A 136,834-nucleotide genomic window follows, 5' to 3' on the forward strand; every position below is an offset into this window, starting at 1 on the left:
TGCAGGACCTCTCTCCCCAAAACGGTAGGGAACCGTGCCCGGTGCCACTAGGGGAGGGGGGGCGGGGAGATCAGGTCCCCTAAGCCTAGCCATCACCTGACTAGGAGCTGTGGTATTGACCACCTCTCTGGGGCCCTTGCCCTTCTGTTCTGCCCCCCCCCCACCACCCCCGGTTTTGGACAACTGCTGCCAACCCAGCTTAGGGCCTTGCAGTGTGGACAGCTTTTCTCCTCCTGCAGGTCAGACAAGCTGAGGGGCTAAGGAAGTGCGTGGCCTGTCTTCCCAGCCAGGGCCCTGTCCTTTAGATCTGACCTTCCCAGCACTTAGCCATTCCTAAGCGGCTGGCACCCTCAGCCAGCATGGAAGAATGCTTCAGAGGCCTGGGTTTGAGTTCCAAATCCTCTACTTCTTTGAGACACCAGCAGGCCACCTCACGTCTCTGAATGCAAGCTTCTCCATTCACTCAGCGGCGGTAGAGGATCTGGACTCGGAGCCAGCATGAGAGACTAAAGTGAGCTTAAAAAAGCAGGCAATTCGCCTAGCACAGGGGTCTCCACTGGGACCACTCCCTAGATCGCCCTGTGTGCGGCCTCCCTTTTGCCACCTGCCTGGCCAGGCTTCGACCTCTGGGTGGGCAGGAAGGAAGCTCACCCCTTCCCTGCTTACACTGCATGTAGCTACAAGTCTGACTGTCCTGCCTCTGTCACAGCCCCCCCCCCTTAGAATGAGCCATCTCCCCTTTTCAGACTACCACAGCCCTCTGCCTCTTTGCCTGGGTCCCCTCTGCTCCACTCTAATCCTGCCTTCCTGCTGAAACATGCCTTGGGCCATTCTTTCCTCCCACTGTGTGCCAGGTACCTAGGCATTGTTCTGGGAACACCAAACAAACCAGACACCATTCCTGCCCTCCCACAAGCACTATCACCTAGAATACAAGAGCCAGATGTATGTCCCAGGGAGAGGCAGCAAGTGACTGGGAGCTAGCCTAAAAGAGGGACAATTTGTTTGGGATTGGAAGAATCCTAGAAGGCTTCAGGGAAGAAGCGGCATTGGAGCTGGGACTGAAAATGAGGGGTGGGAAGAAAACAGAAAGATTCATTCATTCCATGGGGGCACAACGGCATGAGCAAAGCTTTGGGGGTTAGTGGGAAGCGTAGCCAGAACCAGAGAGGAAGGGAGAGGAGAGGAGGAGTGGGCAGGGAGGACTGATCAACCTCGGTGTGGCCCTGCTTAGCAGCGTTTACCTGCGAGACCGTGAGGTCCTGGGCATGTGACCCTGTTCTACTCACTGAATCCCCACAGGCCCTCTACCCCGAGCAGAGCATCATGCACACAGGCTGTTAAATAAATGTATGCTGAATGAATGAGTTCAAGAGATGCTCCAATAAGCACAGAGCCAGGTGCTGGGGAAGGACTGGGAAGGAGACATAAACATAGGTCATTCAGGGATCAGGGAGCTCACCTCACTTAACAGCTGTGGAAGCTGAAGCCCAAAGAGAGCATGACTTGCCCAAAATCGTTAGTGGCGTGATAGATGTGGAAAGCTTCGCCTTCATGTGGAAGCACTCAGCCATGCCCTCCCTTTACCGCCTAGAATTGACACAGAAGTAAGCCCAGCAGCCTGTGGGCACCCCACCTCCAAGAGGCTGGACCCTCACCACCTTCACACTCATATCTCCAGCAGAGTTGAAAGCAGAATACCCCAAGCCTCTCTGGGGCAGAAGACAGGCAGGCTACTGCAGGCCCATTAAAGATTCTTGGGAGGCCTTCACTCTGCACCTGGTGTGGCCCCCACCATACAGGTCTTCTGCAGGGCGCAGAGAGAGGGTTTCGGGTCCAGCCCGGGGGCTGAGAGTTCCCAACCCACCTCTGTGTGTTTTCTGGTAGTCCCAGCAGTCCTGCCCTAGTTAAAGAATCATCAGCCTCTGGCTTAGGGCAGGGCATGGCTGTCTTCCTTGTTGTATATGTGGCTGAGACCTTTATTTAAGATGTTCACTTTATTTAAGATGTTCACTTCAGTGTACAACCTACTCAAAGGAAAACAGAAGGGCTGTTTGCCCTTGACCTCTTGGCCTTGGATGCCTCTCCTTTACAGCAAAGGCAATGACCTCAAGATCAAAGGCTGTCGGGGGCCCCTGTCCTCTGATTCTGTGGTGTCAGCAGGAAAGGAGTGGTTCCGGAGATTGGCACAGTCAATTGAGAGTTGGAGGGAACCGTTTTTTAAACCCTTCTACAAATATTTGTGAAACACGAGGCCAGAACAGCAGGAACTCTCTGGAAAGCCCTGGTGCTGGCAGGTGGCTGTGCAGAAAAGCCCTGACGTGAACCTTCTCACCTCCTCGCCTCCTCCCAGCCCTGTCATGTGGGGTTGCAGATGCCTCAAGTCCTTTTCCCACAAAGGGGGGAAGGAATGAAGGAATCAGAACTACCTGGAACTGCATGGCAGGCAGGGCCTCAGCAGCAGAACGCGGAAGCAGGGCAATGGGTTCAATCCTGTGCCTGTCCTCCCCCTCCAGGCAGCCCAGGCTTTGGCTCCTGACCAGACCTGGGAGACAGAGCGCCTTTCATTCTTTCGCTCCACAAGTACTGTTTCTGGGGTGGGCATGGCACCAGGCATGCCGACACCTCAGAGAATGAAGCCAACTAGGCTCTGCCCTCAAGGAGTTCCCAGTCTATAGGGACTAGAGGCAAGGCGGCTCCTATACCTGCCTCCCCCTCCAGTATAGTGCAGCCAGTGCCACCATAAGGGATGCAGACCCGAGGGTCCCCACCCAGCCAGAGGGTGAGGCATCCTAGGTTCCCCATAGAACTGATGGCCAAGCAGGAGTCAGCCAAATTAGAGGGTGCAGGAGGCCTTTTCATTCATTTATTCATACATTCATTAATTCAACACATATTTAACTGAGCACTGTGCTAATCAGGGAGTAAAAAACTGCCCTGTGTACCCCCGGCTAGGTAGCTCAGTTGATTAGACCATAGTCCTGATACACCAAGGTTGCAGGTTCGATACCCTGTCAGGGCTCATACAAGAAGCAACCAATGAATGCATAAGTAAGTGGGACAACAAATTGATGTTTCTTTCGCTCTCTCTCTCTCTCTCTCAATCTCTGTTCCTCTCTCTCTCTAAAATCAATAAATAAAATATTAAAAATATAGAAATTAAATTAAAAATACAACTGCCCTAGTAGAACCAGATAAAGAATCAGAGTTTGGGAGGTATATGGATATAGGAGGTGTCAAGAAGGATCTTTGAGCGGAGGGGAGAGGCTATTCGGAGATCCTTGAGCTGGGGATGCTCCAGGAGCTGGGTGGGGAAGGGGGTGGGTGGCGGGTCTTCCTCCTTCTGGGGCCTCCTGTTGAAACAAGACTAGTAATTTGAGGAGAAATGTAATCCTTGCCTCTTTCCCAAGGCCGCTGTGAGAATTCCCAGTGAAATAATGGCTGAAAAAGTGATGGATGCACAAATGTGAAGGATTATTAATACTATTATGTGTTATTTCTGAAGACACAACAGAATATGAGAAACCGAGCCCCTCTGGCTCCTCCCAGGAGCCCACTTCCTCCTCACTTCTGCAGTCCACCCTGGCTTTGTGAGGACACAAATCCTCTCCCCGCCCCACTTCCCACACCCGAACCCCCCTAATTAAGTCCCTTACCTTCCCAGATATCCTTGTCTAATCCCTAAGCCCTTTCTCACCGGTCTCCAGTTGTCTCCTGGAGTCAAATCCCTTTAGAATGAGGTGGCCCAGTTAGCTGTGTACAGAGAGGCTAGGGGCAGGGAGCTGAGACTTCAGAATTCCTCCGGAGCACTGGGGGACTGGGTTGAAAAGGTGAAGGGACTGAGAAATATAGATTGGTAGCTGCAAAACAGTCATAGGGATGTAAAGTTCAGCATAGGAAATATAGTCAATAGTGTTGGAATAACTATGTATGGTGTCAGGTGAGTACTGGAAATATCAGGGGAACACTTTGTCAAGCATATGATTGTCTGACCACTGTGCTGTACACCTGAAACCAATACAAAATAATATTGATTGTAAACTGTAATAAAAAAAAAATAAAAGCACTCCCCCAGAGTGTTAGAGAGGGGAGGTAGGGAGGGGTGCCGCAGCCCTGCCCCAGCTCTGACACTCGCTGGCACAAGCCTTCCCTTGGGAAGACTGGGTTGTCATTTCTACTCCAACTCCCTACATTCAAGACACAAGCCATATTGTACAGCTAGACTTGGTCATTCAGTGCCAGTGCCTTTGGGAAGCAGAACAATGGCACAGGGTGAGCCTACCAGCTCTACAGCAGGCTACCTGGGTCCAGGTCCTGGTTCTCTCACCTACCAAGGTTACTTGACCCCTTGTGGGGCAATTTCTCTTCCACAAAATGGCAATGATAATCTTACTACTTCATAAGGTTGTGATGAGATGAAAGGAGCTAATTCATGCAAAGGACCTAGAACAATGCCTGGAACATGGCGAATGAATCAGCTGATTTTACTTAAACTTCCAGTTTCTTCCTCCAGATATTCTTGCCAGTCAGGTTTCAACACTACCTCTCGGAGAGGCCTTCCTTCTACTGGTAGAGGAGCTGAAGCAGCTCCCAGCCCCAGTCATTCCCTAATGTCATTTTATCTCCTTCATATGGCACTTACCATGGCCTGAAACGATCTTGCCGTGGATGTGGTTATGGTTCACTCTCTATTCTCAAGGGGGAGACGTTGCTGGTCATGGTCACTGCTCTATGCCCAGTCCCTGGAACCCAGCAGACACTCAATATCCATTTGTGGGCATGACCCAGCACTCACTCTACCCCCTAAGGGCTGGACCCAGGCCCCTGACCATCCTTTCCCCCACATCGCAGTTACGCTGCTGCAACTCTGCACCTGTCCTGTGTGGTCTTGGGGTGTCATCACTCCTCTCGGGGCTTCTGGGTGGGCGGAGGGAAATGGTGACTGAACTAGGCAACCAAGAAACAGTCTAAGATTTTTTAAGACAGTTTGTTATATGTGCTGGGGCTCATGATTCTGTAAATACAGTCCCCTAGCCTAGCCCTCTTTTGTTGTCACTGGGCCTGAAGTCCCCAAGGCAGGTATGTTCCTGTGAGCTAGGCTTTGCCTCCCTCAAGTCCGTTTGTAAAAACAGCACAAACGAACGCTAGGCCCCAGTGTGGGCCCTTCCCCGAGGACTAGCCTGCCACCTGGTGGCCACTTAATTACACTGGCCCCTTGCATGGCAGAGGAGCCCAAGGTTCACTGCAGCGGGCACCTATTATGAACATGGATTTCCTTGCCCTTCACCCTCCTGCCAGCACCACCATCCATGGACTCACCGAATGCCTCCTCCGTGTTTACGCACAGTCTGGCACCCCACTGACAGCTCATTTCATGCCCAGGGAATTCACCGGCCTTACCACACACCCCTGGTATTGAGTCTAAAACCTTTCATTACCCCTACCCTGTCCCCATCTGGGGTAACGCACCACATGCCTTATACTTTCGTCAACAGTTTCACTTCTTCTTAGGTCCTCCTACAACTTTAGGTCCTCCTACAACTTTAGGGTGTGCGGAGAGATGGGGGCAGTGGTGCCTCCACAGTTCACAACCCAGCCCCGGGGCCAGGTAACCGTGTATTCCAAGACACAAGCCACTTGGAGTCACAGTATGTCTGTTGAAAGGACCCCCCGCCCCCCACATCTTTTAGTCCAATTCCCATTTTACAGTTGGACCCGGGGCCAAGAAAAGGGAATTGGCTTGCCTAGAGGTACATAGTGAGAGAGTGACAGCCCTGTCCCTGCCAGCTCCCCATCCAGCCTCAGAAGCAAAGCAAGCTGGGACCTAGGGGCTTGGCTCCTCTGGCTGAGCATTCTGCCTGTCCATCTGGGAACCTGGTGGCCTGAGGGTCGCCACCCTGTGGCCTGCCTCTTCTCCCAGCTGAGAGCCCTTCCTTCCCTCTGAGGTCTTCCAGTCTCCCCCTCCTCAGATGCTTTGCTCTCAAGCAGGGGTTTGTCTGGCTCTCATCTTCCCAGTCAATCTCTGTTCCTGAATTTACACTCCCTCCAGGGGCAACTTCCATCTTTAGTGCTCCTCCACCCACCACCCACCCCACCCTACCCCACCCCACCCCACCCCACCCCACGCAACAGCAGAAGGCCTGGGTTGGGCTGAGCTGTACTCTCCTACACTGAGATTACATTCTCAAGTACTTGTCTCTTCCAGGATAACCAAGGGTTACCCTGTAGGAGGTAACCACAGGGTAATAACTCTGGTTACTCACCAAGTTCACAAGGGCGCACCAGCTCCCACTGATGGGAGGCTAGAATGTGTCTATTTGTGGGGAAACAGAAATACATTCTGGGTGGGGGACAGGTGTTAGCAAGGATCTGCGTCTGGTTGCTGTGTGTGTGTTGGGGGGCAGTGAGGACCCCCTGCCTGGGTGGGGGGGAGGGGGGAGAGAGAAACATGGATGTGAGAGAGACCCATCAATTGGTTGCCTCCCACCTGCACTGCAGCCTGGGCGGGGGATCGAGCCTGCGACCGAGGTATGTGCCCTTGGCTGAAATTGAACCCAGAACCCTTCAGTCTGAGGGCTGGCGATCCGACCACTGAATCAAACTGGCCAGGGCTCTTTTCTTTTTTAATTCAATCTCCACAGGGACTGTCAAAAATTGCCAGTGCCGACTATATTTCAAGACATCATAGCGGGGTACTGGGAAGAGTTTTCAATTAGCAATAATCGTGCCTCAGATAAACCTCATTGTCTATGATCCTGCCACTGTGCAAAGCTTGTTCTTTTTTCAATATGGGCTATTCACCACCCCTTGCAATTCCATATGAACTTTAGGATGGGTTTTTCCATTTCTTCTAAAAAGGTCATTAGAATTTTGATAGGAATTGCGTTGAATCTGTAGATTGCTTTGGGTAGTATTGCCATTTTAACAAAATTAAATCTCCTGATTCATTAAGATGAATGTCTTTCCGTTTATTTAGGTCTTCTTTAGTTTATTTCAGCAATGTGTTATAGTTTTCAATGCACAAGTCTTTCATCTCCTTGTTTCAATCTACCCCCAGGTATTTTATTTTTTGGATACTCCTGTAAATGGAATTGTCTGAATTTCCTTTTGGATTGTTTATTGCTGACTTTTGTGTGTTCATCTTATAAGCCCTGATAGTTTTCAGCTTAAGTGGCATGTCTTATTTTGAGACTTGCTTTTTGTGCTCAGCATTGTTAGAATATCCATGGTGAGAAAGACAAATACCATATGATTTCACTTACATGTGGAATCTAAAAAACAAAATAAATGAACACACAAAACAGAAACAAACTCAGAGATACAGAGAACAAATTGATGGTTGCCAGATGGTAGGGAGGTGGGGGGATGGGTAAAAAAGTTGAAAAAAATTAAGAAGTACAAGTTGCCAGTTATAAAAATAGTCACAGGCCCTGGCTGGGTGGCTCAATTGGTTACAGTGTCGTCCCAGGCACCAAAAGGTTGTGGGTTTGATGCCCAGCCAGAGCACAGGTTTCAAACTCATCCCCAGTCAGGGTGCATACAGGAGGCACCCGATTGATGTTTCTCACCTCTCTCTCTTCCTCTCTCTAAAACATACCCTCAGGTGAGAGTTAAAAAAAAAAAAAGTCATGGGGCTATAAGGTACAGCATAGACAATATAGTAAATAATATTGTAATAATTATGTATGGTGTCCTATGATTACCAGACTTATCAGTGTGATCCCTTTGTGAGGTATATAAGTTTCTAATCACCATGTTGCATACTTGAAACTAATGTAATATTGTACATCAACTATAATTGGAAAATAAAATTTAAGAATAAATAATTATCCATGGTTATACACATAACTAATTCATTTTCTCTATTGCATGGTAATCTACACATGAACATAACACAATTTATCTCTTCTAGTGATGGAGAATTGGGCTGTTTTCAGTTTTTACTATTTAAACAGGGCTGCTCTGTACATACCCAGGAAATATTTCCCAGCCAGGTCTGCACATTGGAGCTACCTGGTGTGCAAGTTTGTTTGCTGTTGTTTTTTAAAATCATTTCCAGTAACAAGTTCCCACCTCCAGAGATAACAATTCAGTTGATGTAGAGCAGAGGCTGGGCATCAGTAGAAAACCCTTAGATGATTCTAACGTTTGGGCTGTGTTGAGAACCACTGTTCTAGAGTATATACTCAGGAGTGGAATTCCTGACAATGTGCATCTTGTTCTATTTTATGTAAAATAGCTTCCAAAGTGGCTGTACAACCAGGCTGTATATAGAATTCATTGCTGCACATCTCTACCAACACTTGACGTTGTCAGACTTATATTTTTGCCAGAGAGAGGGTCTGGGGGGACTTGGTGAGATAGAGCAGGCTGGACATGGCTCCCCAGTGGGGCCAGTAGTTTTAATTTGTATTTCCCTGATTTGGTTGAGCATCTTTTCATATTTATTGACCATTCCTGTTTCCTCTTTTGTCAAATGCCTATTTGCATCTAGTAGCCCATGTCATGTATTTATATAATTCTGCATATGAATTACGTGGTTGCAAATACCTTCTCCCAGTTTGTGGTTTTCCTTTGCCACTTTATTACAATGTTTCGATTGACAGAAGTTTTTCATTGTATTGTCGATGAATTTTCTTCAGTCGTTTCCTTTACAACCTGCTTTTCTGCATTAAGAAATATCTCCTGACCTTAAAGTAATCAAGATAGTCTCCTATACTTCTTTCTAAAAAAATGTTTAAAGTATGACTTTTCATATTTAGGTCTTTAATCCACATGGACTTGATATCTTGTGTATGATGTGCAGTAGGGGGTCCAATTTCATTCCTTTTCTTAGGGTTAACCCATTTTCTTAGCACAATTTAGCAAACAGTCTGCCAGGCTTCCTCCTACTCCCCTCCCCTCAGCTGCGTGGCTGCCTCTGACATACCCATGTTTATGGGTGCAGTGGGGCTCCGGCTTCTGTTTGATGCCCCACGTGTCTGTCTTGGGGCCCACACCAGGCTGTCTTACTCTCTCCATCTTGCCCTTCTTCTGAAGCGTCTGGAAAATGCAATGTTGCTGGGTAGGCCGGTATTCAGTGCAAAGTTGTTTCAATTTTCCCTATGTGTTTGGCACTTTCCATACTAGAATATTAGGGAAAAGAGCGTCGTGGCTCATCCGGCCTTTGCCCTTTTACCACAGTTCAGTTTTTAAAAGGCCTTCAGACTAAGCCAGCTCCCAGCAGCTGCAACCGCTGGAGAAAAGACGCGCTTCAGAACAGAGGGTGGACACTGCACATTCCTGTGCGCGTCGGAAATTACTTGTTGGGGGAGAGACAGTACTGGTCTTACATCGCGCCCATTTCACAGCCCAGGAAGGCGACTTCCCTGAGGACCCAGCCTCTCCGCCCCGCTCAGGAGTTGTGTCTGGCCTGCTCCATCTCCCCAAGCACCCCCAGCCCCTCTCTCTGCCACCCCAGGACCCTTGCCTCAGTCTCCCCCGTCTGCCTCCCATGCCAGCCTCTGGTTCTCTGCCTCCTGGAGTTTGGTCTGGGAGAGAAATAGAGGCCCAGGGAAGAGCGGAATACGATTTGGCCCAAGCTGCACGGTGGGGCCATCAGGTCATTCCAGCCTCCAGGCCCCCCCAGACATCTCGTTGCTGCCCTTCTCCAGCCCTGATTAGGTCTCTGCTCCCCCCACCCCCAACACACACAAGTCGCCCCTTCCAACTCTCTCTCTTGCTCTCCTCCGCCCTGTCTCGGCTTTTTGACAACCCAACAGGCTGCGAGCACCTCCTGTCTGACATTTCGCTTCTGCCACCGGGGACTCGGCCCTGCTCCGCTCGGGTCTCCCGGGCCACTTGCGCAGGAGCTCCCCGAGGCCACCAGGGGGCGCGCGCGGCCCGGCCTGGGCACCCGAGCCGCCGGGAGCCCCGCCCTCCCCCTGCGCCCCGCCCCGTCCGGCCGCAGCCCCGCCCCGCTCCCGGCGCCCCGCCCCGCTCCCGGCGCCCCGCCCCGCTCCCGGCGCCCCGCCCCGCTCCCGGCGCCCCGCCCCGCCCGGGCCGCGGCCTCGCCAGCTCTGCTGCCCAGCGGCCGGGACCCCCGGTGCCCCCGTCTCCTCTGTTCGCTGGGTCCGACCATGGGCCCCGCCGCCCGCCCCGCGCTGAGGTCGCCGCCGCCTCCTCCGCCGCCGCCGCCGTCGCCGCTGCTGCTCCTGCTGCCGCTGCTGCCGCTCTGGCTGGGCCTGGCGGGGCCCGGGGCCGCGGCGGACGGCAGCGAGCCCGCCGCCGGGGCGGGGCGGGGAGGGGCCCGCGCCGTGCGGGTGGACGTGCGGCTGCCGCGGCAGGACGCGCTGGTGCTGGAGGGGGTCAGGATCGGCCCCGAGGCCGACCCCGCGCCCCCGCTGGGCGGCCGGCTGCTGCTGGTGAGCCCGGCCCCAGCCGCGGCGTGCACCCCGCACCCAGACCCGGCCTCCGCCCTGCACCGAGCCCTGGCAGCCCAGCGCCCGCTCCCCAGGCTGCCCAGGCCCCCAGCACTCCGGCTTCCAGAACCCGAGATCCAGACGCCCTCCCGCTAAACCCCTTCCCAAACCCTGGCCTCCCTCCCCTGTGCGCTCGCCGTCTAACCTCTGCGCCCCCTCCCGATGCCCCTTGCCCCACAGATGGACGTCGTGGACGCCGAGAAGGCGGTGCCCGCGGAAGGCTGGATCGCGGTGGCCTACGTGGGCCAGGAGCAGGCCGCCCCGTCCCCCCCGCACAGCCGGAGCAGCGGCCCGCAGGCCTGCCCCAAGGCCCTGGTCCAGCAGGTGCAGGGGATGTATGTGGGGAAGGAGGTTGGAGGTGGGGGGTTTTCAAGGCATTTGCTAGAGCCGGACTACCAAGGGGGACCCTGAGGAGCTTCCAGAAAACCCCTAGGCCTGGGCGGGGCAAGGGACCCCCAGTTTGGAAAACTGAGTCAATATGGTGAGGAAACAGGTGTGGGGAGCCAGAGAGAGTCAGGAAGCTCCACCAGGCTCGGAACACCCAGTGGGGAGTGCCCCATGGGGGTTCATGGGCTCATGACAGGCCCGCCCCGCTAGGACCAGGGAAGGCACAGCATTGTTTGGGTCCCACAGAGCATCTGGGGGAAAGGCCGGAGGAATAAAGGTTTCTGCCCTTGACCTCAAGGAGCTTATAGCCAGTCGGTCCAGAGGAAAGGATGGCTGTGGTGCCAGGAGCTAAGAATAACTGTGGCGACAGGTGTGGGGGCAGGGTGCGGGCAGGGTGCGGGCTAGCCTCCTCTCTGTCCTGCAGATGCGGAGGGCGCTCTTCCTGGGAGCCTCTGCCCTGCTCCTCCTCATCTTGAACCACAACGTGGTCCGAGAGGTAAGCCGGATGACGCTTTGGGGGCACACAGGCTGGGGATGGAAGACCAAGGCCAGCTGACCTCTCTGTCCCCCTGCAGCTGGACATATCCCAGCTTCTGCTCAGGCCAGTGATCGTCCTCCATTATTCTTCCAATGTTACCAAGCTGCTGGAGGCGCTGCTGCAGTGAGTTGGGGTTTGAGCTCCGAAGGACTGGTGGGCCTGGGAAGCCTAGGTGTTGGGGAGCCCTGGCTTCGCCATGGGCTCAGGGGGTCTTGGGACCAGGGCCTTTCCTATTATCTTCAAGACTGATCTGAAAAATGGGTGAGGAGACCAGAAGGAGGCGCCAGGACCTGGAGTGAGGAGACTGCTCTGTGGGCAGAGGGGATTCGCTCTAGCAAGGAGGAAGCTGGATTTCTGATCCCTGGGCTTGTGGGCCTACCTGGCCTGGCTGGTGTGAGAACTGGGAAAACCCATAACTGAGAAAGGTTTAGGGGCCAAAGCAGAAGGGCTACAGGGTGATACGTGGGGGTGCGGGGTGGGGCTCACCTCCCAAGAGCCCTTCTGTCTAGCTTCTCGGTGGCTTTCCCTTCCAGGAGGACCCAGGCCACAGCTGAGATCACCAGTGGAGAGTCCCTGTCGGCTAACATTGAGTGGAAGCTGACCCTGTGGACCACCTGTGGCCTCTCCAAGGATGGCTACGGAGGATGGCAGGACTTGGTGTGCCTGGGGGGCAGTCGGGCCCAAGAGCAGGTGGGTGCTGGGGAGAGGAGGCTCGGGTGGGACCACACACATGCCTTGTCTCAAGTCCTGTAGCCTCTCCCCACTGCATGGCGAGGACTGCCCCTCCCACTCCCTAGGGCTATTGCGAGTGTTCAGTGACACGGTGGGTATTCAGTGTGGTGCCTGAGCCAGGGTCATTTACAATCAATGACAGCTGCTGTTGTCATGTCACTTTTCCTCTTAGAAGCCTTCTCTGGCTCCCCATTGCCTGCAGAATAAAGTTCAGCATCCTTAGCCTGGCTTTCACAGCTCTCCTCATCACTCTTATTTTTTTCCTAGTCTTACGCTCCACCACCTTGCCATGTATGGGCCTTCACACCCCCAACCCCCCTGCCCCCCCAGTCTCCTGCCGCTAAACCTTGTCTGTGTGTGGCTGCAGGCATAGACACCCTCTTTCTCTGTTTCCATATGTCCCAGTCTAGCCAGAGCCCTCACAGCTCATCCTGATGCCCTCAGCTCCCAGCCCTTCTCTCCATCTCCTAAATCATAGCTGCGCTTTGTGATGCCCTTCATGGGACTCGTAGGACAGTCAATCCTGTATATGTTGGAGAGAGCAACATGGTTTCTTGAAGGCCGGGGCTATGTCTTGTTTTCTCTGGATTTCCCAATGCTGGGCAACGAGAGGGTTCAAAGGTATTCTGTCTGCAAGCATTTCTCAGGTCCCTACTCTGTGCAGGGCGGGCATGCCCCAGTCTCCTGGGATACAGCCTCCAGCAAGTGTCTGAGGACATGGCCTGTGTGTCCGAGGCAGCTTCAAGTCAGGCAGGCTTAGGTTCAATTCCTGCCTCTGAAATCTTAGCTGAGTGACCTCAGGCTGAGTGTTTCACCTCTCTGGTCTCATGTTCCTCATTTTGTGAACAAGGACAGCACATGGACACGGGATTGTCAGGGAATTGTGTCCATAAAGCTCACAGTGGGCGCTGAGAAAATAGGCAGCTGCTGCTACTCTGAATATCTTTATTGGTATAAGGGCTTGAGTAAATAAGCAGTCACCAAGTAACTTTTGAGATCCTAGGGCACTTGGGGCTCTATGAGAAGGGCTGTGGAGGGCACTATAGGCTGTAAGACTGGGCTCTGCCCTTGAGGGGCTTAAAGACAAGCAGGGAAGAGGAACTTTTACCCAAAGGAGGCCTTGGCAGCCCAGACAGCAGGTACTAATTCATGTTTGAGCAGCATGAAGAAACACACTTCTGTGGAGGAAGCAGGCACTGGTGCTGGGGGAATGGGAGGGTTTTCTGGAAGAGAAGGGAGCCCCACTGTATCTCCCCCTGGAGGGCAGCCTACACAGACCTCTGGGTGGGGCAGACATTTGGTAAGGGGCTGTCAGGTGAGAGGCCGGGACCAAATTTGAGCACAAAGGCTAGCGCTAGGAGAGGAGCAGGCTGGGAGTGGGCTGGAGAGGCCTGCAGGTGGGAATAACAGTCTGCAGGTCGGTCTGGCTGGTGCAGAGGGCAAAGCTGGGCAGCCATACTGCTGGCCAGGGTGGGCCATGCAAGTGTTGGGTGGCCACAGTAGCTGGAGTGTTTGAAGGGCTGCTGGGGCCCGCTCTCAGCCCAGTCACCACCCCTCCAGTCCCTGAGAATCAGACTGCAGCATCGGTGCATCAGAAAGGTCTGACGGACAAGCCTCAGCCCTGCCTTCCCTCTTCACCGGGAGGTTCCCAGAGCTAAAGCAATGGTTTATGACACTAGCAGCATCCAACATTTTCCAGAGTGTTGGCCTCTTTCAACAACAAATAATATCTTGGCCCGTCTCCCACGTAATAGTAGTTGAACTTCAGCATCGGCTGGGGAAGAACATGACGGCAGAGCGCTACTAAGAAGGCAGAAAGCTTTAAAGTGAATGTGTTTATTATTAGTCATAACACCCACAGGCCCTGTGAAACAATGGGCGGCTGTGGGTGAGGTGTGCCTAAATGGTGAGCAGGCTGGCTTTTGCTTATAATGTCTTATTTCCTGAGCCCGCTGTTTAGTTTTAGTCAAAGCCTGGCTGCCACACCACATATGGTGGGAGTTAAGTTCCCCCAGGAACTCTGAGCTCCCCCCCAACCCCAGGAGCCTCTCAAGGACTAAGTGAGACATGTCAGACTGAGTTTCCTCTCTCCAATGGGCAGCAAGGAAATGGGTTTAGAGTAGGTGTGAGGAGGGCTGGGCAGGGGAGGCAAGGGGGGAACATGCCCAGCCCTGGTGGTCAGGGAGAGCTTCCAGAGCAAGGGGTGTCCAAAGACATCAGCCAAGGAAAGGAGCAAGGAAGAAGAGAGTTCCCAAGAGGGGAACAGTGTATGCAAAGGCACAGACTTAAGAGAGGGCGAGAGGCAAGGGACACTGAGAGGAGGGAGAGGGTGGGAGATCGAGGGCCCTGAGGACAGGCTGAAGGGGGTTGGGTTTTCTCCTGAAGACAGGGACTGACATGGGGGAAGGGAAGCCTTAGGGGGACAGGTGTCAAGGGGGGGTGCTGTGTGATTGGGTCTGCTGCTGTGGTGGGAAATGGGTGGGTGAGGCTGAAGCAGGGGACTCAAAGAGCAGTAGAGGAATGGGCTGGAGAGGAGGGACATGAGACCCCTAGGAGAGCGAGGCAACAGTCCCTGGGGACTGGTGACCTCTCAGAGGGCATGTGAATATCAGCCAGGGCAGAGGTAGGTGGGCGATGGTGCCTAGAAAGCTGACCAGAAGTGCAGGTTAGGGATGGGGGTGGGAAGGTGACAGTGGAGTCTGTGAGGCTTCCAGGTAGACACTTCCATGAGCCTAAACAATGGGTTTGCTGCTCAGGAGAGGCCTGGGCTGCGGGGAGATGTGGGTCCCCTCACTGTGTGGGATGGAGCATAGACAGCTGGGTAGACCCTGGGACAGGCTTCAGAAGATGAAGCCAGGAGCCCGGTGCTGAGGGACACAGTGCTGATGGACCTCACCTGCCTGGTCCTTAGGGTGGATTTACTGGGGGAAGAGGGTGGGGTGACCCCAGTGTCCCTGACACCCTGCTCCCCTCCCCAGAAGCCCCTGCAGCAGCTATGGAACGCCATCTTGCTGGTGGCCATGCTCCTATGCACAGGCCTTGTGGTCCAGGCCCAGCGGCAGGCGTCACGGCAGAGCCAGCGGGAGCCTGGAGGCCAGGTGGGAGCCAGCCCAAGGGAGTCCCGGTGCCTCTAGCCCTCGGCCCTGCCTAACTCTGCCTGCCCTTCCCCCACAGGTGGACCTGCTCAAGCGCCGTGTGGTGCGAAGACTGGCATCCCTTAAGACCCGGCGCTGCAGGTTGGGCAGGGCAGCACAGAGTCCCCCGGAGCCTGGTGCCGAGACCTGTGCTGTGTGTTTGGACTATTTCTGCAATAAGCAGGTTTGTGCCCTAGGCAGAGGCCAGCCATTGGCTGACCTGTGATGTTCTACCCTACTCCAAAGACCTCGGAACCACCCCAACCAGTCCATTCTCTCCCACCCCCACCAGCACTACAGAAAAAAGAATGGGGGGAGGGGTGGCAGGCAACAGGGGTTTCAGTTCCCCAGCTTGGGTGAGGACATGGGGCCAGGTGCCCCCACCTAGAGGCCTGCAACTGTGGCCTGAGCCCTCCTTCCCCTCCCCACAGTGGCTCCGGGTGCTGCCCTGTAAGCATGAGTTTCACCGAGACTGTGTGGACCCCTGGTTGATGCTCCAGCAGACCTGCCCACTGTGCAAATTCAATGTCCTGGGTAAGGATCAAGGGTGGGGGGATCCTTGGCTGGCTCCACCTGGTCCTTACCTGACACCTCCCTCCCTGTTTTTTTCCCTCCTCTCTGCAGGGAACCGCTACTCAGATGATTAGCCACCCCAGCTGTCTGCACGTGGAGATAGAACCCCTCCCGCCTGCAGTCTGGCCCTTGGCCCGGGCTCTTGGAACAGGACAGTGGGATGGACTGGAGAAAACCCTGTGGGTGCGAGGAAGGATAGGGGCCTCCCCTGCTGAGGAGCAAGGCACCCCACTATATTCCACTCTGGGAAGGAGGGGCCACAACGCCCAGGCCGAGAATGCAGGACCCAGACCTGCCAGGAAGAGAGGCCCCTTTGGGGTCCTTTTGTACAATCTTGGGGTGTTTGTGTCTGCCTTCCTTTCAGGAAGCTCCCAGGACCCTGGGTAGGGGCCTGGGGAAAGAGGGTGGGGGCAGTGCAGCTGCTCCCAGGGCTCTGGGAGCTCTCTGGCCTGCCTGTCAGGACACCCCAGGGGCTGAGGCTGCAGTGGTCAGTTTTGTGTTTATTTATTTGGGGGTGGGTTGGGGAGGAGCTGTCTGGCCTCAGGGGCACCCTAGCCTGAGCATCTTTCAGGACACATCTTGGTCAAGGCTGGGATGTTAAACCTGAGGCCTACTGCCCTCAGTCCTTGGGCACTAAGAGCCATGGGTCCCACTGCCTGTCCAGCCAGGCTCCCTTTCTGGCCTGGTTGAGACCAGAGGCCTTAGAAACAATCCAGTCCTGTGCTTCTCAGTGGGGCCATGGGTCACTGACCAGGATACTTGAAGCCACAGGATAAATGTGGTGCATATTCCAGGGGCATCCTTTTTTTAAAAGAAGATTTGGGGTAGGGGAGGTTTAATATTAAAATAAACATGGATATATTTTAACATAAGAAATAAAATTTGTGTGGTTGTTTTAAGATAAAAAAAAACAAACTGACTCACCTTGGACTCTACTGCCTATGGGAGGTGGATTATAAGACAGCCCCCATGAACATGCCTTGTATAATCCTGGAACTATGACTCTCATAGATTTGACTTCCGTGATTAGGTTGTTATATGGCACCGTGGACCTTGAGAGGAAACGTATCCAAGTGGGCCTAACCTACCCACATGAGAAATTCTTTGTTGCTGACTTGAAGATGGAGGGGGCCACGTGGCAAGGAAGGCAGAGAGCCTCTGAGAGCTGAGCAGACCCAGCTGACAGCAGCTAGCAAGGAATTACACCTCAGATCAGAATTCTGCCAAGGACCAGAATGAGCCTGGATGCTTCCCCAGAGCCGTCAGAATGGAATGCAACCTGGCAGATACTTTGATTTCAGCCTTCTAAGACCCTGAGCAGAGAATCCAGCCACTGGGCCTGGACTTCTGAACTACACAACTGTGAGCTAATAAATGGATACATAGAGGAGCTGAGCTGTGAGGGGTCTTTTCCCTGCACTTGGACCCAGGCCTCCTGCCTCAGGGAGCCCCCAGCCTCAGGGCTGGCTCTCACCTGTGAGGGCCAGGGCCAGGGCCAGGGCATCCCAGCCTCCCTCAGGAACCCTCGGGCTCCATAGTAGCAAAAGTCGGACACACCCTGGTCAGCTACAAACATGGCCCCTCTTGACTTTTCTCTGTAAACTGAGGTGCTTTACCTGCTGGCCTTCTCACCAGAGAAAATAGGAAGCTGGAAATGCCCAGCCTAAGTCCTCAGCAAGGTCTTAGGGCCTGTCCCTCACAGATAAGGTGACTCAGGGCAGGCTGGAGACCTCATGAGAAAACTGGACTGTGATGGGCCTCGTGTGGCTGGTGGCATTAGTGCCCGTCCCCAAGGGTTAGGCCTGGGAAAGCCAGGGCTAGCTAGGGTGTCCCAATTTCTGGTTGGGTGAACCCTTGCCCTGCTTTCAGTGGCCTCCTGGGGATCCAACCTCCTGGATCTAGAGAAACCCTTTGTGACCTACATTTCCTGAAAGAACTCTTCAGAGAAAGGAGGGCTGACTTTCTTGGGTCCTTAATATCCCCATCCCCAGGTTCAAAGCCAGGGTGGGAGGCCCCAAGTTCAGACCTGGGGCTAGGGAAGGTGTCATTGCCCTCTGCCAAGAGTCCAGAGCAAGGGCCCCAGCCTCAGACTGCTTTCTTGCTTTAGATATCCCCATTGGGCCCATCTCAAGCTGCTTTCCTTCCCCTGCATACTCCCTACATTGATCCTACTCTTTGTTGGTGGGGTGGGGGGGTGTCACTGAGTCCATCCTATCCTTTGGCCCTTGCTGTGGGGTTTGAAAGACTGCCTTTCACCTGGCCCAGATGCCAGAAACTTCTTTCTGCCTTTGGTGTACTCTTTTACCACTGCCCATCAGGAGCTCCCATTTACTGAGGTTCCACAGTTGATGTGCTAGGCCTCTGCTGGCGATGATCTGCAATGACTGGGGACTCTGTGGTCCCTGCCCAGGACAGGGAAGGTATGGCTCTGCCCCTGGCTCAGACAGTGCTGTGAGGTTAAGGTCGCTGTGGGTAGATGGCCAGGGCTTTATTACATTGGGTGGGTTGCCAGCTACCTGCCCTCAAGCCCCACTCCACTGCAGGCTACATGGGCGGCAATTGGAGTTTGTGTACAGGGTTGGCCTGACCTCGGCTTGGTGACAGTCTCCTCCTTAGCCTGGCCAAGACCTGGATGGGGTTCTGGGCACAGGTGGTCGAGTAGGTCACATCCTCCGGGGAGGACTTGCTGGATCGGCCACAGGACTGCTGAGATGGGGATGCCCGGGGCTGGCCCAGCAGGGTCTTGCCTGCACTGGCTGTCCTTCTGCCAGGTGAGTGCCGCCTGCCCAGAGGCCTGAGGGAGGACCAGATGGCAAGAGCCCACGTGAGCAAGAGGAACCAGCCCAGGCCACCCGTCCCGTCTCTGGCAAAGAGCCTCACTTACCCTGGGGACACTCTCTGGGCCTGGACTGGGGGTGCTGCTCCCTGGATTCCCTGGCTGGAATGGGCCCTGAGCTGGTCCTGTGGGATCAGCTGCAAAGAAAGCCAAGCTCAGAAAGGCCCAGCAGTCCCCTCCCCACTGTTCAGAGAGGGTGGCATAGCCAGGAGGGTGAGGGAAGGCCCAAACCTGTCCCCATGGCCTGTTCCTCTGCAAGGCAGTGTTTGAGAGCCTCCCAGGGTCACCTCAGCTGCAGTGTGGGAAGATTTGCTTTCTGATAGGGCTCCTGGTTGCACTTGGAATAAAGTATGAAGGGCCAGAGTGGGGATTTGGAGCTAGAAGTTACTGTAACATCCTCTCATCTTATTAAAATACACAAGATGTTTCACAACAGTGTAATCTAAAGCTGCATTTGGTGAGGAGCTCTCAACAGGTTCCCAGGGTGGTGTCTGAAGATCTCAGCTGGGTAGGGGCCTTCTCCAAGTCTCCAAGAGCCAATTCTCTCAGGTGAGGACCCAGGCTACCCACCTTGAGGCCCCCCTGCTGGGCTACATCCCGAATTTTGGACAGCATTGACCGGAGCCGCCCATTCTCCTCCTGCAGGACCCGGATGCGGATGTCATTGGCCTGCACCTGCCTCTCCATGTCATCCGTGACGTTGCCGGAGCCTGTAGGGATGGGCTATCTGGCACCTCACCCCGCCACGTCTGCCTCCTGTGCCCAATAGGACAGGACCTCAGAGGGCAGGCATGGGTGGGTGGCCCAGCAGGCGCAGGGGAGCTGGGCCTGCCTTCTCCTGAGGCCTTGTCTTCCCTCCCCACCCCCCTACCTGCTAAAAGGTGACTACAACATTATAGAATTTGAGAGATGAGTACAACTTAAGGCTCACTGAAGACTTAGCAAATAGACAAGGCCTGTTTCTGGAACGCCAGGGACACAGTGAATTGTCCAAAGTTACACAGCCACTTTTGGGTATGAGTCAGGAATTCAGCAAGGCTGCTCTTTCCCACTACATGGGGGATGAATGATTCCTTTGGGCTCAAATAACCTGAGCAAGTCTCTGTCCTCTCCGGTTCTGGGTTTGTGAAAAGAGGCTGCTCCCTGCCTGGCAGGGCAGTTGAGAGGGCAACAGAAGGGCCTGGCATGTGGCCAGCACTCAGGAGTGATGACTTATCATGACTAGTTAAATTGTGGTAGGTCTTCCTCACAGCTCTGAATGGATTCACCCCTAGAACTTCAGCGGTCTGGAGGGGCTGGGATGAGAACCCAGGTGGCCTGGTATCCAGTCCCCTCTTGAAACAGGTTCACAGCACTCTTGTGCCATGGGGACCAGGGCACTGGATAGTTGAGGCTGGGCCCCTGGAGCAGGCTGCATGGTGTGGTTTGGGAAGACGCTAGGACAGGGAGCACAGGGAAGTCAAGCAGGAAATGGCATGTGACACATGGTGATGAGCACAGTCTACACAGGCAGCCAGACCTGTGTCTGCATTTGGCTGTGTGACCGTGGGCAGTTACCTCACCTCTGGGCTCCCATGTCCCCTTCTACACAGAGTGGGTAACACATGAAGCTACTGCATGTTGAGGGGGGCTCTGTAGACTGCACTGCTGGCCACCCCAGCTCTACCACCCTTGCTGCAAGCTAGGGAGTTGCAGACCCCCACGTCCTGCTGCCCTGGGTCCCAGTGTGTCCTGTGCACCATCCCTGGGCCCCTACTTTGGATCTGGGCCTCATTAGGCCTGTGCAGGTCCGGGAAGGCCACCAGCAGTCGCTCCCGTTCCCTCAGCTCCACGAGCTCCCGTTCCAGGTCTGAGATGGTCAGCTGCAGGTCTGTCATCGCCTGCTCCAGGCCTTGCTTCTCCCCCTGCAGGCTCTTCAGCAGCTCCTGGGACAGGGAGGTTCAGACCTGGCCTGAGGAACACTTCCTGGCTCCCTTGGGGACACCCAACCCTTCTACTCCCTAGACATGGGACAGGCCTGCAGGCACCCAGCTGGCTGGAGGCTCCTCACCCTCAACCTGCCCGCTCCCACCTGCTGGGCCTGGAGCTGGCATTGCCCCTGCTCTCTCTCGCTCTGTTCGCTCTGCAGCTTCTCCTCCATGTGGGCCCGCTGGGCCTCGGCCTCGTCCAGACTGCCCCGAAGCTCCTCACGCTCCTGGTCCATGCTGTCCAGCTGCTGTAGCAGGGCTCGCTGTTTGGCCTGCAGGGACTGAGCCAGGATGGGCAAGCAGGGAGGCCATGAGGCTCATGGGGCTAGGCCTAGCCACATGGGACTAAGGAGGCTACAGTGTCTGTGACCTCTGCCCCAAGCCCTCCCTTTTGAGCTGCATCAGTTTGTCTACATAGAGGGAGGCTGTGCACGTGTGTGAAAAGCAAGGGGCAGAGGGCAGAGGGCAAAGGGTGACATACATCCCAGCCTGGTCAAAGCCAGACCCCCAGCTTGCAGACCCTGCCCCCTTGGAAAGCAGTTGGCTGACTCTATCGGCCTCACTCCCATTTCTTTTTGGTTACAGTCTCACTCAGAGAGGAATTTTAGGAAATGTTTTTCTTCTCCTTAGGTCTTCAGCCCACACCACTTGGAACCCACATTTCCTGACACCCCCTGAGTACAAAGCAAAAAGAACCAGCCCCAGTCATTTCTGAGTCCTGGGTCCAGCTCTAACTGTGTGGCCTTGGTCAATTTCCTTAATCTCACTGAGTCTCAGTTTCTTCATCCATAAAATGGGGATGACAAGATATCTGTCACCTACTGCTGTGGTGAGGAGGAAGAGCGAGAGGGCTGCAGAGGCTGAGCCCAGTGCCTGGCTCACAGAAGCCACCTGATGCATGGCGACTGACTGTTCTTGCAGGGCACTGAGAAAAGCACCCACTTGGGGTTGAAAGACTTTCCCATCCTGGGCCATGCCTGACCCTGGGACTTTTATCTGGGGTTGTGGCTCCCTACCCAGCCTCTGAGGATAAGCCCAGCCAGGATAGCCCCCAGACCTGCCCCCTCTCTAGGTGACAGGTGTGACCAATCACTCACTCCCTTAGCCACCCCAGTGGGGACTCCTGCAAGACCCCATTGCACAGCTGTATCCTTGGCTCTTGTTCACCCTCTGTCTTCCCTATCCTTCCTGTTGCTGATGAACTAATCACCAGCAATTGGAGTACAGTTCAAAGGCCACCTCCTCCCAGAAGCCATTCTGGATTCCCACAGATGTGACTATCCCTTCTTGGACCCCTGTAGCACTTTTCCTGCCCCCTCTTAGTTATCTGGCAGGGGAGTTGTGGTGGCACAACTGCTTGCCCTTGCCGAGTGTGTAGCTCCTCCAGAGCCAGGCCTCATTTGACTGTATCTGTCCCTGGGTCACCATTCCCCCAGTGTCCTGCTCAGATCCTTCATATAGGGGAGTCAAACAAAATCCTGGGTATGTGTTGGGGAGCAGGTGCCTTACACAGATAAACCCCCACCCCCCACTAGTGGAGCCCTTTCCCCCCGCAGCCTACATTGCAGGCACCCAGGGTGCTGGCGAAGTCCCCAGTCTCACCTCCTGGTGGCGGACCATGCTGTCAACGCGGGCCTTCTCCTTGTCCAGCTCTGTGCTGGCCCAGCGAATCTGCTGGCTGGCCCCATCCAGCCGCCCTGCCAGCAGCTGCACCTGTTCCTCCAGCTGCTGCACCTGCCTCTCAGCCTCCATCCTGCGCTTGGCCTCTTCCTGCAGCTGCTGGGCCTTTGTCTCTGCAGGATTGAGCAGATATAGTAAAGGATAGGGCAGGGCAGCCCTGGGTGCAAGTCCCTGAACCTCCTCTGACCCAGGATGGGACCGGGGATGTATGTGTCACAGCACGTCTCTGGGTCTCAGCGTCTTAACCACAAAATGGTGCTCTGAAACCACCTAAGGTGGGTTCTGAAAATAGAAGGTGGCACTCCAATTTGGGTCATTACCCAACAATGTGGTTGCTTTCAGGCTCACCCTCCTTTGTGGTTCCCTTTATTTTTGCCCCAGAAGCCCAGGGGACATAGACGGGGTGGGGGGGCTCATCATGTTGTACCACCGAGCACGAGGCACACGGTATGGGGCTATATGACAGGACTCCTCACCCACGTCCTGTGTGGACTTCTTCTGCTGCTGTAGCTCTCCTTCCAGGGCGGCCACCTTCCTCTTAAGGTCACTTGTTTCTATTCCACCAAGAGAGAGTCCCTTCAGAGGTTTCCTTGGGCCTGGCTGGTGGCCTTCATGCCCAGTGTACCCTACAGAGTGGTGGCAGCCAATGCCATGTGGAGGGGTCACCTGGACTTGAGGGTGAACTCTGGGCAGATGCCAGGAAGCCTGGGCCCCGCTCTGCCCTGCTTCCTATTGGCTGGCTGCCATGTCTCTATACCTCTCTGGGCCTCAGGGTCCTCCACGGAGGCAACAGTGAGGCTCAGAAAGACCAGTGACTTGCCCAGATCCCTATGGCCTCACATTAGCGGGCACTGGCTGACTTCCAGTGCCAGTGATTGCATCTCTTTGCCTGATGGCTTTCACCAAAGCCAAAGAGGCCACTCTGCTGGATGGAGGTGCCAGGGAGCGAACTCCCCAGGAGTTACCTTCGGTGACCAAAAGGAGTGAGTGGATGAATGCCTGGGCTCCCTTGCCCCTCTGAGGGGATAACTCTGAGGCACACGTTCTGTGCTGGCTCCAATGTTCTCAATGAGATTAAGCTCCAGTTGCCCATGGTGTAACTGGCTTGATGAATGTACCTTTTTTGGCTGCTTTCCCTTCCTTACATATCTGGCCCACTCCCCAGCTAGGGTTTCTTCCAGCCTAACTATTTGTACAGCAGCCCTGTTGCAGGGTCTGCTACTGGGAGAGCCCACACTAAGGCTGTAGAAGAGCCCCAGGCACTAAGGGTCCAGCCTCTGGGGCACAGACCTGCGAGCAGTTGCTGCTTGTCATGCTCCCACTCGGCCAGGTGCTGCTGGGCCTCGTCCGCCTGCTGCCGCCTCTCCCCCTGTTCCTGCTGAAGTGCCTGCTCCAGCTTGCCCACCTGCTTCCTCAGTCCATCCTTCTGCTCCTCAGCTTCCTCCAGCTGGGCTCTGAGGGGCCCGACAAGCTGAGTGAGGGTTCCCACATGCTCACTGAGGCGGGTCAGGTCTTTGCTCTGTTCCGTTGCCCATTGGCCCACAGTGGCAGCTGGCAGTGGCTTGAGCCCCATGGTGTCCTGCACCAGCTGCTGAAACTGGCCTAAGGATGAGGGCAAGTTCTGGCTCTGACACAGGCTGATGACCACCTTGCCCACCTCCCGCAGGCTACCCTGGACACTGGTGCACGCATCACAGGGCACCAGGGCGGTCTCCACAGTCTGGGAGTGGACACTCTTGGTGCTCTCAGTGGTCCTGGCAGGAGACTGCAGGGAGACTCTGACAGAGAGGCTGCCTGGTTCTTGGCAGGTCTGGGGCAAGCCTGGAATTGGGGAGGGGGGCTTGATGAACTTGGCAGTCACAAATTCAGGACTCTTGGCTGGCTCGCCCTTGGCTGTGGGCTTGGAGGTAGGGGTCTCCCCTTGGGTTGCCCTTTTCTGTGTCAGGAAAAGAAAGGGAAAGCAGGTGAGGGAGATAGGCCTGGGAGGTGACTACTTCCCTGGGGATTTCTGTGATAGCCTCTCCTGATGCTCAGACCCTCAGATGTTATCAAACACCAATGTGAATGAAAGAGAACCTTTTATTTTCACTGCTTGAAGTTACTAAGCCTAGGCCTCCTCTCTGCTGCCCACCCCCACTCCCCCCAGGCTCAATGAAGGTACATGCATGGTACTGGGAGAGTAACAATGACAGACAGCTGTCGGTTACTGGACTCTTTCTTAGTGGACTTGACTACTCTTGTGTCACTGTAGCCATTCTTAGTTTTAGTTTCCTCCCCCATCATGGTGACAGTCGTTGTTCCCACTGGGTGATTGTGAGGATTACGGGATAACCCTTAACAAATGGCACTCATATTAACACTATTACCTAACAATGGCCAGAGAGGTGGGAACTGTCATTACTCCCATTATACAGGTGAACAAGCTGAAGTTCAGAGGAGGTAGCATTTTTCCAAAGTCCCACTGTGTAAAAAGCAGAGCCTGGTAGCCCAGACATGTCCCCCATGGCTTGTGCTGTAACATAAGGCCTTGACTGGGAGGCTCCAGAGTTGACACTTCCCTTCAGGCAGTGTAGAGTCAGCAATGGGCATGGTGCACATATGCTGTGCTAGGAAGCTGGGGCATGGTGAACTGGTGTGACAGTGACCACAGTTGGCAAATGGGGGTTAACTGACCTACCTGGGGGAGTGTCTGCTGGTAGAGCATGCCTAACTTCAGCAGGCTATTCCAGAAATGCCGCACTGTGAGCCCCACAGACATGCAGGGCCCCACAGCCCGGGCAGGGGGCACTGTCTGCTCTGAACTGAGGTTCTCCAAGTAGCTTGCACAGCTCTGAAGTAGCAGCAGGAGCCTGTGGGCAGAGACAGCAGAGTCAGCGAGGGCAGAGCCCAGTGCTAGTGTGCCCTCATGCCACATAATCAGCAGCCTCTGGCTCTAGGGAACTGGCCCAGGCATCAGAGACTTGGAGCATCTAAGAATATGCTCTGCCAGGCCAACTTCAAACCCAACCCAAGAGCCACTTCTTCCGGCTGAGTTTGGGGGCCTCTTTTGAGCCTCCTTAGTGGAAACACTCTGTCTGGCAGTTTCCCACTGCTGTTGCTCTGAGAGGATGCTCTGGGAGGTTGGGCCTTCGCTCAGTTGTATCCTCAGTGCTGAGAAAGTACTGGGCAAATGGCTGCCTTATATCCCATGGCCCAGAGCCTTCATTACAGAGGACAAAGTTGAGACCTGAGAGGGGAGGAACTTGCCCACAGCCTCAGGGTGAGCATGCAGGGCAGGGGTGCCTTGCAGTTTCCTGATTCTTGGGGGGGGGGGGGTCTGAAGGGCAAGCTGCTTCTGTGACAATGGAGACTTGAAGTGAAGAGAGCCAGGTCTCTATTCTTACCTCTGAGTTCAAAATTAGAGTCAAGAGCTTATTTTAAGGAAAAGGGGTATTGGAAGAATGTTTGTATTTGCATGGGAACCAAGCTATTTTAAAGGAAGAGGTATTATGTTTACAAAGCATACCAGGCAGGTAAGTAACCTTCTCTTGTTGCAGGTGCAGGGGGATCATCACAAACCCACTGGGTCTTGGGCAGAAAGGGCCCGGGGAAGAAGGTGCCAACTGCCTCCAGGCCCTGCCTCTCTCTGGGCCAAGGTGTCCTCCTATAATGGGGACAACTGTGCCTGCTGCACAGGTGAGCAGCAGTGGGAGTTGGGAAAGCACGTGGGAAAGGACGTAGCACGGCCTTGACAGAGTGGTTTGTCTGCTCGGACCGGCAGACACTCTCAGTGGGATACTGCTGTGCTATCTACCTCCATCATTAGCCATAATCCCACCTGTGACGTGAACTGAGCACCTCCAGGTGCTACACCCTGAGCCAGTGAGCATGGCCCTGTCCTCCAGGGTTCCCAGGGTAGTCTAGGTCTCAGACCCAGCAGTCTCTGCCGGGAGTTGTGTACACACGTAGAAGCCCAAGGGAGGCTCTAACTCAGCCAGAGGTGGGCACAGGTATGAAGAAAGGGCTGGGAAGACACGTCAGCAAGAGCTTCACAGAAGGGGAATGTGTAAACTGGACCTTGATGGATGAGTGGAACTGGGCCAGACCAGTAAGGGGTGGGCAGGGCACAGCGTGTGCAAAGCCAGGGAGGAAGGAAGGTGTGTTCCGTGCTTACATGTTCAGCCCGACAGGTTCCAAATGGTGTTTTTACACCAAGGGCTTGTCCAGGCTTCTTTGTCCCTGGGCAGGTCATCTCCAAGCTGCTGGGGTCCCTGTTTGTCAGGCCCCGATGATTTCATTAGCATGCAAGGTATTAGAGCACAGGGAACCTGGGTTGGGTCCCCGAAAAGTGAAAGCTAACGACCACATTAATGTTAATAATAGCACATAAGTGGTGGTGTTGTGGAGGAATTCACTGGCCCTCTTCCCAGCAGGGCCAGGATTTAGAAAAACAAATCCCACATCTGGATCCATGACAAAGTGTATAAGTGGGAACAGCACAGCCTACAAAACACTGGGATAGAAACTCTGAACAGCAGCTGTGGTGTCTCTGACACACAGAAGCCCCGAGGAAGCAGCCAGAGAAAAAGTGGTCAGAGCTGGAGTGCCACAGAGACCAAGAGACAGCCAGCAACTCCCTGGGGGTGGACAGGATAGGATGGCATAGCACAGCACATGACACAGGTGAGATCACCAAGGGCGCTGAGCTGACCTGGCCCGCAACAGTACTCAGTCAAAGGTGATTGTTACTACCAACATCATCACCACTGCTGGAGGAGGATCCCATGGCTGCTACTGGTTTAAGGGGCAGGTGTCAGGTTAGTCAAGGCCCTCACCTGTCTACGACCAGCTCCAACAGCACAGCATGAGACAGCTGTGTGAACTCGGGGTCACCCGGCACATGGTCATAGTGCTCTAGCAGGGCCACCATGTCCAGGTCACAGGCCACACGGTCAGGAAACTTCCAGGAGGGAAAGCGCACGGGTCCAGCACGGGAAAAGACGTCTACGATGGCGCCCTGCAGATCGGTGAGGTCCTTGCGCAGGCTGTCCATGCAGGCCTGGCTACCCAGCAGGTGAGCCATCCTCAAGGCTCCTGGGGTGGGCAGAGAGGAGCCTCATTAGCCAGAGCCATGTGGCTGCTGCTAGAGGAAACTTCCTAGGACTCCCATCTGCCCAGATGCAACTAGGCCCAAGTCTGTCTTAGACCCTGGAGAGAAGTCTGTTTACCAACTCCAGGTTACCAGGCCCTTTGGAAGCTGACTGTGGGTGACCTGGTCAGCCTCCCTCTCACCTATCCAACCCCACACCTACACTGCCAATTCCACTGTTCCATAAGTACCTCTGAGGGCTGTGTATGCCAGGCCCCTGCTAAATGCTGGGCAGACAGCTATGAATGAGAATATACCTACAGTCCTTCTCTCCCAGAGTGAACCACTGAACAGGCAACTGACAACTAAAAGACAGCTGTAGCTACAGTGTGACAGGGAGTGCTGGGCCACAGCAGACCACGGTCACCTCCACAGGACTGCCTGGTCCAATCTGATCCACATCAGCTCCAGAGATCTGGGCCAAACCCTATCTGATCACTTCACACTGGCAAATAAGCCCCCAGGACTCCTTATGGCCCTTGGGAGAAAAGCCTCCTCTGGCTATGTTCCTCATTCCTACCTCTCTAGTCTCCTCCCTCTCTACCTCATACTCTCCACTCCAACTACCATCAGCTATGGGGTAGCTAATGCACAGACACTCGTTTCTGTATCTATGCCTGAGGGGACCGTCCCCTCTAGCTAAATTATGCTTCCCCCATCCAATTCCCATCACCTGGCTACCTCCTCTCATCCTTCAGGGTTCCCAGATATTACCTCCTACAGGAAGCCTTCCTTGAGCACCCTCCAGGCTGGGTTAGATAATCCCTCTGGGCTTCCCCATTTCAGCCCTGATCCCTCTGCTAGAATGGCCTCCCCTCCCCAGGCCAGGTCCTCAGTCCACCTGAGTCACTAGCATGCTCAATGTGGCTAGCCTGAGGGCTGGCCCACTATAGATGTTCACTGGCAAGTAAATGATGAACTGAATGGGCAAAAGAAGAATCCACAAAGAACTTTTCAAATACATTGATTTGGGGAGGAAAACAAGTCATAAAGTGTACGAGAGGAAAACCTGAAAATTTGTATGATACCTACCCTAATCACTCTGGTGACAGGCGACCCATTATATATTGATACACAGAGCCCCTTCCTCGCTGCGTGGCCTCAGGCAAGTCACTGCACCCCTCTGGGCCCCAGCTGCCTCAGTTGTAAGATGCGGACATCATCCCCTCCCCAATCAAGCCAGGTGGTTGTGAGGCTTTTAAAGGTGTCTACAAGTAAAGTGCTTGGTTCACAGTAAGACACCAATGAAAATTCTCCGGTAATAGTAACTATTACTATTGTGATTATATTATTAGTATAACAACAGCAAAGACCATCCTTGTCTGGAGCCACTGTCTGTCTTCTGTATTTCCCCTTTGTCCCTGCAGCCAACACAGAATGCTTCTTGTCCATCTTCAGAGTCTGTGGACATCTGAAGACAGTGATTTGGATGTACTGTTCATGGTGCTTGACTCAGAAGGTGGAGAAGCAACACTGTTCTGGCCCCTCTTGTGGCTCATCACATGCCTCTGGCAGCTGATGTCAGAGCCAACGTTCTCTTCAGAGCTAGGGAGCCCTGTGGATGCTGAGCCCTGGTCCCTCTCCACCCTGTAGCAGGGGCCCCCTTGTCTTTTGTGGATTTCTCGGTAGCAGAAAGTGCTTCCTTGTACTACAGCCCCTCCCTGCAAAGCAGATGCTGCTTGCTCAGTATTTAGGCTATGGCCCCTCTGGCCCCTAGCAAGTCCAGACCTAGCTAGGAAATCTCTCTTCCTCCAACCTATTTCCACCTCCCTCATCTCAGAACATGGCACTCCCACTGAGTGCACCTGGGCACTTCCTTGAGACCCCTTCCTTTAACCCCACATCCAAGCACAGAGTGCTGCCAACCCTATATCCAGCCCACACTGAGAACCTGCCACTTCTGTCCGTCAGTACTGCCCCACACTCCATCTCCTTCTGCCCAGCACCTTGCTCATGGCAGCCAGAGTGATCATTTAAAAAGGCTACTCACTCCTTCACTCCCTTCCACTCCCCCAAGGCCCTTGAATGGCTTTCTACAGCAAAAAGACTAGAACACTGCCCTGGGCTCCAGCCCTGGATGATCTGCCCCCACCTCAGCATGTAACTACTTAGAATGTGCCCCCTCCCCCCACTTCCTCTAGATAAGACACCTTCCTCAGGTCCCCAGGCCAGGTGAGGTCCCCTTGGTACACATTCTCAGAGCATCCTGTTCTTTTCCATCTCAGGACACACCACACTGGCACTGAACCATCATTTGAGTAATTATTAGTGGGTGGCAGTCTCTCTACCTGTGAGCACATGGACTGTCTTTTGAGTTCACTGGGATATGACCTAGCCACCTGGGCCAAGGGACCTGAGGGCCACCCTGTGCCCACAGGTGCTATCAAGCTCAGCAGCACCAAGGGGTAGTTTTTGAGGGCTGAGCTTCCAGCCTCACAGAGGATTATGCCCTGTTCTCACCTCTATGCAGGTGCCTGCCTGTGAAGCTGGATGTCTGCACAGGTGCCTGCCCAAGTCTCAGACTAGCCTGTAGGCTCTGGCGCTCAGGGTCAGAGGCTCATCCAGGTGCCTGATTTCCTGTCTCCAGTGCAGGACTGGCCCCAAGCAGCTCTTCAGTCCCTGGGAATGAATGAAGGCAAGGGTGTGTGGGTGGGCACTCAGGGAGAGCTTCCTGGAGGGCATAGGGGAAGCTGTCCCAGAAAAAGAGGAGCGTGTTCCAGGCTGGAGGAATAAAGTGAGAAAAAGGGCAGGTGGGGTCACCTGCCTTGAGCCTGAGCACAGACAGCATGCTTCAGCAGTGCTAGCTCTGACCACAGGATCTACTGTGTGCCACTTTCCAAATGTGCTTTCTTGTACAGATGACAACACTCAAGGCTCTGAAAAGTTAGGGGTTAACCCAAGGTCACTCAGGGAGCTAGGAATCTTGAGTCCAACATCTCTGCTCTGTCCTCAGGCCAAGTTGCTTCTAAAGCAGTTCTGTGCAAAAGAAACATAATGCAAGCCACATATGGGATTTCCAATTTTCTACTGGCCACATTAAAAGAGTAAAACAAGCTTTTCAAAGGGTGGCCAGAGTCTGTGAAGCCGCTCCAGGAGCCGGAGTTGTCATATCCTCTCCTTTTCCACTTCCCGTTGCAACCAATAAAGGCCGTTAGTACCATTGTTAAAAAAAAAAAAGGAGTAAAATGAAACAGGTAAATTAAATTTAATAATATATTTAACCCAATGAACCCAAAATATTATCACTCAAACATGAAATTAATATAAAATTATTAAGATTATTTTTAGTTTTTGGGTTTTTTTGGTGTTTTTATTTTTGCATTAAGTCTCAAAATCCACCCCACAACACTCACATCTACACGCAAACACACACAGGCCCACATGCCTCACACACATGTTGCCTTGGTGACTGCCTCTCATGAGATATTGTCACTCATGAGATTTTATGTCCCCAAAGAATGAGGCAGAAACAAACAGAAAAAACAGCGTGAAAGATCCTGGGCTTCCTTCCTGGAAAGGGAGGCTAGAAATAAGTAAAGCAAGCAAGAAACACCACCTGGGAAGAGGCCCTGGAACTCAGGAGCTTGCTTGTGAAGGTCAAGAAACACTGACCTGTTCACCCTCAAATAACTATAGCTGCCATCTGGGGCCATCTGAGATTCCAACTCTTGTTAGATTCTGGTTCTGATAAGCAGCAGAAATGTCAAAGAAGCAAGAACATGCGAGAGGAAAACATAACAATGAAAAATAGCTCAGTTTGCCTGTGTCCATTCTCTGAACATTGGAGATTTGCAGATATCAACACGGTTTGAAAACCACTTAGGTATGTGTCAAGTAAAGGAGCATCTGACACAGGCTTTCTATTTTCTGGGTCTTGAGTGGAGCCCTCAGCCTGAAGAAGCCAGCCCTGCTTTCCTTTCTGAGATCTCCTAGGTGATGGGACTAATTGAGTCAACACTGCCCTGAGGCAGGAGGGTCAGATCCCTCAGGCCCAAGGTGGACTTCTGACTCACGGAGAAGAGGAGAAGAGACGGAGCTCTTTCCTCCACTCCCATTCAACATTCAAGCCCCTTCCATCTCGGAGTCCTAGGACTCAGGTAGAGATTACGCCTATCTCCGGACCAGTGTGCCCACTGAGATTCAAGGTCACCACCGTAAAAATACACTTTTGAAACTCTAAAACCATGTATATGGCAGTTGTTAGTCTCTGACTCAGGATTGCTAATTGCCTGGACCCCTGGGGACACTGAAGAAACTGAGTGAAGGCCAAGGAATAAGTAACTGCACTAGTAGGGGAGTAAGAATGGCCTGGGCTGGGGTTCCCACTCCACCAACTCTGAACTTCACTGGCCTCATCTGTAAATAAGTTGCTATAAGAAATAAGTGATGTAATGCCTGTGGTGTTTGACACAGGGTCTGGCGCATGGTAATGTTCAATAAATCCTGGCTATCGTTATTATTCTACATGAATGACAACAATGACATAAACTAGTTTACGTGTGAGAGAGAGCGAGCCCGGGAGGAGACGTGGGAAGGCATCCCTCCCTATCACGTCCCCATTTCACAGATGAGGAATCCCAAGGCCAGGCAAGAGCTCAGAGCTGCCCCGCATTCAGAAGTTGGGGACGATTGGAGAGAGGGCAGGGAGAGGACCTCAGGAGTGGAAACGAAAAGGGAGGGATTCCTCGGGGAAGCAAGACGGTGAGCGGCGGAAGCAGCAGCCCCAACTGGAGATGGTCCTTGGGGCTCGAAGGTGGGACTACGGAAGGCAGGCGGTGGAGCCTAGAAAAGGCAGGCCCACGGGAAACGGGTGCAGCGGGATTAGAGCCTGGGACTCCGAAAGGGAGGACTGCAGGAGGTGGGCCAGACGCGTAAGAGGCGGTTTAGGGAATAGGGTGCTGGGGCTTTCAGGAGGCGGGCCCGAGGGCAGCGGGCTCTCCAAAGTGAGTGGCCAATGGGAGGGAGCTGGGGCCTTGGGAGGCGGGGTTGGAGGGAGCGAGGAACTGGCCTGTGGAGTAAAGGAGAGGGGGGCCAGGGCCGTGGGGGGCGTGCGGCGGGTGATGTACAACTTCTTACCAGTCTTTGGTGTCGCAGCCTCAGCCCCTGTGTCTGGTTCGCTCATGGAATTGCCCCCGTCCCGCCTGCAGCTCCAGGGAACCCCAGCAAACCCTAACTCGGTGCCTCGACCGCTGCCATGGCAACGGCGTCTGGCGCCCGCCACTCCTCTCGGCTGGAGCGGAAGTACGTCTGGGGAAAAGGGGCGCGTCCGGAAGTGCGTCAGCCTCGCCTCCTCGGTGACGACTCTGTCGGCTGCCGCCATCTTGCGAACTTGTTGTATCGCCGCTGCGGGAAAACCGCTTTGACACAGCACCGCTCACCTACACCGAGGCGGACTGGCAGCCCTGAGCGTCGCAGTCATGCCGGCGGGACCCGTGCAGGCGGTGCCTCCGCCGCCTCCCATGGCCACCGAGCCCAAACAGGTAATGTGCTCCCCTCACCTCCACCGGCAGCCCGAGCCTAGGCCTAGGCGCGCCTCACTTTTGCTGGAAGTAGCGGCCGCTTTGGAGGGCTTGGCGGGACTGCAAATCCCAGGAGGCAGCGCGCTGTCTTCCGGCAGCGTACACAGCTCTCTGGAACCGTGTTTCTCAAAGTGTGGCCTGCGGACCAGCAGCATCAGCATCTGGTAGTTTATGAGAAATGCGGAATCTCTGTAAAGTACAGCATAGGAAACATATTGTAGTAACTATGTATGGTGCCAGGTGGAAATATGGGGGGAACACTTTGTAAAATATATGATTTTCAAGCCGCAATGCTATACACCAGAAACTAGTACAAAATAATATCGAATCCAAACTGTAATTAAAAAATAAAATTTAAAAAATAAAATGTTAAAAAAAAAAGGAAAAGAAATACAGTCTCCACCCCCGCTCCTCTAATAGAAATCTGCATTTTTAACAAGATCCCAAGGTGATTCTTTAAAGTTTGGGAAACACTGATCTAGGCCATCTACTGTCGCATTGGGCCTTCCGTCCCCCAGCCTTTGCCCATTAATCCCTAATTTCCCAGCCTGCGGGGTTACAGCTTTCAGTGTTAATTCTTCTGCATCTACTCGGTGCTTAGTCTGAGCCAGACACGGAGCCAGGATCCCATGTTACTGGGGTGAATGAGGCACAACTGCTGCCTTCGAGAGAGCTAGCTTATAAACTAGTAAGGAGACAGGTACACGTCAATATTCAACAAATGTGTATCTCCCCATCACTGTACATCATGCAGTTCCTGCCAGTCCTTAAAAAAAGATGTCAATCAGCTGAGGGGAAAAGATGCACGTAAATAATTGCCGTATGGTATGATTTCCCCTGTAATAGAAGCATCAGGTACGGCAATCTAATCAACATTGTTGGTGGGCGGATTAAGGTAGGTGAAGCCCACAGGAGTTAGAGGTAAATTGCTTTTAGAAGGATGAACAGGAGTTCCCAGGTGGGTTTTGGGAAAGGAAAGAGCATTCTTTATTCATTCCGCAAACATTGAGCATATATTGTATGCTGACCACTGCTTTGGTTCAGAATACAACAGGGAACATGACAGAAGAGGTTCATGCCCTTTCCACAAATATTTAAGTGGCTCAGTGCCCCGGTGTTTTCCCAGTCACTGGGGGAAAATAAACACGGTAATACCAAATAGAAAGTGGAAAAGTACCAGGATAGGAATCAGATGGTGCCTCTGGTCAAGGGTAAATAAGTGGGGTTGAAGCATAGTGTTGGGAAAGTGGTGGCAGGAGATGCGATTCCAAGGATTTGAACTTTACCTAGTAGACAACGGAGGGAAAAGGAAGGATTTTAAGCAGGATGATGACATATTTGTGTTTCAGAAATTCAGGTAGGTAGGCAACGATGTGGAGAATTGCTACAAGGATGGAGGATTAGTCACTTTATTCAAAAGATGCTGAGGGCTTGCCCTGGCCAGTGCGGCTCAGTTGGGCATTGTCCCGTGCACGGAAAGGTTGCGCGTTCGATTCCCAGTTGGCACATGCCTGGGTTTTCAGCTAGAGCCCTGGTAGTGGATGTGCAAGAGGCAGCCAGTCGATGTTTCACTCTCACATTGATGTGTTTCTCTCCCTCTCCCTTCCCCTCAAAAAAAATAAAATATCTTAAAAATTAAAAAAAGATGCTGAGGGCCTGGCTAGATTTGGGGGGCGTGGCAGAGGGTTTTATGACAAGCTCATGTCACAAAATGGCTTATAGTACTGGATCTCCTGCCAGAGTGATGTGTTAGAAATCCAGTTCTGCTGCCATTTCGGCCAGTTAAGCTCTCTATTCCTCAATTTTGTCATCCGTAAAATAGGGCTAATTAAATCACTTACTTCACAAGGCTCTCATAAGGGTGATAAAGGTTAATATACAAAGTGCTTGGAAAAGTGTGTGGCACCCACTCTGTTCTTGTCACTGAATTTGGAGGCTGAGGAAGGAGGAGGAGGCCCAGGTTTCTGGACTGGTTGACTAGGTGCCTATTTGGCCATTGATGAGGAAAGAGGTTAGAGGTGACAAAAGTGCATGGGAACCAGCTGATCTAAAGCGCTGGCATACAAAGTGATCTGGGACATCAATTTGGATGGGATTGTTTAGGCTAGAGGTGGTGGAGGGAATGGAGGATGTGGCTGTGAGTGCCTGAGGACAGTGTGAATACTATGAAGCGAACCAAGAACCGAATTTGGGGGGCGCCTAACATAGGGCAGGAGGTGAAAGAGAAACCTGGACGGAAACTTGGGTGGAATGGTGAGCAAGAAGGAAAGACAGGTGAGAATAGGGCCTGGAAGTTGAGCAGAGTTTTGTGAAGGAGTGGTCATGATCACACAGCCAGATAACCGCTGTACTTGGCTGTGAGCAGTTGTTTTTGAGTTTGGCAAGAGCACTTGAAATGGATGGGGACCCAATGGGAGGTGAGGAAGTGGGAGCAGCAAGCCCAAGACTACTCAGGATGTTTGGCTAGCAGAGGAAGGGGGTGGGGGAGAAGGCAGTGGCAGAAAGGAAGACGAGGGCAAGGGAGAAACTTTATTTTTCTGAGAATAGAGACTTGACCCTTTGTTTACTAAAGAAAGACTGGTGAGGAAAGAATATTAGAACTTACAGACAATTAATGTTGAGTATTCCAGTGCAGTTTCACAAAATATTTGAGCATTGAGTGGTGGTTAAGGCTATGGAATGGATACAGAAGGAAAAGGCATTTAAGGCAGAAGGAGCTGCCCTCAGGGAGTTCCCTTTTTTTATTCAGCAATCACTAAATATCCCATGCCAGGCACATCCCTTGGTGTGAGGGCCTTCTGGATTCTGGAACATGACTTCTCAGAATGTGGTCAGAGACCCTCTGCATCTGAATCACCTGGGCACTTAATAAAAATGCAGATCCCTGGTGTCACTGACACGGTCTAGCTGGTAGAGCCAGAAAAGCTGCTGCTTTTTTTTTTACTGATTCCCCCAGTAGAGCCCCTTGCAAGCGCAGTGAAGTTAAGAGAACCACTCTTCTGGAGCAGAGGGTTCTAACAGGAAGGAAGTCTGCAGGAGAGAGTCTGATGGCTCTCAGTAATTTCCTGGAAGAGTTTAACTGGGGGGTTGGGTGTCCAGCCCCAGACCAGGAACTTCAAGACTTTATTTTCTTTTTCCACAGCCCACAGAAGAAGAAGCATCTTCAAAGGAGGATTCTACCCCTTCCAAGCCAGTGGTGGGGATTATTTACCCTCCTCCAGAGGTCAGGAATATTGTTGACAAGACTGCCAGCTTTGTTGCCAGGTAACATAGCTACTTCTACTAGGTGGATTTTAGCACCAAGAGCTCCTGAATCTGCACAGGTTAACACTGGGTTTTAGAGAGGTATTGTTAGGGTGGGACTCTAGTAACATCAATAGTTAACGCACCTTTGAAAGTACAAGTCACCTGAGCAATTACTTCACTTGTTAGGGATGATGAGGCCACAGGTTTGATCCCTACAAAGAGGCATTGTTAGTAGGCCCATTGGCTCATTAAAACCACAGCATGGTGGTGAGGTAGGCAGTGGTCAGGACTGGCATCTAACACAGCATGGCAGTGGCAGAGTCACACCAGCCCCAGAGTCACCAGGAACCTGTCCTTCCAAAACAGGCCTGAGGAAATGCCTGGAAAGCTGCTTTGTCACAGATAGAATGAGTATCTCTGTTTGAGCTGCTGGCCTGAGGAAGACAAAAAAGGGAGTTGATCATTCTCATTGTACAAGCGCGACATTTGTCAGAGCCTCAGATGACCCATCTGCAAAAGGGAGTAAGGTGCCACCTCCGGGCGGTTGTGAGGCAGGAGTGAGAATGGGACTGAACACAGTTCAGGTACGTCATGCAGGTGTTACTTGTCTTCTCAGATGGCATGGAAGTCAGTCCAAGTTCCTCTTGTCCCTCCCCCATCACACACGCGCGCATGCGCGTGCCCTCAGATGGAATCTTGATGGCCACTTGACTCCAGAGGTCAACATGTCCCCTAGTTTAGGGTATTTAAAATACTCCTTTAGCAACCAGCAGGGCACATCCAGCCTACAGATCTTTTGTTTGTCTTTGTAATTTTTTTTAAACTCAAATTAGTTGCCACTTTTTAAAAATGAGATTGCACAATAAATCTGGATTTCTGGCCTCTCTTGATGACCTGGACAACTTGCATGGAAGCAGTAGCCGGTCTTGAACAGATTGCTGTCATCAGTCAGGGCATTTGCTCTCTGGGGGGGCCATACCTTGACCCCTGAGGCAGCATCCCCATCACAGTATATCATTTTAATAGATGTATTCCTTTCCCATCCTCCTAATAAAATGAAACAGAAAGTGGTTACTCTGGTTAATGTCTTTCACTGTGTCAGGTGCCATGCATATTTGTCTCCTCAAGTTTCTAGGGCTTTGATTAACCTGGATAATGGGTTAAAACTGTTCTGTACTTGATTGAACATTATCAGGCCCTGTCAGATTTAGGACAGCAGGTGGTGCATTTATAATAAATGTTTACTGTCTCATAGCAACACTCATGCTTCCTCTTTACCCCTGGTATTTCAAAAACAAATAAGGAAAGGGTGTTGGAGGAAGAATCTATACAATCTCACTACCAGAATAGTTGCTGCCAGCTGTTTTTCCTGTTTCCTTCTGGGCTTCTGCACCCTTTTTTAGATCCTTGTAATACTAGCAGAGACACTTTCACATCCTGCTTTCCCCTTTTGTGCTGTTTTATAAGCTTTTTCCCATGTTGCTTCATGGTCTAGTGCTGCGTGGTCTGCTCTAGAGAGGCTGCACCATGCTGAAGCAACGAGCCTTCCTTGACTTGGCCGTCTCCTCTATCTTTTCCTTCAAAGTTGTTTCCAACATTTCCATTTGGCAAATGAAGCCGTGGGGAAGTCTGAGCATTTCCTTTCCCTTTTAGATTGTTTCTTTAGAAGGAAATTGTGTGGTACATTACTGGCTAAAGGAGGATTTTTAAAGATTTCTTAAACATTTTGCCAAGTAGCTTTCCAATAATTTTGTGCCAACCTCTTCTGCCACAGAAATAAGAGTCTATCTAAGTTCCCTTAAAAATAAATATATACATCCACATTTCTAGAGCTATTTTTGGCTACGATGATTGCCTTGTAGGTACTTCTAAAATCTCTGAACTTGCTTTTGTTTATGTTGCAATAAAGGGACAGACCAGCATCTCAGTCTGGAGTAAAGCAAATATGCAGGACCCTCTGCTCCATTTCTGCTGGGTTCACACGTATTGACTGATAAAGCATACAGTAAAAATCACGAACCGATATGGTTTTCCAAAAGTTTCTTTTCTCTTTAGGTTAGGTCTTCCCTTCTTTGCATTTTCCTATCAAGGAACTGAAGTGGAAATTACCCTTAAAAGTCCCACTACCTGGGTTGAGTCAGAATCGTGCCTTTTTCTGTTGAAATCTATTTATTTTGTGAGAGAATACAATTATAAAATTAACATTAAAGCAACAGAAGAGGAGGGAATAAACATGCTGCCTTTTCATTGTTTTAATCTTTCAGATTGTTTCCAGATGTGGTGAGGTTATGGCTTCAGAGGCAGTGATAGAGGAGACAACCAAAGTCCCTCTTCCTAGCAGCCCTTTGTCTGCCTGGTATTTGCTGGGTGTGGTGGCCTAGTTTTAGCAATATTGAAGTGCACATTCACTCTCCTCCTTGTGTTTACTTTGCATTATTTACGGAGTGGGACAAATACTTCTTCAAGCATGAGGTTCTTGTTGGACTAATTCACTGTCAAGTTGAGACCTCCTGGTGTTATTCACGCTAAAGAGTGTGATCAGAACTTGTGGAGGAGCTAGCCAGGGTGTTCACCACCATGGCACAGATTATTTTAGTGACTAATCTGGAGCACAGCATTGCCTGCTCCCTGTCTATCCCCCATCTTCAACTCACAGGGCCAGGGTTTGAAAGTTGGAAGAGTGGAGCAACCTGGCTGCCCACCAGCCCCTGGAGCTGTCCCTTGGTTTGTTCAAAGCATCTCTGAGTGCTGGGCTCTGGCTGGAGGAATGATGGAAGAAGTCCCACAGTCATCTCCTAATACCCAGATCATCTCTAATGTTTATGGAACAGCTCTTGTAACTTTTATAGGAGTGACAGCCGTTGTATTTGCAGGACACTGTATACTTCAAGAGGATTTTGCCATCTCCTTGACAAATCTGATCTTAATAGTTCAAGATAGAGAAGGTAGTGTTAGCCACGTTCCCACACATGGGAAATCGAGTCGAAGAGAAGTTTGGTAACTTGGTGAGTCAGTAGTGAACCCAAAACTTGAACGTGTCCATATCTTGTGTCTTTAAGGTTAGTGTACTTTTTGACTGACACAGGTGTTATTTACAGGGTGGGGCAAAAGCAGGTTTACAGTTGTGAGTGTGCAAAACAGAACTTATTTTTGTATTATTTATTAATTATTGTATTATCTTCCATATGAACCATTGTAAACCTGCTTTTGCCCCACCATATATGTGTGACACCTTGAAATATCACCATTGGGTTCCCTAAGCATTGTGAGAAAGACTTTTTTTCATGCTGAGGTTTTCAAGGCATGCAAACTGGGTACATGGGGTATATTTGGGAAACTGTCCTAGATAGAGAGATCAGAGACCTTCCTGCTGATCTCACTGCTTCCCTGTTATCTGAATGTGCCTTACACAGCAGCACAGGTTCATGTCCTTGGAGAGTGTTTTCTGTCTGGACCTCACCCAGTAGTAAATGAGGTGATTTTAGGAAATACTTGGACAGGGCATAAATCTAATTGTCTACATTTTCATGTCTTTCTTAATCCTTCTCATACCCAAAGGACAAAGTCTCAGTTTGGTGCTAGTATATCTTTAACATCTCTCCAGCACTCTGTAATCCCCTTTTTTAACTAAGAAAACTGGCCTCAAGCATAGCAAACTTGGAGCTAAACTTTAACAATACTATTACTTTGTTTTCATTGTATTTAATTTTAAGTTTGCCTATAATTAGTAAAGCCATACTCATTTTTATTTGAAGTAGTAATATATGCTTTCCTTTGTAAGTACATTTTTAAAGCAGTGGTCCACATGGTTTTTGAAAATGGTGAGACTGGCAGAGGAGCTGCAAGAATGATGAAGTCTGGGAGACCCTGTGGTGGAGGAGGCCTGGGTCAGGCCAGAGGAGGCAGATGGCACTGGCCACCGATGGCAGGAGTCTCAAGGAAGACCTCTGCTGTGCTGAGAGGTGGACTAGTTTGAGTGATGGGTGGGGCAAGAAGGTGGCTTGAATGGGCAGTGTTCTGGGTCTCAGCAGTTGCAAGGGTTGTAATGTTAATTCTTTTTCCCTCCTTCTAGAAATGGACCTGAATTTGAAGCTAGGATTCGACAGAATGAGATCAACAACCCCAAGTTCAACTTTCTCAACCCCAATGACCCTTACCATGCTTACTACCGCCACAAGGTCAGCGAGTTCAAGGAGGGGAAGGCTCAGGAACCCTCAGCCGCCATCCCCAAGGTCATGCAGCAGCAGCAGCAAGCCACCCAGCAGCAGCTGCCACAGAAGGTTGGAGCCAGTCCCTCTCCTCACTTCCCCAGGCCTGAGAAGCAGGAGGGAGGAAGGGAGGATAATGAGCTCTGCTATCCAAACCGCACAGCCACCCAGGGAGAGATGTGAGGTTCTTACCTCTTACAGAGGCAGAAGCTAAGGCTCAGATAGCAAAGTACTGCTGACAGTTGGCATTTCTTTAGCACTGCTTGTCAAGCTCTGTGCTCAGGGGTTTAGGGGGCTTGTCTCATTGGCACCTCACAGGGGCTGCATGAGGAGGCCAGTAAAGTGATCATTTTACAGTTGAGAGAGCTGAGGCTCAGGGAAGTGTGATTTACCCAAGGCCACAGAGTCAGGACTTAAAGTCCAAGCTCTCAGCCCCTTCTCTTTTCCTTGTCCAAGGCTCATGGGCCCTTTCTTGTGCCATCATTCTGTCTTACTTTTGCAAGCCCCCCATCTGGCCTGCCGTGATACCCCCTCAGCATTAGGCCCAGAACTAGGGATAATTAGGTTGTCAGTGAGGACAGGAAGTGCTGGCACATTTTGCTTCCTTTGTAGGCCTAGACTGCTCTACTCCTTAACCATGGTAGCAAAGGCCACTCCTTGTTTTACAGTGGGAAGGAAAGGTTGACGTAGGTTCTGAGACCTTGCATTGCAATTTACTACTCTTAGGGCCTCAGGCTACTTCAGTTTCCTTATCTATAAAAAGGACTCAGGGTACCTATTTTCTTTACCTCTTGGTTTGTATGGAGACCAGATGGCATAACAGATTTGGAAATTCTTCATCCAGTGGGGTCCTGTGTACACAAAGAGGATCTACTGCATCCTCTCTTGCCCTTGGTTGGGATTTATAAGCCGTGTTCCTGTCAGATCTCCTACCCAGTTTTGGCCTTTGATTTCAGGGCAGCAGCAGAGATAAAGAGGGGCATGGATCTCACTGGAAGCCTTTCAGGTTGTTGAGGCCACAGTTGGCCAAGAAATTGCTGCTCTTGTGTGTTAGGATTCTCTTACACCATGTGCCAGTGGTGTACACATCATTAACAGAAGCATAGAGCCCCACTCTGGAGCTAGTCCACCCCTGTGCCTCTTGCCTCACATTATCGTCTGCATCTTAGGTCCAAGCCCAGGTGATCCAGGAGACCATCGTGCCCAAAGAGCCCCCTCCTGAGTTTGAGTTCATCGCAGATCCCCCCTCCATCTCAGCCTTTGATCTGGATGTGGTGAAGCTGACAGCTCAGTTTGTGGCCAGGAATGGGCGCCAGTTTCTGACCCAGCTGATGCAGAAAGAGCAGCGCAACTACCAATTTGACTTCCTCCGCCCACAGCACAGCCTCTTCAACTACTTCACGAAGCTGGTGGAACAGTATACCAAGGTGTCTGGTCAGGGTGCAGGCTGGGGTGCTGGGCCCAGGGAAGGAAGGCATTTACCATAAGCATTTTTCCACTCACTGTCTACAAAGACAGTGTTCCTCTGCGGGGCCCCTGGGTAGATGTTAACATTTTATTTCAGTGTGAAATCTTGATTTCTTCAGTGTTCCCTTTTAAATGCAACACTGACTGCTGTTTCTAAAGAAAAATGAAATGTGTAATTGATAACTGCCATTAGGTGAGTCCCTGCTATGTGACAAGGCCAAGTGGTGCTAGCTGCTTTTAAGTACACTTAAGTTTTCAGGTGCCTAGCATAGGGCCTGAGAAAGTAGTAAGCCCTTAATAATTGTCTCCTATTTCCTAATTTAATCCTCACAAAAATCCATGAGGTGTTTTCTTTTTTCAAAAGCAGGAATAGGCTCAAAGAGGTGAAGTCACTTACTCATGGTCTCTCAGCTAATAAGTAGCTACAGTGAGATTTAATCCAACATTTGGCTGTGAAACCTGTTGTTTTTTACCCTACAAAGTACTTGAATTAAAAATATAATTTCAGTAGGCATTGGGAAACAATTTGACATAAGTAGAGCCAGTATTTGATACTTACATTTGCGGCATCTTCTCATTTAATCCCTAATAACCTATAAGATAGCCATCATTGTTATACTCATTTTACAGAAGAGGAAAGTGAGGCATGGAGACGTTGTCTTGGCCAGGATCACACAGCTACTAGGTCACAGAGCTGGCATTTTTACTCCACGCCCCAAGATCGTAATTATCATACTACATTGTTGCAATCAAAGAATCTGTGAATACTGTTTTTTAAAATGATCATATTGTTAACTTATTGCAAAGTATGCTGATACAGATTGCCCTGTGCTATGTTTTTCTTGCTACTCATGTGGTGGAGATTGTCTTCCTTTTAGTGTCATGGTCAGGATATCTAGAAATAATATGTTAAAGATCTGATATGAAAAGAATCCTAATGATTCTTCTGTAACTGAAATCACTCTAAGTATATAAGGAGAAAGAATTATAAAAATGTGTGTTTTTAGAAAATGATCAAATCCAGAAGCTAGTTGCTAAAATAATAGTCACTGAAGGTCCAAGACCAGAGGGTTACTTTGAGTGAGTCCTGGGTTAATTTCTCCTAGTGGACTGCTTCTGGGGTTAAAGGTTCCCAGATTTCTTTTTGTTCTGTTACTTTCCTGTTCCTTTTCCCTCAGAACTTGGGTGTTGACATTTAGTACTCTCATTTGAGGGCACTGGTGTCTGTCTAACCATGGGACCTCTAGGAGCAGATTGATTCCCGAGGTAGAGGTACAGAGAGGATGGAGTAAAACTGAGCCACTTTGCCAGTGGTACTAGATAATGTTAGGGCAGTTGGAATGACCAGCTATTTTGAAAAAAGCCATCATTTGCAATTTCAGCAAATTATGTCAGACACAGTTCCAGGTGCTGGAGATATAATCGTGAAAAAAGAAATTCGTCTTTGTGGATTTTCTGGTCTATTGAGGGGGTGACAAGCAAGTGCAATTGTAGTGTATTGTCAGATGGTGATTATTATGGAGAAAAAGAAAAGGGATGGAAATGTAGTAAGTGGGGCCAGTGGGCTGCAATCTTAAGTGGGATAGTCAGGGGAGGCCTGGTAGCATGTGCAAAAGGATAGGAGCAGATCCGTACCCTGAAAACAGCCGTCACACACTGACCATGTGCAGTGACCTGCCCATAGTTTTGCATACTTTCCTGCCGATTCTTACAGCAACCTTTTAAGTTGATAATGCCAATTTAAGTGGTGGTGTCACCATTTTGTAGAAGGAAACCAAGTTGCAGAAGTTAAATAACTTGCCCAAAGTTACACAGCCAAGTGGAGCTGGGATTGGGATCCAGAATCCCACGCTCTCCCTCCTGTGCCTTTCCATAGGCTCAGGAAGGCTGCCTCTTTGTCCTGTGTTGTGCTGCACTGACAGTTGCTTTAATAACTCTTCTGTGTTTCAGATCTTGATTCCGCCCAAAGGCTTATTTACAAAGCTCAAGAAAGAGGCTGAGAACCCCCGAGAAGTTTTGGACCAGGTAAACTCATTTTATTATAACTAGTTACTAATGTGGAAGTTACAATGTGTGGGTTCTGTTTCACAATTGTAAATAATCTCTGTGGCAGTACCTTGTTAGGTTCTAGGCACAGGAGTGGTGGGAAGAAAGGCCTATGGCTACAAAAGTCAAAGAAACCTAGATTCTGTGTTCTCCAACTTTCTGCTCTGCTCTCAGCTTCACTAGGTCTCCCTCTTTTCTACCCTCACTGGAAGCTGACTTTGGAACAGGTTCTCTGGTGACAATGACTTTTGTAGTCCCAGGTTTTCAGAGTTGAAGACAGAAGGCATATTGGTGCTTGCTGTTTTGGATGGCCCCATGAAGTCTTGTTTCTCAGGCCCTCAGACTGCCTCTACTGGTTGTCACACAGACTTCTTGGGAGGTAGCTAGCTACTCTCTGAGCATAGCTCCTTGCTAGAAAATGCTGAGGTTATAACAAATTGCTGGCCTTGGGGCCTAGGCAGAAGGTTTCTGTGGCATTTAGAATTTTTATCCTGTCCAAATTCTGGGCCTGGCTGAAACTAGGTTACATATACCATAGTTCACTCCATGGAGTTCCCCCTTTGTAGGCGGAGCAGCCTCCTTCCTGTTCTGAAGTAGATGCTGGCTTTGTTAAAGACCTTGGAGGTGACATCCTAATCAGAAGCCCTGATTCAGCTCAGCACCTTGCTATTTCCAAACTCTTCAGGTGTGTTACCGAGTGGAGTGGGCCAAGTTCCAGGAGCGTGAGAGGAAGAAGGAAGAAGAGGAGAAGGAGAAGGAGCGGGTGGCCTATGCACAGATTGACTGGCATGATTTTGTGGTGGTGGAGACGGTGGACTTCCAACCCAATGAACAAGGTAAGTTTCAGGAGTTAGGTCTGTGACTCCAGATGGGAAGCCAGGAGCTCAGAGGCGTCTTGGTAGAGCTCGTACAGGTGTTCCCAGAGAACAGTGTTCCTCAGAGGGCTTTAGCAGTGTCTGTTTCATCTTTGCTCACAGAGTACTTAATTTCTACCACATTGTCCCAATTAATCTTAATTCAACAAATTCTTCTTGTGTCCGACTCTGGGTGGGCTCTGGAGATAGAGAAATCAGCCCCAGCTCCTGGGGGGCTCACAGTGTGAGGGAGTAGACAGGTGGGCCTTTGATAAGGAGCATCCGGGGAAGCCTCCCTTTGACTCGAGCTCTCTCTCGACTAGGAAACTTCCCTCCACCTACCACCCCGGAGGAGCTGGGGGCTCGAATCCTCATTCAGGAGCGCTATGAGAAGTTTGGGGAGAGCGAGGAGGTGGAGATGGAGGTTGAGTCTGATGAAGAGGACGAGAAGCAGGAGAAGGCAGAGGAGCCGCCTTCCCAGCTGGACCAGGACACCCAAGTGCAAGACATGGACGAGGTAAACCCTGGGATGGCCTGCGGGATGAAGTCCAACTCCCTTCTGAACCTCGAAGGGAGATGTGGGTCCCGAATAAGGCATCCTGACTGAGCAGCTGCCCAAACCCAGGCAGCCCAGAGCCTCTTTCCAGCTTGGGCAACAAAAAGATTCATTCACAAGCAAGGATCTAAAGGCTGTGCCAGCCCTGTTCCGTGACCTTCCCCCTTTGCCCAGAGGCCCTATTCCTCTCTACCCCTATGTCAGCTTTCAGTTAGGGAACGCTCTACACCTCAAGCTTTGATGCGGTTGAGCTTAAGCCCAAATCAGCATTTCCCAGAGCTTTTCTAAGTATAGCCTTTTCTTCCTTTCGGTCACCTCTACCCTCTTTGAACCAGACCCTCCAAGCAGGCATAGAGGCTCCAGAGCCAAGCTGTTCTCCTTCCATTGGAAAGAATTTGTGTACAGCCTGAGAAGAAAAGGCCCCTGTGTCTGTGGGAATTGACTTTTTCCCTCCCTCCCAGCATTACTCTGTGAGCAGCAACCATCAAGCGCCGACTTGCTCCCTGCACCCCCTCCCTGGCATGTTAAGTGCCCTTGGCCTCCTGGGACTGCCTGGTGCCAGCTGCTGGAAATGCCTGGGCGGAATGTTAGCACCATGGCCCCTAGCATTCCCATTCATGCTGTGAGGAAGCAGCTTGGCTGGCTGCTGGCTGGCCTCGGCTGCCCGGGAAGGCTTAGCACATGGACACTGGCTGACAGGGGCTTAGGCAATTTGCCACCCTGAGAGCCACCAGGGTTCAGCTGCAGGGAGGTGGCTTCTCCACCCCTCTTTGAATCCTGCCACTGCTTTGCTTTTCAGGGTTCAGATGATGAAGAAGAAGGACAGAAAGTGCCCCCACCCCCAGAGACACCCATGCCACCTCCTCTGCCCCCGACTCCAGACCAGGTCATTGTCCGGAAAGACTACGACCCCAAAGGTAGGGCCTGCTTTCCTGCCCTCATATGTTCCTCAGTCCTGTCCATTTCTAGGATGGCTTGAGGTGGCTTTTTAAAGGTATTGATAGCCCCTCTGTCCCAGACCTCATAGTGGGTAATAGGGAGTAGTCATCCCTGGTGCCCTGACAACTTGCACAGTGCCAGGTACAGTGTGGCAATGAATGGATGTACCTTGAGTGAGTGATGCATGAATGAAACAACACCCTCTTAACCCAGGCTGCCACCCAGTGTTCTCACTCAAGCATCTGTTTCCTTTTAGCTTCCAAGCCCCTACCTCCAGCCCCTGCTCCAGATGAATATCTTGTGTCCCCCATCACCGGGGAGAAGATCCCTGCCAGCAAAATGCAGGAACATATGCGCATTGGGCTTCTCGACCCCCGCTGGCTGGAGCAGCGAGATCGCTCCATCCGTGAGAAGCAGAGCGATGATGAGGTGTATGCGCCAGGTGAGTTGGGGGTTCCCCCACCCAGTCCACACCCTTTTCTGACTCAGCCCTGACTCACTTTGACCCATGGGAATCTCTAAACTATGTTTAACTTGATTTAAGCAAACATAGAAAGCAACAATTGAGCTCAACAAAAGCTTTCAAGGTTTGATTCAGCCTGTGATACTACAGAAGAACTCCCCATTTTCCAGAGTGACTATCTGTAGAACTCCTCCAAAGCCAGACACCTGAATAGGATGGCATGTGCCCATTGACATTCAGAGCCAGATCTGACTGTAGCTGGGACGGGTGCTCATTCTTCGGGCTCTTAGAATGAGGGCTCTGATGACTGAAGTACACTGAGCGCCTGGAAGTGAGACACAACACAGTGCTCCTGTGACTGCTGTGTGAGAAGCAGCAACAGGGAGGAAACTGTCCCAGAGGGAAGAGACCAGGCTTTTAGTCCTGACTCTGCTACTTGCTGCTCATGGGACCCCGTCCTCTCAATTGCCTTTCATAAGTCAAGGAATTGGACAACTCTGGTTTACAGGCTGCTTTAGTGCTGATTGGGCAGCCTTCCTCAGGCTCAGAGGATAGGCATGCTGGGTTGGGGCTCGGAGTCAGCCTTGTCCCATGGGACCAGCCTCCACCCTGCACCAGGAGAGCTGCTGCCTTGTCAGAAGGGCACCTGGTTTAGGTTCCCTTTCTGTCCCTTCTCCACTCTGACTGTATCCAGGTCTGGATATCGAGAGCAGCTTGAAACAGTTGGCCGAGCGGCGTACCGACATCTTCGGTGTAGAGGAAACAGCCATTGGTAAAAAGATTGGCGAAGAGGAGATCCAGAAGCCAGAGGAAAAGGTGCAGTTTGAATATATCCTAGAACCTTCCCTGCCCTCAGACTCCCACATTGGGCTCAGTTCTAGGAGCCCTGACAAGCTGTGGTGTTGCTTTCCCTTGCAGGTGACCTGGGATGGCCACTCAGGCAGCATGGCTCGAACCCAACAGGCTGCCCAGGCCAATATCACCCTCCAGGAGCAGATCGAGGCCATCCACAAGGCTAAGGGCCTGGTGCCAGAAGATGATACCAAAGAGAAGATTGGCCCCAGCAAGCCCAACGAAATCCCCCAGCAGCCACCACCTCCGTCTTCAGCCACTAATATACCCAGCTCAGCTCCACCCATCACCTCAGTGCCCCGGCCACCAGCAGTAAGCCAACAACCACCTTGTCCCTGATCTTTTAGAGCGTGGTTCTTGGGGTTGAATACTATTGGCTGAGAAGGGCAGGTCCTGAGTGGGTTAAATAGAGAGAATCCTTTAATTGGAAGTGAGAACCTCTAGCCTGACCTTCTTTGTGTGGTGGAGGATTAGAACAGGGAGGGAGGCAAGTGGCAGATGTATAAAGCAGGCTTGGGGCAGAGAAGGGCTGCAGGGCTTAATGGGTCTTTGAGGACTGCTGGCTCATCTCCAGGAGGCTAAGTCAAGGTCAGTCTCTTCAGTGGCTCTCTCAGTGTCTGCCATGAGTAGCTGGTTGAGTCCCAAGTGGAAAGAGTGTCGCCCCTGGGCCTCTCTTGGCGAAGTTCCTGGTAGAGCGTGGGGTGAGGCTGCAATCTCTCAGCCCCAGGGAGCTGAGTTGGAGGTGTCCAGCCCCATCCTTAAAGTCTATAGGTGACCAGTTGCTAGCTGTGACTCCAGCCTTGGCTTTCTGTGACTTTGGGTCGCTTCTCCCCCACAGATGCCACCTCCTGTCCGTACCACAGTTGTGTCCGCAGTACCCGTCATGCCCCGGCCCCCGATGGCTTCAGTGGTCCGACTGCCCCCGGGCTCAGTGATCGCTCCCATGCCGCCTATCATCCACGCACCCAGGATCAATGTGGTGCCAATGCCTCCTTCAGCCCCTCCAATCATGGCACCCCGCCCACCCCCCATGATTGTGCCAACAGGTCAGTGTCTCTCATGTTGCTTTCTAGGCCATTTGGTCAGGACTACAGGCCAAGCACTGTGAGCAGAGCAGTGGCTGATGGTGGTGCTAGCTGTTCAGCTGGGGGTCTCACCCAGAAGAGAGCCATGGCTTCCCCATGTGAGAGTTCTTTGAGCTGGGAGCCAGGGAGCCATGACTCTTGGGGGAGATGGTCTGATGTGGCAGAGCTGGGGTCTGTGCACCCAGAGGAGTGAGGCCCTAGGCAGGCACAAAGGCCTGACAGTGATTACTTTTGGCAGGCCCACTCCATCCATCAATCCTGCATCTTTTCCAGTCCCCTGCTGCCCAATCTGGGCAGCTTCCCAGGTCCCCTTGCCAGGGAACCGGCTGGCTGCCAGACTCAGCAAGGAGTAGCCCTTCACACCTCTGACTGGGAGAAACAGGAAACCTTTGCAGTCTCCCCTCTAACTTCTCACCAGCCTTAAGTCCTGGGCCCCTTCCCCCACTCACACAGCTGTTTATTCTTGTCCTTCTAGCCTTTGTGCCCGCTCCACCTGTGGCACCTGTCCCAGCTCCAGCCCCAATGCCCCCTGTCCACCCTCCCCCTCCTATGGAAGATGAACCTGCCTCCAAGAAACTGAAGACGGAGGATAGTCTCATGCCCGAGGAGGAGTTCCTTCGCAGAAACAAGGTATGTGATCCCAGAATGCTGCCTGTGGCCGAGAGTGTCTAGCTGGGTAGCCCAGTCCTGCCCCAATCACACACTCCCTGGCCTACCCTATTCTGCTCCCATTGTTTTGGCTTCCAGGGCCTATGTCAGCCAGTGAGGCCTATGAAGGCTTCTGAGCACACACTAAATGTGGGGCCAGCAGTTGGAGAAGCAAACAGCATTGGCTGTCCCCCAGTGTGAACCATTGCCAGCAGGGGGACCCAGTTGCACAGACAGCAGGGCCTGTGTGTAAAAAGGGACCCTCGATCTAGGGGGCAGTGATTTTCAACCTTTTTCATCTCATGGCACACACAAACTAATTACTAAGATTCTGTGGCACTCCAAAAAATACATATACATTTTTTCCCAATCTGACAAAAAAAGGGCGTGATTTTGATTCATTCACACCCAATGGCTATTGTTGTGTTGGCGTTATTTTTTTGTTTGACAGTCTATGGGAAAAGAGGTTAGTGCCCCTGACTAAATAGTCAGGTATTGCATGTTCTAAAAATCCTTGCAGTACACCAGTTGAAAACTTCCTGGGTGCAGTTCTTAATTACTTTGTGGCCTTCTCCAGTTTCAGCCTTAGGAGGTCTGCTTGTTTTGGGGACCCTGTTGGGGTGCTAGAAATAAGGGGAGGTGGGAATCTTGGCACTTCCAATCTAGGAAAGTTGTTAGGCTCCAGTGAGGAGGCAGGAACAGTCTCAGCCCCACTCCCCAATGCATTTGACCAAGTCTTTTTTTGTTTGCTTTTTTCTGATAGTGTTTCCTGTCTCTTGACTACTCAAGTGCCAGGGTAAAGCTACATATTATGTGGGCACATGTCCAGTTAGTGCTCACAGCAGTACCATGTAGTGGTTGTGATCAATTGCCTTATTAGACATGGTGTTGAGGTTCAAAGAGACCTAGTTAGCAGGGAAGCTGAGTTGGCAACCCAAGTGTTCTGATTTCACAGTTCATATTCTTTACCCCTGTGGTAGTTCTTAGGGTTTGCAGAGCATTTTCATGTCACTTCTTCAGCTTCAGACTCACCAGGAGGCAGGGTGGAGATTGTTTTAAAGAAGAGAAACCAAATCTTGTTCAGTGTCACAAGTAGCATCAGGGGCCAGAATCCAGGAGCCCAGATGGAGGGGTGACATTGTCTAGATACCAGGAAGACACTAGGAGAGCATAGTTCCTTACTGGCTCAGGGATCCCAGGCATAATGGCCACCTCCTGTTTTGCAGGGTCCAGTGTCCATCAAGGTCCAAGTGCCCAACATGCAGGATAAGACGGAATGGAAGCTGAATGGACAGGTGTTGGTCTTCACCCTCCCACTCACAGACCAGGTATGAGTTGTTGCAGGGGAACCAAGGGGGCAGGGAGCAGCTTCTTTCAGCTGACCTTAGCAAGGGGGTAAATGTCCTCTCCTTGGTCCCACAGGTCTCTGTTATCAAGGTGAAAATTCATGAAGCCACCGGCATGCCTGCAGGGAAACAGAAGCTGCAGTATGAGGTGAGTTGGGTGTCTAGTACTAACCCTTGGATTCCAACGCCTCTGCTGTCCCAGAAGCTAAATCCGTGGAACCAAAGTAGTGGGTAGACACCTGGGTGTGGCCATATGAGTCCATCTTAGAGGTAATGATGCTGGCTGGGAGGGAGTGCTGGGGCAGGTTAGCTTGACAAGGTGAGGCTCTAGTGGGATCCCAATATAGCCTTGTGTGGGGTCCAAAAAACTTTCTGCCTCATTGACTAGGGTGGACATCTGAGGACAAGTCTCGGGAGTCCTCTACTGGGGAGTGCTTCCAGTGGTGGAGCCATCCCAGTCAGTGTGGTTTTGAGTAGTCTGGCTTTGTACATGGACACGGAGGTGAAAGTCCAGCTAGGCCTGGTGCCCACCAGGCCTCTTGGGGCTGCTATGTTCTCCCACTTTGGACTTTGACATATCCCCACTCTGGGCCTCAGTTTCCTGCTCTGCAGATGAGGCTGTTTGACTAGTTGATCTCTAAAGGTCTTGGATTTAAAATTCCATGGGGTTGGTCAGGGCCGACTTCTTGGAGAGTTGACAAAAGGGAAGAGCATGGCTTGGTAGGAAGGAAGGAAAAGCAAAGCATTCTGGGAGGAACCAGAGATCTTCAGTCCTGCCCTGTGCCTGTATCCCCTTGCTCCTAGCCTTCTTTCAGGCCCCTGTGTTCACTAAGTTCAGAATGTTAAACACATTGGGAGTGAGGCTGCACAGTGTGCTCAAGGCCAGATTGCCCCGTGCTAAGGCACACTCTCTGTTTTCCAGGGCATCTTCATCAAGGATTCCAACTCACTGGCTTACTACAACATGGCCAATGGTGCCATCATCCACTTGGCCCTCAAGGAGAGAGGCGGGAGGAAGAAGTAGAAGAGAGAAACCTGTCAGGTCCCAGCCACTGCTGTTTTGCTGTTGTCCCTCACCTCTGCCATAGACCCAAGACACCCTGCCTTGTACATTTGTTTCCCTCTTAGTTTGGAAATTTAAATTGTCCTACAGTTTCCTCCCCAGTGGTCTCTGGAATTTCTTTGTGTTTGAGTCTTGATTGAGGGGATTCATTTCTTCTGGCAGCCCATTAGAAAATGGGAACCCAGGGATGTTATGCAGGATAGTGGCATAGTGCTCATTAGCGCTTGGCTGAGAGCATATGCTTGTTACCGTCATTAATCATTTTGTGTTTTGCCACAGGCTGTCTAATAAACCTTTTGGACCCTTGTGAAATCAGTGTCATAAGACTTGTCTCTTGGCTACCTGCACCCTGTCCAGACTCAAGGCAGGGGGAGCATGGCATGGTGCCTTGTGGCTCTTCTGTTCTGAGAAATGCTGGGCTTTTAACTAACTTATTGGCACCATCAAGTCTTTCATGAATCTTTCTTGGGAGATACATCTTTATTATCCTTTTAAACATTTGGACTCTAAAGGCCTAGCCCGTGTGTTTTAACTGGACTAATACAGATGTCTTCACAGAGCAGGACCACAGAAGAACAAGGGTGATGTGGGATGCAGTTCCTGGGTCAGTGAGCAGCAGTAACGCACACAGATGAGACTTGAGGGTAGCAGTTTCCTGCAGGCCTGGAACCACTGATCACATTGGCTCTTTGACCTTGGGCAGGTGGCTTACCTTGAGTGAGCACAGGAACATAATGAGGGTCTTTTGGTTTGTTTTTTAATGTATTTAACCCCTGGCCGGTGTTCTCAGTGGGTAGAGCACCTGCCTGTGCACTGAAGGGTCCGAAGGTTCGATCCCCAGCCCTGGTCGGGGCGTGTGTGGGAGGCAGTCACGCCATGTGTCTCTCTCACATCGATGTTCCTCTCTCTCCTCCCCCCTACCTCCCTCACTTTCACTATCTCTAAAAAGCAATGGAAAAAATATCCTTGGGTGAGGATTAAAAAAAAAAAGGCCCCGGCCAGGTAGCTCAGTTGGTTAGAACATCGTCCAATACACCAAGGATGCAGGTTCAACCCCCCTATTCAGGGCACATACAAGAGTCGAACAATGAATGCAGAAATAAGTGGAATAACAAATCTTTCTCCCTCTCTCTAAAATAAATAAATAAAAATTAAAGAGATCACGGTTCGATTCCCAGTCAGGGCATATGCCCAGGCTGCAGGCCTGAACCCTGGTGGGGGACATGCAGAAGGCAGCCAATCAGTGACTCTCATCATTGATGTTTATGTCTCTCCCTCTCCCTTCCTCTCTCTCAAATCAATAAAGGCATATTTAAAAAAAAAAAAAATTAAAGTTCCACTCAACTGCTTTCTTTATAAAAAAAAAAGTATTTAATTGTGCTGAGGCCACGCACTATTCCAAGGAGTATAAAGTTTAACCAATTTATCCTTTATTAAATACTTTATCAGTTTTAACTCATGTAATCCTGATGTGAGTATTCTTGTGTTTTTTCGTTTGTTTGCTTGTTTTGGTAAAACAGCACCTCTTTATTAGCTCACAGTCTGTAAGTCAGAAGTCCAGATATGGCATGACTGGGTCGTCTGCTTTAGGTCTCACAAGGCTGAGATCATACTGGCTGGGCTGCATTACCTCTGGAGGCTTGATGGGGGAATCTGCTGCAAGCTCCTTCTTGTTCCTGGCTGAATTCAGTTTCTTGTGGTTGTAGGATAAGGTCCCTGTTTCCTTGCTATCTTGTTAGCTGGGGTTGACTCTCAGCTCTGAGACTACCTGCATTTCTTGGGACTTGGACCTGTCAATCTATAAAGTCAGCAATGGCATGTTGAATCCTTGTGTTCCGAATCTCTGCCTACTGGGTGTTCCTGTTTTTACCCTTGAGTAAACTGAGGCACAGAGAGGGTAAGTCATATACCCACAGTGGCACAGTGAAGATGAAAAGAAAATGTGTATAAAACACTTGTCACAGTCCTTGCCCCCTAATAAGGGTGAGACACAGGCTGTTATTTTTGGAATTGTGCAATCACAGGGAGGTAGATGCTGCTGTAGGTGTTCAGAGGGAGGAAGGTGAAAGCCTGTTGATAACCATTCCTGGTTTCAGATCTAAAGCTGATTTCATTCTGAACATCTCACTTGTGTTTTCCCCAAGAGTTCCCAAAGCCTTTTCTTTGCAGTCCCTCCATTCCTCCTGGCTGCCCCATGAGGTCATCTCCAGGCATCAGAGAGGTGAGGCCGTTCCCAGTGTAGTAGAACGAGTACTTCAGTCACCACCCTACCTTACCCCACCCCCCACCAAGCTCAGAGCTCCCAGCTCCAGACCTAAGGCTCAGGTGGCCCTTCCACAGTGCCAGTTGTATGACTCCCATTACAAACTGCTGGACCACGTTTTTAACTTGGTCTATGGGATATTATTCCTCACCCTTTTTGACATTTGCCTCCTGCCTGGTTGCTGAAAGTTTTCTCCAGGGGCCCAGGCTAAAATTTGGCTTTCTGAAGTGGGCTCCGTGGTTTGGGTGCTTAAAATGAGCCCACTCCTAGTTGCTTCTCCGTGGCCAACAGCAAAAATCTCCCTGAACACCATCTGGGTCTCATTCCAAGAGGGAAGGGATCAGAAGACTTAGAGGAGTACCACCCGCCAAGCTCTCCTTTCTTCCTGGGATTGGCTCTGGAGATGGATAGGGCACACTCCTCCACAGATTGGCAGATCCAGCAGTCCTGCTATAACAAGGCCAGGAATGCTGCTGGGTGGAATGTGAGTGAATGGGACCTTTGAGCCACCCTCTCGGGTCCAAACTGAGCTGCTCAGAGCTCCTGAATGAACATCTGTCCTGGCTCAGCTGCAGAAGGCCCATTGACCACAAGGCAGCCTTGTAACTGTCAGGCTACAGGCCCAGCATGCGGCCCAGCACTCTGTATTTCTTGTTTAGGGACTGTAGCATGTAGGCAGCTCCTTGCTTGCACAGCTTTCTGTTCTGATCGCCAACCTCTGTGGATTATCTGCCCCGTTGTTTGGATGAGGTAGATCCAAGGTCAAGTAGCCGGTGAGGGCTCTGAAAGGCCAAAGCAGCTCTTCCATTCCTGGTGACCACACTGCCCTCACTGCTTCACCAGACTGGACTGTGAATTGGGGACAAATGTTCTTGGTGTGGCACTGCTGGGAAAACTAGGAACAACTTGGTGCTTTCTTAAGTCACCGTAATTTTATTTTTTTTATTATTATTTTTTAAAATATATCTTTATTGACTTCAGAGAGAGGAAAGGAGAGGGAGAGAGAGAAGCATCAATGATGAGAGAGTCATTGATCAAGCCCGAAGCCTGGGCATGTGCCCTGACCGGGAATCGAACCCTGATCGCCTGGATCCCAGGTCGATGCTCCACCGCTGAGCCACACCCGGCTGGCAGTCACCATAATTTTAAAGACTTGCTCAAAGAGGGCTCCATGAGTAGTAGACGTTAAGAAATTTCACTTTCAATTGCGCCAGCTGCTCAAAATGAACACTTGTCATGTAGCCCGAAGTGATTAGACCCATTTCACTTTTTTAAATTATAGTACCTGGCCAGCTCAGCAGTTGAGCATCACCTACAATCCGGGAGATCCCAGTTTGATTCCCTGTCAGGGCACATGCCTGGGTTTTGTGCTTGATCCCCAGTGGGGGGCGTGCAGGAGGCAGCTGATCAATGACTCTCTCATCATTGATGTTTCCATCTCTCCCTCTCCCCTCCTCTCTGAAATCAACAAGGGTATATCTAAAAAAATAAAATTATAGTATTGCATTAGAGAATATATATATAAAAGTTATGTTAGGATATATACTTGAAATATATAGTGTACTATAATTATAGCAATCCTTATATGTAATATTTCATTTATCCCTGTAATTCAAAATTCAAAAAACCAAAAAAAGTACAATATAGTTCATGTTTAAGAGTATACATACGAGTAGATAAGATTTTGTTTACTTTTAATTTTTTTAATGTATTTTTTTATATATCTTTATTGATTTCAGAGAGAGGAAGGGAGAGGGAGAGAGAGACAGAAACATCAATGATGAGAAGGTCGTCATTGACCAGCTGCCTCCTGCAGGTCCCTGACTGGGGATCAAGCCTGAAACCCAGGCATGTGCGCTGACCGGGAATCGAACCAGGATCTCCTGGATCCTAGGTCAATGCTCAACCACTGAGCCATGCCTGGCCGGGCTTTTGTTTCCTTTTTATAAATAAAAGTAAAATGTAAGATCTTGAGGTTAATATTATTAACCATCTGATTTAGGGGTTTGCTCTTAACCATCCTACATTGTTCTATTTAAAAAGTGAGTAATTCTAGGTACCCCTGAGCCATATAATCCATGAAGCAAGACGAGATAAATTCCTATTCCTTATATCATTAAAGAAGGCACTATTGTTCTAAGCTGAATTCAATTAAGCCAGTTAGTGCTCCCAACCCCAGAGATGTTGTGATTAGATTAAGGATAAGCACGTGTATATAAACAGATAATACATAAAAGAATGCAGCCTCCTCACTGTTGAGCAGAAGCTATCAGAAGAGTCATTCATTGTGTGGATGTGTGGAAGACAGATGTGAGCTGAAAGCTGCTGCCATGAGGGGCTCTAGCTTGAGGGTGAAGCGACCACAGGAAGAACAAAAAGGAGAAAAAAAGAAAATGAGGCTGATAGCCTTGGTGACAACCTCTGGTTCAAACTGCTCCTGAAACTTACTTACCTTTGAATTTTTCGAAGGTATGGCACCCACTAAAGGCAGTTTTGAGTTAAGCCCATTTGAGTTGGGTTCTCTGCCACTTGGACGAAAAGATTCTTAATTGTTATTCTCAGTGTAGGGATAAAGAAGCTTTACAGTTTGCCTACTCATCATAGGCTATTGGGTCCCAGCCGACCACCTTCTGAACCACTGCTGTCATTACAAATAAAGCTATCACATCTGGATATCTGACCGATATCCTGAGTATATGCAAGCTCCACATATCAAGATGGAACTGCCCAGGGGCTAAACTTTCAGGAATGACCACAGTAGGATGAGACTCCAGGTTATCAATATATTCCTGTAGCCCAGGTCAAGCATCTCATCCTCAAAATAACCCCTATAGCAGCCAGTCCATCAGGATGTTTCACAGCATTGCCAAAGGCCTCTCATTTTGTACCCCAGTGAACCACATGATTTTGCAGACCATTCCTTGGGATCATTCATTCATTCACTCCTGCTTTCTTACTATAGTGTAACCACACCATCTGAGCCTGCTTCTCTTTCAAGGGCTTTGCACTTGCTGCCCTACTTCCTTCACACTATTCTCCCAGGTCCCGACAGAGAGGGTGCCTCATTTCCACCTTCCTCCACAAGCCCCACCTCTGCCCCCAGCATTCTCTATACCTCACCCTGCCTTTTTTTCCCTTTTCACACTACCTGACAAATGTTCTATGCTTGTTCATGTTCTCCTTCCTTCCCCAGAATATAAACTCTGTTGAGCCAGGACTTCCATCTCTTTTGTTCACTAGAGTAATATCAAATAAGTTCAAGAGCTCTGGAGTTTGAAGTAAAGAAACCTAACATTTATTGAGTGTCTACTAAGTGCTGGAGGCTTCAGTGACATAGCTCACTGACTTCACCAAGTAATTATTGACATTCCTGTTTTTCAGAAGAGGAAACAGTTTCTGAGAAGTTAAACAATTTTGCACAAGAACATCCAGTTATGGAGAAAGCAGTCATGGAACAAAGACTCCCAAGCCATATACCATTGGTTAAATTAGGTAAACTTCTCTGCTGCAGCCACAGGCTGTGATGGGAAACACACAGACAATAATGAATTAGTGCAAACTACAAATGCCACCACTCCTGGCTTCCATTTACTGGGTGTCTCCAGATGCTTAGCACATACTATCACACTGAAGTCTCAGAACAACTTTTCCAAGGAGATGTTTTTTTTCAATATTTCAGTTTTGTAGATGAGGAAATGGGCTGAAAGAGAAGTGATTTACTCAAGTCATACAGTGACAGAGCAGAGACTTGAATCCTGGGTGGTCTTATGTAAGAAAATTATAAACTGGGGCATAAGTAAGAAAATTATAAACTGGGGCATAAGGGCCTTTACTTGAGAAACATCTATCCAGTCTCTCAAAGATGGACACCTGGGTCCCTCTAACCTACCCCCACCCCACCCCAAATACCCTTGAGGTGAACATCATTGTACATGAGCCTTTACAGAACTGAATGTTTGGGATATGACCCTAGGAGACCAGAATTATGGAGTCAAAGGATTGTAGATACTTTGCCAGGCAGGGGGCTTCATATGAAATCTGTTTCAGGTGTATCTGGCTCCTCTCTCCCTTTCTTGGGATAGGCCTACATCCCGATGTGAGGCCCACTCGGCCCCTCTTGGGAACTGGGACTAAGAGCCCACCACTCTGGAGCCACTGGAGAGGAGGAACATCCTCCCAGACTGAGAACTTAAGACTAAAATAGCCTGTGCCCACTCACATGTCTGCTTTTACCCTGTTTATGGAAAACCAGAAGCCTATGGAATGTGAAGACTGTACAGCAAAGTCTTCAAGAATGTCTGGGCCACATGGCATGAAGGAAATGACTGGTGAAATCACTGAAGTCTTAAGACCCACCTCTTGGGGCTCATTTTGGGTCCCTTAGCAGCCAGCCTGTCCCAGGCCCTGCAGCTCAGGTCTGGCTCTTTCAGTCCCTTCCTGTCTCTGGGCTTGTCTCCCTAACAGCTCTACAGTAGTGTCAGATGACAACATGGTACTGGACTTAAGTGAGGAGTTATCATTATGACTCCAAGTATTGACAATCCCTGGGGTCAGAAGTAGGCTGCTGGGAGCTAACTCTGTGTAGATACAATTGGCTCATGCCTCCCAATATAAGCAGTTGGTAAGAGCTAGGTTCAAATCCTAGCTCTGTCACAAGCTAGTTCTGGGACCCTAGGCAGCTGACTTCACTTCCCCGCACCTCATTTTTCTTAGCTGTAAAATGGGACTAATAATAGTATCTACCTTGTTGCTAAAAGATTATAAGAGATGGTATGACCAATTTGGAAAACAGACTGCCAGTTCCTCAAAATGCTTAAATAGAGTTACCATGTGACCCAGAAATTCCCACTTTTAGGATTTAGCCAAGAGAAACAAAAATATTTTTCCACAAAATTTTATACCTCAATGTTCATAGCATCATTATTCAAAATAGCCCCAAAGTAGAAACAACCCAAATGACCATCACTGACAAATGGATAAACAAAATGTGGTCTATCCATATGATGGAATATTACTCAGCCATAAAAAGGAATAAAGGAGTGGTATATGCTACAACGTGAATGAAACTTGAAAACACTATATGCTAAATGAAATAAGCCAGACACACAAAGGCCACATATTATATGATTCCATTTATATGAAATGTCCAGAAAAGGCAAATCTATAAAGACAGAAAGCAAATCAGTGCTTGCCAGGGACTGGGGGAGGAAGGTTGGGGAGTGACTGCTAATGGATAGGAATTTCTTTTTGGAGTGATAAAAATGTTTTAAAATTAGATTGTGGTGATGGTTGCACAATTCTATAGGCTTAAAGCCATTGAATTACATACACACTTTAAACAGGCTATTTTTACAGTATGTTGATTATATCTCAAAGCTGTTGGGGGGTAAAAGATTACAAGAGAGTGGGGCAGTGCATGGCTCAATAAACGCTGATTATTCTTTTTTATTTAAATTATTTATTTATGTATTTATTTATTAACTAAATATATCTTTATTGATTTCAGAGAGAAGAAGGGAGAGGGAGAGAAAGAAACATCAATGATGAGAGTCACTCAGCTGCCTCCTGAATGCCCCCTACTGGGGATCTAGCCTGCAACCCGGGCATGTGCCCTGACTGGGAATCGAACCCCCATCTTCTGGATCCTAGGTCGATGCTCAACCACTGAGCCACTTCGGCCGGGCTAAATTTTTTATTGTTGACACAACTGCAGACGTTCCCCTGGTTATAATTCTTAATAGATCTCCCAGGACCTCACTTAAAGCCCCAGAAGCAGTGAGCACGGGGAAGGGGCTGTCGAACTTCTATGTTCTTGGGCTAGTACCCGAACCCATCCTGAATCTCCTCAGAGCTCCTCATAAGTGAATAGATAAAATAATCCTCACCTACGTCCTTGGGGTCTCGCGAGGAGCCCGGCGTCAGGAGGAAGATGCCGAATCCTCAGCTGACGCCCCCCGCCCCTGCCTGCGCGGCTTTACAGGTGCCGGACCTGGCTCAGGCCAACCGGAAAAGGCCTGAGGAGCGCTTTCAGGTGAGCTCTCTTGATTGGCAGCCCGGAGGGGGAGGGCTCCGGGTACGGTTGCCCCGCCTCCTCACGTCGGGCCGGTTGGCGCCATCCTAGGGGAGGTGGGCGGGCCCTGGGGTCCGTGTCCCCCATTGGGCGTGGGGGGAGGTAGAGCTCCGACGGACCTAGGGCCCCGCCCCCGGCCTTGCCGCGGCCAATGGGTGCGGCGCGTGGGCGGGGCGTCGTTGTCGTCGGCTGTGGCTGGGCGGCTGAGGCGGCTGAGGCGGCTGAGGTGTCCGCTGAGGCTGAGGCGGCGGGCGCGGCCGTGATGGCGAAGAGCCCTGGAGAGAACGGGCCGCGCTCGCCCGCGGCTGGGGGAACCCTGTCGGGGACCCGGGAGAGCCTGGCCCCGGGCCCGGACGCGGCAGCCACCGACGAGCTCAGCTCTCTCGGCTCCGACTCAGAGGCCAACGGCTTTGCTGAGCGCCGCATCGACAAGTTCGGCTTCATCGTGGGCTCGCAGGCTGCCGAGGGCGCGTGAGTAGCGCCGGGGGCGCGGGGCCGGGGCCCAGCGCGGGACCCGTGGTTCGGGGGGGCTGGTTGACGCGGACCGAGCGCCCTTAGCACAGAGCGGATTATCTCCCTCCCAACCAGGAACTACCGAACCCTTTTGCCCCCTGCCCCACCCCCATCATCCTCGGCAGTCTGACCTGCCTCTCACCCTTGAGACTACTTCTGACCGATTGACCCACAGGCTAATCCCACCTCCCCCCTCTGCCTCCCCCCTCGCCGCCCAGGAAGGTCCAACACTGCCCTCCTCCTAAATTCAGGACAGACACTTGTCCCAACATTACTGCTGCCACCGGGCCTTAGGGTTGATTGACTTTTCCACCCCCTGACAGGCTCACAGATGGCTGTCCCTCCCTCAACAGATATTTTCTATTCTTACCCCCCCCCCCCCCCCAAGACCCACAGACGCCCTTGTCTCACCACCTCACTACCCCCTCACCAGGGGGACATCTTAGGGACAGACTGTCCTGTCCCCATGTCATTCCAGAACAGAAACAAAGACCTCTGGATGGACTCACATTGGTCAGCTATGGTACAGACAGTCCCTTCCCCTCATAGAAGGGTCCCAGTGTGCTCCCCTTCCCCCTCAGAGGCAGATTTCTTCCTGTCACTGGCAACAGGTAGGCAGACAATCACCTCTTCCAGTACCCACAGGGTGACAGTGCCTCACCTCCAGGACAGACTGTCTGCTGTTTCTGTGTATGCTATGGAAATGTGCACCTCCTCTTAAAACACAGAGTGGGGGAAGGGTTGCAGGCCGGGCGACAGCAGGATCCAATCCCCTACCCTCAGAGCACCCAGGCACCCAGCTGTCAGGCAGAGAAATGTGAGGCAATGGAGCACCACCTTCCTTCCAAGTTGGGTAAACTGGGCAGCCGCACTCTGCCCCATAGAACCCACAGAGCCTAGTCCTCAGAGAGACTGTATGTGTAGGCTGGTGGTCCTCTTAGGAGAGATGGACTCTAGAACCCCCTCCCATCCCAGCTGCCCTGTCACATGAGACCAGTGTTCTGCACAGAACTGACAAGCCTCCCTTGTGATATGCCTCCCCTTCCACAGAGATAGCCCCTTAAATCACCTGTGGGGGCCTACAGCACTGCTGAGTGCCATGACCCTACTCCAAAGGGTCCTTCCTCCCCTTCTCTGACCAGTTGTGACTACCTAAGGCTCCTGCAGCCTCTCGTACATCTTCTGGAAGTGTAAGAACTCCACCCCACACAAGCAGCCCCATCAAGGTCACTTCCGGGATTTTCCCCAGACTCAAAGCTTCCTAGTCACCAGGCCTCCTCCTTTGGAGAAATGTAGGTCCCTCCCCTAAGGAGAGTTCTCTCTTACCCACTAGCTCTGTTTCCTCCAACCTCTCCCCATTTGCCCACACCATGCTAAGCCTACTTCAGTCTAGAACTCAGAGAGCACCCCTGTTCTCTCATCCTGTTTTGACGCTTTGTCACAGTCTCCTAAGGATTAGCTTGTGAGAACCCAAAGGGAATTTAAGGTATATTTTTGAATTGAGGGGCAGTCACCAGGGACCAGGGCTCTGGGAGGGATGGGGTCTTGAGACGTGGGAAAGGAGTTTCCAGTTGTATTTGTGGGTTCTTGGAAGGAAGAGCTTAGATTTGCTGGCGAATTCTGGGAGATATGAATTCCTACTGCATGTTTATCAGGAGGTTAACCAGATCTTGGGGTACAAAGCAGTGTGATATAGTGGAAAAAGACCAGACTTAGGAAGAACTCACACTTCTTGGCTGTGTGACCTTGGGCAAAATCCTGAATCTCTGAGCTTGTTTATTTTCTGTAAAGGGCAACAATAACACCTACTCCCAAGATTACTGTGGGGATTAAATGAGATCAGCTATGTGAAGGTGCTTAGCACAGTACCTGGCACAAATAGTGGCCCAGAAAATGTTAGTTTTCTTTCTTTTCCTTCTAAGAGTCTGAAAATTGAGAAAAATGAGGGTGTACCTCTGGTATTTGTGGACGGAGAGAGGCCCCAGTGGGAGCACCTCCCTTTGGCTGTAGTCCCCAACCAGGCTGTCAGACATCTGTCTTCCCCACCCTCCAACCACAAACCCTGTGCTTTGCAGACACCCTCTGCATCACTGGTGTCTGTAGGTCTGGGGCTGAGGTGGGATCCCAGGTCCCTCTCTCTCTGCCTACCTCACTTTCTAAACCCTGTTGGTCAACCTAAAATCTCTGGTGTCTGAAAGCTTTGATGTTCCCTGCTTTGTTTATATTGTGGTTCCAGAAAAACCAAAAGTAAGTCCCTGCCCACAGCCATAAGAGGGGAAGTTATGGGAAGTTTCAGGGTGACCGCCCTGAACCCAGTCTCGTGGTTGAGAGCTAGGAGTCCATGTGCTATCCCAGAGAAGTGAAACATTAGCACTGATGGCTGCAGTAGAGATGACAGGGACTCTGGCTCCAGATTAAAGGTCCATTTTAGCCATCCCAGGCCAAAGGTTGTCTCAAAACGGTTAGTTTTGGCAGTTGTTGGGGGCTGGAGGAATGGGGAAAAAAGGAGGTCAGAGGCTACCCTGCTCAGGTGACTATTAGGTGCTTAGCATGAGTTGATCTTAAAATCATAGACTGTTTGAGCTGGAAGGGATCTTAAGATTGATCAGTTTAACCATTATACAGATAAGGAAACTGAGGCCCAGAGAGGAGAATAACTTGCTTAAGAACACACAGCATATTAGTAGCAGAACCAGGACTTGAACCCAGGGTTTTTGACTCCCAGCTCAGGACAGTTTCCACTGCCTTCACCATCCATTTATATGGCCTATGGTCCTAGAAGAAAATCAGGTGCCAGGCAGGTAGAACATAAGGTTCATAGTAGGAACCTACCTATCCTTCCCTTCCCTGGCTCAGCTCAGCACTTTTGACTCCCTCCGCAGTGTAGGACTGGGTGGTCATTACCAGCTCATTAGACTGATCAGCTTTAGGTCTGGCACCTAAAGCAGACTTACTCACCTTTTCTCAGGCCTACAGCAGAGTAAATGCGCAGTTAATATTTTATTTACTGAATGACAGTTACTGACAGACATTTCAAGTCAGAAAGCTGGAAGTGACCTTAGAGATGGCTGTCATCATACAGATTGATAAACTGAGGCCTGAGAGAAGTGATTATTAGCCTTATCTCTTCGGTCTATTAGGAGCAACATCAGGAATTGAACCCAGAACTCCTGATTCCTAGCCCTCGGTCTTTTCTACTTCACCTTGTCTGTCTTTTGAGCCTACTCTGCAGGGAACCTTTGGTGGGACTGAGATGGTCACCACCCACTCTTGAGCAGTAGCCAGTAAGTGGGGAAAGGGAAGAAAGCAGCCAGCCAGTGAAGGGTCCGTGGATGGCATGGACACAGACAGGGGTACTGGCAGCGTTAGTTCTTTTGGCTTGGCTGGGAACTGAGCTTGTTGTTGAAGCCCAGGAAGGACCAGAGGGGGAGAAAGTGTCCTCAGCAGGGAAGGGTAGGAGGAGTAATGTTACCATTCCTATGACTTTGGGGGTAGGAAGAGCAGACCTGTTTTTTGGGAGGGGAGGGGAGGGTGTCCATTTTGTAGCATAGAGGTAGTCAGGAAGGGAAAGAAAGATACAGATAGCTGGTCTTGCTTGAGGGAGATAGCCTGAGAGATGGTTCCCTGACTTCCCCCTTATTTTTCTTTGTGATTGCCAGACTGGCCTCCTGAGGCTGGAGCTTCCCACCCAGCTCCAGTCTGCTCAGTGCAACAGGCCAGATGAGGTGGGGATCTATGTTCTCTGGGATCCCATGGGTGTTGGCTTCCTGTTAGGGGAGAGAAGGATCTGAGTTGGGCCCAGGGAGGAACATCTGGAACAGTAGTATTGTCTCCTGTTGATTTAGTTCTCCTGTCCCCTGGGCCCTCTACTACTCCTAGCCAATTATGGCAGCCCTATGACTTTGTAAATCATAGAATTGGCTTAATTGGCATCCTTATAGTTTGTTCTGTGCCAGCTTTTGTTGAGGTATGGCCAGGGCCCTCCTGGCAGGCCAGAGCCTGCCTCCCTGCCTTCCCACCACCCTCTCCAGTCTATAAGCTCAGAGCATCCTATTTTCTTGAACTATTACAGTTCCCAAGAGAGCATGGAGTTGGCAATAGAGTGATCCCTGGGTGGCCCATCTGGGAGGAGGCAGCTGCACATGTGAGCCCTGGTCTGTGACTCTAGACCACAGGCCCTCCATTTTCTCTCCTCCTTCTCATCCTCCAGCTTCAAAGGAAAATCCGGTTTGGTGGCCTTGTGGGTGTTCTAGAGCCTCAGACAAGACTTGACTTGGTGAAGGAGGGGGCCAGCGCACCAGCTGCTGCCCTGGGAAGGTGCCTGTGTGTCCGCCTGTTAGGAAATCCTAAGCTGTGGGAAAGAGATAAGGTGGTGGGACCTGCTTGATGTTTTGTCCTCCTAGCATCTGTGTCTGAAACAGGACCTCCAGAGGGTCAGTGAGGCCTGGCTCTAGTCCAGCCACCCAATCTGTTTACACTAAGGTGGGGGGAAGAAGGTGCTCTGTGCTCCTTCCTCACACAAGCTCTGCAGCCTGGCTGGCTATGTGACCTTGGACATGTTGCTTCACTTTTCTGAGCCTGTTTCTTACTGAAATGGTTATAATAATACTGACTTTGCAGGGTGAAGTTTAAATGAGTTGATGTTTGAAAAGAGCCTGGCTCATAGCAGGTACCCAGTGAATGTTCCTCCCCCTCTTAAAGACTGGAGTAGCTAGTGGTCTTGTCTTTTCATTTTCTGTCTCTGGCTTTGATAAGTGTCAGTGAGGTCCATCCCCTTTGGGCAGGAGTCAACCCTAACCGACAGTGAACCCTCACTTTCCTTTGAAAGGTGTGATTATCCCCATTCTATAGATGAACATTCTGAAGATCGGAGAAGAAAGTGCCAGAGGTTTGCCAGCTAGTAAATGGCAGAACTGGGACTAGAACCTGTTTCTCAGTGTTGAATCCAGTGACTAAGCTTTGCGAAGATGTCAGCAGGCAGGGTGCCAGGTGCTTGCCAGTCCCTGAGGCCTCCACACCCAGAGCAGGAGTTAGCAGGAACCTGTCTACCTCCCCATCCCAGTGTGGAGGGCAAGGCAGGTCTCAATACAGTGAAAATCCATGGACAGCTAAGTCAGAAAAGACCTGGTGAAAGAAGATTCTTGGGGAGGCCCTAGAAGCATGTCCAGATTAGCCTTGGTCTAACCCTCCCATAGCCAGAGACCACACTGCATAGCTCTTGATACCAAACTAGTGCATAATGGCCATCTGACTTTGATGTGCAGCTTGCACCTTTTGGAAGAAGTGTTTCTGTGTAGGTATGGGAGGGATTATGCTTTGTGTACAGGTGAGGAACCCAAGCCTGAAGAAGCCTCACAGTTAGTAAACAATGGGGCCAGATTAGGGAGAGATTCCAGATCTTCTGACTCAGCCCATTGCTACTCCAGCTATATGTCACTGCCTGTACTCTTCCTTACTCCAAGCCAATTGAGCCTCTGGGCTAGGGTGCATTGCCCACCAGAGAAAAACCCTGCCATCATCGATCCATTACCATTGCCCTGGCTGATGACTTTCCTTATCCTATAGGCACCACACCTGAGGGGAGAGGAGGCCTCCTTTAGTTGATTTGTCTGCCCCTGGCAAATCTGCTACTATCCTGAGCCCAGGTACCCTCCCTAGGAGAAAACTCTCCTGGCTGCTCCACTGGCAAACCAACACTCCTGATGCTTCACCTGCTTAGAAGCCCCCTATCCAGGATTTCAGGGCAGCTGCCAACTTTAGCTTTCTCTATTTCATCTTTCTCTTTCCCTTCTTTGTCTCACTACACCATACTCCATTCTATACGCTGTCAGCTCCTCAGAGGCTGTCACAGTTTAGCTCTTCATTGTTCTTCAGGTAGGGAAATAGCATACTCAGGAGCCTGGGAGAGAAAGCCAAGGTTACTTTTGCTAATTTATCCATCTTAGCAGTGGACTTATTTACAAAATATCTATTGAGCACCTACTCTGCCAGCCCCTGTGATACAGAACTGAACAAGATCTTGTTGCCCTCAAGGAGTTTACAGACTTGTTGGAAAATGAACCACATACAAATCATTATAATGTTGGGCAATAAAGACTGTAATTGAGGTATGTGGTTGCTCTGGGGATATAGAGGAAAAAGCAGCCAGCTCCACCTATAGGAGCCCAGAAAAAAGTGGCATTTGATCCAGGGCTCAGGAGCAAGGGAGGATATTCCATTGGATGGAAGGGAATCATGTACTAAGTGCCCCAAAAGCCAGCTGTTTGAGAAATGTGATATGCAGAGGTGACAAGAGCAGGAAGCAGGAGGATCATGTGAAGCAAGGGAAGGCTAGGAAGGTAGGTTGGGCAGACCATGCCTAGCTTTGAATATCAGACTGAGCCCTTCTTGTGTTTCATCAAGGTCAGTCTGGTGCTGACGTGGAAGATGGTATTGAGTCTAGTTGGGAGAGTTTGGGACAGACCAAAAGAGCTGTGAAGAGGCATGGAAGAGGTCCGGAGCTATGAGGATGAAGAGGCAGCAAATCAGTAGAGCTTGGTGCCTGACTGACTGTGTGGACTGATGGGGAGTTGGGAAGACTTGGGACAGGCTGAAGTGGCCCTGGACTCTCACAGAACCCATCCTGGGGCCATCTGGCCACAGGGAGGGAAGGGCGACTGTGACCTTCCTCTGTAGTAGACAGCGAGCTGCTGTTGTCTGCTTTGTTACAGCCCTGGACTCCCCAAGGTGCCTGGCATGGCTGACATGCCCAGGGCACATCAAGGGGTTCTTTGTCTCTCTCCAGTAGGAGAGCGAGTTAGCTGGCCTGGTTGGGAGGGGGTGGGGTGAATGGTACTGAACTTTTGTGGTCTCTGCCCAATAAACATATTGGATGGCAAGGAAGGTTGCAAGGAGAGAGGAGTAAGGTCTGAGGGCATGGAAAACCTACCTTAGGGCAATGTGCAGCTATTGGGGATAGGTTTGGGGTTTGGGCACAGGATTAGCTGATCAAGGGGAAGCAGATAATAGCTGAGGGCTGGCTTGACCTCACCTCGAGTCACTGTGTTCCTTGCTTGCTATGTGACCTTGAGAAAATTGCTTAAGCTTTCTAGCTTCAGTTTCCCCTAGATATAAACTAAGGCATTTTTAGTGGAATGATGTTGAAGAGTTCATCTGCTTCTAACATTCTGAAACTGACCTTGGAATATAAGAAAAGTTTTTGAGAAGTTTTCTTACGACGTACCACAAACATGAGGAGTTGTCACAGCACAGCCTACAGAATCCGATGCTTCCGGCATGGCATGCGCTGTTCCTCTTGTGAAAGGATCTCCCTTTGTGTATAGGACAAGTGCCCCTCATATTTTTGGGAGTGTAATCAAATCAAAGGATGCTTTGATTTGTCTAGCTCTTTGGTCTGCAAAGTGCTTTCATTCCCATTGCCTTGCAGTAATCCTTACAGGAGCAATGGGAAATCAGTAGGGTAAGTTTTCTTTTACCCTGTTTGTAGACAAGGAAACCAAGGCTGAGCAAGTGATGGAACAGGGCCTGGAACCAAGGACGCCTCCTTTCCAATTTTTCATTTTACCAAAGCCTGTGGCTTCTCTTCCTCCTCCCTGTCCCTGCCTTAAGACTTTAGCTCAGCCCAATTATCTACTCTTCTCTTAGAAGGCTTCTTAAGTTGGTTTTTTGTTTCGTTATTATAGTGGGTGGCACACTTCCTGTCCCAGTTCTTCACACACAGCCACTCCCATATACCCCAAGACAAGGCAGAAACAGGTGAGTAATGAGGGGGCCTAAGAACATAGTGCGTAGATCTCTTGTTCCTTCTCAGTGCACTCTGGGCTCTGGACTCTGTGTGTCCAAAAGTGATCCTTCCCAGCCAGCCACTTTTAGAGGATGCTCCTTCTTTCCCTTCCCTCTCTGTCTTGGTTTCACAAAAAAAGAACCTAAATTTGGGTGTGGGAGAGCCTGGGTTAAAGACACCAGCAGACCTGGCTTCAAGTCCTGGCTCTGTCACTTTCTTGCCATGTGCCCTCTCTGAGTCTGTATTACAGGCCAAGTGGTGGTATTGGGAGAAGAGGCAATGTTGGTAAAGCATAGTGTTTGCCACACAGTAAGGGATCCATGATACATTTGAATGTGAATTATACTCTGAGGTTCACTTCAGGCCTTTGGCATAATGGTGAGAAAACAAGGCAGCATGGGTGTGAAGATCCAGATCGCCTCATGTGCTCTGCTGCCCACCCATCCTTGGGCTTTGGGGGTAAGGCAGGAGCCGGTACTACTCAGCTTGTGGTCTGGAGCTTTCTGGCCTGCCAAGGCAGGTTGGGAATCCCCCCATTAGTTCCTCATTGAGTCATTTGCAACAGAGTTTTTAGATGACCCTGACTCTGAAGGCCCTGATCTTTCTTCTCTTTGGCCTGTGAAGATAATAAAGCAGAAGTGAGAACAGAGGTAGGTCTCCTGAAAGAGTCACTCAAAGCATGCAGCCATAAGGCTGCCTGGGTCCTATGCCCTCCTTGGTAGTGGCAGTTACTTGTGAAGGAGTCAGAGTTTGTTTCATAATTACCACCACCCTCCTGTGTTTTTTGTAGACTTTCATCCTGACCTTCCTGTCCTGCTTCTGAGTGACCCCTTCCATCCTCCCAGTATAGTCACATGGTAATGCTGTTTCACATAAGAACCTGCCTGGTGAACCAGGTTTTCACTGACACCACCTCATTTAATTTTGTGAGATGTACTTATCTTGTGATCCCTATTTTACTGAGGCAGACACCAAGCTCCAAAAGGCCAAATGAGTTGTCAGGCATCACACAGTTTATGGCTTTGAATCCACTAAGCTCCAAGCTCCCTTGGTGCAGAGCTTGTGTGCACTTAGCTTATTGGACAGCACTGAGTTCTGGAGTTGAGTTTCTTCATCTGCAGAAGGAATGATAATTAGAGGACCTGTCTCATGGGCTTGTCAGGATTAAATGAAACAATGTAAATTAAGTGTTGAGTATCATGCCCACTGCATAACAAGCGCCTGGTAAGTGTTATAACAGACATTCAGTTATGTTAATTGAATATTAGAATTATAATGTTGTAAAAGGCCATAATCAAGCACATCTGTGCTCACCCCTGTGCTGAGCTTCAAAGAAGATCCAGAGCTGGTATCCAGCCAGAGAGAGAGTGCTCTTATCAAGCACTGCCTGTGCTCTACCCACCTGATCTTAGGGTAGAGGACAGTATTCCTATCTCCCTGAGGAGAAAACAAATTCAGAGAGCCCGAGGTCACAAAGCTAACAAATCTGTCAACACAAGACCAGCTAGGTACCAGGCTCTGTTCTAGGCCCAGGTCACACTGCAGAGAATGAGACAGGCAGAGCCCCTGCCCTCCAGGGACAACTTTGTGGAATGCTGCCTCAGCAGAGTGGACAGTTGGGTGGAGAAGCCTTGCCTGATTTACTGGACTGCTCACATTCCACAAACAAGCCTGGTCCTTTTCTGTTAACTTGTGTTTGCTCATACTGTGTCTTCCACCTGGGATGCCCTTTCCCCTTTCTCAACCTGGGTACATCCTATAATCCTTCAAGGACCATCTCAAAAGTCAGGTCCCCTTTAAGGCTTTCCCTTAACGGTGCTCCCACCCTGGGGGCTTCTTGCAGTCTCCTAGCACGTTCTACATGCTTCTGTGATAGCACTTGTATGTGTCCTATTTATTTACTCACCCATCTGTCTCCTCTGCCAGATTGACTTCCTCAAGGGCAGGGAATGTATTTTTTCATTTTTGTAGATTCAGGGCCTGGAACACAGCTCCTAGAGAGATGTGTGTGGAATATAATGAAGTGCTGATTGTGTTTTGGAGTAGTTAGGAAAGGCTTTGTAAAGATGAGAGGAAGTCCTGAATGAGGCCTCAGAAGATGAGTGGGACTGAATAAGAGTGGGGGTAGAGGTAAGGGAAGGCAGCTCAGAGAGAGGGCTACCTAGAGATAGGACTGGGGGAAAAAGGGATGTTTAGAGGGAATAGGAGTAGCCTGAGATTTCTGTTAGATAAGGAACGCAGTAGGGGACCTTAAAGGAGTCTGGGAAGAAGAAGGACCTTATGTAAGTAGTGTGTCAGGTCTAATTTGGTAAGATATATCAATAAGATCTAGCAATTTGGTAAGTATGCATAAGGGGGCCTTACGTGAGTCAGGGTGGCTGCAGATGCCCATAGTGACATTGTGATCTGAGGACCCAGCTGCCAGATGGGGAATTTCAAGCATTATTCTTCCTGGTAGGGGTAGGGGTTTGGGGAAGGGATGTCTTAAGTTTAAAATAGTCTCCATACCTTTCTATAGTTGTCAGAGTTGTCCTGGGGTTTCTGCTTTGGTCAGTGCCTTTCCCTAGCTGAGTGGGAGTAGGGGAAGGGAGAGTCCTTGCTTTTTTTGATCCAGCAAGGCTGGTGCCTAAAGGAACCATTTCTTCCATCTGAATCTCAGGGTTGGGGTGGGGTGGGGTTGAAGCTGAGCAGAGTGGAGAGCTGGGCAGAGGCCCAAGGCACTGAAGCCAGTGAAGGGTGGAGAGAACCTGTTTACCATTGTGCACTGACCCAGGGCTAGAAGGAGCAAAGCGAGGGAATTCCGTATGGGAAAGGGAGGCAGGCCCAGAACTACCTTTGCATTGGGAGTAGAGGGGAGTGAAGCAAGCCAGACTCTCTCTCGTCCAGACAGGGAGCCTGGACACTGCCCTGCCTCCAAGTCAGGGGCTGCCAGACCGCAGGAGGGAGCACCAGGCTGCTATAGACTGTCTTCCTTTTCCACACTGACTCACAGTGTGGCCTTGGGCAGATCACTTATCCTCTGGGCTACAGGCCTCCCTGGCTATCTGGGGAGGGGGCTCACTGGGTGATCTCACAGTCCTCTCAGCCCGACTGTTGGCCATTTGCACACCACCAACGCACCCTCTTTTGCATTCCAGTTTCCTGTCATCGGTTATTATGATAGCATAAAAGCTATTTATACTTTCAGTCATTACCACCTCTTAGGTTAATGAACTCCAGAAGTTGTTGCCCAGTGTGCAAAGTAGGTCAGCTTTTTATTTACCCTCACTTCTTTTTCCAGCTCCTGGTAGGAGAAGGGATCTCTGTGTTCCCTGGATCTGTGATTAGCCATATTCTCTCTCAGTTTTCCACATTTCCATGTTGCTCACTTCTGCTCTTCTCAGCACAAAGGGAAGTGGTTCTTTATTGGGTGAGGAAGAAGAGGAAAGAGAATGTGACAGGTATTGAGGCAGTGTTACATGTGGGTACTTTCTCTTTATTAGATAGTTTAGTGCTCAAGTGGCAGCTTCCACTTCTAGGTTGTGTAACCTTGGGCAGATTACTCAACCATGCTGAGCTTTAGTTTTCTTGTCTATTAAATGGAGATAATAAAAGCTACTTCCTTGGGGAACTGTGTGCCTATGTAGTGCTTGGCAGAGCTAGTACATGGCCAGTGCTGGAAATGTGTCAGCTCTTACAGCTCTTACCACTGCCCTATGAGAAGGTAACATTGCCTCCATAGTATAGATGGGGAGCCGGAGGCTTAGAGAGTGGAGCTGTCTGCCACTTTAATACAGCTATAAAGTTGAAGAGCTGGGATCAGAAGCCAGGAGTTACAGTCTGTGTCATTAAGTAAATATTTTAATCTCTTGGGGCCTCAATTGCTTTTGTTTAAAATGGGGATAATCCTGCCCTGCTGCATGTGTATGTGGCTGTGGTATATGGATCAGTCAGATGAGAAAACAGATGTGAATGTGTGAGGTAAACTGCAAATACCATTTTCTGGCCACCCATTAGGCTGGTCCCTTATATATTTATTCTTCATTATAGTCCTATAAAACTGTGAGGTGTGTGTTATGGTCCCACTTAAAAATGAAGTTGAGACTTAAGGAGGGCAAGTATTTTGCCCATGGTCTCTCAAGTGGAGGATCTGTAATGGAAACCTAGGTTGGTAGGCTTCAAAGTCCCCACTCTGTTCACTCTCCCCCACACCCCAGCTGGCCTCCCCAGTGGTTGAGATGAGGAGAATCAATCCTTTGGCCTGTGACCTTGGGCTTTCTGCTGGAGCTGTTTTTCTCTTCCTTTGGGCTGATTTGGAGAGTAAAGCTTGGAAGAGTAGCTTAATTGGTTCCTTGGGACCAAGGTTCATCTTCCACTGTCACATAAAGAGGTCATGGGCACAGGGACCAACCTGACTGAGCCTGCCAACCAGAGAGGATGAGATATGCCCGGGCAGAAAGCAGACAGCTGGAAAGACAAGGGGAGCGAGAACCCCAACCTGCAGTCTCAGTAGCCTTGGGAAACAGTCTTGTCCCTCTGAGCTCTTGGAAGACCCCAGCCTCTGGGTTTGGGGAGAAGGCATGGGAACTGGTTGCTTACAGAGCATATGGAGTCAGTGGTATGCCACTGCCACCTTGGGCTGTGGCGTAGCACAGCATACCTAAGCCTAGCTCAGCCCAAGAGCCCAACAGAATCTGGGATCATGGGCTTCCAGGCAGCCTACCTTTGTCTCCTCTGTGCCACTCTCCCTTGGGAGAGGGTGGCTGGCAAATGGCACATTGCCCAGGCTTGCTGTCTCCAACTGAGGTTCTGCTTGCAGGCTGCATTCATTCAGCATTATCAGCCTCATTGAGCATTGCTAGTGGGCAGGCTACTCACTGAGGCAGTCAGAACACAGGAGGAGAGGGTTAGACTGTCTCTAGGGGTTTGGGGGCCAGAGATAGAGCTCTACGGCAGCATCTTTAGAACGGCCTGATTTCCCCACAGCCTTCCCAAGGGAGCCAGAAGCAGAACACAAGTCACTGTGGCAGAGGGGAAGCCCTGGTCCTGCCATTTATTAGCTTTGTGACTTTGCCCAAGTCATACAACCTTTCTGAATGGGTCAAGTTTTTCATAGGCCAAATGGAAATAGTAATTAATCTATGAGGGATCCACCTTACTGGGCTATTAGGAACACAAATAAAATTACTATAGGCAGCAGTGGCTTATAGCCCTGAATGCAGTGCAGATGAAAATCATGATGTCATGGCAAAAACCAGGCAGGTACCTGTTGAATACCTGTGAGGTACATACTGGGAGTTACAGAAGTTCAAGACCCAGTCCAGTTAGGGAGGGACAGTGCAGAACAATATGAGCAGGTTGGAATGACTTGCTCATTTTAGACTTCATGTCTTGATTTAATGAATTAGTGATAAAATCAGTTTTGGGGATTGCAATCAGCATTGAAAACAAAGAAATATCATAGAATAGTATAAAATTGAACTGAAATATCTGAGTGCATTAGTACATGTAAGAGTAAATTGTTTCATAAAATCTATTTCGGTTATATATGTGTGTGTATATATATATAATCTCAGTATAAAATGTATTTCTTACTGTAGGTCTCAGTTTAAAAACTTTGAGAAATAGTGTTCTTAAATCAGGATGAAAGTCTTCAGGTTGGAAGACAGTTAATGAGATCTAGGTAGGTGTGGAGGCTGAGGGCTTGACCTGTAGAGACAGAGGGGTGTAGTGCAAGGGTCAGAAGCATGGACTGTGGAGTCAGGCAGGCCTGGGTTTTAGTTTCAGTTCTGTCACTGCTACATGGCCTTGAATGAGGCACTTAACCTCACTAAGTCTTGGATTCTACTTCTGTAAAATGATATTATGGTAGGTTTTTAATGAAATGTACATGAGATAATATATGTAAACCATTTAGAAAGAAATTGGTAAATAGTAAATGATGTACAAATGACAGCTACTGTTGCTGCTGTTATCATTGAAGTGGTGGTTTTATATTGGGCTCTGAAAGGGTTATGGTGACTTGGAGAGGGGAGAAAAAAGGGCATTCCAGGTAGAGATGAGTGAGTGTCAAGGGATAAATAAGCAGAGTATGTTCCTGGTATGAGAATTGTACAGCCTTAGAAGGGGGTGTTGAGATTATAGGAAGAAGGTACCAGGAAAATTTTGGAATTACATGAGGCAGAAAGTTTTAACAGTAAAAAACTTCAGCAATAGGGTGGCTTCACCTGGAGATAACGCCCCATATCTGGAGGTATTCCAGCAGAGGCTGGGCTGCTAGAGACTGTTCTCCTTAAGTTCTTTTGATTGCAGAGACCCCCTCAGGCCACCTTAAGGAAAGGGGGGTTTTCTGAAAGGTGAGTGAAGCCCTCAGACCTGAAGCATCCCCCCATGGGCCATTTGATTCCTTAAACTGGTCACATGGTCATCTTCCCTGTCACTAGAAATAGGTTCATGCTCTCTTCCCACTACCAGGAGGAAGCCACCTCAGGGCCTATATCTCATCATGTTGTTAGTAGGGGCAGCCTGACCTCAACTTCATCTATGGCTCCTTTCTGGAGATCCTTTGAGGGTCAATTCACAATGCAAGCCATCCAATCATATAGGGAAACTGAGGCTCAGAGAGGGCAAGGGACTTGCCTGTTGTAGAAAGGATTCCTATATTAGACACCAGTTTGATCAGATGCTTTCTGAGGTCCTAACTGACTAGACTAAAGGATACGTGAATCTTCTGATTTTTAATAAATGGATAGCCTACAACTCTTCAGGGTACATCCTGTGCATAAAGAGAAGTCTGTCTGCGGTTAGAAAGCATGTGGTGTGCTGAGCACTAGGTACAACTAGACTTTCAGTATCTTCTTTCTCACCATTTCTCACCATTTCAACTCTGCTGATGGAGGAGAAGCCATTCAAATGACCATATTTCCTCAAAAATTATCTAATTTAAAGTTTTAAAAATCAAAATAAAATCTTTCAGTTGACATGTACATTTAAAGTAGTGGTGGATTTTTTTGGTATATTTCTGAGGAGGTCTTGCCAAATCAACGGTGTATCTTAGAATCCAGGAAATATGGTTGTTTGTTTTGTACCCAATTGAAATTCCGGTTTGAGGTCTGATGTTTGGGCTTCGAAACAGCCAAAGCTGTTATCTGGCATCAGTTAAAAAAGAAAAAACACTGAACTTGAATGTGTTCCCCTGTGTATCTGCATTTGGGAGAATGGGTATCTCTGAGGCCCTGCAATCAGATCTTAGCAACAAAGACAGACAGACCCAAAGGTTGAGGTGTCAAATGGGCATGTATTACAGGGGAATTCTTTGAAAACTGGTAATCTCAGGTGAAAGCCTTGCCCTCTATGAGCCTTAGTTTTCTCATCTGCTAAATGGGGGGATTTGATCAGACATGATCCACATCCATGACTGCCAAAACTTCCTATTGACTCAGTATGGGCACTCCCTTTTATTTAGTTAACTAGAAGGCTCATCCCCTGACTTGTATAATCGAGTGTTTTGTAGGTGGTGGAAGGCAGGATGGCTTGTGATGCATGGTTCTTTGGTTTCCGCTCCCTGGGTGTTTAGGGGTTGCCCGACCTGATCTAAAGGTGTGGTCTCTGCTTTTCATCTCTCAAGGAGGGAACGGGAGTGTCCTCATGCCTTGGTTTTGCCTCTAGGTAGTGAGAGTGTCAGAAGTTCAAGACTGGGATGACCAGTGTCAGTGTTTCTAGAGGCACCAGGTTTGCCTTAGGCTGTTGTCTCTCCTCAGCTGTTCGGCTCTGAGGCTATTCTCAGGCTTGTGCAGTTCCCCAGAAAAACTGCACTGAAAAAGAAGACCTGCCCTTTTGTGTCTCTGAGGCCTCCGCTCTGCCAGGGCCCCTCCCTCTGCTCTTCCAACCAGTAAAAGTCACAGCAGAGCATTTCCTTCCGTCAGAGAGAGAATCAGAATTGAGGTCTGGGCCAAGCTCTAGCCTCACCATGTCCTGTTCCTGAGAGCCTCCTCCCAGTCGCCTCAATGCCTTTAGTGGGAGGTCAGGCAGGACTGAGTGTAGGCTCTTGGCTAGGATTAGACTTGGATTTGAGTCTGGGTTTTTCCGCTGATTTACTGTTTGACTCTGAGCAAGATACCCTGTCTGGATATCTTTTTTAAATGGAAAAAATAAGAAGCAGCACAAAAAAGAAATTTAAAAGATCTATAATCATCTATTTTAAAAATAACTTTAAGAAGAGAGAGTGCATATAGAGGTGCACATATACATTTTGTTGTTGTTTTACTGATATTGCTCTGTAGGCTAAATAGTAAAACATCTATAAATACCCAGCCTACAAATGCTAGTCTCCTCCTTCTCATTTCCCCTCAAAGTTAGGTGAACTCATGAATTCCTGGGGACTCACTCCTTAGAAGAAGCCCACTCACTTGAAGTACCCTCAGGCAAAGCCAGGGATTCCTGCCCCAGCCTGCCTCAGCTGCTTTTGTGCCTGTCTACCTGCCTGGGGTGTGTCTCTATGCTAAGGTGTTTCCCCCAGCAGCTCTAGAGAGCACTCAGTGCTAGTAGAATGTTAACGCCATGAGGTCCAGGACTTTGTTCTGGTCACAGGAGTGCTTCCCCACAGCCTGCCCAGAGGCGCTGGCCCTAGAACAATGCTGACACAGTTGTGATAGCTGCTCAGTTAGTAGATGTACAAATACAGGTGGTATTTGTTGGGGCTTTGATGTGTGTGTAGAATTTTGATTGGTAGAGACAAGTTGGAGAGCGTTCCAGCAAAGGGACTGGCACGAGCAAAATTTGAAAGGTGGGAAAGGGCCAGGGTGTAATTGGGGAAACTATGAGTAACTAGTTTTGCTGGAGTGAAGAGGTGAGTATGTTATTTCTGTACTTGTTTGACTAGTTTTTTCATCCAACTCTGCACTTTGTACTTAGGCCCTCTGAAGAGGCTTATGTATCAAGACAAATCCAGGACAGGAATGTTTTGCTTTGGTGCACAAATGCAGGCACTCAGGCCTCTGCCTCAGAAAGACATTGTGACCCTTGGCCCCTTGACACATTGAGGGAATAGGCACTTGAACCTGATGTCTCTCTGGACTATGCTTTTCAGGGAGGGGGCAGAGTTTCCTCTCATCTGTGTTAGGGCATTCATGAGTTAGCAGCCCCAAAGGGAATGGCTGGAATGGAGGGCAGGGGGAAGAAAGAGGACTGACCAGACTGGCGGCTAGGGCCTAAGCCAAGGCCTTTGCTTCTCTTGGCACCTCTGATGGGCCCTGCCCTCTGCTCCACAGGCTGGAGGAAGTCCCCCTGGAGGTGCTGAGGCAGAGAGAGTCCAAGTGGCTGGACATGCTCAACAACTGGGACAAGTGGATGGCCAAGAAGCACAAAAAGGTGAGGGGCCTAGCCTTGGGCCTTGGGCTGGGAGTTGGTAGCCTGTGGAGGAAGAGGAAGAGGGAGAAACTATTTCAGCTTAGAGGAGCAGGGGCGTCTCCAACTGCCATTTGCCTTAGGTGTGCCCCATCTACCAGCTCTGTAATGGGAGCAGAAGCTGTTTGGAGAGCAGGGCCCAGCCTTCACTTGGTCCTCCCACATGACTTCAGACTCATGCAAATTTTGTCCTGTAGTCAAACTTCAAAGCTGCTCTTAGCTTAAAGCTTCTATGGGTAGCTTTCCTCCACCCCCTCCTGGGGAAGTCCTTACTGCTGCTTACCTATGGGGAGGACTTTATAATAATAAATGTCTAGAACATTTGCCATGTGCTGGACACTTGACTTGGATAACCCTTATAACAACCCAGTGAGATTGGTAGTAGTGGCATCTCCACTTTATAGAAATGACCTGCAGAATCAAAATTTGAACCAAGGTATCTAGTAATTTTAGTGCCTATGCTCTTTATCACCACAATAAGGGAACTTCCTTACTCCCTAGATTAATTTGATGAGTCTCCTATTGCCTCCTGGCTAAAGCAAAAAGAAAGAAAAGCAATCTCACAGTTTAATAGTCGTATAAAAACGAAAACATGAGTGGGCCTTGTCTAGTCAGCCTATCTTTAGGCATCAACTCTATTGCCTGGTAGGAATGTCCTTGCCCACCACTCTTATGAGTATGTGTTGATGCTCTTGACCCCCTCAGCAGGGTCTACTTACTCCCTGGCCTAGTGGAGGCCTGCTCAGAGCCACACAGCTGGGGTCTCTCTGTACAAGTTCCTAGTGCAGAGAGTGAACCCACTGGCTCGCTGTCATCAGCAGATACAGTGGTGTGGTCCAGGCTGGCACAGCTAGCTGCAGGGCCTAGCAGAAAGCTCAGGATCAAAGGTCAGGTATGGGCTTGGGCCCAGCCCCACTGCCGTCCTCTCTTCATGTCCCTGGCTAGCTGTGTAACTTTGGGTGAGTCACTTCATCCTTACAGCCTCAGTTTCACTCATCAAGTGGGAATGACAATCCTGTTGCCAGGCTTCTATGAGGTGGTGACTGTAAAGCCCTGTGCCCATGGGAAGAGAAGTGCAACTAGGCCTGGGCTCTTTTCTTGCTGTTCTATGTGGGCTTTAGGGGACTCGTTTTTTGCTTATTAGAATGTCTTTCTTTCTCTTTAAAAAACAAACAAACATATTTTTAAGGCAGCTGTTCCTCAACTGCCTCCAGTCTGACTCTGGGGTCTGTTTCCCTGCCTCCTCACCCCTCGGACTCCTACCCCGAGCTTCAGCTCCCTCTCCACTGTCTGTTGTGGTTACTAGTGACTCTGACCTTCTTGCCACAGCCTCCCTTGCAAATGGGGATTCCAGAGGGGTGCCTTGGGGAGCTACTCTCAGCAGAGGAACCAGCACCACTTCCTCTTCCCCTTTGCCTCCCTAACACTGTGGTTAGAGGCTGAGGGCTATCCTTGCCTAGCAGGGCCCACTATAGGAGGCTTCACTCCCCTGCCCCTACCCAGAGGCCCTAGCCCTCTGCTGTACACCTGCCACCTCAGTTGTGGCCACACTGGCCCTGGGAGGTTTGCCTGCCTGGCTGTGCAGGCTTGGGCTCTCCCTGTGGTGAGAAAGTCATGGCACAGGAAGGACAATACCTGTTTCATGAAGTGTGTCCAGACCCAGCACTATTCCTGGACTTATCCTGAGTCCCCAGGAGGGGGGCCCAGCCCTGTGGCTAGAATGCTGTCTTTCCTTCTAGGGCTCTGCTCAAGCAGTATGAATTCAGCAAGCAGGGTGTGGCCTTACTCAACAGCCACACAGGCCTCCTTTCCCAAGGCATTGCCTCAGAGAATGATAATCCCTTAGGCTTTCTGTTTACTGGAGCACTTTCTTTTGCTTTATCCTTACTGATCCCCACCATTGCCTTTTCCTAAGGCAGGCAGGTAGAGATTACCTCTGTGCTGAGGAGGATTCCAGAGGCCAGAACGGGAAAGGCTAACTGAACTCCTGGATTTCACTCCCCAGCCCTGAGCCTGAGTGAGGGCATGGCCTCTTTGAGAACCTTAGTGGACTGAAGGTGTTCCTGGGCTCTCCTGGAGCAGGCCAAGTATGACAGGGCTGTGATGATGTAGGAGCTGGTTCGGCTGAGCTTCACCCTGAGGGGAGCTTAAAGGACCTGTGACTCTGGGCCATACTACATCCCTTTGTCAAAACCTGCCCAGACTAAGAGGCTTCCTTAAGGAGACCCTTGTCTCACAGCAGCAGGAAACCGTTCCCAGAGTATGGAGCAGTTCCCTTCCACTCCCTTCCTCTCCCCACTTTGCAGGCAGTCCCAGAAGCTTAAGTTTGACTCCTGTGACCAGTCACTCTGCTCTTCCCCTCTTGCCCTTAGCCTCTGTCTCCTTCCTGGTTCTTGACTCCTTCTGACCCTTGGAAAGTTTTCTCTTGTTTGTGCTGGTCATCAGGAAGGCCAGGCTTTCTGTGTTCCCTCCTCTGAGAGTTTGCAATGGGACTGTTTGAGGGGGTTTCCAGGTGAGGGGAAGTTAGGTGTGATCTCAAGGCCCTGTAGCTCCTGTGTTAGGCATCCTCTTGGGATGGAGGAGTGGAGAGGAAGCCATCATTTATTGAAAACAGACTATTAGGCATGCCCCCCCATTCTAAGAGAATCCTTGGTATTGTCATGCCAATCTTTCTATTAATGAGAAGTAATTGGCTCAAGGTCAATGCTGGATTCAAACCCACATTCAGGTGCTCTTCCCACTGCCCTAAGTTACCATCTTCTTCATCCAGGGCAGGCTGCTTAGTGCAAGGGTTGAGGGGAGTGTCTTTCCCCTACCCCCATTCTGTAGGAGTTTTGCCTGGCTACCTTTGTTCTCATCCTTCTTGACCCTTAGCATTGAGGGTCAAGGAGGACGATCAGGGAAGTTGCCTCAGAGCCTCATTCAATCCCAAGCCCAGGAGGACCTTGTGTCCCTTCCTGGCTCTGAGAGGCCAGTGAAGTAGAAAGTGCATGGGACTGGATCCCTCTAGCCTGTATAGTGCAGCTAGGAGGTAGTGGGGTCCTCTATGGTGTGGTCACCTCTGATGGTATGGCTTTAATATTTTTCCCACTCTTTGCCTCATTTTCCCCATTTGTGAAAGACATGTTTTTTCAGAGTGGGTTTTGGCAGTGGAAGCCATTTTTTCTGATAAAAATAGCTAACGTATGAATTAAACAGTAGCTCTGGGTCATGAGCTATCCCAAACACTTCCTTCCTCACCTCTCCTAGTCTGTGAGTGGTAGGGAAGACCTGTGCCATTTTAGCACCCAGGCCAGCTGCCTCTGCCCTAGAATGGTAGCTCAGGGTTAGGGAGAGCAGAAGAGAGGGAGGAATTCTTGACCAAAACAAAGAGGAAGCCATTTTAATCAGCTCCTATCATCCTTCTGAATTGTGTTGAGATCTCTTCTTTCTAGGCTGGCTGTGTCCTGCTACCTAGCTGCTTAAACAAATACTCCCATGAAAGTGCCCCAGCCACATTCTTGTTCATTTCATGAGCTACCCTCCCTGTGGCTATCTCTGTGCCCCACACTGCAGATCCCTTCCTGGTGACATCCTATGGGGCTCCTCCAACTTGTATTGTTCAATTTTGATTCAGAAAATGGTGACAGATATTTAGAATTCGTGGTAGACCTCAAGAATACCTACATTGTCCTTGAACAAGGGGATGTGAGGACTCTGCCATCACCTGGTGGCAGCACATTTAATTGCAGTCACCACCACTCCTCGCCCTCCCCCATCATAGGATCTGCATTGTAGCAATGGTAGGAAAGTCCTCTTTTTCCCCATTTTCTGCTCTTGCTAATGTGCTCACTGAAGGCCTGCCAAGCACCAGCAGAGGGGCTGGGCTGGCACGCAGCCTCTGGGGGAGCTGCCATGGTGGATGCATTGGCACATTCCTCTCTTTTACTTTCAGATCCGTCTGCGGTGCCAGAAGGGCATCCCACCTTCTCTGCGGGGCCGTGCTTGGCAGTACCTGTCAGGAGGCAAGGTGAAGCTACAGCAGAACCCTGGAAAGTTTGACGTGAGTTGCCTTTCCTTCACCTTGTCCTTCCTTCCACATCTCTTGACATCTTTCCCATGGAGTGATCCTCTGTGCATTCACCTGGACCTCAGCACTATGAGCAATGGATGGAGCCACCCATCAAATATTTAACTGCCCATTCCAGCTTTTTTTCTTGACAGTCACTCAGGTTTGCTTTCTTGGGCTCAGAGGGCCACCACCCAGCTCTTGTTCATCAGGAGGGGACACTCAGACTAGTTCCTTGATTGCATGTGCTTAGGCCTTTGGGGGCTTGCCCAGTAGGGCCACACAACCCTGAACACTTCCTGGCCTCCCATTTTCTACTCTTTCTCTTGTCTCATCCAACCCCAGCCAGACATGATTCACCTGTGTAGCTTATGGGGTTATAAACACTAGGGGTGGCAGAGCCAAACTAATATCCTTAAGGGTCAGAAGCCATTTAGTGGCCAGGATAAGAACACCTCTCTATTCATGGGGCTGCTTGGGCTTTCCTGGTCTGGGAAGCTCCTCTAGCCTGCTCCCAACTGTGGGAGGCAGTTGGCTTTTCTGGGGTTGCCCCAGCTTATCTATCAGACCTGGCCCCAGGCATTATGGTTTCTCCCAGGCTCTTGGGACTGATGAGAGAGCTGTTGACATAGTTCATGCTTTAGTCCTGTGGGCAACTTGTACTTAGTCTGCTTCCCTGCTCAGTCCTCTGGATTTCCTTTTTATTGATTTTTTTCTTCTTTTAAAGTTGAGGTATGAATTTATATAGAGTAAAATGCACACATCTTAATTGTGTTGTTCAGTGAATTTTGACAAATAATACACATGTAACCAACATGCAAATCAAGATATAGAACATATCAAATGACAAATAAATGATTTTTCTTTGTGTAGTGCAGTTAACTCTTGAACAACATGGGGTGAAGGGTGCCAACACCCCTCACAGTTGAAAATCGAGGTATAACTTAAGTTGGCCAACTGCGTATGTGGATTCCCAGCATTGGGTCAAAAATACAGCTGACCCGTGAACCATATGGGCTTGAACTATGTGGGTCCACTTATGTGAGGATTTAAAAAAACTGTGTATATTGAAAACACTAATTTGAAAAGATATATGCACCCCTATGTTCATTGAAACATTATATATAATAGCCAAGATATGGAAGCAACATTGTCCATTGATAGACAAAGGATAAAGAAGATGTGTTAAATTTATATAATGAAATATTACTTAGCCATAAAAAAGTGAAATCTTACCATTTGTGACAACATGGATGGACCTAGAGAGTATATGTTAAGTGAAATAAGTCGAACTGAGAAAGACAAATACCTTATTATTTCACTTATATGTGGAATCTAAAAAACAACAACACAAAAACAAATGAACAAACAAAACGAAACAGATACAAACTTATAGATACAGAGAACAAACTGATGATTGCCAAATGGGAGGGGGGTGGGATGGATGAAAAAGGTGAGGGATTAGGAGGTACAAATTGGCAGTTACAGAATAGTCACAGGGATAAGTACAGCATAGGGAATATAGTCAATAATATTGTAATAACTTATGTATGGTGGGTGTCAGATGGGTCCTACACTTATCAGGGTGATCACTTCGTGAGGTATATAAATGTCTAATCACTGTTGTATACCCAAAATGAATATAATATTGCATGTCAATTATAATAAAAAATCTGCATATAACTGGACCCGTGCAGTTCAGTTCAAACCCACGCTGTTCAAAGGTCAACTGTACTTTGTGTTTCTAAATGGTACACATGCGTAAAATGTTCACAGAAATTGAAAGGAAATAGTTAAACTTTGTTGAAATCTCAACACACAGAGATGGCTCTGAGGTTAATGTTTTGACAAATGTCATGTCCTTCCAGACAGCACTGTGTGCAGAGCACACACACATACTCACACACCTTCCTGAATAGGTGACTCCACTTGCACAGGGAGATAGGTAGCAGAAGACTTGGGATTGACAGTTCTGAGTCAACCTAGCTTCCAGGTCCAGCTGCACCATTTTTCTAATCACAAAGCCTTGGGCAAATGACTTTTCTCTGACCTTCATCTGTGAACAGTATAATGATAGGACTTTTATGATTGCCTTCCATCTTAAGGATGTAACATAAGATGAGTCTTGAATGAAATTCCTAGAAGTTACTACCAGCTACAGCTATAATGGACATTCTTACCCACACAGGTCTTCCTGGAGCCAGGATCACCTCTCAGGGTTTCCAGGGCCTTCCCCACCCTTACCTTTTTGCCCCTGCCCAGGCTTTTTCATCTGGGCTTCCTGGCCTATCCTCAGGAAGGCACAGTCCATGGTGGGATTGGGTGGGCATTGCCCATGGGGAGGGGACGTTTCTTTAATACCTGGGATAGTTGTATCATCCTAGCCATCCCTAACTCCTAATATATTCTCTTGCCCTTGCTTCCAGGAGCTGGATATGTCCCCTGGGGACCCCAAGTGGCTGGATGTGATTGAGCGTGACCTGCACCGACAGTTCCCTTTCCATGAGATGTTTGTGTCCCGGGGAGGACATGGGTGAGCAGGCTGGGCATGGTAGTCTGCTGGTGGCTTTAGGCCCTGTTCCTCAGGAGTCAGAGGAGGTAAAATGAGTTTGAGGGTATATGGAACCCAGGAGCTAAGGGCCCCAAACTCTACTTTTAGAGTTTTCCTTCCTTGGTTTGAGTCTGATAGGTCCTCTTAGTGTCTCTTCTTACCTCTTGGGCAACTTTCATCATTTACTCCACAGTGTTAGAGCTTGCCCGGCCTGATCATCTTCTGGAAACAGGTTTTAGTATGGAGAAAGAGTGTTAGAGATAGTGGGGTGAACAGAGGGTATGTAGGAAGGGAGAGATGTGGCAGGCCAGGGTACCAAGACAGACACTTGGAGTAAAGGTGGGCTGGCTGAGGTGCCACAGCTTATGAGTGAGGGGTCATACCTCCAGCCCCCAACTCATCCTTACCGGGTAACTGTATCTGGCATCCTGCCCTAGTCTTACGGCCTGCTTTCTCTGAGGCTCTACTCTCACCAGTCAAATGGAGGAAGCCCCTTCCTCCATCCTCTGGCCGTATGAGAGTTTGTGTGCTGCAGTGGGAGACTGAACCCCTTGGTGACCACAATCGGGTCACATCCCCTTTCCAGAGAAGTGCATATTCTGAGACAGATCTAGTCTAATAGGGCACAGATGAGGGCAGTGGGTGGCAGAGTCACACATGTCATTCCTGCAATGCTTGGCCTCTCCACAGTCAGCAGGACCTATTCCGTGTGCTGAAGGCCTACACGCTGTACCGACCTGAGGAGGGCTACTGCCAGGCCCAGGCACCCATTGCCGCTGTTCTGCTCATGCACATGCCTGCTGAGGTACCGCTAGGCCCTGGGCAAGCAAGTGGGCGGGAAAGGAACACCCAGCAGCAAGGCCTTATGTGTCTCTCATCCACAGCAAGCATTCTGGTGCCTAGTGCAGATCTGTGAGAAGTACCTGCCCGGCTACTACAGTGAGAAACTGGTGAGTGCTTGCTGGGCCCAGGACCTGTCCTGGAACCTTCCCCAGGCTGGACACCATTTGTGGCCACTCCACAGGCACTCCTGCCCCCACCTGAAACCTTCCCAGCCTTCTGTTGCTTTCAAGCTAAAGTCCCCAGGCCTGCTAGGGTCAGGTCTCCCAGGCTCCAGCATCATCAGTTCCACACTTGTTTCCATCTCAACCATCAGCTGTCTGGCCGCTCAGCAGGATCACAGTTCCTCCAGTGCACCAAGTTCCTCCCTGCCTTGGCATAGACTTAAACCTCTGTCCCTTTCCTTCCCTTCCTTCTTCTAACTCCTCCTTTCTGCCCTCAGGGAGCTTTCCTTGACCCTGACAAGTGGCACCTCTGGCACATACTCACCCAGTGTTCCTGCCATGTTCTGGGCACTTAGCCTCCCTCCCACTCTCCCTAGTCTTTTTGCTCCTGTGACTCATGTCTCTCTGCCCTTTTTCACATGTTCATAAGGGGGATTGGCAGCCTGTTGGCTGCTCATTGTATCCCAGAACCCAGCATGAGGCTGGCTCCCTGTATGCAGTAGCCACCTGCAGAAGGAATTAATGCTTGCCTGGTGCAGGGGGCGGGGGCGTAGACCCTGCCCTGGCTCATGCGGGCCCATGGTCATGGCCTCACTGTTCCCCCAGGAGGCAATCCAGCTGGATGGGGAGATCCTCTTCTCTCTGCTACAGAAGGTATCGCCTGTGGCCTACAAGCACCTCAGCCGGCAGAAGATCGACCCACTGCTCTACATGACAGAGTGGTTCATGTGTGCCTTTGCCCGTACCCTGCCCTGGAGCTCCGTGCTGCGTGTCTGGGACATGTTCTTCTGTGAAGGTACTGGAAGGTACAGAGCTGAGCTCTGGGGAGCACCCCTGCCCCCAGCCCAGCCCACAGGGGGTCTCTCTTTTCAGAGAAACTTCCTAAAGGCCCCCTTGCACTCATTGCTTACACCCCTATACAGGAGTGAAGATCATCTTCCGGGTAGGGTTGGTGCTGCTGAAGCATGCCCTGGGCTCCCCAGAGAAGCTCAAGGCCTGCCAGGGCCAGTATGAGACTATTGAGCGGCTGCGAAGCCTCAGCCCCAAGATCATGCAGGAGGCGTTTCTGGTCCAGGAGGTATGGGTCCCGCACCTTCCCCTTACCACTTGGAGGGGGAGACATGCAGGCCCTTTGGAGGGGAGCCTGGTAACCTTCTGTCCCTGAGGGTGGGTCATTGGTCCCAGGCTCAGTGTTCAGCAGCCCAGCATCCTTCTATCTGAACAAGAAGAGGGGCCCAGAGAGGCCTAAGTTTGTGGGGCCTTCCTGTTCTGAACCATTTGGGAATGAGAGGAGCTACAACCTACCACTCCCTCTTCCTCCCTAGTACCACATCCATGGCCTTGGCTTTAATTTCCCTTTTTCCTTTCTTTTGTGGATTTTTGTCTCTTAGAGGCTGTAATTAGGTGACACATAGTTAGATGAGTGGAGTCATGAGCTGTGGGCAGCTTTTTCCTAGGTAGTAGGTCTCAAGTGCCTAGCTCACCACCACTAGGGGACCAGACTGTCATTCCTCCTGTGGTCAGCCTTTAGTGACCAGGACTGGGGGACTCTGAGGCAGAGTGGGGACTCAGCCTGGGAGGCAGAGGGGAAGATTCTTCTGGTGCCCACCTGCCTGTCACTGTTCCCACAGGTGATAGAGTTGCCAGTAACAGAGCGCCAGATTGAGCGTGAGCACCTCATCCAGCTACGGCGCTGGCAGGAGACCCGGGGTGAACTGCAGTGCTGCTCCCCGCCCAGACTGCATGGTGCCAAGGCCATCCTAGAGGCAGAGCCAGGCCCCTGGCCCACCCTGCAACCTTCACCATCCATCCGCCTGCCCCCAAATGCCCCGCTCCCTGGCTCCAAAGGCAAGCCCAAGCTACCCAAACAGATTCAGAAGGAGCAGCAGAAGCAGAAGACGAGTGGGCAGCTGGAAAAGACCCCAACGCCAGATCAAGCCAAGGGGGCAATCGCTGGGGGAGATGCATGTCCCCCACAGGATGTGCCCCCAAAGGACCCTGTCCACCAGGACCCAGCCCTTCAGGACTCAGCTCCCCAGGTTTCAACCCACCATTGCTCCCAGGAGAGCCTGACATCCCAAGAGAGTGAGGACACCTACTTGTAACCCTGGCGTCTCAGGCCTCCAGGGCGGGGTCTCCACACACCTATATGGTTCACGGACTGACACTCTAGGGCCTGCCCCACCCTCTGAGGGCCCGGCTGCCTGGCCACTGGGTACAGAGAGCCTGGCTGGCCCAGTACAGATTCTGCCTGAGCCTCCTTATTTATTTTCTCCAGAGTGGAGCTCAGTCCAGCCCAGCTGGGGCAGGCAGAAGTGAGGGCCTCACGCAGGCCCCTCTTTCTGGGGGAATGCTCCCCAGGGCTAGGGCACTGACATGAGGGGAGAGGGGGGCGGTGCTCTTTGTGTAAAATAGAAACATGGTTTTGTACAGAAATAAACAGGTTTGTATAGAGAGCTGGTGTGCAGCTAGGAACTGGGCAAGGGGGTGCCACCCCTGGTGCTCGGCATCTCTTTTCTACTCCCTACAGAGCCCTCATCCTGGCCCTAGCCAAACACCAGAGCCTCTCTGAGAAGTACTTTTGCCAGAGGGGATGTCAGGTCCAGGGCCAGCCCCTGTTCCTGGTCCCCATTTACCCTCCCTCCATCCCTCTGCCCCATGTCTACCATCTACAATGGATGAGGGTCTCCAGACTGGAGCCCAGTGCTAGGGCAGAGCAGGGCTTACTCCCCACGCTTTGATTCCTGCTCATCACTGATGGGGTGGGGCTCCTTAAGATCCTTTCGGGTTATTCCTCTTTAAGGTCTGGCCTGGATACCACTTTGGACCTAGTTTTTTTTAAAACTTTATTTATTGATTTGGGAGAGAGAAACATTGATTTATTCCACTTATTTATGCATTAATTGGTTGGTTCTTGTATGTGCCCACAACCTTGGTGTATCAGGGTGATGCTCTAACCAACTGAGCTACCTGGCTAGGGCCTCAATAAGGCTCTGAGTGTTCATTCTGGGTTTTGTACTGGCGCCAGAGATGGGAGACCATGAGTGCCCTCACATGTACAGCCCAGGTTTCCACTAGAAGAGGGGAGAAGGCTGGGTCTTTGATCAAGGGCCGCCTGTCATTTACTTAGCATGTTCCATGCTGGGTGGTTTGTGTCACTAGCTGATCAGGTAGGCTCTATTATTATTTCCATTTGGCAGATGAGGCAACAGAGGAGCTGAGTAAGAAAGATGAAGCTGGTCTAAATTTGCATCCAGATCCACTCAGCTTCCTGACCAGGGTGCCAGATGACCTGACTGCCATTGAGGGCCCAGGCAGGCTTTATGGTCACAACCCGATGACTGGTGAGGTTATGGACAGGGTGTCCCTAGGAGAGGCCCCCCTTCTGCTGAGGAAGCAGCTTTTCCAGTCAAACAATAGCTGCTGTTCCTGGCAGGCCACCAAGCTGGGTTGGGCTATGGAGGGGAGGGTGCAGGAGAGGGAAGAGTAGAGCCTCCCTAGGAGCTTTCAGGCATCTCAGGGCTTTAGTCTAGAACATCTTGTTCTGATACAGCTGGGTATACTGAGGCCTGTGGAGGTCAAGGGTCAGGGCAGGCCATCACTTCCTGCCTCCCAGCCGTCACATCAAGCCTGTGGCTTTCCCACCCCATCTGCACCATTGATGAGGGTCTCAGCTTTTAGGACAGTCACCTCCCCTTGACCCTCTAGGGGACAGGCCAGGATGTGGCAGCTGCACAGTGTTCCACAGGAATCCACTGAGCCAGAGAGTCCAGGGAGGGAAGGCACTGCCCCACTTCCATCCGCTTACGGTGGAGGCTCCCAAGCAGGCAGGAGGCCTGTGTAGGCCTGCTGGGTCCCAGTCAGGCCTGAGGCCTGCTTTAACCTGCTTGGCTCAGAGCCTCAGATCTGAGGCCTGGAGATGATTGAGCCAGACAAGGGCCCCCCAGAGCATGCTCGGTCCTGCTACTGGGCCAACCGAGGTGTGCTGATGCCTGCTCAGCCTTGGGGTCTTCTTAGACCTGAGGAGGCCTGAGCAGAACCCAATCCTAACTTCAAAATGAGCCCAAGTTGGTTCTCAAAAGCTTCAGATCTGGGGCATCTGCCAGTGCTAGGGGCCTCCTTGGGCATGAAGCAAGTTTAGATATGCTCAGACTGGATGGGTTTTTCTAATGGCTGCTGGCTTTGGAGGCCTCAGCAAGGCTCAAGCCTCAGGTCTGTGATCTGAGTACCCAGTGAGCCCCAGAAGTCAGCCTTGGGCATGGCTGGCCTTAGTCTTGAGGGGGCCTCCTTAGCCCTGGCTGCCTTCAGCACCCTACCCAACAGTATGACAAAGATGGATGGGGCCCTTACTATTTCTGTGACCCTGGTGGAGAGACTTATCCCATGAGAGGAAGGAGGAAGAAAGGTGCCAGGACACTGTTGAGAGAATCATAGGGTTCCTAGGGCTGCAGAGTGGACCGCAACCCCTCCATGCTCCAGGGTTTTGGAGGCAGCGCTCTGGTCCCAGACAAGCCCTGATTTGCCTCGCGGGCCTTCCAAGCCTCAGTGACCTCAACCATAAGGTCCATATGGGGGCCTGAAGGGCAGAAACGACCCCACGTCTCCCACAAGCTTGCCACCCCACGATCCACGGGCTACTTGTGGAAGGGTGGAGCTCCGAGAAGAGGCGTGGCACGGGCGGGGTCTGAAGGACTCTACGGGGTGGGGTCAGCGGGTGATCCCTAAGCCATTGCTAAGGGGCGGAGCCAGTCCGGGCGGTGCTCAGCGGACTGGAGGAGCGGGCTGAAGCTCGGCGTTGGAGGAGGCGTGGCTGCCCCTGATAGGCCGCGCGTCTTGCAGGGCGTGGCCGTCAGGGAGCCGGACGCGGCCAGCGCTGGGCGGGTCCGAGGCGTAGCGGCGGCGTTGACTGGGATGTGCGGCGGCTCCTTTAAGCCCTGGCACCGCCCCCCCCGCCCCGCCCCGCCCCCGGCGCGGCCTGGGTCTGGCTGGCGGCCGGGTCCGGTCCGCACGGACCGCGATGGAGCTGCACATCCTAGAGCACCGGGTGCGGGTGCTGAGCCTCGCCCGCTCCGGTCTCTGGCTCTACACCCACCCACTCATCAAGCTGCTATTCCTGCCCCGCCGAAGCCGGTGCGCGCCCGGGTTCGGGGCCACAGATTAGGGTGGGCTCCACTATCGCTCCGGGACGAGGTCGGAAGATTAGAGTCGCCGCGGGGCGAGCGGGGGGCGAACGGGAGCGGGCGGGGAGGGCCCTTCCACCCCACCCCTCCGGCCGCCATCCGGCCTGGCCTTACCCTCGCCGGGACCGCCGCCTATTCCGGGCCAGTTAAGGCGCAAACAGCCTAAGGTGGGCAATGCTGAACTCCGAGTGGTATCAAATGGGGGTATTCCTTCCTGGCGACTGCGGGGAGCTTCTTCCAGACGCCTCCCATCGGGTCCGAGGGGCCGGTCTAGGCGACTCCGGGTCCGACGCCCCGGGTCAGCCTCTCCGACCTCCCGGAATGGAGAGGCGGGGGGCTCCTGCGGAGGCGGGAGGCGCGAGGCGGGAAACTGCTCGCGATTCCGGGGGTGGGGCCCACGCCCCGCTGGGAGAAAATTGAGGCTTGAGGGGGCAGGGAGGGGTCTTTACGGGCGGATGGAGCGAAGCCTACCCTCCTCCTCCCAGCCCAGGCTGAAGATGTCCCCTACCCCCAACCAGGTGCAAGTTCTTCAGCCTGACGGAGACTCCCGAGGATTACACGCTCATGGTGGACGAGGAGGGCTTCAAAGGTGCGGCCGGGCTGGGGAGGGACGGCGCGGATCTCACTAGGTGCTGGGTCCAGTGACCCAGGAGCAGAGGCCGTGAAGGCAGATGGATCTGGGTTCAACTTGGACGCCACCACTCACTGGCTGTGTGCCCTTGAGCAAGTCATTTCCCCTCTCTGAGCTTTGTTTCCTCTTACATAAAATGGGTATAGTTATGATTCTGACTAATAGGGTCCCAGGAGGGCTTTATAAACAGGCTGCGTGTGAAGGGCACTTAGCAGCCTCAGACTGGCAGCAGGGCCTCAGTTAGGCTTGCTGGCAAGAATCAGGGGTTCCTGTGGCTTTTATATCCCTCTGGCCATTATTTCCCCCTGGACTTCTCTCCCTGGTGCTGTTCAACCCCTCCCTGGCTGTCTGGGAACTCCAGGAGTCTGAGGGTTGGGGAAGGAATGCAGGAGCAGGCAGCCAGCCTAGGCCAGCGTCCTGGGGGCCGGCGGGGGCAGGGTGGGGGGCAGGGACCTCTTAGCTATGCTTGGGCAATTAGTAGCCGTTCTGGCCTCAGCCCCTGGTCTGGACTGGATGCCAGCCTGGCCCTTCCCTGGCCTCTGGAGCTGACATCTGGCTCCTACTCCTGCCAGCCTGACCTATCCTCCCAGGCCTGGAGTCTCAGTCCAGCCAAATGGAGACCCATCTCCCACTGCGCTGCTTCAGGCCTTATTTTCCCTGTTTGTACTGCAGGAAAGTTTGGGTCTGTTAAGGAGGAAAGGCATCCCCCAGCCAACCTGGTCTAATGACGCCCCCTCGTGGCGCCAGGCGGTATAACACCTCTGTTAACCCGCAGAACACTCACGAGGTACACACTGTCATCCCATTTTACAGATGAGGAAACTGAGACTCAGAGAAGTTAAATCATTTGCACTAGGTCAACAGCAAGTAAATGGTGAAGCTGGGATTTGAATCCAGGTCTGGCTAAATCTGGAGCTCCAATCTTAACTGGAAAGTTTCGGTCCCTGGCAGGCTAGCACCTGAAGCACATCTCAGTCCTTGCATACATGCAGGTGTCAGTAGCAGAACTTGGGAGAGAGAGATAGCCCCAGTCTCTAGACCTTGTCTTACCTTGGTAGAGCCCTTCAAGGCACAGACAGGGAAAATGAGGGGCAGGGGTCAGCCCTGCAGTCCCTGACTGGTCGTGCGCCCTCTGCCTCCAGAGCTGCCCCCATCTGAGTTCCTGCAAGTGGCTGAGGCCACATGGCTGGTGATGAATGTGTCATCCCACAGCGGTGCAGCAGTGCAAGCTGCTGGGGTCACTAAGATTGCCCGCTCAGTTATTGCGCCACTGGCAGAGCACCATGTGTCTGTGCTGATGCTGTCCACTTACCAGACGGACTTCATCCTGGTGAGTTTCACACAGGTGCTGATGTAGGGAAGGGTGGGTATGGCTGCCTGGGGACCCATGTGATATGCCATCTTCCTGTGGCCCAGGTGCGGGAACAGGACCTGTCCGTGGTGATTCACACACTGGCCCAGGAGTTCGACATTTACCGAGAGGTGGGCGGGGAGCCCGTACCTGTTGCCAGGGATGATTCCAGCAATGGCTTTCCCCGTGCTCAGCATGGTGAGGGTGCCCATTGACACCCAGACCTGGGCGGGGGGCTCCTCTTCCCACTGAGGCCCTGCGCTTGTGCAGGTGTGTCTGTGAGTGTGGGGAGACTAGTTGACACTGACCACCTCACCAGATAGGGAGATGAGAGTGGGGAAACCAAAGCTGATGCCTGTAGAACGGGATGCTCCACCCAGCCCAGGCCCCTCCCTAGTCGGCCACCAGGGGGCGCCCCAGCCCATGGTCCTTTTTTCCACAATCTCCACCTCCTGGTTCCCTCCTAACAGGGCCCAACACCACGGTGCATCCCATCCAGAGCCCGCAGAACCGCTTCTGTGTCCTCACACTGGACCCTGAGACATTGCCAGCCATCGCCACCACCCTCATCGATGTCCTCTTTTACTCTCACAGGTGGGCCTCGTCTGCATTTAGCCTTTGTCACGTCACCATTCCCTATGCTCTCTCCTCCCACCTTCCTCCCATCCCTTGGTTCTGTAACTCTGTGCCCTGTTCTGTGTCTTGGGTTCCTGGCAGCCTGCGATGCCCATGAGCCCTTCACTGATGTTGGGGGAAGGCCCCAGTGCTATAGTTGGAGCCCTCTTCTGTAGTGTGGGCAGAGCCAAGCTGGAGCCATGCCCTGTTCAGGCCCTCTGGCCCTGGGGTCCTTTGGAACAGGGAGGGTTCATCGCCCTCCCCAGCCCCCACCCAGCACCATCAGAAGATCAGGGTCCTAGGACAGGGAAGGAAAGTGGCCCAGAGACAGGAGGGCCTGCCTAGGGATCTCGAGGCTGACTGGGAGGAGATGGAGTGGGCTGGGTACCCAGCAGAGTACCTGAGCCTCCTGTCCCTCACCAGTGTCCCCAAAGAGGCAGCCCCTGGCGATCCTGGACCCAGCTCCATCACGTTCTTTGCCTTCTCCCTCATTGAGGGCTACATCTCCATCGTCATGGATGCAGAGACGCAGAAAAAGTATGTGACCCTTGACCGAGGGTGAGCCACAGACCCTAAGCCGGCCCAGGGAGGAAAGAGGTGGAGCATCAGACTCTGAAGTCACCAGGCCCACCTGTCTTCCCAGGTTCCCCAGTGACCTCCTGCTGACCAGCTCCTCAGGAGAGCTGTGGAGGATGGTGCGCATTGGAGGACAGCCCCTGGGTTTTGGTGAGGACTGTTTCCTTGTGTTGGGGGCTTGGGAAGGGCTTGTGGGGTGACCAGGGTGATCCATATGAACCCGTCCTCAACCCTCAGATGAATGTGGGATCGTGGCCCAGATCGCGGGTCCCCTGGCTGCAGCTGACATCTCTGCCTATTACATCAGCACCTTCAACTTTGACCACGCCCTGGTGAGCACCACGGGTTGGGGTAGGGGCTCCCGAAGGGATACTAAGGCCCAGAAAAATGGAGGGACAAGAGGTAGTCCCAGTGAGCCAGGAAGTTGGGACAGCCCTGACCCCTTCCTCCCCCAACCTGCCCACAGGTGCCCGAGGACGGCATCGGCAGCGTTATTGAAGTCCTCCAGCGACGGCAGGAGGGCTTGGGCTCCTGAGGCCAGAGGGGAGCAGCAGCCTCTGTGCCCTTCCCTCACCCCAGGCTTCCAGAGACTTCTCTAAGCTATTTCCTCAAGCTCTGGGATGAGCCCACTTCCCTCTCCTTTCTCCCTCATTCATGCAGGGGGACCCCTCCTTCTGCTCTCTGTATGTAAGCTGCGTGCAGGCACCGGCTCTCACGTGGACACGTGTGTCTGCCCACACGGGAACACGGTGCTCTGGGCTTCCACAGGGACGCCCTCAATCCGTCACTCCCCGCCCAGCCTCGGCTTTGCACATTCCCTGCCTGAGGCTCGAGCCATCCCCCCTCTCAGCACCCAGGCCAGCTGCTCCCTGGACAGGGCCCTAATCTCCGTTCTGCCTCTGGTTGGGCTGCCTTCCCTGATCAGGGGAGCTCTGACAGTGCCTCCCCCTCACGGGGCCTCCGAGAAAAGTATTTTTACATCTCTCCTCTTTTTTTTTAATCAATTTGTTAATAAAGGGCTTATAGTGACCAGGCTGGGCTGTGGTCTTTGGGTGTTGTCTGAGCCTCAGCCACAGCCGCTGTGCTGCTCTTCGGGCCCACTGCCTGAGGCCCTGGTCTCCTCGTGTAGCTGGCGTGGGGCTGGGCTCGCCTTGCCTCACTCAGTTCTCACCTCAAGAGTGGTAGATGCACCATCGCCATTGGAGCTGAGGAATTGGAGCTTTGAGAGGTGAAGTAATTTAGCCATTTACGTGATTCCTATCCAGGGCTGCCTGGCTCTGAAGTCTGGGTTCTTCTTTATTCCTTGCTGCTCCCAGGGTAGCCCAGAAGGTTCTGAACATGGGTAGAAACTCCCAGACCCTCGTGCCTGCGTGTTCCCTGCTTGCCCTGCCACCATGGGTATGGCTGACCTGTTGGGAAACCTCAAGGAGGGCCCAGGAGCACCTTTTTTCCAGGCCGCTGCCTGCTTTCTTTTGGACCATGCCTGAGTCTGGCTGTCCCTCATAGGAGTCCCTGCTGGCCAAGAGATCAGTCAGTTCCTGCCACCAGGGCTCTCCTGGCGTAGTGGTGGGAGGGGGTCAGCCAGCGTGGGAATTTGGGAGTCCATACGCTGGTCTTCCCCTCGCCAGGGGGACAGGACAGGGGCCTGGAGGCTACCTGGAGCCCACTCTGCTCTTGATGGCGACATGCCTGGGCCAGAAGCTCAGTCAGCACATCTGGGTCCAAGTTTCCTGTCATGGAGGAGCCACCTCCCCCCTGTGTGAGGCTGGGATTCCACTGTGGCCTGACGGGGCCCCACAGATGCAGCAGGGAGGTTATCAGGTGCCTTCAGCCCAGGCCCGCCCGCGCTCAGGAAGGGAAGAAGGGTGTGACTTCGTCGTACTCAGAGCTTGTGGTGGCTCCCCAGAAAAGTCAGAACGGGGGCCAGGCCTCTGGCAGTGCGCCCGCCCTGGCCCTGGGAACCTGGGGGCCTACAGATCAGAGGAGCTGAGAGCACATCCTGGCCTGGTGAGTGAGCATTCGGGGACCCTGGGCCAGCCATTTACCCTTGGCCTCAGTTTCCCCATGTGCATGGAGGCCTAAGAGTCAGTTCCTTCAGGACCCTATGCCCTTTTGCCCTGGGTAGGGGGCATTTCTTTACAGTTTGTCTTTCGTCGGGGGGGGGTCCCAGTTCTCCCTGTAGTGCCTGTCATGGACCCTGCCTGGCTGCAGTGATGTCCTGGGCTGAGGTGGGGGTTTTAGAACCAGAATTACTGCAGCTGCTTGACCTGCAGCTAGAGAGTTCCTAGCCCCACATTCAGCTCTAGACGTTTGTCCATCTGTCTGTCTCTCTTTGAGTCCCTGCTTGATTTCAGTGTTTCTGCCATCCTGGCTTTCCAATTGCCTCAGGCCTCGCTCAGTCCCTCAAACCCAGCATCAGTTAGTTCTTGGGTCTGCCCACAGGACTAGCCTGGGTGAGGAGGTCACGGGCATGCCCGGTGGGCTGGTCTGACTCAGACCCAGGCCCGGGGGTTAGCATACCCACGTGTGTCCCTTCATGTGTGTGTGTCTGGCTGGAGGGATTTTAGCTCCCAGGGTATCCTTGCAGGTCACTGGGCCAGCTCTCGACCTTCAGTGAGTTACAGGAAGGGAGATCTGCTCTGGGAGTGCCAGGGAGACTGAGACCCCTTGGGGTCAGGCATACAGGCTTGGGAGGTACCGGGGGACACTCAGCTGAGAAGGGCACTTTCCAGGGATATGACCCTGGGCCTCACCCCCTGCTGATGCCTGGATGTTGTCAGACAGGCCGTGAGCTGTCCCAGGCTGAGGTGGGGGCTCATGGAACCACATCCTTGTCTCACCCAGGCCCTGGGAAGGTTTTAGGGCAAAGAAGTCAGCCTGGCCAGCCCAGGCCTGGGGGCAGGCTCATCGTGGGTCATTCATGACCGGGGTTGGGGCGCTTGATGCCATGTAGCCCGCCTCCTTGTCGTCCCAGCCCTGGGAGCCCCAGTCCACCTGTCCGCATCCGCGCAGCCACTCCCGCTGTGAGGGTCAGGGCCCCAGACTATGGAGCCTGAGTGCTTGTCGTCATAAGGCTGGCAGCCCGGGCCTGGGAGGATCCTGCCCACTGTCCCTCGGAGTGGGAAGGTGCTCTCAGCCCTCCAACCGCCAGCTCAGTTTCTGGCGTCTGCAGGGAGGATGTGGACCTGGGTGGGGGGCTCTTGGGTGGGTGGGGACGGGCGATGCGGAAACCTCAGGCAGAGAGAGTCAGCTGCTCATTTCCACCTTTCTGATTTTCATGCCCGTACAGAGGAAGCGAACTCTTAAATCCTCCTTGAAGATATTTAAGCAGAAATTCAGGGTTTAAAGTCCTCACTCCCCACCCTGGCCAGCGGCTCAGCTGGTCGAGCGTCTTCCCATGCACTGAAATGTTGCTGGTTCGATTCCCGGTCAGGGCACATGCCCGGGTTTCGGGTTGATCCCCGGTAAGGGGTGTGCAGGAGGCAGCTGATCGATGCTCTGCTCTCACATCAATGTTTCTCTTTCTCCCTCCTTTCTCTCTCTCTCTCAAAAAAATAATAAAATCAATAATTTTTTTTTTTTTTTTTTTAAAAAGGGCCTCACTCCACCCGGGCCAGGCAGGACAGTGTGGTCCCATGCTTGCCAAGTTGCTCCAAAACTGTATTCTTGGTCCTACGTGGAGGGCAGAATAAGCTGCACACCTTCTTAATGTCCAGCCAGGTTCCAGGATTCCACTGGGTGGGAAGGGACCAAGCAGGAGCCGGGAGGGAGAGCCCAGTCTGCAGCTAGCTGGCTGAGCATGGGGCCCCTGCTTCCCCCATCCCTTTGTGGGGGAGCAAGAGGGGTACTCCATTAATTCATGTATCCAACACATGCTCTTTATCCCCCTTAACACAGGGGGGAAAGAAGAACAGAGAGGTGAAGTGACTTGCCTGAGGTCACATAGCTGGGCATGGCAGAACCGGAATTCAAAAAGGAGCCTGGGGAGGTTCCCTGGGGGAAGGGATACTTTAGCTGAACCCTGAGGGATGAGATGATTTTGCAAGATCCCTCGCAATCCCAGCTGTCTGCGTTGGTGGCTGGATGTCTGCTGCTGGTGGCAACGAGTGCGTGGGCAGGCACGCGAGGCCTGGCCCTGGCTCCTCCCTGACCCTGGGCCCGACCAGATGGGTGTGTTGGGCAATGGCTGTGATTTGTGTCTCACTTTCCCAGGCCAGCCCTGCTGCTGAGGTTCTAGAGCCAGGGCTGTCTCAAATGCCCAGAGCCTCTTTCTCAGGAAGATGGTCATGGCCAAGTGGATGCGTGAGCTGCACGGGTGTTCATGTGCAGGGCTACATTTGCAGTCAGTACAGGCCTTCATGTGCATCTGTATAGATAAGTCTTTCTGCAGAAGGTGTGCATATATCCATTTACACATGTGTCTAAGTGTCAGTGCATCCTGGAATGTGCCTGTGTCTCTGCTGGAGGTGTGCAGGGCTATGGCTGTACATGCATCCGATTGTGTATGAGCATCAGTTGTGTGCCTGGCTCCATCTCTGCATGTGTCCTGTGTGTGTGCAGCTGGAGTGTGCACCTGTGCCTGTGTGTACATGTGAGCATGCGTGGTACACATTTCTGTGTCTGCTCTTGACTGTGGCTGGGGAAGTTTGCTTTATGCCCATGTGTATGAGCACGTGCATCTGCATTTTTTGTGTTTTCATGTTCACGTACGTGCCCATGTGTACCCTACTGTCCCCTTTCCTTCCCTGGATCCATACCCGCTCAGGCCTTCCTGCCTCTCCCTGATCCCTGAAGGCCTAGCTCCCTGCGGTCACCAGGGCAGTGGTGGGCTGTGCTGGCCCCTGCCTCCCATCCAACCCCACTCCACCTTCCACCCGCGCCCCCCCCACCTCATCCTCACCCTCCCTGGTCTCCCTCCTACCTTTGCGCCCACTCCTTCTCTGTCCGCAGCCCAAAGCAAGCCTCGCCCTGCTTTCTGCCCCTCAGCCTGGGCCCTCCATGGTGACACCCTCACTTCCCAGGGCCCTAATTCAGCCCATGGTTGTCCTCACCTGTGTTGCTGCTGGTCTCCCTGCCTGGGTCTCCCTCTCATCTGGCTGCACAAGCACATTACCCCCAGCACAACCCTGGCATGTCCCCTCAACCTGATCACCAGCCTTCGGCAGCTCCCTCCCCAGGAAGTCTGCCTTTGCGACCTCCCAGCCTGCACCAGCTCTCCTGGCTGGCCTGCCTCTCAGTGCCTTGTCCTGGACTTGCTCTCTCCCCAAGCCAGGAATCTACCCTCCCGGCAGCTGCATACCCCGGCCTTTAAGTTGATGTATTTTCCAGGTCAACAAACAAGAGCCCTGGAACAGGCGGTAACCCCGCCGTACCACAGGAGGGGCCGTGGGAGGCCCTTTGGCTCTCCTGCGCCTTTATAGCCAACTGCTTTCCAGCCCCTTGGTTTTCCTGGGGTTGCAGTGTTTTTAAGCTCTACCTTTAAAAAAGGTTTTTTAATTGAGGTGAAATTCATGTAATATAAAAGTAACCATTTTAAAGTGAATAACTCGGTGGCATTTAGTGCACTCACAATGTTGTGTGATCATCACTTCTATCTAGTTCCAAAACATCTTCCTCGCCCCCAAAGGAAACCCTATACCCATGTCTATCCCTCCTCACTCCCCCATGTCTCTGGATTTCCCTACCCCCTTACATTTCATCTAAATGGAATAGTATAATACTGATTTTTGGCGTCTGGCCTATTTCGCTCAGCATAATGTTTTTAAGGTGCACCCAGGTGGTAGCATGCGTCAGTACTTCATTCCTTTTCATGGCTGAGTAATATTCCATTGTGTGGACGTACCACACTTTTTAACATTATCCATTGATGGAAATTGGGGCTCTCACCTTTTGCCTCCTTGACTGTGGAGGTGCCCAGTCAATGCCATATTGCCTCTTCTTTCTTACACACTCAATCTGGACAGGGCGCCCCAGACCCCTCACCCGTTGAATGACCGCCTGGACTGAGCAAGCTTTGATGGTCTTCTCTCCGCCTTGGAGCTGCAGGATTTGTTTCTTTTTTCAGATCAAGATAAATGCCTAGAATTTCCTTGATGTCTCCATAACAAGAGGGGGAAGAAGGCAGGTCTTTTCATCACCTGTCCCAGCTTATTTCCCCCAGGTCAGGAGTTGGCATCCCTGCAAGTGAGCCCCACCTCCGTGTCCCTGGGTCCCCTTGGGACCAGGGCTGTCATTTGTAGACAGCCCCATGGGGACCTTGGCCAGTTCCCCCATCTGTCTCCAGTTGTCTTCTCTGTTGAGCAAAGGTTTTGAGCTTTGGCTGTACTTACTGTGCCCATGCAGCTGGCACCAAGAAAAGGCTCCAGGCCCATCCCACTTCCTCCCTCCATGCCTTCCAACCCTCCTGCCCCCATTCTCAGGCTGTGGCTGGATTAAGGACCCCCCCCACACACAAGTGCCAGGAAACCAGTTCAAATAGCAAAAAAGAGTCTATCATCACATCCTGTGTAGCTGGGACATGCTGCGTCGTTGGCCTGGGCTTCAAGCAAGGACCAGAGGCTCTAGGAAATCACTCAGCTTCCCTGGCTGCCCCGGCCACGTCTCGCCTCACCCAACTGGCAGGACCCCACCCCTGCCCCTCGGCTTAGGGAAGGTAGCTTTCCACAGTGACAGACCCATGATATCCTGGCTCAGAAACCCAGACAAGTGAGGGAGGCATGTTTCCTGGGTCTGACATTAGTCCTGGGAAAGGATTCTGATCGATCCTGCTCAGGACACAGATGGTAGACCCCAGGTACTACCCAGGTCAGGCAGGGTGGTGTCCCCTCCTGTGGCCTGTGGCCAGAAATGGGCAGCTTGACAAATGGGCCTTCCAGGCCCCTCCACATGCTGGATGTTGGCATGCTGGATGACTCATCTTCCAGACCTGGATATGAAAGGCGTTCACAGTAATTTCACTCACCCGTAAGCCTTGTCTTTCCTGCCAATTTATCTCCCACACCAAGGCTGGTACCCGACACATACAGCGGGTCACTTAAATGTAGGTCGAATGAGGGACTAAAAGGCAACGTGTGATCTGTTTTTCAGAATGTAGGATTGTCCCTTCACAGGGAGCCTGGCCCCTTTCTGTGAGGCTGTCAGGCACCACTTAGGTAGAATCTGTGAAGTGAGTTATTTAAAGGAAGCAGGAGAAATGCCTGAGCTCTTTCTTTTTCAGTTTGTTTTCCAGGAAAATGAGGACATCTGCAGTGAGTGAAAGAATAGATTTTTGAGCTGGCTTTAGAAAAATTATCATAAAGGGAAAAGTCAGCGTCTTTGACATCGAGGCTTCCCCAAAAAGAGATCATGTGCTTTGGTGGGTTGTGAGTGATATGATTCTGATTTCCTTGGGAAGAATCAACCAGAGAGAGCGTGGCACAGGCTCCGAGAGAACCTGCTCCTGCCTGGCAGCAAGGTGGGCCTGCACTCCTAGGGGCCTGGCTGTAGGGGTACTAGGTATGGGATGGGGACATGTCGGGGTCCTGCACCCCGAAGGCCACAGATGACCTCCTGCAGATGACTACACCCATATGGCCATGCACTTGTCCATTCACTAAGGGTTTAGTGAGCACTTACTACATGTGGGACTTGTGTGCTCGAGAGAGGGGCGATGGGGAGTCACCATACAGTGCACACCCTTGGAATTTACAGTCTGGCTGAGGAGACAACCCCATAATTGTAAAAATGTACAACTCTGAAGTGCTACAAAGAGTGGTACCATGATACTCTGGGAGGGTCAGGGGAGCAGGGGCAGGAACCAGCCTGGGGTGGAGGAAGATCAGGGAGGGCTTCCCTGAAGCTTGGACTGGACCTTGGTGTCCAGGAGGCAGTTAAGTAGGTGGAGTGTTCAGATAGTGGGAACAGCATGTGCAAAGGCCCCGGGGTGAGGACTCAGCTCCCCTGAGGGACTGAAGAGGATCAGGAAGGTGGCAGGCTACAGTGGTAGGAGTGAGGCTGGGGAGGAGGGCAGGTCCTGGTGGCTGTGCTAATGACTTTGACCTTACCCCAATGGCAATGGGACACCCGGGGAGTCGGACGAGGCTGTGTTGTACAAGCCCCTCCAGAGCGACTGCAATGGCAGCAAAGCTATTTTGCAAGTGGCTCCATTTGCCCCTCCCTCCTCGCCTTCCTCCCTCTCTGGTAATTTCCAGACATGCCCACTATTCTCTGAACTGGCCCTATGGGGTCTTGCTTGCATGTGGCCTCATGCAGTTATCTCAATCTCTTTGTTGGCATTCTGCATTCATGAAAGCGTTATCTCTCCAGACCTGCAGAAATGCCCACCTCCTCAGTCAAGCCCTCCTCCTTGCCTCTGGCAGCACCCCGCCCCAGGGAGCGGATCTCCCGTCTCCCCCCTATGAGAGCCCTTCATATTCCTTTTGGTTGAGCCTTTGCTCCCTCCCAGCTGTGTGACCTTCTGCCGATTACCCCACCTCTCAGGCCTCGGTTTCTCCATCTACGGGATGGAGACAATGATTTCTGCCTCATAAGGTGGTTGTGAGGATTCGATGAGCTCGCCCATGTGAAATGCTCAGACCTGAGCCCGGCACCCAGAAGAGCTCCAGAAGTGAGCCGATTATCACCACTGGGCGCACGCTTGGGCACCAACACATTTTCGGCCAGAGTGCGACGTTTCAAAATAGGCCTCGTATGTTGTCATCGTGAGAAAAGACAGGACTCATTGGACTTCCTGATCCTCGGTTAATGTTTAGGGTTATTTGATTTACAGAGCTTAGGGCTGCTAAGGGACCCCGTGGGGCTCTGTAGGGTTGTGGGCCCTCTGTGGTCATCTTGCCTGTTCCCTCACCTCACAGAGAGGCCCTGGGCTCAGAGACGGTGGCTGGATGGTGGTGGTTGCAGGGGTTGTCCCAAGCCAGCCAGACAGTAGGCAGTAGGGCCACCCCCTCATCCCCTGCCATTCGACTTCAGAGGAGATATGTTGGCCTCCACTTGGCTTCTCCTCGACTTGAGGGTTCCCAGCAGATCTAGGGTAAGACAGACAATAAGAGGTTCCTGCCCAGAAGTGAGTTCTTGCTCTCTCTCTCCTCTTCTGTACTTCCCTGTATAGGTATTTGGGCCCCTTGGAAAGGAGGTCAGTTATCCAATTTGGGGGAGTCACTGGGAGCAGGGGGACATGACCCCTCCCAACTGTGGACACATGAGATCCCAGAACAACTGTGCAGCAGTTCTCAAGCCAAAGGATCCCCCAGCCCAGGATGACCTCACTGACCTCATGGGCAGAATCTTGCTCACCCTGGGTTTATGTAACAACGTCTTTCCCAACTGTCCTCAAAGTCACCCTGTGACATAAGCAAACGTGAGCCTTCATCTGCCCCAATGGCTGGCGGGTAAGAGTTTATCAAGTGCCTGCTAAAGTCCAGCTGCTTCTGAGCATCTCACTGAACCATGTTGACCGTCCTACAAGGCAGCATTTGCCACTATATTGTTAAAAAATTGAGATACAATTCACATACCATCAAATGTAGCATTTTAAAGTGCATAAGTGGTTTTTTATGTATTCACAAGACTGTGCAACGGTAACCACTGCTCAATTCAAAAACATTTCATCACCCCAAAAGAAACCCTGTACCTATTAGCTACCACTCCTCATTCCCATCCCCCCCACCCCAGCCTCAGCCCCTGGCAACCACTAATCTACTTTCTGTCTCTATGGATTTACTATTCTGGACATTTCATCTAAAGGGAAACATACAATATGTGGCTTTTTGTGACTGTCCACTGTCACTTAGCATGTTTTTGAGGCTTGTCCACATCGTAGTATGTATCAGCACTTCATTCCTTTTCATGGCTGAATAATGTTCTAGTGTATGGATAGACCACGATTTTTAAATCCATGTTCTGTTGATAGACATTTGGGTTGCTTCCACTTTGGGGCTATTATAAATAAATGCTGCTATGAACATGCTGCGTGCAAATTTTTGTGTACACGTTTTCAGTTCTCCTGGTATCTAGGCCTGGAACAGTGGGTGTCTGACATCTCTATGTTTAACCCTTTGAGGAACTGCCAGACTGTCTACCAAAGTGGCTGCACCATTGCACATTCACACCAGCAGTGTACCAGGGCTGCTTTCTCCACATCTCCTCCAGCACTTGCTACTGTCTGTCTTTGATTATAGCCACTCTAGCGGGTGTGAAGTGGTATCTCACTGCGGTTTTGATTTGCATTTCCCTGATGGCTACAGAAGTGGAGCATCTTTTCATGTGCTAACTGGCCATTTGTCTCTCTCTTTTGGAGAAATGTCTATTCAAATCCTTTGCCCATTTTTTAAAAGTATAATTTCCATTTTATTTTTTTATTTGTTTTTCAGAGATCTTTCCTTTCGTCTTTACATGGGCTTTGGTGGAGGTGGTGGGGCAGCACCCGCAGGTCTAAGTCAGAGTGGGGGTGTTCGGTCCTTGCGGGCTTCCCAAGAATGATTCCTTGCTGTGAGGGGCACGGCTCACACAGCAATGTGCTTTCGCTCACAGGGGCGCCTCGGTTTTCGAATGTGATCCGTCCGAGAGAACGTTCGAGTTCTGAAACGTTCGAAAACCGAGGGGTCCACAGCCGACGGCGAGGCCTCAGGCTCTTGCCCGCAGCGGAAGCCGTGGGGCACGTTCGACTTCCGAGGCCTGTTCGAAAACCGAAATGTTCGTCAACGGAGACGTTCGAGAACCGAGGTACCGCTGTATAGCTTGGGAAGTACATAGGCATTGAAGACACTCACTTCAGAAATGTCCCTAACGACTGTGGCCTCTACTATGTTTCAAATGACAAACTTCTTTTTTTTGTTGTTTTGTTAATCTTCACCTGAGGATATTTTTTTCCATTGATTTTTCAGAGAGAGCGGAAGAGACGTGTGGTGAGGGGGAGAGAGAGAGAGAGAAACATCGATGTGAGAGAGACACATGGACTGGTTGCCTCCCGCATGCGCCCCATCCAGAGGGTGGGGAGCGCACTGGAAACCTAGGTAAGTGCCCTTGACCTGAATCGAACGGAGACCCTTCAGTCCGTGGGGCGGCACTCTAACCGCTGAGCCAAACCAGCCAGGGCTCAGTGATAAACTTCTTAAGGGCCTTGTCCTTGGGCCCACATCAGGCGCAGCTGGTGCAGCTAATAGGCTGCACATGGCTGAGGGCCTTTCTTTTTTTTTTTGGCACAACCATTGTTCCTTGGTCATCTTGGAAGCAAGGATCCAAGAGGGGCTCCTTTGCCCATTTTTGAACTGGGTTGTTTGTCCCTTGATAAATCGTACCACTGCCTTCTACAGAGTGGAAACTGAGGCTCAGAAAGAGAATGTGACTGAATCAAGACCACTGGGCTCACAGTGGATCGGTCCCCGCCTCCTACCCAGCAGGCCTGGGGCCACTGTCTCTCCACCCAGTGGACCAGTGAAGCTGCCTGCGATCTGATCCGTCCCCCAGGCCACCCCAGGTCCTGTCCTTGCAGAGGGTGGGCCAGGAAGCCAAGAAGCTGCAGTTCTGAGGAACCGAGCCGGCCCTCTCTTCCCCTCCAAATCACGCGGAACTGGCTGACGTGGCCCCGGGAAGAGGGGACAGCCCGGGTCCTGTGGTCGGGGAGCCTATTTATACTGGCTGGGCCGTGTTGCAAGCTTTTCCTGCTGGCGACAGGGACGTCACTGGGTGCTGACCTCACCAGAAACGCTGACGCATCTTCCCTTCACGCTTCGCTCAAATGGGCAGCCAGACCTCCTTACCTTGGGGCGACTCCGTGTCCTCCTGCCCATCACTGCCCCCTCCCACCTAGCTCTGGAGTCTCTTCCAGGGCCCCTATTGCCCATAGCCCTCCAAACACGCCCTCTTCTTGTAAGCTGTTATGGGGCTCCTAAGTCCAAATCCCTAGTACCTCAGACTAGGAATGTATTTGGAGATGGGGCCTTTAAAGAGGTGATTGAGGTAAAATGAGGTCACTGGGTGGGCCTAATCCAATATGACTGGTGTCCTTATAAGAAGAGAAGAGTAGGACACACACACACATAGACCGAGGGAGGACCACGTGAGGAGACGAGAGGCAGCCGTCCGCAAATCAAGGAGCTAGGCTGCAGATGAAATAGGCCTTGCTGACACCTTGACCTCGGGCTTCTAGCTCCAGGACCGTGAGGAAATACAGTCCTATATTATAAGCCACCCAGTCTGTGGTATTTGGTATGATATCCCGAGCAAAGCAACATATAAGCCTTTCTTGCCTTTGGTAGCCCTGGTCCCTGGGGCCTGCGCGGGCACCTCAATGAGCCACATGCTCAGAGCGTGGTCTTTCAGCTCTGACGGCCCTGGTTTGAATGCCCCACTCCTCTTAAATGTCACCACACGTAGTGACCTCAGGCGGGGTGACTTCATGTCTCTGGGCCTCAGAGGCCTCTTTAAACCCTGGAGACAACTGGCTTCCCTGGACCATCGGGAGGGGAGAGTGAGGTAAAGCACATGCTGTCCCCCAAGGATGAAGATTGGTCAGCAGGAGCTGAGAGAGGCCAGAAGCTCCCCAGTCAGACCTGGCCCTGGAGCCAGGCCCTGAGCTTCTCTGAATTTCAGTTTCCTCATTAAAGGGAGCGAACACACCCCTGTCGGCCGCTCCCCCTCACGGGGCTATTGCAAAATGAGATCAGGGATGTAAAATGAAGAAGGACCCCAGCTTGGCATGGGCACAGGAAGCAGCCTTGCGGGGGTGGGCACAGAAATGAAGAATTTAGCGGAAGCAACATTCTCAGGAGGAGAATCCAGAACTGGCCCTTGGGGGTGGCGATGGTGGCGTGATTGGGTATGGTGGGGTGATTGGGCATGGCACAGTGAGCACCACGCTGGGGTGCCAGGGAGTGGGTGGGGACTGCGGAGCCGCCTCCTGGGCATGAGAGTGCGTCTGATTTTGCCCACTGCTGGAACCTCAGCCCCTGGGAGTGGCTGGCATGGAGCAGGGGCAAAATTTGTTGAATGAATTAGGGATTCATTCAAGGGATGATGTTTGTTCATCTTGACAGAGGGGAGAGCAGGTGGCAACAGCTTTGGTGGTCATGATGGGTGCCAAGGGTGGAGATGGGCAGGAGAGCATCCACCCTGGCCCCCTTGGCTTTCCTCGCCCAGGCTCCAGAGGCCCAGCTGGAGCAGCTCAGGCGGCCCTGGCAGCCCCCACAAGCCCCACCCTGGCTCCTCAGCCTTCTGACACCCTCCTTCCTACCAGACTCCTGAGGGCTCAGACCAGTGACTTTCTTCCAGACCTGGTAAATGTGTTGGGACCACCAGGCATGGCTTATAGGCCTGGGCCAGCCCCTCTGCCTCCTTATTTGCCCTCACCTGGGCCTTAGTTTACCCCATGGTGAAGTAGCTGGTTGACTAGGGAGACATTGTCTCCAGGGCCCCTTCATTCTGACATTCAGAGCTCTGTGAGACACACGGGACCAACCCATGATCACTATCTTTCAGAGAAAGTGAAACCTGGTCCCCAACCGTCACCACAGCGACTCCCCCTCCCCGGTTTCCCCTCTGAGCTCATTGCTTCCCCATCTCCTCTGCTCCCCAACTCACAATGCCCCCCCGCACCCTACCCAGCTAGTACAGTACTTGGAATTAGACTTTCATCTTTCCTTTTCCCTTCAAAGAACTTTTGCCTTTTATGTCCATGACTGCAGCAGCCTTGCGAGGTGGGCTGGGAAATGCTTTTCAAATCCTCATTTTACAGGTGGGGCCTTTGAGGCCCAGAGAAGTTAAGCAACTTGCCTCAGGTCACATAGCCTGTCAGTGGGCTTGAACCCTTATCTCCTGTTTCCCTTGTTCCAAGTGCCTGGTTCTCCCCAGAGGACCTGTCTGTAGAGAAAGGGCCTGGCCGCAGGCCTGGGCTGCTCGTGTGGAAGGTGCACGGTAGGGTGAGGAGACGGCCAGGAGCCCTGCTGGGGGATGCGGGTCCTGGGGCCAGAACCACAATCTCAGGGCAGCCAGCCTGGGTCTGGCTCCGTGCCCAGAGCCCAGTGGTTTCCGCTCACAGATGTCCCAACAGCCCCAAGAGAGGGCGGGAAGGGCACCCAAGAAGGAAGGTGTCTTGCTCCCCTCAGCCCCAAACCACAGTGGCCTGTGAGACCAATGGCTCCTGGGCCAAGACTGACCTGTGGGCCTGGCTGGCAGACCTTCCCCTCTATCCCCAGCTCAGCGCCCTGCAGGTGGCACGGACCCCCCTGTTCCTTGTTCACCCCAGGAAGGCTGAGGCTGCAGTTTGCATCACCCTTGGGCGTGGAGCTGACCTCGAAGAACGAATTCGAAGAAACTAGGAGGAGGAGCGGGCAGGCTGCTGCGCCCAGCGCCCATTGGTCGCCCGTGGAAACTTTGGTTTTTGGGGTCATGTTCCCAGAAGGCCTGCCCTCCCCCCTCCCCCTCCCCACCCACCTCACGAGGTGTTGGCCAATCGCTCTGGCAGGCAATAAAGTGGCTGCCAGCCCGCAGGGCTCCCAGCCGGGAGGTGTCATCCCCAACAGGCACAGGCCAGAGCGTGGACACCCAGCATGTGGGCACAGCCTATGAGGAGGACGCTGCTCAGTAAGTACTTCCTTCCTCCGACCAGCACCCACTTGCTGTGAACCACGGGTGCCAGCGGGGAGCTGGGCTACCCTCTGTTCTCCGGGAGCCGGGGAGACCAGGCACCAGGCAGAAGGATGCTGAGACTGAAAGAGAGCCAGGAGGTCAGGCAAAGAGAGGGGTCCGCTGAGAACACAGCATCTTCACGGGGTGGAGAGTGGGTGTCCCAGGAGGGCTTCCAGAGGGAGGCAATGTAGAGTGGCTCCCAGGGAGCCAGGGAGTGAGGGAAGGGGAGGGATTGGGCGAGAGGCTGGGGTAGCAGGAGGGAGGTAGGAGTTGTGCTGTGTAGAGGAGGAAGCTGCAGAAGCTGAGCAGAAAAATGGTGCAATGTCTGGAGGGGCCTCCTCTTGCCTTGATTTGCAGGGTCTGGGATGACTAGACACTGTCAGCCAGGATCCAGGGGCCCTGGAGCCCACACAATCACACAGCACACATAGCCACACCCACATGGTGACACATGCACGGAGCCATGTGACAACATCCAGAGCCCTCAATCTCACCAACCTGGGAACCCCCACATGCAGCCCTGGGCCCCATGGTGAACGGGGCACAACTGATCCCTTGGGATTCACACAGACCTGGACACACACTCAGCAGACGCCCTGGTCCCACATGCACACGCAGCAGATACCTGGGGAGGCGGGGAGGGATACCCTGTGACCGCTGTGCCTGAGTGCCCAGCCCCTCTGCCCTCCCGAGCAGCATCTTCCCCAAGGGGCCGGATGATTCTTAGGAAGGGAACGTGGTGTCACTGCCTTCCGGACCATTGCACCACAGGCCCCTTCCGACCACGTGGCTGCTGGTGGATGGGGGAGGCAGGCGAGCGGTAACTGTGCCCGCCCCTCCCCGAATATTCCCATAAACTCACAGCATCCCTGTGGGCCCGACAGGAGTGTCCACTAACAGAGAGAGGAGAAAGGCTGAAGGTGGGGGGACAGGTGGACCTGGTGTAACTTGGGCAACTCTTCTTCAGCTCCTTGGTTTTCCTGTCAGTAAAATGAGGTCTGTACAGGAGGGGCCAGGGTCCTGCGGCAATAGCTGTCCCTTCACCTGGAGGGCTTTCAAAGAGCAGCCCCACCCGGTCCACCCCATGTCAGCTCCTGAGGTTGGCAGGATTGGCAGGATTGGCAGGCACAGGCGCTCCAGCCAGGCCCCGCAACCTCCTGTCGAAGGCCTACTTGGTGAATCAGTCGCAGCCGCTGTTTCAGGTGCTGGGCAGTAACTTACCAGACAGGTGTCAGTGGCCCCAGCAGGCGCTCCTGTGCACACACAGTGCACCCTCCAGGGCACAAAGCCTGGATGATGGGCTGTGCCCTCTCCTCTGAAAGCCACCCACCCGTGGCTTCCTTGCCAAGTCAGGTGACACCCCCTTTCTCTGCCCCAGGTCTGATCCTCAGACTCCTGTTCCTGAACCCAGTGGTCATGGGCAACTGCTCGGGTGATGGCCAACAGCTCCTCAAGCAGCTGCAGCACCAGGCGAACCTCATGCAGGACACCAGCATGCTCCTGGACCCCTATGTGAGCGCCCGTCCCCGGTGACACCTGAGTCTCAGAAAACTTCGGGGTTAGGGCAGGAGTGAGCCCCTGAGAGGATCAGGACCAACCTCTACTTGCTCTAGCCCCACTCAATATGGGGGTGGGGGTGGGGGTGGGGGAACCAAGTCCCTATGTTATCCCAGGACCATACCAAACATGCATCCAAGGCCTAACCCTGAGATAATACAGCTTCCCAGGCTCAGCGGGCCTGGAGTGTGAACTGCTGCCACGGTGCCTCATTCCTCCGCTTGTCCTGCGGGCTGACCGCACACCTACCACATGCGTTGTTCTAGGCCCTGGTGAAGCTCTCGGTCACCTTCCCACTGACACTCCGCATACCACAATCATGTCACCTCCACCAGGCCCTGTGCGTCCCTCTAGCCTGCCTGTAGTGACTCTGCCTGCAGAGTCCTCTCCTCTCTTGGGCCTCGGTTTCTTGGTCTGTACAATGGGCAGATTGGATAGGGGGGTAAACAAAGTCAAGCGTTTCAAGGCTAACCAGAGCAGACTTGTGTGTGTGTGTGTGTAGCGGGGGCTCCAGCACTCACCCCCTGATTCTCCTTCCCCCCCCAGATCCACATTCAAGGCCTTCACATGTCCGGACTGAAAGAGCGCTGCCAAGAGCGCCCTGGGGTCTTTCCCAGCGAGCATGACCTGAAGAAGCTCAGTAAGAGGGACTTCCTGCGGACCCTCAACACCAAGCTGGGTCATGTCCTACAGAGACTTTCCGCTTTCCAGGGGGACCTCCCCAAAGTCCAGGCCTTGGGGGTGGCGAAGATGAATCTCTATGGGATCAGGAACAACATCCACTGCTTGGCCCAGCTGCTGCAAGGCTCCTTGGAAATGGCTGAACCCACTCAGGCCGGCCTGTTGACCTCACCACCACCCACCCCTACCTCAGACGCCTTTCAGTCCAAGTTGAAAGGCTGCCAGTTCCTGCATGGCTTCCACCGCTTCATGCACTCAGTGGGGCAGGTCTTCCGAAAGTGGAGGGAGACCCCGAGCCAGAGGAGCCGGAGACACAGCCCCCGCCGGGCCCTGCAGAAGGGGGCTCACAGGATGCAACCCTCCAGGAGGGGCAAGAGACTCTTGGCCAGGGTGCAGCCTCACCGGTAGCCTTAGGGGCCCAACAGCAGGTGAAGGATCAGCAGGTGCTCCTCAGGATGGTGCCTCCCCAGGGTCTCCAAACCTGCTTCCCAACTCTCAGAAGTGCACTTTAAGGGGTGAGAGCCGGTATGCTCCTCTACCTCCCCATGGACAGGGGGGCTAGGATCAGACCATTGTGTCTCCCCAGTCCTGAGTTCCCCAGTCCCAGTGGGGTGGCTGGGTCAGGCCACGCGGGGCCAACTTTCCATTGATTCAGGGGTCTGATGACACAGACTGACTCATGGCCAGACTGACCGCCACCCCCCACTCTGCTCCCCAGAGGTCTGCCGGCCCTTCCCTCTCATGACTTGCAGAGCTCTTGCCCCCAGACTTCCTCCTTTCCGTGGTGGCATGGTTCCGAGGGGGAGGTCAGGGCCTGAGCTGGCCTCTTATGCCTCATCGCCAGTCTCAGGCCAGACACCTGGACGTCTGGGTGACCTCACTTTAGGCAGCTATGACAGGGGCAGAGTGTACTGGAAGAAGCACTGATATGGGAGGCCCAAGGAAAGGAGCTCAGGTCTCAGCTTGGTCCCTAATTCACTGAGCCTCAGGCACACCACTTTACCTCTCTGTGGACCTCAGTTTTGTCGTTGTGAATCGAAGGTGTTGGGGACCATGTGAAACTCTCTCTGCTTGTCAGCTGCTGAGACTCATTGGCATAGGATAGATTTCAAATTCTTTCCATAAATCGGGACAGGCGGTGCAAACGGACACGGGTGCAAACTGAATTCTTTGCAGGAGAACTACCAGCGCCTGGAAGAGCCTGGTCTTGGGTTCTGGCTGCTTACTGCTCCCCCTGGTGGTGGATCTTGGAATTTTCTTATGCTGAAACCATTGTCCTGAAGGGTTCTGGGCCAATCCCTTGAAGGGAGGGACATGATTAATTTATCTATTTTTTTATCAGTTTTTATTCGTTTTTTACATTTTTTTAATTTATGAGGCTTATTTATGATGTATATTTAATGTTAATATTGTGCCAACATATATTTAAAACTTGCCTGGTTTCTAAAGACCCTGTGTCTCTTTGTTGTCTTGTGGGAGAGGATTTGGGGAAGGCTAGTCTCTTGGAGAGAGGGGTCCCTAGGTGGCAAGGCCCCAAGCATCTACCACTTGAGACCTGGACTGGAGCTCCTTGCCTATCCAGGAAGGGAAGTTTCATGCATCAGTCTGACTGTGGGGGCGTCTCTACACAGACAAAGAGTTTGTTGTGTCTGAACAGATCTCCCTTGAGACATTGGGGACTAGGGCTGTCGGGGTTTGGGAGCACGTGGGGAGGGATGCAGGCTGGAGTGTCTGGCTTGCTCTGGCCCCTGTGGGTGTGTGGCTGGGGTATGTGTGCTGATGTGTGTTGCATGAAATGAACAAGATAATAATAGATCCTGCCTCGGACGTGGCCTGTGGCCTGGTATGTGCTTGAACCTGCTCCCTGAAGGGCCCTAGGGGGATGGGGATTCCATCTGGCTCCCCAGAAAACTGGGCTGCCTCTTGATGCTCAAGGCCCCACCTCAGGAGGTGTACCTATAGGCTGAGGGATGATAGGTTAAGGCAGAAGCCACAAAGGAAGGGCTAACGAAAGCCTATGAACTTGACCTGGATCAGTCCCTGGCTATTCCTACTTCTTGGGATTGGGGCCAAAGGTGGGAACAGGACTTAATATCAGGTGGAAGAGAGCCCCGTGCAGGACTCTCTCCAATAGATTTGATCCACCTGACAGATGAGAAGACTGAGGCTCAGAGAGTTAAATCACCTGCTCACGTCCTCAGAGCAATTTACTGCAGGTGAGCACACTTTGAATTCAGGTCCCAGATACCAGGGCAGGGGCATCTTCCTGATACCCCTCAGCCTCTATAACTCTGCTGTCAATTTCATGAGTCCCTGAGGGCACAGAGCTCCCAGGTGAGGTGGCAGACAGACAACAGACGAGCAAAAGTGCTAACAGGAGCATCTAAGATCGTAGTACAAGCTCCGCAAAAATAAAGCAGGGTGATGTAACAGAGAGGGAGAGAATCAGGTAACGTGGGTGGTCAGGGTGGCATCTGGAAAAGGTGACTCCTCTCTTCAGCCTAAGGGATGCCGGTGCCTCCAAGTGGCACAGTTAGGGCAAAGGCTCCGAGCATTCAAAGATTAGAGTTTGCTCAAGGTCACAGTGCAGAGCTCTGGCTAGAACTCTCAGCCTCTGACTCCCAACCAGCAGTCTTCCCAAAGCATTACAGGCTATTTACCAAGTACCTAGTAAGGGTTCTCCACTGCTCCCCACTGGACTCTCCCTTTTACTCGGGGTTCCTGCCACACTGGTCACCTTTGGGTTGCCGAAAATGCCCAGGGCTCTCTCCTCCTACAAAGCCTCTGCCTATGCTGTTCCATCTGTCTGGAATGCTGTTCCCTGTTCTTTTTGTGAGTGTATCCTCAACAATTCTTCCCCAGCACCCATGGTCTGGGTTTGGCAACTTGGTTATCTGTTCTCTCAAAATTGCCCCATCAGGGGTCCTCCCCAGTGTGGTGTTTGCATTACCGCCCACTTCCCTCACTAGCCGGGACCTGCCAAGGGTGCATCCCTGGCTCTGTCCCAGCACCCAGCACAGCGTCTGCACCCAGTAGGAGCTCAATAAGGAGGAAGGCAGAAGAGGGCCTGGAGGAAGTCAAAGCACTGAGGAGTGTGCCAGGCAGTCTGGCCCAGACAGTGCCGCCCAGGTGCTGTCAGCAGCAGGAGGCCTCTTTTGGGCCCTGCCCCAGCATGGGGGTGGGGGGCTTTCCTTGGGCTGGGCTGCTGGGAAGCTGTGGGTGGGGGGTGGCAGACACCAAAAGCCAGGCACACTCAGGTTCTCAGAGCGGAAGGAGAGCTGCCGCTGCGGCGGGTATGCGGTTGCCCACGGAGAGCGCAGAGGTTGGTCTGCGGAGGAAGAACTGGGAAGCCCAGGGTGGCTGTACCCCACCTCTGTCTGGGTCCCTTGCCAGCCCCTCCCTCTGGATAAGCCCCTGGAGAGGAGTCTGGAGCTGGCTTTGAGCTGGAGCAGCTCCCACCCCCCAGGGAGTAGATCAAGGATCTCCAGATTTGCCCTGGCAAGTGTGGCTCAGTGGTTAGAGTATCAGCGTGTGAACCAAAGGATCACGTGTTCGATTCCTGATCAAGGGCATGTACCCGGGTCTCAGGTTCGATGCCCTGCCCCAGTCGGGGGTGTGCAGGAGGCAACCAATCCATGTGTCTCTCTCGCATCAATGTTTCTCTCTCTCCCCCTCCCTTCGTTCCACTCTCTCTAAAAATCAATGGAAAATCATCCTTCAGTGAGAATTAACCAGAAAAAAAAAAAATTATCTCCAGGCTCTGGGGTGGGGGGTCACAGGAGTCCCCCCACACAGGTGGGCTCGTGGAGCTTCCCTGGGCTGTGGGCAGCTTGAAGAGGGTCATATCTGGAGTCTGCACCTGGAGTCACAATGACCCCTCTCTGTCGCCCTCATTCCCCCCTAACAGCACTCACCACTGTGAGATAGGGGTTCCCACGTCCATCTGCTGTGACATGCAGCTAGGTGGGGGCTCTAATAACAGCTTTTATGCCACAGAGTGAGTTGATCCCCCCATAAGATGCATTTTCCCTGGATTGGAGATATGCCATGAGCCTGCAAATAGTGTGTGCTCCCCACAGTGGCTCATGTGAAGGGACAAAGTAGCCATGAGCCATGGGTAAGCTGCCACAGGCTCGACAGAGGAGTTCTCGTGTGACCCTGCTGATGGAATCAACTCTAAGCTGGGTTTTCTTTTTTAAGTTTTCAGGGTGACAGTCACAGTCCCTCAGTCAGTGCTGCCTGTAACACACGGGTGAAAAGTTCCCTAGGATAGAGGGCCTGGAGGGCAGGGATACCGCTGGAGAAAGGCAGGGATGGGGTCCTGGCACTTATTGTCTATCTGCAAGTGGCAGAGCCAGGTCTTTGGTCTCCGTGGCCTTATCACCTTCACTGCCCACCGGTTCTAATGTGGTTTGTTTCCCTTTTCTCATGGGATGAGAAAGTACTTGAGAATTAAGGAAAATGAGTTTAGCCCCAGCCCCTCACCCTTAAGCTGTGTAACCTCCCAAACCGGGCCTCAACTTTCCCCTCTGAACAGTGGGTGAACTTGGCCCACCTCCCAGGCTGTAACAGATTTTCTGGGAGACAACACACACACACACACACACACACACACACACACACACACACACACACTGCTATATCGGCGCTGTCACAAGCTGTCACTGAGCAGGTGCACAAACAACATTCTTTTTATTTTTTTCTCTCTCATTTTCCCTTTTCCTTGGTTTTCTTTCTTCACAGCCCTGTCCCCTGCCTCCCCCCTCCCCCAGGTCCAGAACCCGAAGTGTCCACAGAACCCCTTTTCCACGATGAGGGAAGGGTCACAGTCCACAGCCAGAGTGGGGAGGCCCTCGGCAAGGCCAGCCCCACTCCCTGCTTCCTGGGGCGTCCCTGAGGGCTGGGCTCGGGGAGGGGCGAAGGTCTCGGAGGGAGGGGGTTGGGCAGGTCGGGCCCTAGAGCCTGTGGAGGAGGGCAGACCAGACGGCTCAGGTGGCTCCAGGGTTCTGAGGTGGGTGCTAGGAGAGGGAGTGGTGGCTTGGAAAGGCACTGTGTCCAGGGGGGTAGCTGCTGCCCTGTGACTCTTCTGGGGACAGGGACAAGGGAGCATGGCCCTGGTGCACACGGCCTGTGGCAGGTCTGAGTCAAAATACCTAAGGCCGACCCTGGCCGGTCATGTGGAGGGCTGCCCAGTCATCGCCTTATGCCGGCCTGGGTCACCCAGAAGGGCTGGGCGCGGCCCAGTCAGCTGTGACTCAGGTCCCAACAGCCTTGCCACGCAGCACCGGGCAGGGGCTTGAGACACAGGGACGCCCCCCTCCCCGCCTTTGGCCCCACTTCTCCCCTCAGCCACCCTGAAGACCCTGCCTCACCTGTGTCAGGTGCAGTCTGGCCAGGAACCTGGGGTTCTCTGGCCCTGTTACCCCCCAGCTTTTCATCTGGGGGGGTGGGGTAGAAGTGGGGGGAGCCTCAGAGCCACCCGGCCCTTGACGGGAAGTCAAGTGGGGGGTGAGGTGAGGAGCTGTCTCCAGAGAAGATTCAGCAGGAGAGGGAAGCAGAGGGGGCCTGGCCCCGAAGACAACAGTGTTCCACTGAAGATCGGGCGCTTACCCTATAAGACGCTGGAGGCTCCTGTGCGGGCACAGACCACGGTAGGTTTCCCTGATGGGGCTGGGTTGGGGGGTAGATGTCAGGCCCCAAATTTATCCTCAGCAAGGCAAACATTACCTCCTCCCTCATGTGTCTGGGAGGCACCTGGTGGCCCACACGGTTCTAGAGGCCTCAGTCTCCCCATCTGTGTAACGGGCATGGTGAGCCGTGCCCTGCACATCTCTCCGAGGATGTTGAGGTAAAGAGGACAGACCAGATGTGAAAGTGCCGGGTGGACACGTGAGGGGTTAAAGATCATCTTGGGGTTAAAGGGCAGAGGAGAGAGCACGGGATGGGGAAGACAGAATCCTGGCTTTGGGTGATCTTAGAGAAGTCACCCCTCTGGGGGTACTGATTCCTGGATCTCCAAGAGACCTTCAAGTTCCCTCTTCTGTAGATGAAGATGAGGCAGGCAGAGGGTCCTTGTCCCTCCAGGGTGGTGGGTCATGGGGTGGCACCTGCCGGCCCGTGCTTTGGGGAGAAGGGAGATGATAGCTTTTGCCAAAGTGAAGTTCCTCATGCGAGGCTTTGGGGAGTGTGATCAGTCAAGGTCATGGCCCCTTCATTTCTGACCTTGGGCCAGGGCAGGGTGAGGCTATTCTGCTTCATTTACTCTGTAAAATGGGCCTGATTGTGGAAGCACCAGCTCAGGGACCATGGTGAGGTGGAAGGAAAAATCAGAAAAAGTCTGCACAGAGCTTGTAACCTGAGAGGAGGCTTCCCCGAGGGCTGAGACACTGTCCGCAGGGCCCGTCCTGGGTGGGGACTAGGTGGTCCTGGGGCCTGAGGCGGGTAGAAGGGGCAGTGGCGGCCCTACCCCCCCTTCCTCCTCCCACAGCTCCAGCCGGACCAAGGCAGCTGCCCCCAACCCAAGCCCAGGGCGCGTGGTCCTGGCGCCCCCTAGTGGCCAGTTTTACTCCCCCCCCCCCCCCCAAGTGCTGGGCAGTGCAGAGACCCCTCCAGGACTTCTGAATTGTGTCCCCGTACCCCGCCTTGGCCAATGGCCCCTGCCTACCTCCCATTCCGAGGCTCAGGCTCCCTGCTTACTTCCTCAGTCCCTAAATCCTGCCCTGCGAGGCTCTGCAAGAGGCACTGGCCAAACCAGGCCGCCCTGGAGCCCGTGGTGTTTTGGTCACGGTGCCTGCTGCCCGCTGGGCAGTGGGGGGCGCTGCAGTCCGCAGCTTGGAGCTGAGCTAAGGGCTGGGCATTGGAGCACGCGGGGCAGTGAGTCCTGGACCTGGCCCTCACTCCCGGGGGCCCAGCTTTCCAGGGTGCCTGCAAGGCTTTCCCTGTCCCCTACAACCCACCCCACAGTCCACTCCTTGAAGAGCTTTTTCTAGCTCCTTCAAGACTGATGGCCTTCTCTAGGGCTGTTTTACAGACGGGGAAACTGAGACTACAAGAAGCTCCTTTCTGGAGTTCTCACAGTCAGTCAGGGCTGAAACCCAGGATTCCTGACTCCCTGTCTGGGAGTCCACGCGAGGCAAGCAGCTCGCATGCTGTTTGGGATGTGCTACTAATTTGCTGTGTTGCTTTGTAAAAGTGGCTTCCCTTTCTGGGCCCCACCTATGAAGCTTTAATATTGAAGATAATAATATCAGTAACTCAGGCACATCTTCAGAGCCTACCAGGGCTTTCCAGAAGGCGTTGCTAACCTCGCAGGTTGATAACATTGTGTCCCATTTTGTAGAGGGTGGAACTGAGGCCTGAGCGATGAGGTTACCTGTCTGAGGTCCAGAGCTTATAGATGGCAGAACTAGGACTGGACCTGAGGTCTGGCTGATTGCAGAGCCCCCATAGCCCCCTTTCCCCCTCCTCCAGCCTCATCTCTCCAGCTTTTCCCCTTTATAAGTGGGGATACTGAGGCCAGCAGAGGCCAGGATGGTCTCTAAGTTCCCCCAGACTGACATTACTTCAGTAGGTAGGTGGACTCTCGGAGGGGAGCCCAAGGGTGAGGAACTACAGGTCACTGTCCTCCTTCTATGAAGGTCCCCTGCTGTCAGCCCACTGGCTAGAGTAGACTTGGGGGAGACATCGCCACTGAGGGGCTTGCATGGGATGCTGGCTCTCCAGACAGCCCACTGTGATCCCAGGGAAGGCTGGTCCCACCCAGAAAGGGAGGAAGCGGAAACGGGGTCCAAGGTGGGGCAGGGTGGAGGAGGCCGGCTGGGCAGGAGATCAGAGCAGGATTGTGTCATGGAGTCCTGTGGCTGATAAGCAGCTGAGCGGCCAGCCCAGTTTGGAGGAGGAGCTCCCCGGGGGCAAGTCACCCTCGGGACCCCATGCCCCCTGCTGCCAGTGAGCCCTGCCAGGCTGCCCAGACCACACTCGGCCTCCTGGCTCCTAATTTTGGGAGGTTGTGGAGGCACGAATGGAGAGCTGGCTCCATTACACCCTGTGAGACCTAGAACAAATCATTTGACCTTGGGCCAGGGCAGGACAAGGCTACTCCGCTCCCTGAGCCTCAGTTTCCACATCTGTAAAACCTGGATTAAAATGCCTCCCTTGGAGATGGTGGTTAGGACTGGAGATAATAGGGGGCTCTAGCAAGCACTTTGTAATGGTTTTCTTTGGGGGATATGGGTGTGAGAGAGGCTCATGAAGGCCTTTGGGGTTGGCTGCATGCCAGCCACATGCCCCAGAAAGGGCGGGAAGCAGGTTGAAGTGGTCCAAGGGTGGAGGAGACTGGCATCGCACCCAGGATGCCTGAAGGATACAGGGGTGGGGGGGCTGGCCCTCTCCTTCCAGCTCCCCAGGAACTGGTCCCATCCCCCCCCCCGACTTCAGGGTGCTCCTCCTTTCTTCTCTCCCCAGGGAAAATGATGGTCCAACCTCAGCCAGGCTTTACCCCCTCCACCTCCCTACCCACTGGGACAGGACCATTCTACTCTTTCCATCTTATCACCTCCCATCCACTATCCTCAAAACATTTCCTCAGTCCCTGTGGGCACTTTGGGGAGAGGGCCCCGCTGCCTCCCTGACATCATCTCTGGGGTAGAGTCGGGGTGGCCCCAGTGGTCTTGACTCAAAGCGGGAGGTGGGGGGTGGGAGGCCAGGCCCACCTTGATGAGGGCCAATTTCAGGCTAAGTGGGTCCGTGGGGCTGCTTCCTGTTCTGTTTATTGCCTCTGAGTTCAGGAAATCAGTGAGTGAAACATCCTCCCCCACCCCCTGCCCCGAGATTATTTAATAGGAGCCGAGCTGTGGTCTCTCTCTTTTGGAAAATCCAGTGGGAGAAGGAAGCTGTCAGCTCAGCTCTGACATCAGCTTTGTCCCTGGGCCAAGAGTCAGGGTGGCCAGGGCGGGGGGGCCTGGGGCGGGGTGGGGAGGAAACCAGCTGCTGGTGGCCCCTGTGACGTGAGGCTGCCACACGGTTCCCAGGGGCGGGGGCTGGAGGGTAAAGAGCAGGGATCGTTGGAGACACAAGCGGGACACATGCGAGCGCGCACATGCACACAGTCACATCTCACTGGTTCCCAGAGACTCCCACCACGCACAGACTCACACACACACACACACAGGGTTAGACACTCATACAGGATTCACGCACATGGTCCCACAATGACAAAGAGGGCTCGCAAAGTCAGCCAGTATGCGTGCTCCAGCTCCCTCCCAGCCACACACAGGCAAACAGAACAGTGCAGACACTTGTCTGCACACACACAGGGCCAGACACAGTGAGATCCCTGTGCGTGGCAGACTGTGACTACCCTGGACCTCACCTGGGTGGAGCAAGGCAGCGAGGGGAGCCTGGGGGGTCTGAGGCTACAAAAGGGAGTGGACAGTGAGAGGCTGGGCCCTGGGAGGGCCTTTGTCCCGGCACAAAGTGATGCCAGCCCCCCCTCCCCCATGAGCACCTGCCTGCCACACCCTTTCCGCAGAATCTCCAGCCCATTCCTGAGCTGCAAGGGATGGCGGTGGAGGTGCAAGTCAGGAGCCCCATGCTGACAACTGCTGAGTGACCTTAGGGAAGTCACTCCTCAGCCCCTCAGGGCCTGGCTTTCATCATCGATACCAGTGGCTCACAAAAGTTTTGACCACTACCCACAGTTAGAAATACATTGCACCTTGCAACCAGAGATGATGCACAGGCTGACACACGCAGACAACGGAAAGAAAAACTTTCATGAAGCGGAGCTTGCCCTCGCTCCAGGCAATATCAGGTGATTTTGCGATTCCATTTCCTTCTCAAAATTGCTGGCGGCAACCCATGATCCATCAAGAGGCAGAGGCCCCTTGTGAGAATGTCACTTTCTACATTGGCCTGCAACAGTCTTGGGCTAGTTTGAGATTCAAGGAGAGCCTGGAGGAGGTCAAAGTGCTCTCAGAGGCAAAAGTGCCACATCCGTTAAGTGTTGATGAATGAAGGGGATGGTGGGTGGGGAGGAGAGCAACCCGTTCTACAGATGGAGACACTAAGGGCAGAGCATGCAACAAACAGCATGGCCCTTGGAGCCAAGCCTCTGGCCCTGCCAGTGATTGGAGCTCCATGGGCTGCTGTTTCTCTTGCTGTTTCTATCTGAATTGAAGAAAAAATGAAGTCACTGTGATTCACCTCTAAGGGGTTGATTCCTAGTGCAGAACCAGTTGGGAAATGACAGGGTAATGCTGGGGGCAGCTGGCAGGAGACCAGGGCAGCTTCTGGAATTTCCTTGGCTCCAGGGGGTATAACTGGTCCCTGCCAGAGATTTGATGGGGTGAAGGTGAGGCAGGCAGACAAAAGGCCCAGAGCCTGGGCCTGAAGAGCCCCAAAGACAACAGGACTTTCCAGGGCCCCAAGGTGGGAAATACTGCTTATCCCCTTGGCTGAGGCTCTGAGAGGCTGCCTGTTCCCCCAGGACCCACACCATGCTCTGTGTACTGAGAGGACCAGGAGCCCTCCCTGGCCAAACTCTCAGGCCGCAGGTGGTATACTGACCCCTGGACACTGGCCCAACTCACGCCCTTCCTGTGGCCGCGTCAAACCCTGGTTAGAATGGCTATCATGTGTTAGGTACTTTATCTGCCTTTCTCATTTAACATCCTCACAGCCTCATGAGGCTGGCATTGTGACAATCCCCACTTTCAGAGGAGAAATCGAGGCTTAGAGAGAGAAAGTCAGCTGCTCCAGTTCACACCGTTGGTAAGTAGTGTGGGCAAGGATTTGAACCCAGGTTTACCTGGCTCTAAGCCACACCCTTACCCATAGGCACCATCACCAGCCTAGCCCCAAAGTTGACTTGCAAAGCAAGCCAGGGCCACAGGAAGATCCATGAGAGTGAGTGGATGGTTCCATGGTAGAGGTGTGGGGCCACAGGTGTAGTTACAGCCTCATTTCTCAAGTGTTGACTAATGGGGTGCTTTTGCCTCTTTGGAGAAGGCACCCAATTTCCAGGGCTGTGCCAGGAATTGCTGAGCTGCTCCTGTCTCCTCTGGCTGCCTCTCACCAGCCCTGGTCCTGGGCCATACCCTCTGGCTCCCAACTTCCTCCTCTGGGGCCATCTGATTCCCTTATGCTCATTTCCCAGGTGAGAACATCAAGGTAGGGGCTGGGCTTGAGCTGATAGCTGAGAGCTGCTGCTGGTTGGGTTTTCAGAGAACTGAGACCTTAGCTGGGCACAGGGGAGGGAGATGGTGAAGAAAGGAGGGGGACAGCCTGGGCAGTGGGGCTTGCTCGGAGTGCTCAGTTTCTGGGTCACTGGTCCTGGGGAATTCCCCAATGCCCAGAGAGCTGCTTACCTGGTGACTAACCGCTGCTGGCTGCCCACACAGGATGCCTGACTGTCAGGGTACCTCCCTGCCACCTTCTGCCAATGGCCACTGCCATGCTGCCCTTGATCCTGAGTGCCCTGGGGTTCGGGAAAGAGACAGACAGACAGGCAGGGGGGCTGGTCTCCGCCCCCGCACCCCCTGGAGCTCCACAGGGGGCGGCTGGTGATTCAAGCCCCTCTGAGCTGAGCTGTGTCTCCTTCCTTCTCAGATGGGGCCTGGGGGGTGAATCAGTTCCTGGGGGCGGTGAGGTCGGGTCAGCCACTATCCTCAGCTCAGGCCTGGGGGGGAGTGGTGATGGTCAGGGACCAGGATGGGATATGGCAGGAGAGTGAGCACACTGCCATGCCAGCCCCCCCCACAACCCATCTAATTTTTCTGAGGCACCCCTGAAGCTGGAGGCTGAAGAGAGTGGACAGGTCTCTCTGCTGCCCAGCTTTCCCCCCTCAGCCCTGGGGTGCACCCAATCTTCCTCATCTGTTAAATGGGGACAAGATCCCTTACTTCACAGAGGTGTTGAGTACTCATGCTGATGTGCAGAGGGCTTGCTGGGTGCCCAGAACTGCACTGAGCCCTGAACCCTCACGGCAAACCCATGGTGTAGGTACCATAATTCCCATTTTACAGATGAAGAAACTGAGACCAGGAGGTGATCATTTCCCCCAAATTACCCAACTCATAACTGGCAGAGCCAAACCTCCAACTCAGCTCTGACTGAGGCCGAAGTCCACGCTTCAAACCACCAGACTCCACACCTTCTCTCCAGGACAGATTTGGCACAGATAGCTTTCTGAAACTGTAAAGTGTTTTTAAAAAGTACTTCGCATGCCCTGGCCAGGCAGCTCAGTTGGTTAGAGCGTCGTCCTGATACACCAAGGTTGCAGGTTCGGTCGCTGTTCAGGGCACATACGAGAATCAGTCAATCAATGGATGCATAAATAGGTGGAACAACAAATTGATGTCTCTCTCTCTGTCTTCTCTCTCCCTTCCTCTCTCTCTCTCAAATCAATTAAAGAAATACTTAGCATCTACTCTAGTGTAATCCTGAGCCAGGTGCTGTCAAGTGAACAAATAAGTATGAGGCCCCATCCAGGTCCTCAAAGCGGGGGGAATAAGACCTGTCCCCACTTGAAAGGACAGTGGGCAGCACTGCCCGTTTGGGCCATGGGAGGCAGCCTGGGAAAAGGGGCCTTAATGCCTCTGGTTCTCCTCATGGCATGAGGTGCTCCCAGCACCACTGTGGTCTGCAAGTCAGAGGCCTGGGTTCCAGACCCTGCTCTACTGTTAACTCTCTCTGCTGCCCTGGGCAAGTGCTTCACTTCTCTGAGCCTCAGTTTCCCCATCTGAAAAATAAAACATCTGTGACATTCTAGGAGAGGCTTGTGGGTGAGAATCAGCAGAAAAGGAGGGACTGGGTGTTGGCTTGCACCAAAGTGTGTAGGAGAAAGAGCTTTGAGGGGCTCTAGAAAGGCCCCCAGCTGGCACATGGGCTCACTTTCTGGAAAGGAGAGATGAGTAAGTGGATGGCACGGCCACCTGGAGACGGCCACCCAGGGCCCTGGCTCAGCAGCCCCCTGCCCAGGCTGAAGGGGCCCCATGTGGGCCTCGACTGTCCCCCTCACCCTGAGGCCAGTCAAATCCCCAGCAGGCCCAATGTGCAGGAGCAGGACAGGCTGGGGATGAGGTCACAGCTGGAAGGGGCCGGGCTGGGGCTGCCACTCCAGGGTGGGGCCTGGGGTCACAACCCTGGGAGCAGGCAGCCAAGAAGGGAGGATGCCTTCCGTGAGGAAGCTGGAGAAAACACATACACACACAGCAGTGTAGGGAGGGAGGGAAGAAAACAAACTCCAGGAGACCAAAGCTGGCCTGGAGTGCGGCCTGGGCTGTCGTTTCCTGGGGACCGACGCCACGTTGCAGGCGGCTCACCTCCTGGCGTCTCCGAGACCCTGCCCAGCCTTGCCCCCAGAGGCCCAGTGCAGGTGGTGCCTGGACATGGACACGAGAGGGAGGCTGGGCCTGGGGTGCCGAGAGGCCCACAGCACTTGGGGAGCACGGACCAAGTCAGGTACTAAGAAAGGGGAAACTGAGGCATGGGAGGGGGCCAGCCAGGACAGGGGTTTAGAGTCTCCTAGACTCTGCCCCCACTTCCTGTTTCCTATGGGGTGGGGCTGAGGTTCTACAGCGATTGGGGGTGATTATAGGGCTGATGTGGGTTGGGAGGGCAGAGGGCAGTGCAAGGCCCTAGAAATCCATGAGGAAGGATGCAGGAGAGACTGGGCCAGGAGAGCAGTGGGACAGGTGGCAGGTCACCCCAGGAGAATCAGGACATCTAGTGAGAGACTCAGGCAGGGAAACAAAGCGTCCCTAGATGGGGCACAGTGGGCCTCTGGTCAAATGGATTTGGGGATCCATGTCAAAAAAGCTAGGCTGAGTCAGGTGACAGGGGTCCAAGAGATGTGGGAATGGGGCTGGAGGCCGATCCAGAGTTCACGTGTTCCAAGTGTTCAGGCCCTTGTGCAAGAAAGGCTGTGTGTGTGTGTGTTTGTGTGTGTGTGTGTGTGTGTGTGTGTGTGTGTGTATGTGTAGGAGGAGGCGAGCTGGGATGTCCTGGGCCATGGGGTTGCCTGAGCCAGGCTGGGGTGGGTGGGCATCATGGGGGTGTATGCTCACCACAGAGCAGGTGTATGGGAGGGGCAAGTGGCAGGTGGGACCTTCTATGTCCCTCCCAAGGAAGACACAAGATGTGGGGGGCAGGGAAAGGAAGGAGAGCTGGCCTGGGCTCTACCAGCCTCCTTCCTGCTGGGAAGTGTCAGGTGGGACTGGCAGTTTTATTGCCCCACATCCCAGGTCCCCAGTACATGGGGTGAGTCTGGATGGGGCAGGGTGTGTGGGTTGGGGGAAGAGGGCCCGTCCTGGCACGATGAGGGAGGAACGCCTGGCTGGGCAGGTCCAGGATGTGGCAAGAAGCAGGAGTGGGGGGCGTGCATGGAGGATGGGGGAGGGGTTGGAAGGGGGCATTAGGGGCCAGGGAAAGGCTTCGGGACTCTTTGGCCTTGTTTTCTGGTGAGGGTCAGGTGGGAGGGCTGTGGTGGGATCCCCAGGAGAATGAGACATCTCGTGGGATACATGGTGCCCCTGGGACAGTGTGGCCCCAGATACTGTTATCTGGCCAGCACTCCCCCATCTCATTTTTTAAAAATGCTTTATAGAGGAGGAGTCCCTGTGCACATTTGCCCTGGTTCCACCAATAGAATTTGTGACCTGCCTTAGAGACTCTAGAAGCACCTTTTGGGGGCCACATTATTTTCTGAGGCTCCTAAGGGGCTTCCAAGGCAGGTCTTGGAGGAGCAAACTATTTCTGTTCTCAGCCATCCTTCTGCATCCTGAGGAGGAAACCTAGGTCCGATCTGCTAAGCACCTCTAGGTTTCTGCTTCAGGTGTCCTTCAGAGTGGAAATGTTGGACTACCTTCCCTTGGAAGGGGAGGTGGGGTTGCAAAGAGATTAGGTAAACTCCAGACCTGCAACACCTTGCCAGAAGCTCCTCTCCAGGCTGTACCCAAATAACCCAGTCATAGCAATCTCCCACCCCCCCATCTTCTGAGCCCCCTCCCCAGCCTCACAGGTACCTGTGGTCAGCAATGCAGGCTTGCTTATGGTGGTCAGGAGGCCAGATCCTATGGGACCCTGGGCAGCTGTTCCCTTTGGAGCTCCACTTTGCCCAGTGGCAATGGGCAGGTTGAAAGAGGCTACCTATGAGGTGGCTTCCAGCACCCACATTCAGTTCCGCTTTATTACTGTCTAAAGTCCAGGTCGGGTCCCAGCCCCTCTTCCTGGAGCCTCCTTCTCAGCCAAGACCCAGCCTGCCTTCTGACCACTGTCCCCCCCAAACCCCCAATCAGGGGGCCCCAGGTGCCAGCCTCCATCTGCTTGCTTAGTCTCAAGCCAACTCCCCAAACCCAGGTGAGTCAGGGCTGTCTGGGGCACCCACTAGCCGGGGACCCTGATGACTCGCCTGGGGACCCTCCTCCCCCTCCTCATCTTCAGGGCAAGCCACTCAGGAAAACCACAGGGTGTTTTGTCGAAGAGTTCATTATAATTTTATCAATCAAATTCTTAGAAGAGGGAAAAAGTCTGCTCTCCCCACCCTCCCCCCTCACTCCCCCCCCTTCACTCTCACTTTCTTCCATTCATAATTTCCTATGATGCACCTCAAACAACTTCCTGGACGGGGATCCCTGCTAAATATAGCCGTTTCTTTCTGTCTTACAACACAGGCTCCAGTATATAAATCAGGCAAATTCCCCATTTGAGCATGAACCTCTGAAAACTGCCGGCATCTAAGGTCTCCTCCAAGGGCCTCTGGAGTCCAGCCCATAATGAAGGTCTTGGCAGCAGGTAAATCCACCCGCCCCGCGCTGGCCTCCGCGCCCCGCTGCGAGTGCAGCCGCAACTCGGGGCGCTTGGCGATCGCCGACGGGACACCCACCCGGCGCAGACTTACGGACACTTGGGGCGCGGGCGCTGCCGGCCCGGCCGCTGGAGGCGCTGGGAGGCGGCCCGGGGCGAGCGCAGGCACATGGTCCCGGCGCCTCGCCCGCCCGCCCGCCCGGGGGCCGGCAGGTCGGCGGGCCAGGGAGGGGGCGCCAGCCTTCCTGCACCTCCCGCTCCTCCTCCTCAGCCCCGCGCTCTCGGGGCGGCCCTGCGCGCCCGCCGTCTCCGGGATTCACCCTCCCTCTTTTCTTTCTTTCCGTCTTTCCGCTTTCTCTTTTCCAACTGCGTCCCGTGCTGCTCCCTGGGAGGGGCGGCGGCCGCCGAGCAGCCTGCAAACTCCGGCTCGGACAGGAGCAGGTGCCGCCTCCATCCGCTGGCACCTGAAAAGCTGCGGTCTGTGCTAGGTGAGCTGGGGGGCGTGGAGGGGTCCCCCCCGGCCATCCCTGGGACTCAGCATGGCCTGGGGATGCTGGGAGGAACAGGATACCCGCAGAAGTGAACCTGAGGCTGCCACTGGCCCAGCAGGGGGGACCCGAGCAGGAAGCGCCTGCGCCTCCTCTCCCCCCAGCCTCAGGGGGTCCCCAGCCTCACCCGTCTGCTGACCCCAGTCCCTGCTATTGAGCCACCTGGAAAGGTCCCTCTGAGGGGACTTAGGAGAGAAGGGGGGAGAGCGGGCACCCTAGGGGAGGGGCGATCCAGGACAGGCCCCAACAGTTCCCAGCTCTCCTGTCCCCTTTCACTTTCTTTCCTCCTCCGCCCACCTGTCTGCCTCCGACCTTTTCCCTTTTCTGGTTGCACCATTTCCTCTTCTTCCCCAAGGCTCTGGGGGCAGGTGGGACCCCTGGATTCTCCTTGTCCTAGCCCAGAGCCTGGGGCAAGGAGTAGTAGACAGGAGTGGGGGGGGGGCATGGAGATGAGCTGTGCAGAGCTGGGGGGCTGGAAGTTTTGATGGTGATTTGGGGATGGGTGGGGGAGCAGAGCCACAGAATTGGATGGAGTTGAGTCGAGGGTCCTAGTAAGGGAGTGGCCACATTTGGCAGATAGAGATAGAAGAGATGGGCACTTGGAGAGGGGGACAGAGTTAAGGGACAAATGGCCCAGGAGCCAGAATCCTGGGACAGGTTTGGGAGGAGATAAGTGGGTCAGCGGAGGACCTAGAAAGCAAAGCCTAGGAATCTGGAGCATCCTGGGAGGTGGGAGAAGAGGGGCCTTTTTTTTATTTTTAGACCCCTTGGGCCTGGGGCACTGTGCCTTCCAGCCAGAGGGCCAGGAGGCCTCAGGGCTTTGCCTTCAGGAGGAAAAGGGCTGGGTAATTGGTGTCATTCTGGACCCAGCTTCCTACTGGTGAGAACAGTTCATGTCCTGCCCCTTGGCTCCTTTTCTCAGGAAAAAGCAGAGAGAGATAAGAAGGTGACAAGAAGCAGAGGTAGAGAGTTAGAGATCTGGAGAGAGGGAGACGGAGACACACAGATGCAGTGACATGGCGAAAACTAGAAATGGCCAGGCCAGACGAAGACAGAACTGGAGGCTGAGAGAGGACATTGGTGTCCCAGGGGAGATGAGGACCATCCTTGGGTATGAGCCTTCCTTGCCTGCCCCCCACCTTCCTGCTCATGACTTCTTGCCTGTTCCTAGGAGTCGTGCCCCTGCTGCTGGTTCTGCACTGGAAACACGGGGCAGGGAGCCCCCTTCCCATCACCCCTGTCAACGCCACCTGTGTCACACGCCATCCATGTCACAGCAACCTCATGAATCAGATCAGGAACCAACTGGCACAACTCAACAGCAGCGCCAATGCCCTCTTCATTCTCTATGTAAGTCATCCCCGAGCTACCGAGGCAGGAGGGAGGGAGCATGGAGGGGTGTTTGCTGCACTGACCTGGCTTGGCAGGGCTGGCCAGGGAAGGGACCCTTTTATAGCTGGAAGGAGGGAACGGGGAGGGGACTTGGTTCAACCACGTGGGACTCCTACAGCTCCCGCCCCACCCCCAGCACAGGCTTGGAGACTGGAGGTCACTTTCCCAGGGTGTCCAGTTAGGTAGGGCAGAGCTGGGGGGAGGTGGAAGTTCTCCACCACTTGGAGCCAGAGGCCAATGAGAGACAAAGGACAGAGGTGATGAGGTGGACAGGGAGATGGGCTGGGAGACACAGTGGCTGTGGGCATCTGGGGTGCAGAGCCTCCCAGGAAGACTGAGTGCAGTGAGTGAAAGGGCAGGTATGTGGTGCACCTGCCCTAGGTGAGACATGGCATTTTCCTTTCTGTCCCTATGTGGTCCTGATGAAGATGAGGTTACCCTTTCCTGGTATAGGCCTTGTGCATTCACACCCATGGTTACTTCTGGCTCTCATGACAATCCTGAGATGCCTACAGGACAAGTAGTTGGGTCCCTATGCCACAGGTGGGAAACTGAGACCTGAGAGTTCACCCAGAGGGTTGGTAACAGGGCTGGAACACCTGTCCCTGACTCTCTTGTCACTTCTTCTCCACCCCTCTGCTCCTTAGTACACGGCCCAGGGCGAGCCGTTCCCCAACAACCTGGACAAGCTGTGTGGCCCCAACGTGACAGACTTCCCTCCCTTCCATGCCAACGGCACGGAGAAGGCCCGGCTGGTGGAGCTGTACCGCATCATCGCCTACCTTGGCGCCTCGCTGGGCAACATCACTCGGGATCAGAAGACCCTCAATCCCAACTCCGTCAGCCTCCACAGCAAGCTGAACGCCACCTCGGACATCATGCGGGGCCTCCTCAGCAATGTGCACTGCCGCCTGTGCAGCAAGTACCACGTGGGCCACGTGGAGGTGGCCTATGGCCCCGACACCTCGGACAAGGATGTCTTCCAGAAGAAGAAGCTGGGCTGTCAGCTCCTGGGGAAGTATAAGCAGGTCATTGCCATGCTGGCTCAGGCCTTCTAGACAGGAGGTCCTGAAGCGTGCAGTGACCCAAGATCTTAGACTCAGGTGGCTCTCAGACTGTGGCCAGGGCCCAAAGCATCACCAAACCCAAGTGCAGTCTGCTGGCAGACCCTGAGGGGTTCCTGGCCAGTCCACTCCCCTCCAGGGACACTGTGATGAAACTGAGCAGAGTCAAAACTCCCATAGGCAGGGCCTATGTACAGCGCCAACTAGAAGAAGGTGCCCCTTCTTCTGGGAGACTGCAGCCAGGACCGGGGTATGAGGCTGGTGAGGGGAGTGTGGGCTGGACTTCTGCCCCCACTTACCCCCTCAGCCAGGGGTTTTGTGACCAAACTGAACAACTTATCTACGGCAACCCTGACCACAGGGCAACACAGCAAGGGTCGGGGGGATTGCCCGGCCCCAGCAGGATGACCACCATCAGTGCCTTTGCTGCCCCTTACGTAGACTTTGGAAGATTTGGTTGGGGCAGGCCAGAGGGGCTGGGATCCCGAAGGACTCCTTGGCCCCTGTAAGTGTGGTGAGTGGAAGTTAGAGAAGGGAGCTCTGATTTGGGATGTTGCCTTCTCTTGCATGTGCTTGGAGAGCTCAGGCCTAGAAACTGTTAAGCCGAAGGTTCCAGAAGGGTTACTGGCATTCAGGTTCCTGGGGAGGCAGAGAAGCCACCTTCAGGCCTGGGAAGGAAGATACTGGAAGGAAGAGAGGCTCTGAAAGTCTTGATGGGCTCTCCTTCCTCTTCCCCACAGTCTTTCCTGCAGCCCAGGATGGCCAGGCTCTGGTGGCTAGACCTGGAGCAGGGGGGTATGTGGAGGTGGGCAGGTGGCAAAGTCAGGTGAGACAGTTCTGAGGAGACCCAGCGTCTTCCTTCTGGGTGAGGATCTGTAAGGGAGGGGATGGACAGAGTAGTTCAGAGTGGCAGCTCACATCTGAGGCCTATGGAGGCCGGGTGAGGCCACACAAAGGTACTTGAGGGGAACAGAGGCCATCTCTGGTCCCCAGAGCAAGGGGACAGCAGAACTTGAGGTCAGGGTCTCAGGGAAGCCTGAGATCCAAGTGTGCTGTGTGTTTGACCCAGCACAATTGTCTATTTATTATGATGCCCTATTTATATTAACTTATTGGTGCTTTAAATGGCAAAATTAATTTCCCTTTCCCTGTTCTCTACCCGATAGAAATAATATAATGGCTCCTTCTTTAGGAGCCAGGGCCAGGATCAGGCCTCAACAGGGCTTGGTCTGGAAGTTGAAGATGTTACAAGTAGGATAAGCCTTATGGGTGAAGCTCAGAGAAGGATCAGAATCTGAGAGAATTGGTCAGCCAGGGTGGGGGCAGGGGACCCCAACTGCAACTTGCTTTGGGGGTATCAGGATCCTGACTGCAAGGCAGGCTGGGTAGCTCTATGGAGTGGCTTTTCCCAGGGCTGCCATGTTGCTTGGCTCCAGGGAGTCATTCAACACTATGTTCTTTGGGTGCCCCCCTGGAACTGCGCTGAGGTGCACAGTGGGCAAGGCAGCCCTGGTGGCCCACCCTGTTGCTGTTTCCTTGTCTTCACGCTGCCTGCCTCTAGAGTAGCAGCCGAGGGGCCCAGGAACAGCCCTGACCCAGCACCCAGCATGCTCCCACATAGCAGGGAGGCTCCTTCTCTGGTGGCCCGAACACCCACAGAGGGCGAAAGGGCCTGGCTGGACCTCAGGAAGCTGGGGCAGTGCAGGGAGGAGCCCCCTGCTCCAGAGGACAGGGAGGCCCTGGGATGTGAACCAGGAAGCTGTGGTCCCTCCTGCCCCACCTCCCCCCGCGCCCCCACCCTTGTCTGGGCTCCCAGGCAGGGAACCTGATCTTTTCCTTTGTGCTGGGGCCAGGCTAGTGGAGAAACGCCCTCCAGTCTGGGAGCAGAGGAGGAGGGCTTGGAGCTGGGGCAGCTGCTAAGAGCAGCGTTCTGGCAGCTTCTTCTCAAACCCTGAGTGGGCTGCTGTCCGAGCAGTTCAGCCAATGCAATTATGGTACTTTGCACTCACTTTGCACCTCTCTGTGTCTTCTCGAAGTACTTTATCCGTACCCGCTGGATGGCAGGTGAGCAGGCAGCAGGCAGGCCCTGAGACTGGGGTGGGGGTGGAGGGTGGAGTTGGGAGTTGTCGGTCCCATTGGCAAGACTAAGATGTAAGGGGGGAGTCCGAGGAGACCATGGCGGTCACATGCTTTCCAATGGTTCGATGGGCTGGGATCTCAGCCTGCTGCCTGCCCCCATCTCTCTGCTCCTTTGGCGAACATGGCTCAGAAGCCTTGACTGGCTGGGTCTCCCATCATCTCATCAGCCCGTGGACACGAACTCCCCATGCCAGGCCAACCCGGGCAGCCTCCGAGGCTCAGGGACCAAGAAAATCTCCTGGGCCCAACACAGCCCCTGGCCCCCCACGCTCCACCTTTGCAGGGCAGGAAGCTGTTCTTTCCCTCATTTTTCATATGCTCCTGTTGACACTTATTTGCAGACTGGGTCCCACTGGGCCGGGCCCAGGAGGAAGGAGGAAGAGGACAGTCCTTTTGCAGCTTATTGAGAGAGGAGTAGTGGGGATCTTATTTATTTAAAGTATTTTTAAACAAAAAGCACCGCTAGTTTATTTGTCTCTCCTCCTTATTGTCATCTCCCTCCCGCTTCTTGTCCCCTGCTTGGGGACATCCCCCCTGACAGAAGCAGTCCAGCTCTGCCTGGATGGCTCTCCCGAACAGACACAGTGTGGGGGGTTGCAGCCGGGAATCCAGTAAGAAGTTAATTTCCTTTCAGATGGTACAGATGTTTTCACCTTCGGATCAGCTCCCCAGCCCCCCCAAAATCCCAGTACCTGGGCGTCCCTCCCACCCACACTGCTAGCTCTGTGCTCGGTGCGTCCTCCTGTACTTCCCTCCTTCCTTTCTCCTAGAAAGGACTTGGCCTTGGGGACAAATTCCTCTTTGATGAATGTACCCTGTGGGAATGTTTCATACTGACAGAATTATTTTTATTTATTCAATGTCATATTTAAAATATTTATTTTTTTATACTGAAGGAATCCTTTTTTTTTTTTAAGAAAAAAGAGAAATTAATAAAGAATCTGCTCTTGGCAAGCTTTCCAGAGTGTACTGATGTGGGAAGGTGGGGCTGGAGGGGCTGGGAAGGTCTCTGTCCTGAGCACCCAGACTAGTGGAGTTCTGTTCAGCAAAGGGCAGGGGTTGGGAAAGGGGGCACCTCCACCCGATAAGGGTGCCAGGGTGGGCAAGGGAAGGGGTGGGCTGTCCAAAAGAGGAGAGGGGTATTAGTTGATGTCTTAGCTCCTTCACTCCCAGCCCTTCACTTACCTCTTACTGTAGTCCCATGAGTCCCAAGAGTCATCATCCCCACTAAGCAGAGGGGGAAACAGAGAGATGAAGCCACTTGCCCAGGATCACATGGGCAAGGTGTTCAGGGCCACCTCTCTAGCTCCAAATCTCATGATCTTTCCCCTGCATGGAATTTCAGGGACCTAGAAGATACCAGCTGCTGAGGCCTCTGTCCTCAAGGAATGGACCATTGACCATATGCGGGAAATGAAGGGAGCAGGTGTGAATGATTCTGGAGCAGGAACTTCAAGGTTCTTGACCGGAATCACACAGGGCTTTTTCAGTGGGCTCTTCTGGGCCTGCACAGTTCTCCATAGTGGACACGGCCATCCTTCCTCTTGTCTCACTCCTGGGGACCACTGCAACCTTCTTCCCAGCCTCCAGGGACCCCTTCTATGGGGAACAGGAGAGTCAAACCAAGTGACCACAGACGCAGGGGCGCTGGAACAGCCCCAGATACTTTCACTGTACTTTGCTCTAGGGTTTGGGTCTGGGCTCTCTCAGCTGAGATTCATTTGGGGACACGGGCAGTTTTCCTGATAGTCACCTTGTTCATGTATGTTTACAAGTGTCAGATCCTGTGTTGGGTTTCAGAGGTGAACAGGATACAGTCCATGCCTTCTGGAAACTCAAAGGCTAGTAGGGACAATGAATGAGCACGTCTGGGATGACGCGAGTGATGGAAGAGGCACATAAAGGTGCCAAGGTGAAGGTGGAGAGACCACTCACTGCTCCAAGTGTCAGCAGGGGGCTCGGGCCCGGTGTCTCTCTGCTTTCTGTGCAATGACATCAGGCAACCTTGGCCTCACCTGGGAGCTGATCAGAAATGCAGAATCCCGCCCCCCCACTCCACCCCAGACCTGCTGAGTCAGAATCTGCCTTTTAATAAGATCCCAGACGACTCTTCCACACATTAATGTCTGAGAAAGGCCACCCGGCACTCCTTCCATCTCTCATTCCTCCTGAGTTTATTAAGATTCCAAGTGCAAATTGCCAAGGGTAGTGCAGGCAGCTGCTTGGGCAGGAGAGGCTGATGGCCTCCGGAGCCAGGCGCACAGCTGTTCTAGACCCTTCTTCCAGCAGCTCCAGCATCTAGCCCCTCCCCGCAGGCTCCGTCCCACGCCAGGCCACACCCCACCAGAGCCCTCCTTCCCTTCGTTCATGGGAGACGAGGTTGAAGCTTTTCAAAAGAAACCTTCACTAGGAAACTAGAGGAAAACAAAACAAAACAAACACCAAAGCACAGAAATGAGGGAAGTACAGGGATGTCCCATCCTAACTGCCACCCTGTGGGGCTGGCTGGGCCACCTGGGCCTCAGGTTCCGCCTCTGTGTGGGGAGCTCTCAGGCCCTGAGAAGAGGGCAGGGGCTCTCTGGCCAGCGAGAATAAAGGACTGTTGCTCGGTCGTTGGCCACCCTCCCAATAAGAGGTGAAAACAATCACTTGGTGGGAGGAGGGAGGCCCCCTGCGCTGCTGGGAAGTCCCTTACCCTCCCCCCACCCCGACTTGGGCTCTCCTCTGGCTCTGCAGTCTTGTGACCCTTCCGGGTGAGCTCAGCTCCCTTATCTGTGAAACTGGGAGAGGAGTCGGCCATGAACGCTGTCCTATCTGCTTCACAAGGCTGCCGAAAGGAGCCAGGGGGACGGAAATGCTGCGAAAATCGAGAATCGGGACCCGCCAGCCCATCCGCAGCAGGAGCGAATCTCAGATGAAGCGGGTCCTCTCCCCGTGAATGCAGAAGGGAGGGTCTGCGGCTCTGAGGTCAAGGCCAGGGGGCCAGGATGATGGGGAAGGGGGTGAGCAGGGTGGACAAGCTTCCAGCTGATGGCTTCGCTGACGGCACCCAAGCTCCAGCTCTGGTGAAGATCTACACAGAAAGGCTTCTTCGCCCCAGGGAGGTGGTGGAGTCAGGGGTAGCCCAGATACCCAGCTGAGCCTTCTCCCATCCTGGCTTTTGGGTGACCAAGACGACAGGGGGAACCCCATCCCAGGAGGAGCATGGCCAACAGCTATCCGCCTGGATGCACAAGCCCATGGGCTCAGTGATGGTTCTGTACTTTATAGTTTACAAAGCGTTTTCTCACCCATCATCAGATCCTCCCAACCATTCTGAGGGTAGGACTAAATGAGTCTCTATTTTAAAGACTGAGGCCCAGGAGGCTAAGGGACTATCTTGACATCACTCAGCTTGTGAGATATTTGTTAATCTTTATGTTTATAATCTGCCACTTACTTGATCAGGACCCTAAGGGCTTCTGTGAGACAAGGTACTCAAGGCTTAGAGGTAGAAGAAAGAGAATGTCTGGTCACCTCTGCCCTAAATTCAGACTATGCGGAAGGGAAATTCACTTATCATGCTAAAAAACCACATTTTCAGCAATAAAATTAACGTTGTAATGGAACCACTGTCCTTAATTAGGGTTCTCTTTGTTCTAAACAGCATGTGAAGCAGCTTGCAAGAAAGGCACATAATAAAAATACTGATAAATAGATAAAGTAAATCAGCATCAGGGGAGATAGCAACAGAGTGAGAGAATTAAGACTACACAAAGAAAGAAATGTTTTAGATCAGGAGGGGCCACAGAATTACCAAGGCTGTGCTTCAAAGTTGGTTTTGAGATTCCTGGCAGCCAAAGCAAAAAGGGAAACGTGATCTGAAATCAAACAGTTCTCACAGTCAGAAAGGAGGGGGCTTTCTCGAGCCTCAGGGAAAACGGAGCCTGTTCTGTGGGGGATTTCTCCCCTGAGACCCACAGAGGGTGGTGGGTGATGTGATGGGCTCCACCTACTGATTTTGCAGTGGTCTTTGCAAAAGCTAATGCCCAGCATCCAATGCAACCCAATGAAAGGGTTTCTAAAAGAACCCAGGATGACACAGACACCAGCTGGGGCTTAGGCCTGACCCAAAAGCGGACTTCTGAGTCCCGAGGGTGCAACAGGGGCCGAATACTCCTCAGAAGCTCCTCATGTCCCCAGGATTTTGAAAAATCTCTTAATTGATGTATATTCTTCCTACAACATGGACATCAGATAACTTCCTCCCTCCTGGAAGATTCTGTGAAGCTGTAGTGACCCTGGGTGGTGCATGTGGGTTGGGAAGGATGGCACCAGGACAGAAGCAGGGATTTAGGGGTCGGTGGGCCTCGAGCCTCTGTCCCTGCCTCACTCCAAGGCCATTTGGATCCTCTGGGGTCCAGCAAAAAGCCTTTTGCTTGGCCACTGGTTTCAGCATCTAGGACACTTCCCGAGCCCCCTCCTGCCTGAGCGGAGCCCAGCTTGAATCTCTCCCTTTGACTTGGGGGAAGCACCACCCTGCTTTGGCCTCGATTCAGGGGCCAAGTATTTCAATTATGAGGACGTGGTCAGGCCCTGCCCGCTCCAGCCTCAATGACCAGGCAGTTAAGAGAGGGTGTCTCTGGGGGAAGAGGTGGGCGGCATGCAGACGGGAGAGGGGATGGGGGCTGCGGGGTTAACCAAGCAGACAGGCCTTCTCTGCAGACTGAGAACAAAACCACCAGCCGGAGGAAAATATGTGTGCGGCATTTTTGTAATTCCTGGAGGCTCGGTCCTGCTCTTGCCCAGACGGTCAATGAATCAAAGCCGGGAAGGGCTCTACCTGTCAGCAGGCTTCCTCCTGGCCTTGCTCACCAAGGCCCCACCCCTCCAGGCCCAGCAGGCCAGCTGGAAGCCTCCCAGTCCCCAAAAGGATGGTTCTTTGAAGAATAGTGTGTCACAGGCAAAGGCCAGACACGAGCTGAACTCTTGGCATCTTCCTTTGCCTGCTCTGAACCGCCTGCTACTGTGGGCTGAATGGTGGCCCCTGAAAAGATATATCCACATCTTCTTCCGTGGAACCTGTGATTGTGTCCTTATTTGGAAAAAGAATCTTTGCAGATGTAATTAAGTTAAGGATCTCAAGGTGAGATCATTCCGGAATATTCAAGTGAGCCCTAAATCCAAGGACAAGTGTCCTTAAAAGAGACACACAGAGAGAAGGAGAGAAGGCCACATGAAGGCAGAGGCAGAAATTAGAGTGATGCGGCCACAAGCAAGGAATGCCTGGGGCCACCCGAAGCTGGAAGAGGCAAGGAAGGGTCCTCCCCTAGAGCCTTCGGAGGGAGCTCA

General features: G+C 52.6%; 7 protein-coding genes across 13 annotated transcripts; 6 read left to right on the top strand and 1 right to left on the bottom strand.

Annotated features, from left to right (window-relative positions):
- Positions 1 to 10,034: 10,034 nt before the first annotated feature.
- On the top strand, positions 10,035 to 17,212 carry RNF215 (ring finger protein 215). The gene is made up of 9 exons (XM_081123093.1): positions 10,035 to 10,403; positions 10,641 to 10,784; positions 11,272 to 11,343; positions 11,423 to 11,508; positions 11,919 to 12,075; positions 15,096 to 15,215; positions 15,292 to 15,435; positions 15,683 to 15,785; positions 15,876 to 17,212. The coding sequence occupies exons 1-9, from the start codon at positions 10,119 to 10,121 to the stop codon at positions 15,896 to 15,898; spliced, it is 1,134 nt and encodes a 377-aa protein (XP_080979219.1). The 5' UTR covers positions 10,035 to 10,118; the 3' UTR covers positions 15,899 to 17,212.
- CCDC157 (coiled-coil domain containing 157) lies at positions 17,201 to 32,755 on the bottom strand (the record flags this gene model as incomplete). 3 transcript variants are annotated; one of them, XM_081123090.1, is made up of 12 exons in its annotated part: positions 17,201 to 18,618; positions 18,709 to 18,797; positions 19,231 to 19,370; positions 20,417 to 20,585; positions 20,732 to 20,908; positions 22,230 to 22,420; positions 22,784 to 22,861; positions 23,598 to 24,243; positions 24,985 to 25,156; positions 27,122 to 27,380; positions 29,896 to 30,054; positions 32,512 to 32,663. In XM_081123090.1, the coding sequence occupies 10 exons, from the start codon at positions 27,367 to 27,369 to the stop codon at positions 18,369 to 18,371; spliced, it is 2,160 nt and encodes a 719-aa protein (XP_080979216.1). In that variant the 3' UTR covers positions 17,201 to 18,368. The 3 variants fall into 3 exon arrangements, with proteins under 3 accessions (XP_080979216.1, XP_080979214.1, XP_080979215.1); XM_081123088.1 differs by lacking the exon at positions 29,896 to 30,054 and having other exon boundaries at positions 32,512 to 32,755; XM_081123089.1 differs by lacking the exons at positions 22,784 to 22,861; positions 29,896 to 30,054 and having other exon boundaries at positions 32,512 to 32,755.
- On the top strand, positions 32,724 to 51,824 carry SF3A1 (splicing factor 3a subunit 1). The gene is made up of 16 exons (XM_081123091.1): positions 32,724 to 32,915; positions 36,097 to 36,218; positions 40,273 to 40,480; positions 41,578 to 41,835; positions 43,826 to 43,900; positions 44,607 to 44,757; positions 45,099 to 45,292; positions 46,131 to 46,248; positions 46,527 to 46,712; positions 47,428 to 47,549; positions 47,652 to 47,897; positions 48,424 to 48,631; positions 49,146 to 49,300; positions 50,545 to 50,646; positions 50,741 to 50,812; positions 51,587 to 51,824. Exons 1-16 carry the CDS (start codon positions 32,853 to 32,855, stop codon positions 51,686 to 51,688), a joined length of 2,382 nt encoding a protein of 793 aa, XP_080979217.1. The 5' UTR covers positions 32,724 to 32,852; the 3' UTR covers positions 51,689 to 51,824.
- Positions 51,825 to 60,210: 8,386 nt separating this feature from the next.
- Positions 60,211 to 88,241, top strand: TBC1D10A (TBC1 domain family member 10A). 2 transcript variants are annotated; one of them, XM_081123306.1, is made up of 9 exons: positions 60,211 to 60,531; positions 77,605 to 77,704; positions 81,675 to 81,782; positions 84,215 to 84,321; positions 85,030 to 85,144; positions 85,224 to 85,289; positions 85,950 to 86,139; positions 86,267 to 86,421; positions 86,975 to 88,241. In XM_081123306.1, exons 1-9 carry the CDS (start codon positions 60,212 to 60,214, stop codon positions 87,446 to 87,448), a joined length of 1,635 nt encoding a protein of 544 aa, XP_080979432.1. In that variant the 5' UTR covers position 60,211; the 3' UTR covers positions 87,449 to 88,241. The 2 variants fall into 2 exon arrangements, with proteins under 2 accessions (XP_080979432.1, XP_080979433.1); XM_081123307.1 differs by having other exon boundaries at positions 60,245 to 60,531; positions 85,950 to 86,149; positions 86,232 to 86,421; positions 86,975 to 88,227.
- A 1,971-nt stretch (positions 88,242 to 90,212) lies between these two features.
- CASTOR1 (cytosolic arginine sensor for mTORC1 subunit 1) lies at positions 90,213 to 94,730 on the top strand. 4 transcript variants are annotated; one of them, XM_081123309.1, is made up of 9 exons: positions 90,213 to 90,473; positions 91,042 to 91,112; positions 92,297 to 92,484; positions 92,571 to 92,703; positions 92,976 to 93,099; positions 93,544 to 93,657; positions 93,764 to 93,846; positions 93,934 to 94,028; positions 94,163 to 94,730. In XM_081123309.1, exons 1-9 carry the CDS (start codon positions 90,361 to 90,363, stop codon positions 94,229 to 94,231), a joined length of 990 nt encoding a protein of 329 aa, XP_080979435.1. In that variant the 5' UTR covers positions 90,213 to 90,360; the 3' UTR covers positions 94,232 to 94,730. The 4 variants fall into 4 exon arrangements, with proteins under 4 accessions (XP_080979435.1, XP_080979436.1, XP_080979434.1 ...); XM_081123310.1 differs by having other exon boundaries at positions 90,231 to 90,690; XM_081123308.1 differs by having other exon boundaries at positions 90,240 to 90,505.
- Positions 94,731 to 109,614: 14,884 nt separating this feature from the next.
- OSM (oncostatin M) lies at positions 109,615 to 110,964 on the top strand (the record flags this gene model as incomplete). Its single annotated transcript, XM_081122777.1, has 2 exons — positions 109,615 to 109,830; positions 110,422 to 110,964. The coding sequence occupies 2 exons, from the start codon at positions 109,615 to 109,617 to the stop codon at positions 110,962 to 110,964; spliced, it is 759 nt and encodes a 252-aa protein (XP_080978903.1).
- Positions 110,965 to 126,297: 15,333 nt separating this feature from the next.
- On the top strand, positions 126,298 to 132,449 carry LIF (LIF interleukin 6 family cytokine). Its single transcript, XM_081123260.1, has 3 exons — positions 126,298 to 126,348; positions 128,080 to 128,258; positions 128,948 to 132,449. Exons 1-3 carry the CDS (start codon positions 126,330 to 126,332, stop codon positions 129,356 to 129,358), a joined length of 609 nt encoding a protein of 202 aa, XP_080979386.1. The 5' UTR covers positions 126,298 to 126,329; the 3' UTR covers positions 129,359 to 132,449.
- The last annotated feature ends 4,385 nt before the right edge of the window (positions 132,450 to 136,834 follow it).

The sequence above is a fragment of the Miniopterus schreibersii genome, assembly GCF_964146895.1.
Source record: "Miniopterus schreibersii genome assembly, chromosome: 20".
Lineage (NCBI taxonomy): Eukaryota > Metazoa > Chordata > Mammalia > Chiroptera > Miniopteridae > Miniopterus > Miniopterus schreibersii.

Coding starts and splice junctions, on each gene's coding strand:
- CASTOR1 (XM_081123308.1), top strand. CDS start 90,255: ATGTGCGGCGGCTCCTTTAAGCCCTGGCACCGCCCCCCCCGCCCCGCC. Junction 91,113..92,296: donor GGACGAGGAGGGCTTCAAAG/GTGCGGCCGGGC, acceptor CTCTGCCTCCAG/AGCTGCCCCCATCTGAGTTC. Junction 93,100..93,543: donor GTCCTCTTTTACTCTCACAG/GTGGGCCTCGTC, acceptor GTCCCTCACCAG/TGTCCCCAAAGAGGCAGCCC.
- RNF215 (XM_081123093.1), top strand. CDS start 10,119: ATGGGCCCCGCCGCCCGCCCCGCGCTGAGGTCGCCGCCGCCTCCTCCG. Junction 10,404..10,640: donor TGGGCGGCCGGCTGCTGCTG/GTGAGCCCGGCC, acceptor CTTGCCCCACAG/ATGGACGTCGTGGACGCCGA. Junction 12,076..15,095: donor GCAGTCGGGCCCAAGAGCAG/GTGGGTGCTGGG, acceptor TCCCCTCCCCAG/AAGCCCCTGCAGCAGCTATG.
- TBC1D10A (XM_081123306.1), top strand. CDS start 60,212: ATGGGTGCGGCGCGTGGGCGGGGCGTCGTTGTCGTCGGCTGTGGCTGG. Junction 84,322..85,029: donor GTGTCCCGGGGAGGACATGG/GTGAGCAGGCTG, acceptor GCCTCTCCACAG/TCAGCAGGACCTATTCCGTG. Junction 85,290..85,949: donor GCTACTACAGTGAGAAACTG/GTGAGTGCTTGC, acceptor CTGTTCCCCCAG/GAGGCAATCCAGCTGGATGG.
- SF3A1 (XM_081123091.1), top strand. CDS start 32,853: ATGCCGGCGGGACCCGTGCAGGCGGTGCCTCCGCCGCCTCCCATGGCC. Junction 41,836..43,825: donor TGGTGGAACAGTATACCAAG/GTGTCTGGTCAG, acceptor TCTGTGTTTCAG/ATCTTGATTCCGCCCAAAGG. Junction 45,293..46,130: donor AAGTGCAAGACATGGACGAG/GTAAACCCTGGG, acceptor TTTGCTTTTCAG/GGTTCAGATGATGAAGAAGA.
- LIF (XM_081123260.1), top strand. Junction 128,259..128,947: donor ATGCCCTCTTCATTCTCTAT/GTAAGTCATCCC, acceptor TCTGCTCCTTAG/TACACGGCCCAGGGCGAGCC.